Raw genomic sequence first — 143,372 nt, 5'->3', positions numbered from 1 at the left:
GCAGGAGGGTGGTGAGACCCCATGTGTGAGCGTGACCAGGGAAGGTCTCCTGAGGAGGTGGCGTTTGAGTGGAGGCCTGAATAACAAGAAGGAGCCAGCCTCCAAGATGTGAAGGGAGAATATTCCAGGGAGATGAGCAGCCAGGGCAGATGCCGAGACTGGAATGGGCCTGGGGCCTGGAGACCAGCTAGAGAGGAGGCAGGGGCAGCCGGCCTGTGTGGGGCCTGCCCAGTGCCTCGCTCTCAGATGTCAGTTTTCTCATCTGGAAAACGGGATCTTCAATACCGCTTACTGTGGAGACAGACGCACAGGCCTTGTCCCAGGTGGGTGGTCCACAAGGAGCATTTTATCACTGCTCTAATGTCATCTCCATCAGTTGCATCCTTCAGAGTTTAATTTCAACCTAGTCCCCAGCCCAAAGCACCCATACCAAGCACACAGGGCCGCCCGACAATCAGTCAGGCATGGGCGGGGGGAGGGGGGGCTTCAGGTTTCTCCGAGTGCACTGTACTTCACAGTTTACAAAGCGTTTCCTCTGACCCATCCATTGCCCTTCAAGGTCAGGTTGCCCTGAGGATCCCTGGACTCACGCCCGGCACAGGGCCTGGCAGTCCCTGGCCCACAGCAGGGCCTCGCAGAATGTCAAGTCCAAGTCCAGGTCCTGCCACTCATGCCCCCTTCACGAACTTCTACCTTCCAAAGGCCTTGCTTACCAAACTTCCTCCATCGGAGAAAGGGCCACTTTCCAGCCCTTTCCAGATCCCTAAGCCAGGAAAGTTCAGGCTCACAGCTTAGCTCTGTTGACACCAGAAGGCACCTCCACCAAAGCCAGAAAAATTATCAGAGCAAGAAGGGTCTTGGGGCCCTCGCACATGGAAGCAGAGCAGGAGCAGGCCAACGCCAAGCTCAGGTCAAGGCCAACACCAAGCTCAGGTCAAGGAGGCAAGCCACTGACTCCTCTCTTCCTCACTTCTCCAGTCGCTGTTCCCAGGGAATGGATCCTGGGTCCGGCTTGGTCATGTCCCTGACCCACCACCTGCAGTTCAGCTCTCGGGATGTAGTTGGGGGGGGGCACTGCCCCCAGGAAGCCCGCCCTGATCTGCTGTGAGAGCTGGCTTCTCCCTTACTTGTGCATCCACAGCCACAGGGCTTCTCCCGCCAGGGTACCGAGGAAAGGTTCTGTTAGAGTGTGACTCCCATGCACAAAGGCACAGACCTTAAGGGCCCTGCTCCATGGGTTGTCCCAAAATGAACGGTCTCTGTAAAGAGCACGCTGGTTATTACTCCCGCTCAGGGACCCCGTTGTGACCTCGGGGCACCTCACCCTGACCTCTAGCCATCAATTCATTCGCCTGCTTTGGTACTTTATGCCAGGATAACCACCCAAGAAGTCCTCTGTCGTGTCTCGCTCTCTCCCATCATGTTTAGATTCGCCGATGCCCTCACATGTAATGACGGATGGTCTATTCTCATCACTGGGTAGCGTTCCCGTGTGTGAATAGACCACAACCGACCCGTTTTCTCACTGACCTGCATTTGGGTGGTTTCTAGTAGTCTGGCAATGAATGCACGGTGCTGCGGAAGCAGCACGTTCCAGTTTGCGTCTTTTGAGGCGCATCCCTGAGCATTTCTGCTGGGTCTACACCCAGAGAGAGAAGTGGAATCGCTGGGTCAGAGCGTAGGCACGCATGCAGCTTTGGCAGATGCGGCCACACTGTTTTCCAAAGCAGTTGTGCCAGCGGACACCCTGCCAACAGTGCAGGAGAGTTTCTGCCACCCCACGTCCTCGCCGGCCCCCAGGGCCGCCTGGGAGTCCCTGCTCCGGGAACCAGCACAGGAACGAGAGACCGCCTCCATGCCGGGGCTCCACGCTGGCCGCCCAGAGGCGAGAGCCTGCGGGCGCTCCTGGTTCACTCTGAAACCTCAGTGTGCCCTGAACATGAGCAGCTGAACAGGAGTTTTTATAACTTCGATTCAGGATAAACTCAACAATAGGTTCAGGTGGGGGGAGTGCAGAGAAGCGGGTTGGCCCTGGGTGGAGATGGGCTCCTGACGTTCCACGGTCCGGAGACTGGCAGAGGAGACGGCCTCAGGGGCCAGAACCCCAGCCACCAACGTGCCCCCCAACCCTGCCATCTCCCTTCCTGCTCAGTACTACCCCACCTCCCTCCTCCTCCTGCAGCAAGCAAAGACAGGGCCCTGGGTCCTTGGCCAAGGCCGAATACCAGGGCAGGGCCTACTGGGCAGAGGCAGGTACCACCGAGACAGGGGCTTTTCCAACATGCCTTGCTTGGATCCACCTCCTGGGCAGGTGGGGAATGGGGGATGTGGGCCGGGTGAACTTTGTGCAGCCCTGGTCTCCCCGCCTGGCAGCATGTCCTCAAAGCTAGCCGACCCCCCAAACCCCACCCCGGCCCCCAAGAATCTAGCCCAGACACAAGTGCCAGCCAGAATGCAGATACGCCAGGGCAGGCTGAACGCGCGTTTCCTCCGCTTCACCAGCCTGGGCTCTCGCCTTGCAGACTCAGCACTGGAAGGGCAGAGGCCTGTCAGCTGCCACGCAGTGCAGGAATCCCATTCTTGGACTTCCTGAGTTTCTTAAATCCTCAAGAGACAGAGGCCTCGCCACCTCACAGGGGCCCCCGTGCTCTGGCTATGCAGCTCTGGCTCAGGACAAGCCACCTTTTCTTCTTTAACTTCTTTTGGGCCACACACTGTGTCGACCTTCCATAGTTTATTTCACAGTGGTTCCATGAAGCAGGTATGGTTTTCCCCATCCCCATTTTCCAGAAATGCTAACTGAGGACTAGAGCCACTGTCTTGCCTTAAAATCACACGCATACACACACACGCACACACGCACACACACTTCCTACCTCTGTCCAATAGGAGGGACGAGCAGCAATGACACCTCAATAGCAGTGAGCACCCAGAACTTGGCTCCTAAACACCACCACTCACCAGTGAAAGGAACCACACGCCTCAGAGAAATGGTGGATTCTACCCCCAAGGCGGGGGAAATACAAGGTGAGCTTGGAGCATCTTCCAGTGCCAGCAAGTAAAGAAATGCTCAGCAAACAAAAGAATGAGAGGATATCCAACCAACAGGAGCTAATCTGAAAGAGCGCCCAATGGCCCAGAGTGGAACAATTTACACAACAAAATAAATTCCTTAGGACTAAATTATAACCCAAAGGATAAGAGTGATAAATGCATGCGTCCATGCTGATAGAAAAAAATGGCTGGTTAAAGAAATTGGGGGCGGGGAAGGAGGGACAAATCTCCCTGACAGAACTCCACACACGAGGGGTAGATACACCCTCCCCACCTCACACACTCTTTGGTGTGGGCTCCGCTCGCCTCCACAGAACATAGCCTGGCACACACCACCGGGAACAAGTCACCTGCCTCCTGAGCTCACGCTATGAGAAAGGCACTTGGCCTCTGTGGTATTCTTGCCCCAAACCCATCATTCCTGTCTAGCCAGTTGAAAATATCAGAGAAACCCTAACAGAGGGACAGTCTAACAAAGCACTGACCAGAACTCCTCAAAATGGTCAAGGTCATGAAAAATAAGGGACGCCTGGGACAGTCACAGACCAGAGGAGACAGGAGATGTGACGACTGAGTACAATGTGGGTCGTCCTGCGGCGGGCCCTGGGACAGAAAAGGGACATGGGTGGAACAGCTGGTGAAATCCGACCCCGTCTGTGCTTCGGGTAATAGTCACGTGCCTGTGTGGGTTCCTCAGCTCAGACAGCCGTGCCACGCGACGCAGGACGTGGACAACAGGGAGGACTCAAAGCATGCGTGGAGCTCTCTGTACAGCCCCTGCCACTTTTCTGAAACTAAAAGCTTTATTTTAAAAAAATCACACGGGTATAAACATCTGAGCCAGAATTTAAATTCAGAACGTGCCCGCCTCCTTAGCCTGAGCACTCCACTCCCCTGCATGGTCCCCTGCGTGTTCAAAAGTCACCCCCAAAGGCCTCTTTGTGGGCAGGGCCTTCCCCCCACTTGCCCACATCCGCCCTCTGGGACCATCCCCACTCATGGTTGCTCTGGCCCACGGTCTCCTCTCAAGGGCTGAAGGATGCTCCCGTCCTCAGTGTTCTCTGTTCCCTGGTCCTCCTACTCCTCTTGGGCGACGTGCCTGCCAATGAACTGCCCCCCCGGCATTGACCCTGACTTCGCAACAGCCACCGAGTCCTCTGCGGGGTCCATAGGGTTTCAGGGCACACATTTCCCCAGCCTGGCGCCAGGGGTAGAGCACGCAGCCCGGACTTAGGTCTATCAGCACACACCACGCCCTGGCCTCCATGATCAGCCCAGAGGTGACCCAAGCTGGTCCTATCAGAGAGTGCCCCAGGACTCCGAGAATGTGGACACAAACCCAGTTCTCTCCTTCCATGCTGGATGTGAATGAAGAAGGCCCCAGGAGCCTTAGAATGCAGTTGGCACTGAGAACAACAGAGCTGAGAGATGTAAAGGGCTGAGTCCTCAGAGACAGCAGTGAACCACTGGATCAAGCCTTGCCTGAGGCCCACGCTACTCTACACTTCTCAGTCATGAGAACTGTGGTAGACTGAGAAAAGGTCTCCCAAAATATGTCTACATTCTAATGCCTGGAACCTCTGAATGTCATCTCACATGGCAAAAAAAAAAAAAAAAAAAAAGGAGTGGGGCTTTGTAGACGAGATTTAAGTTAAGAATTATAAGATGGATTTTTCCTTCAAAGATTTTATTTACTTATTTTTAGAGAGATGGGGAGAAAAGCACTGATGTGATATATTGATCAGTTGCCTCTCACACGCCCCCAACCAGGGACCTAACCCACAACCCAGGCATGTGCCCTGACCATGAATTGTGCCCTGACCAGCGACCCTTTGGTTGGCAGGCTAGTGCCTAATTCACTGAGCTGCACCAGCCAGGCTATTTATGTTAAGAACTGAGAATCCAGGTGGCCCCCAAGTGCAATCACAGGTATCCTGGTGAGAGGGAGGCAGAGGAAGACCTGACGGATGCTGTGGGAGGGCAGTGGTCTCAGAGACAGAGACCGCCAGTCTAGGCCCTAGCAGCCGCCGGAAGCTGAACTAGGCAAGGGACAGATCCCCCCTCGAGAACATCTCCGCCGCGGCACGGAGCCCGGACGTCCAGGCACCAGGGATTTGACCCACTGATACCAATTTTATAGACCGCCAGCCTCCAAAACTGTGAGAGAACAAACTTCTGCTGTTTATATCATCTAGTTTGCAGTGATTGGTTAGAGAAGCTGTAAGAAACAAGTACAAGAACTAGCAAAGTTTCTTTAATATTTCAGCCTATTTGAATGTGCTCTTTTGTTAATAGCAGCCCAAAGCAGTTGACACGCAGTCCCTCCCCCAGCCTCCCCTGGTTGAGGGGGGAGCTCTCCAGAAGGGCGAATCCCCCATGAGAGGCAGCCCGAGACCCTCCTGGTCTTTAGCTGGGGAGATGGGGCTGGGTGGGGGCAGCATCAGACGGCTCGCAGACTCCAAGCAAAGGCATGACGGGAGTTTATTTACAGACAAGTAGTAACCAGGGCCCACGCAGGCTCTGGCCAGAAGACCCCAATACATACAGCCCCAGGACCCATTAGTACCAGAGCCTTTCCTTGCCAGACCCCTGGTAAAGGGACCAAGAGTCAGGCAGGGTGAAGGACATGGAAGGCAGAGGGCCTCAGTCCTTGCCAGGTATCAGGTCATCTGTTGTGGCCCCCATGCCACGCCCCCCAGCCCTGGAGAGTGGACACCGAGAAGAGTAAGGACAGCTGGACTCTCGATGCCTGGCCACAGGACAGAAGTCCCAGAAGCAGTGGCTTGGGGCACAGAGACACTGCAGGCCCCCTCCAGACCTGTCCAGGAGCCGGGCGTGGAACTGGTGGCCCAGGCCACAGATATCCATCATGCAGGAGGCTCCCCGAGTTTGCTGGTGGCACTTGTGATCCGCTTATTCTCCCGGAGGTTTCGGAGGCGGGCACTGAGGCTGCTGATCTCTTCCACGTAGGCCTGGGGCACCCACCCCTTCTCACCATCCGCCAGGCGGACCCCCTCCAGCCAGCCTAAGGGCACACAGGCCAGGAGCAGCATCAGTTGCAGCAGAGCCACACCGGGGCCAGGTCTGCAAGGAAAGGCCCCTAGGCCTTGATGCAAACCTCATCTGCACCACTGGGGCCGAGGTGACGTCCTCTGAGCATCTCCCAGCTTCAAGAAGGACCCTGCCTCTAGGAGTCTCATAGAGGAACTTCTGACCTGTTTTGCCTAACATCCTCAAAGAAGGGTATTTCCCACTCTCCCCATCAGTCACTCTCAATCCTGCATCTTTACAAGCAGGAAGTTCCTCCTCTTGTCTAACTTCATTCCCAGCATGCTGTGGCTGGTTGATCAGTGCTTGCATAACCTTTTCCTGTGATGTCTCAGCCATCAGCTACCTCCTACTCATGCCAGCCCCATCAGGGAGGCCTTCCCAGAGGGCCCCTCTCACCATCACTGGTCCGGGTCCTCACTGCCAGGATGTCAGTCTTCTCCAAGGTCAGCTCATCCGGCTGCAGCGCTTTGTATGTCCTGACACACTGAACCTGGGGGCGGTCTGACAGCCCAAGAGAGACTGAGGGAGTCCCAGAGCATGATGGGGTGGGCAGGGAGGGACAGTAGGAGGAAGTAAGGGGGTGGGACGGTGGACGCTGCTGCTTCTTTTCCTCTGCCCCTGCGTAGCCCTCCCTGGCCACTCTTCTCCTCTCTCACCCTAAACACAAGCCCGAGGTGAATCCGGTCTCTCCCAGCTTCAGTTACTGTCTCTGTACCCAGGGCTCTCTCCTCCCCAGCTCAACCCAACACCTTGCCAATGCCCAGCTGCCCCCAGAAACCCCCCCCAGAACAGTAATGGCCCCTTTATATCCTCCCTAATGCTACTCTGGTACTCCCCCCAGGCCATTGTTCTCGACTGGGATTCAAGCCACATCACTCCCCCCATGGATCACCCTCCAGGGCTTCCTGCTCCTCTTAGAATCAAGTCCTAAGTCCTCCTCGCAGCCTAAAAGCCCTGCGTGGTCTTGTGTGGCCCCTTGCTAACCTCATCTCCTCCCCTCTTCTTTTCCTCTCCCCTTCGCTCATGAAGCTCAGCCATACCGGTCACCCTGATGTTCCTCCAACACTCTAAGCTCCCTCCTGCCTCAGGGCCTTTGAACTGGCCGTTCCTCCTACCAGGAGTGCTCTGCCCCAGGGCTTTTCACGGCTGCCCCTCCCCATCCTTCCGGGCCCTTCCCTGACCACCTCTTTGGAATGGGAAGCTCACCCACCAGCCTACACAGGATTCCTGCAGGGCTCAAGCCAGAGACTCTATTCTAGTCCAGGCTCTCAGCTCTTTCTACCATACTGGGTGGGCTGGTAGTATTGGGTGAACTTGGACAAGTCACTTTACCTATTGAGGCTCTGTTTTCTAACTTGTAAAACAGGCTTCTGTGAGGAGGAAACGGGAGGATACAAAACAAAAGGCCTTGCCATCTCCCAGGCACTGCCTGGGCCCACAGGAGTTGGCCTGTCCTGAGTAAATTCTTCCTGCCCTTCAAGGTCCTGCAGAGCCACCTGACTATCCCAGGCCACTGGATCACTGTCCCTGGGAGCCCCGCTGGCCACATGGCACCCAGGATTGGAGGGAAGGGGGAAAGCAACAAGGTACCCAGCCCAGGGGATGTGGGCCTTGAAGGGAGGAGAGTGGCAGGCTGCTACCTTCCCCCTCGCTGATGACCTCCTTGTCCTCCTGGGGGCTGGAGGGGCACATGGCAGAGATCCATCGCTGCTTCTCACTTCTAGGAAGGGAGGCTGAGTTATCACAACATGCAAACTGCCTTTCCCTGGGCCGGGGTAGCGACACGGCTGGGAGAATGAGGTACGATGTCCTGACCTGGAACCCAGGTCATGTCTTCCCTGCCCCAGGACACACCTCCCAGCCCTGTTCCCACAGCCCTGTGCCCCACCCAGCTGGATCAAAAGAACAGAGCAGGCCCAGAACCCCCTGGGTGCCAGCTCTGCCCCTGCCCTTAAGCTGGAGAAAAAACGCCAGTGCCTGCCTGAGGCGGGGTCCTCTCTCCCCATAGCCAGGCCCACTCACTCCCACCCACTCACTCCGTCTGTGCCCTCAGCAGGAACTGGTGCTTTGCGTGCTGCCCGTGGAGAAGCTGAAGGAGGAACACGTGGCCAGGGATGCCTTGGGGCTTTAGGCTCAGGTCCTTCACCTGCAGCTCGGCCATCTTGGCATGGACAAAAACGGCAAACTTCCCCAGCCTGCGGGAACCAGAGGAGGTGAGGTCAGCCAGGCCTCACCCTCAGGACCAGCCAAGTTTCAATGAAAGGTAGAGGGTGGGGGGGGGTCGTCTGCCCTTCTAGAACCTTCCCCAAGGAATCTTGGCTGTGCAGGACACCGCCTCCCTGGTAGTCAGCAAAGTCCACTGAAGGAATTGGGAGCTCCGTTCCCGCCAGGTCACTCCGTTCCTGCCAGGTCACCTGCCAGATGGAAGGTGAGCAGACCAGCCCCTGATGGCGGGCGAGCTAACACCTTCTCCCTGAGCCTCTGCCCTGAGCCCGTTCTAAGAGCCAAGGGGCAGAAACTTTCATGAGACCTCCACACTGTTTAGTGCCTGACCCACTAACTGGTCTGGAAGCTGGACTTTGTCTCTTGTTCTGCTCACTTTGCTCACCTTGGTCTAATAGCCACTTGCAGGAAGGTTGGGTGGGTTGCAGGGTGGGGGGCAGATTTAGGAATGTTCTATAGGCTCCTTCGTCTCAACCCATCCAAACAGAATGTAGTATCTCCCACAGCAAACCAGATCCCTTCACTGCCCCTCATTCCAGTCAAACACCCCTCCTGAGAGGGAACTCGGTCATCATTCTTGCTTCTCCTCCCTCTCCCCGACCCCACCCCAGCAGCTACGTCCCACCTATCTCCTTATTGCCCCCAGAATCCACCTATCGTTCTGCAGCATCTACTCTCACCTGAGCAACTGTGAGAGCTTCCAGTCTCCCCCTCCAGTCCGTCCTCCACGTTGGCCAAGAGTAAAATGCCACGCCTCGGCTTCGTCCTCCATGTTTCCTACTGCCCTCGGAAAGTCCAACCTCTCTACCCTGACTTTTGACACTCCAACTTCCCCTCTACACATCCGGGTACATAGGCTTCACTCCCTACCATACACACTCTGCTCTTATACCTTCCTGTGACTTGGCCATGTTCTCCCAGACTCCTTCCCTACCTGGAAAGCTCCTACTTATCCTTCAGAACCCACCTCAAATGTCCCTTCCTTCATGATACTTTACTGATTCTCACCCCACACCGGGGTGCGCTACAGTACGAGTACACCGTTCCACCAAAAGCCTGACCAGGTGCTTGTCAGGATGTGTTTTCCCTGGTCTGAGACTCCTGTGAGCAGGGAACAAGTCCCATTCACCTCTGTGTCCCTAGCACCTATCAGAGGGCCCAGTATAGAACAGGGCTTCAGTGATGCTGCACTGAACAAAGAAATAAATCAGAAATGAACTCTTCCCATAACAGAAGATGTTCATTCTTGATCCAGCCTGAAGGCTGACCTCATTCAGGAAGTCTTCTCCATCATCCCAAACTTAGAATAACCACAGCTAACACTGAGTGGAGTGTTCATGATGTGCCAAGTGCACGCTAAGTTCTTTTCGTGTATTGTTATCACATGACTCTCCCTACATAGTTGCCTCTATTTTACAGGTGGAAGCCAGGGTAGTGCAGTTGTTAAGAGCTGAGATCTGCCCTGGCTGGTGTAGCTCAGTGGATTGAGCGCGGGCCTGTGAACCAGAGGATCGCGGTTTGATTCCCAGTCAGGGCCCATGCCTGGGCTGCAGGCCAGTTCCCAGCAGGGGACCCACTAGAGGCAACCATACATTGATATTCTCTCCCTCTCTCCTTCCCTTCCCCTCTAAAGATAAATAAATAAAATCTTTAAAAAAAAAAAGAGCTGAGATCTGGCATCCCACGGACCTGGCTTCCTCCTGACTCCTGCCTTTACCAGCTCCAGGATATCAAGAATAACAAGGGCAACTACTTCCCAGGGAAACATTTAGAGGACAAAAGGGAATAGCCCACACAACATGCCTGGCACAGAATAGGCGCACAGTAAAAGTTGGCTCTTATCATTATGACTCAGGCAGACCTGGGACTCCAGGACTGCGGTTTTTAATCTCTGCTCTAACTGACTTCAGCTCAGAGCTCCAAGTCCTCTGCATATAGTCCGGCTCTTGATTCTTGAAGATGAACTTGCCTTGAATCTGTCTTTCCTGCCAGGCTCAGGGTGCCCGGAGCTGGCCAGGGCTTCCAGGCCCAGCGATGGACTGGTTGTGAGCCAATGAGTAAGGCAGCAGGGAGCCTGGCTCCAGTCAACCCTCCCTCACACCCTGCCCTGACTCACTCCTTCCGCCGCGAGAGAAGCAAGCAGTCGTTGAAGAGGTGCAGGTAGACCGCCTTGCTGGACAGCTTCAGCTTGGCCGGCGGGGCGGCTGGCAACGGCGCCAACTCCACCAGCTCCCCGTGCCGCACCAGCCAGCGGGCTTGAGAGATCAGTGGGAAGATCTGGGGAGGTGGAGGAGGCAAGGCAGGGGACAGGTCAGGCCCAGAGCAGCAGGGCACAGGGCACAGGCCAAGGATGGGAGGGGACAGAGCTGCCCTTTGTATGCCTGTCCAGCTGGCTGTGGGCACGCACCTTGCCCTCAAAGTGGATCTTCTTGCTCAGGTGGATGAGCTCCTCTGTCCTCTTCATGGACTGCACACTGGCATTGCATTCTTGTACCAGCTGGGGAGGCCATAGGTGGATCACTTGTGGCTCCCAAACCCTGGTCCTGGAGCCCAGCCTCAGACCCCCACCTGGGGACCAGAAGCTCTGAAGGCTGGGGCTGTTTTAGAAATTCACTGAGGCTCCGGGGAGGCCCCTGGGAGCCAGACAGCTCCTGCCCTGCCGAGCTCACCTCCTTGAGTGCATTGAAGGCCTTGGTGGCCATGTCTTCATCTTCAGAGCCCTGTGCTGTCCGCTTCAGGATGTTCTAGAAGGTGCGGTGCGCTCAATGAGGCAGGCCAAGACCTTCGCCCTATGATCCTGCCCACCCGTGGGTGCCCAGACAGGGCTGTGGAGGGCCCAGCACCTCTCCTTCACTAGTCCTCCCTGCAGCCCGGTGCCCGCCCTCTAGGTACCTCCACCAGCATCTTGAGGCGGGTGATCCTCTGAAATGGCAGGATGAGGAAGGAGGTGAGGGGCAGACGTTGGCACACGGGAGATTCCTCTAGTCGAGCCAGGATGCCAGGGAACTTGGGGTTCTCCAGGCTGGAAAATGGGGAGGGATCTGGGGTCACAATTGGGCCTGAACTCCTGGGATTCGTGAGTCAGCTACCCCATTGGTTCTTCAGGTACTTTCTCAGCATGTCCTTCCTGCACTCTGGCCACAGATCCCTTTTCAGTGACTCCTCCCTCTCAGGTCACCCTTCCTCACCCAGTCCTCTGTACCTAATCCCACCTGAGAATCCCTTTATCCTCCCCCCTTTCAGAGTCCCCAGCCCTACAGCAGGCGCTGGTAGGTGCGCTCCTGGTAGGCCTGGTTGGTAACGTAGGGCAGGTAGACACGGCGGAAGGCTGGGCAGTGGTGCAATACAATGTCGCACACACTGAAGCGCAATACATCTGCCTCTAGTCGCTGCTCCAGGTCTTGCAGGAACCTGAGGGGTCAGCAATGGGTCAGGGCCAGGGCGAGACCAGAAACCTGGGAGCCTGGCCAATCGCAGGCTCAGTTCCCGCCCCAGCCAGGCCAGGCCAGGCCAGTCCCTCACCTTTCGCTGGTGCTCTTGACCTCGGGCAGTTTGGAGAACAACCACTGTTTGTCCTGCGCCCCCAGACAGTCACTCAGCTCAGCTGAGCCTAAGAAGTGGTCCACGGCCACGGATAGGCTGTGGATGTATGAGGCCTCGGACGTGATCAGCTCAAACTTGGCCTGAGCAAGGGCAGATGTGGAGTTGAATCTGCCGGACCAGCCCACCAGGACAACCCCTCCTCAAAGAGCTCCCACCCCAAGCCGCGGACATTGCCTCCTCAGACACAGCCACACCCCATGTTCCTGACCCCATCTATAGCACCATCCCTGATCTGGTGCTTGGTGGTGTTCCGGACCCATCTCCTGACACGTACAAATCCAAACAAACCAAACAGAAACCCTGGATTAAGCCCCTAGCCCAGCGCTTGGAGCCCTGCCAGTCATCCAATGGCCCTGCCCTCCCAGACTCTGCCCCTGTTCTTGGCCCCGCCCACCGCACCATTCTGCTCTGGTAGGCTCTAAACCTTCCCAGCGCTAGCTTTCAGCGATTCCCTCCTCCTCTAGCCCAGCCTGAACCCGCTCCTCCTCTGTCCCTGCCCTATCCTAGGCCTCCCCGCTTTGGACCCTTCCCTCACCCCGCCCCCTCGCCCAGCTTCTCCACTGGCCTTGGGCTCCAAGGCTCCTCCTTCTTCGCTTGCAGCCAGCTCCACTTTGTCAGGTCCTAGCAACCACCTTCGGATTTACCGTCCCATCGGTACCTCCCTCCTGTGGCCCCAAGTTTCCTGCCTTCTACAGTTTGCTGTCCCTCTAAGTCTCCAGACCGGGTACTCCTGTCCCGGCTCCTACTATTGCTCCACGCCCCCTGGGCTTCAGGACCACCTCCCACCACTGGCCGCTCTGCTGGCCCCGCCTCGCCCCGCCCCGCCCCACCTCTCCAAGTCCCCGCCCCGCCCCACCCCTCCAAGTCCCCGCCCCGCACCTCCTGCAGTTTGCAGTCACGCAGGCTCAGTGTGGCCAGGACGCCGCTCCCTCGCACGTCGGGGATGTCTTGCCACAGCGAGAAGGTGGAGCCTCGTGCGGAGCGCTGCGCCCGGAAGGAGCTACTCGGGGAGAGGTTGGCGCGCGGCGGCCCGGGCCCCTCCTCCGCACCCTCAGCCTCGTCCCCGGGGCCCTCCTCCTCGCGCTGCTGCCGCCGCAGTTCGCGGGCACTGGCCACGTCGCTATATTCCTGGTAGAGGACGGCTGGGAGGGGAGAAGGGCAGGGGAGGGCTGTGGGGAGCCCGCCAGCCGCGGCCCAGCGCCTCCCGGGCTCCCCCAAGAGCCTGCCTCGTTCAACAAGTCTTTCTGAAGGTTCAGATAGCCGGACACAGTGAATTCATTCATTCATTCACTCACTCATTCATTCCCCCAAACTGCATGCTAGCCACTGTGCTGGATACTGAAATTCGGTTCTCCCCCTCTCACACGATCCCTGCCTCTCAATTCTTGGAAGCCGTTTCCCAGCTTCCCCAAACCCCTAGCCTCTACCTCCAAGATCCCCTCCCGCGTACAGTTAAGGAGGAACCGGGACTGTCGTCGCTCGCTGGCACTTCTGGAACCCAGAGCCGGCTCTTCCTGTGATTCCAGCCTAGGGAACAGAGAAAGTCAGGGCTCTGCCTGTGCCCCGCCTCACACCCAACCCCGGAGTGGGAGGTGGTACCTGGACTCAGACCAGCTGCCATGGCCTGCGCCCAGATCCACAGGAGCTGCCATTGCCACACCGTCCACCTTCATCTCTACACTGCGCGACTCCCTTCCAGATGCTTTCCCTGGAGAGGGCAAGACCTGAGGGTAGGTGGCCCAAAGAGTGGCCCTGGGCACCCAGGCACCGCACTCCGGCTGACCAGCGCCCAGTCTCAGGTGTCCAGTGAGTGAGCCTTGCTCCACCCTGCATCTGGTTCATGGGCTGCTCTAAGGGCCAAGGGGAGGAGCAGGTACCTTCCCGAGGTGCTCCAGTGCCTGACCCTTGGGTCAGTGTCCTGGCTGCTGAATTCCGCCCCAGGCGCAGGGAAGAGTGCAGCCGGGTCATCAGCTCAGAGGCGGAAAAGCGCCTCCGCTCAGGCCCCTCGAGGCCTGCTCGGCTGGGCCCAGACAGCTCTAGCGACCTAGGCTCCTCTGTGCCCAGGGACTGCTCTGCCACCTGGCCAGGCTCAAGGAAGACGGCGTGGGCCTCCTCACGCTGGTACACCCGCATCTTGCGCCCTGCAGGTGGGGTGAGAACACAGGCTGGCATCCACTGGGGTCTCTCCCCAACGCCCCCTCTGCTGCTGCCCTGTGGCCCGGAGCATCTGGGCAAGATGCCCAAGGGAAAGGGCCACATTTTGGCCAAGATCTGGTCCCCGGAGAAATGAATTTGACAAGCGGGGTGGAGAGAGCACAGTGCCTAGATGCAGTGGGGGGAGGCTGGGCAAAGGCCAGGGAGACCAGAACAGCCACTCATGCGCTGTGTGACCTCAGGCAAGTCACTCATCTTCCCTGAGCTCCAAGTTCTCTATCACTAAAATCCACTTGTCCTGCCTATTTGGGGAACTCTGGGGCTCAGGAGTCCTAAAAAGCCACCCAACCTGTCCCCTATTCATACCCTGGGCCACCACCCCCTCACCCAGAGTGACTCACAGGCTGACTTCTTCTCTGAGCCATGGCTGGCCCGGCGCTGTGGCTGGGGGTGCTGGGGACTCCAGGGTCCCTCCAGAGCTGGGGGCTGGGCACTAGGGCAGTGTGGCCAGCTGCCAGCCCTGCTGGGCCGCATCCCCCCACTGGTAGCAGTCTCGGTGTCTGGGACTCCTGGGGACGGTGGCCATAGCAGCCCTTGGAGAGGAGCGGGGGTCCCTAGGGACCAGCGGCTGCCAGGAGCCTGCAGCTCCTCTGGGGTGACAGGAAAGAGATCCAGACACACAGGGCTTGGGGGCTGCAGGGTGGGCAACTCCGCAAAGGACAGACTCTCCTGCTGGCATACAGCTACTGGGTGGCGGGCAGTACCAGGCGGCCCAGCCAGGTGGGACTGGAGGGTGGCAGGCGGCCCACAGTCCATTCCTCTTTTGCTCTGCCCCTCACCTGGGCCTGCAGGGGAGAAGGTTTCAAAGCCAGACACAGGACAGCAGGGCTGGCCAGTAAGCGACCATGTCCTGGAGGCCTGGACAAAACCTCATATAGACGTGTGCACATACCTGTACAAGCACACCCACACACCTCATTACATAGGAATAGCTGATACTTACTTGGCATTTAATGAATGATAGGCCAAGTGCTTTATGCATATTATCTCATTTAATCCTCACTGTAACCCTGAGTTGATGCTATTTTTAGCCCCACTCTGTAGGTGAAGAAAGTGAGGCACAGAGGTCATTTGGTGACGGGTGGAACCAGGGTTCGAACCCAGGCAGTCCAGCCTTAAAACACCTCATACATTCTCTAACTCTCGCTGACCCATGATCAGATGTACAGACATGCACACTGTCACACAAATCCACGTATGTTTCACATGCATCCACACACACTTCCTCCAAGGTCGTGTATATACTGACATACACACTCCCACAGGTACACTCAGACATTCACACTCACAGGCTTACATACCACACACACAGCTACACATTTTCACACAAATGACCCATCTTTATACATCCACTCAAGCTTTCTCACACTCCTGTCCCATTCACGCTCACTCACCAGGATGCAGACACAAACATCCAGGCCCAGAAGTCCCGGCCTTGGTGTTACCCAACCTCCCTTCCTGTGCCCGGAGTGGCAGCCTTCAGTGCTGAGTGGTGCCCACACCCATGCCAAGCTGGCTGGGAGGGTCACAGACTGGCAGGAGTGCCACCACGCAGATCAGGCTGTGCCCTNACTCAAGCTTTCTCACACTCCTGTCCCATTCACGCTCACTCACCAGGATGCAGACACAAACATCCAGGCCCAGAAGTCCCGGCCTTGGTGTTACCCAACCTCCCTTCCTGTGCCCGGAGTGGCAGCCTTCAGTGCTGAGTGGTGCCCACACCCATGCCAAGCTGGGTGGTCCTCTGTGGGGGTCACAGACTGGCAGGAGTGCCACCACGCAGATCAGGCTGTGCCCTCCCAGGAGGACAGGGCGGTGTCCCAGCCCCCCAACTTGGGGGGAGGAGGATTTCTTCCCTACGCCAGTTCCCAGCCCAGGCTGGAGGGATCCTCTCTGCGTAGGCAGTCACCCCGGACAGGCCTCCCGATCCAGGGGTCCAAGCTCCCACGGCCCTTGCTGGGTGGCCCTCCACCGCCTGCCCTCCTACAGCCCCTCACCTCTCCAGATGAGGCGCGCTGCTGATGTTCGACTGCTCTGGCAAGGGAAGCCCTCTCTCTGCCCAGCTGGCTGGGGGAGATCCCACCCAGACAAAGAGTTTGATTCATCAAACCCTGTGGTGAGGCAGGCGGTAGGGAGGGAGGGAGCAGGCAGCGGCTGGGCGGGGGCCTACCCTAGCCTGGCCTCGCGGTGGGCAGGCGGGGCAGCAAGGAACCCCCCCCAACCCCAGAGGCCCCTCAGGCCAAAAGGGCAGTGCCCAGCCTGGCAGGGCTAGGAGGCCCAGGAGACAGAAACCAAGACAGAGACCCTTTAGACAGCAGCTTAGAAACTGAGACCCAAAGGGCTGAAAACCAGAAATCACAGACGCCGAGACATTCAGAGACACCGAGATGGAGACAGAAAGAGACGCTGAGAATTTCAGACAGACCAGACACTCAGAGACAAGGGTGAAGCCCAGAAAAACCCAGGGAGACAGATGGACGAACATTTCATGCCCTGCGGGGTTGCCAGTCCAGTGGGGAAGCCAAGAATGAAACAGTTACAATCTCGGTTGGCAAGAGCAGAACCAGAGGAACCACGAGAGCAGGGTGCTGGGCTCGACTCAACCTGAGCATTCCAGGAAGGCTTCTTGGAGGAAGTAATAGCTAACCATTCTGGCTGAAATACCTAGTACACAAGGAGAAAGCTTTGGCCTGAGAGAAACAGTGACAGTGTCAGTGACCCAGGGAGAGAGGTAGGGAGGAGAGTAGAGAACCCAGTGGGGACAGTTGGGCCTGGGACTGGGCCCCATTTTCTCTGCACAGCCCCTCAACCCTCCCCCTGCTCTCTTCATCCCCTTCCTGGGTCGGGGGCATGCATGCTCCTCCTAAGTTACTGTCCCCCACAGGGACGGCTTTAGCTTGTACCTTGAACCTCTATCCATCTAAGCAAGTACCTCAGTTTCCTCATCTGGTAAATAGGACAGTCATGCCAACCTCAAAACACAAATGAGAATTAAGGATAACATAGGGGAGCTCTGTCATTAAGGGTCATCCTTCTGAGTGTTATTAGTCTTTCCCCAGTTCTGGAGATGGCTTGGGCTATCACACAGATGGAAAAACCGAGGCAGTGAGGGCGAGATACACCCTACTTTGCAGAAGCATCTAGCATGAAGACCACGACATGAGACCACGAGACCACGGTCTGCAGGACAGGTCTTCCTCTCTCTGGGAACCGGAAGTCCTCAACGCAAAGGTCCCACTTGCTTCTGTGGACACGCATGTGCAAGAATACGCACATGCCCCTGCTCCCTTGTATTCTGGGAGATTTTCTCCACTTGGGCTCTGGAAGCGCCTGAAGGGCAGGTAGGAACCCTCACCTCACTGTCAGCTGCGGAGATAAACAAGCAAAATGTGAAGCCCTTGGGGCAGGAATAACCCTCCTAAAGCTTTGGGGGGGGTGGGGAGACTGGGTCAGTGTGGGGGGGTGGTGGTGGTGGAAAGCTTTCTAAGGGGAGATGGGGCTGGAGGCAGGTCTCTAGGGGAGAAGCCAGGGTCCAAGCCAGGGAATGACCCAGCTAGCTGTGCTGCCTGCCCTGTGGCCTTCCAGAGATGTGGCCCACTCGACCTGATGCTGGGGGCCAAGGAGGCACAGAGCTGTGTTTATATCGGGTGTAGCACATCTCTGCTAGAAAAGAAAAAAACTCAAGAGGAGACCTGGCCAAGGGAGCAGGGACATTACCTGCCCAAGACATGACCACGGGACACTCCAGTGCCCATGAGGCCAGAGTCGTTCTGGAACCCACAGGGAGAAACGCTGCCAAAGTTCAAGGCCCAGTGTGGACACGGACAAGCTGTGTGGCCTTATGCCCTGGCTGGCGTGACTCACCTTGGTCAAGTCATAGTCTGCCCCTGGGCCTCACTGTCCCCATCTGTAAAGCAGCCCCTAAGGCCCCTTCTGGCTGCTGCCCCTTCCAGGAAACCCATGTCATCAAGAGCATCTCTGCAAGCTGAGAAGGATGGGCAGGGGCCAAGGGGCCCATCCAGTGGGAACTGCTAATCACAGGACAATGGATCCCCTTGGCAAGGCTGGCAGAGTGGGTCCCTGGACACTACCATGGTCCAGGCAAAGCACCTCTGGCCTCCTGTGCCCAGTTTTCCCTACCCCTTCCATGGTGCCCCTTGCCCCATTGCCCAGAGTAGGGACCCTGCTAAGGCCCCTTTGCCCCTAAAGGGGCAAAGCCAAGCAGAAGGTCACGGCTGGAAAAGGGGATCCAGGCTGAGCAGGCTGTGGAGCCCCAGGAGGCCCTAAGTGAGTGCGGTCCAGGATCAGAGGCCAGTCAGGCAGCACAAAGGACTCAGTCTGGAAGACTGGCGGGAGGAGGACGGGGCTGCTGGCCACCGTGGGGGGCCCTACCTCAGCTGGGGAGCTCCGTCCAGCCTCCGGCACGGTCCAGGGCTCCAGGCCACCCTGGGGGCTCTGGGGTTGCAGCCAGGTCCTCAGGGGGCGATGTCAGCATGGCCCCTGAGCCCGGGCAATGCAAGCTCCTGGGTATTGTGTGGGGCAGGGAGGGGGGGAGGTGAAGGCGGAGGGAACCTTGCAGGCAGGCGGGCAGGCAGGCGGGCTGGCCGCTGTCTCAACGTGCCTGCTCCCCGCCCCCCTTCCCCAGAACCGGTTTGGCCAGTCTGGGGTACAAGAGGGGGGCTGGAACAATGGGAGTCCTATGCCCAGGAGAGGATCTGAAGGACCCCAGACCGAGTCTTAAAGACGGGAAGTACTGCTTTTCTTCCCAGCAGACAGGGCACCCTCAGCTAGAGCTTCCCAAATGTGAGACGTGCTCAGGAGTTTCCTTGGGGCAGGAGAGCATTAGGGGAGTTTCTCAGGGAAGCTCTGACCTTGGACTCCTCAGGGACCTTGAGAACCCCTCAGTGGGCTGACCCCCTCTGCGCCCACTCCAGCCCCTACCAAGCGGGGTTGCTCGTCTCTACACCTGGGGGACGGATGAAAATCAGGAAAGCAAGTGAGGCGATGCATTTGGCATCATCCTGGCCAGTCCTGCCAGCATCACCACTCTTCATGAATGACCCATCTCAACACCTCTAATGGCCTCCTCCTCCAGGAAGCCTTCCCAGACTCTAGCTCACACTCAATGAGCCCTCAACAAACCAACTGAAATAGCCCAAGTAGAACCAGCATCAGGGAAGGAGGGCCTACTCTGTGTCTGGCATGCAATCCACTCACGCCTGTGAAAGGGAAGCTGCCTTCTCCCTAAGGCCACCTGCCATTTATTTGAGCACGTGGTAATTGCCAGGCACTTAGCATGAACATGAATATGTACATAAATACTAATATTCATGTTGCTAATAACTCTCATGGTACACTCACTGTGTGCCAGGCACTGCTCTGATGCAGTGACGGCTCCTGCTTTTCCGATGAGGATACGAGGCTCCCACAGGTTGTGATGGGCACCACCCCACTGAAATCTCTCATCAGCTCTAGGAAGTGCCTGTCTCACAGACGATGAAATCGAGGTTCCAGGAATTAAATAACTTGCTCAAGGTCACACAGCTGACAAGAGTCGGAAGTAATATTCAGTGGGAGGTCTGTGCGACTCCACCGCTGAGTGTCCTTAACCACTGCCCTGTACTGCCTCGCCAGGCTTTGGGGAGGGTCTGGTGAAGAGTGTGAAAGTCTGTTGGCAGGTGTCTCAGCTGACCTGACTAATCCTTATTTTCAGCCGTACATGACGGGCCTTGATGAAGATGTGGGGCAGGGCGTCCAGGGCCCAGACCCCAGTGAACTCCCCACTGCCAACGGGTGGCCGTTCAGCTCAAAGTGATTCGGTGCCGCCACTCCCCCATATACCCCTGGCCCGCCCCCCGCAGAGCATCATCACATAATGAGGAGACTCTGCACACAGGGAATGGGGACCAGGTGTCCAGAGAGAGGCAAGTGGGGACGGAGAGAGAGGCGTATTGTCAACATCGCACCCAGAGCAGGACTAGGGGGTCATCAGAGAACTCTGACCCTCTCATCCCGGCTCTGGGGCCATCTTGAGGACGCTGGCCAAGGTACTGCCCAGACCCCTAGCTAGAAGCAGAGAACCATAATCGAAGGAGCATTCTTGGGGACCCAGGGTCCTGGAAGGGCAGTCCCGCCTCACCGGCTCCTGCATCCAGGGCTCCGGGGACAGAGCTTCTGCTGCAGCAAACGGAAAGTACGACTTGGTCAGGCCCAGCAGGCTGTCCTGCGGAGCCCAGTAGACCCGAGCCGTATCTAGTCTAAAAGGGGGCGTGGGTGGAGTTTGGCGAGGGGCGGGGCTAGGAGATAATTAGAGGTAATCGGGCCAATCCTCCCTCCAGCCGGGACAAACCAGAACCAGAGGGATGAAAGACAAGCTAGGGCCCAGAGAGGGAGGGGGCGTGGCCAGGGGGCGGGGCCAGGGTTCCCAGACCCTCCTACTGCAGTCGGCTGCCCCGCGGTAGTCTGCTAGCGCCTGCTTAGCCAAGGAGCGGTCACGCTTTATCTTGGTAGCCAGGACGGCTGGCACGTTGGGGACAAGCCAGGCAACGAAGCGCAGGAAGAAGAATACCACGTGCTGGGGAGAAAGGGGACCAAAGAGAGAATGATTGTCTTAGCAATCTTAATTTATAGAGCGCTTCCTAAACGCAAGGCACTATTCTGAGGGTATTAATTCATTGAATCTTCACCACTCTAGGAGGTAAATACAACTCCTATTCCTGTCTTACAAGTGAAGGAACCGAAGCATAAATAAGTTGTCATTTGCCCAAAGACACAGAGATGTCATTAGAACCCCTTCACACTGGGACCCTGGTAGAGGCAGGGCTAGAGAAGAGGGGTCTTGGGCAAAGCTGGAGAGAACAGGCTTCCTCCCCACCTCCAGGTCTGCTGCCAAGAGATAGTAGTAGTTGTAGCGGTGAGACTAAATCATTGAGAACGACGATGGGCTAGGCAAGTGCTGGGCATCGAATCCCCATGATGATACTACTAAATAGATCCTATTCTGTCATATATCCCCATTTACAGCCAGCCGGCGGCAGAGCCTGAACTTGAGCCCACCTCGAAAGTGATGATGAGGCCCAGACGCACAGCCAGCAGAAGAGAGGGAGGTTCCCCTGCGCGAAAGGCTTTGCCCCTGGGCTGCGGAGGGCGCCGGATCCTGCGAGGCTCTCGATTCCACTCCGAGCACTTCTGCCCCTCCCGGCCCAGCTTCCTGCCTTCCCAGCTAGGTCCCACCCCACCCAGTCCACAGGCTCCTTGCCCTCCCCTCCCAAAAGAGTCCGGCCCCCTCCCCGCCAGCTCCCACCTCTCACCTGGTGGGTATCCCAACTGCAGGGCATGTGGTTGCTCTGGGCAGGGTAGGCTGGAGATGCAGGCGCCAGCCTTGAAGCTGACCTCGCAGCGCAGCTGGTGGCGCTGTTCCTACTGGTCCAGGAGACATGGTAGTCCGAGGCTAAGGTGCTGGGGAAAGCTTACAGGGCTGGAGGGTCTTCAAGGCACAATCTTCTAACTCACATCCACCTGGGTCCAAACCCACTCCCACAAGGGTATTACTGTCCCTATTGTCCCCCTTTCACTCAGAGGGAAGCAAAGACACAGAGCTTACAGAAGATAGAACTAGCTTGCATTCTCCTCCATCTCCTGACCCCAGTGCCAGGGTCTGTGCTTCATTCCCATGGAAGCCCTCCCCTCAGCCTGACTAGGCCCCATCCTGTGCCCCTACCCTTCCCGTACCCATGGCATGACGAACTCCTCCATGCCACTGACCAACTGTTTGCCCACCGTGGTAATGAAGAGACGCTAAGTGAGCTCGAGGAGGCAGCTGCTGGGTCACACTGTGGTTGGCAGACACAGGGCACCTCACCCCAGGCTTAGAGACTGTATGGGGCAGCCCCCACCTCCACGTCAGAGCACGGCGCTGGGCCTCTGCTCTGGGGAGGCCCCACAGGCAGATCCTGCCCCCACCAATCCCTAAGAGCCACCCAAGGGGCATTCACATCCTCTTTCTACACGCTTACTAACCAGGGTATCCCACACACGTGGGGGTATGTGCCCTCCGGCTGTGGAGCCAAGCTGCAGCTGGACTCCATGTGGAGGCTGACCCCTCTGCCCTCTATGGCCCTGACCCTCTGGCCTCCCCGGCACTGAGAGCCAGTGCTGGTGACAGGACCTGCCCCCTCCCCACTGGCCCCAGAGGGCTGCGTTCCCAAGGACCTGTGGGACCGGTGCCCATATGTACTGCTCAACCCATGAGCAGCCAAGGAAGGCCCAGGAAGAGGGTGTCATGCTTGTGGGGACAAGTTCTTTTGATAATTCTCCCTTCCATTCCCATCAAATGCAGGGCAATTACAGGGTAATGCCGCCCCCTGGGAGCCTAGCCCTTCAGGACTCCTGACCAGTCCTTAAAAACCAGAAGCTTCCTGGGGGGAATAAAAAGCTCTGCTTTATTCCTGTCCCCAGCATCCAGTCCAGGGTGCTCGGTGGAAAGGTCACCACAGGCATGGCAATGACCCCAAACCGCAGCACTAGGAGGGGGGTGTGACAGACCTGGGCCCCCAGGGAAAAAGGAGTAAATGAATGCAGGTGTTAGAGTTTCACATTTGCCCTAGGAGATGTTGGTCTGTTCCGGCTGAGAAAACTGAAGCCCAAGGAAATCAAGGTCCACTTTCAAGGTCAAGACCTTGGTAGAGACAAGTCTGGAGTCTCAAGGATGCTACTGCTCTTCTGCTGGGCCACGTCCTTGGGAGGCAACAACTTCAGAAGGCAGGGGGCCCTCACCTGCCCTTGAAGAATGCCACATAGAAGGGAGAGGAGCAGAAACTGACAAACTGGAAGAGGATGACTTTGAATGTGAAGGCATCTCCATGGAGAGTCTGGATTCTATGCATCTTTGGGCCAAGGGCAGAGCCGGTCAGTGTTCTGTGAGGTTTATGGGGCCTGGCACAAGCCATCCTTCCCCTAATGCCAACCATGTGTCCCTGGCCAGCCTCACTAGTGAATGGCTGAGCAGGCTAGTGACACCAAGACAGGAGCTACAGGCCCTGAGGTGCAGGTAGACCTTCCTTGGGACTCTTAGTTCCCANAAGGTCCACTTTCAAGGTCAAGACCTTGGTAGAGACAAGTCTGGAGTCTCAAGGATGCTACTGCTCTTCTGCTGGGCCACGTCCTTGGGAGGCAACAACTTCAGAAGGCAGGGGGCCCTCACCTGCCCTTGAAGAATGCCACATAGAAGGGAGAGGAGCAGAAACTGACAAACTGGAAGAGGATGACTTTGAATGTAAAGGCATCTCCATGGAGAGTCTGGATTCTATGCATCTTTGGGCCAAGGGCAGAGCCGGTCAGTGTTCTGTGAGGTTTTTGGGGCCTGGCACAAGCCATCCTTCCCCTAATGCCAACCATGTGTCCCTGGCCAGCCTCACTAGTGAATGGCTGAGCAGGCTAGTGACACCAAGACAGGAGCTACAGGCCCTGAGGTGCCGGTAGACCTTCCCTGGGACTCTTAGTTCCCAACTGATGGCAGGACACCACTGCGTCCCCCCTGCCTTCACTCGCCTCACCTGGTGAGCTGCTCAGCCAGCCAGATGCAGACCTGACCCAAGAGGAGGGTCAGTAGCAGGTTGAGTGAAGTGCTGACGTTTGCAATGTTGCCAGCCTAGGCAGAGTGACAGCCACCACCTAAGGGTCCCCACTCTGGGCCTGGAACCTCAAACAGTGCCCCCAAGCTCTGTCTCCCCAGGTCACTTGGGCCATGAGCAAGGGTTGCCCATACGGAGAACTGCAGTGCATATGATGTCACAGTAAATGACAAAAATGCTCAGACAGAGCTGGGGACCTGCAGGGCGCTCTGTCAGAGCTGGAGGGCAGGCCACCAGGGTCCCAGCCACCCTGGAGGGGACTGTCCTTCTATGGGAAAGGCCCAAAGCTGCCTCACTATGATGAGAATGGCTACAGAGCCAGTGAGTAGGCTGCAAAGGCAGACGTGAGGTGGGAAGGCGGGCTCCTTGGGACCTGTCACTTGGTTCTGGGCCATCTACAGAGCTGGGACAGCAAGCTCTGATGTGAGCTCACCTGTCAGAGGGATGACAAATGTTTATCCCAGGGCCCGAGAAGCTGGGTGTCATGGCCCTGAGGTGGGGGAAGCCTGCCCCTTGCCCTGCTTGCACAGGGAGCTCTGGAAGTGCCGGAATGTGGGCTGATTTACTTTTGTTTCTGTGGGGCCTTTACCCTCAGGGCCTGGCTAGGAACTGTGGGTGGGTGGGACGGATGGTTGGACGGACAGTCACATAGGTGGGTGGGCAGGCAGAGAAGCTAAAAACGAATGGATTCACACTCGTCTGTGCGTGGAGGCCTGGTTAGATGATGGATGTGTGGGTAACTAGACAGGAAAGTAACTGGCAGAGCTCCATAAATGAGCGCACACATGGAGGTATACGGGAAGACTGGTGGACGGATGGACAATGGCTAGGTGGGGGGCAGATGAAAGCCTGGACAATGGACATAAGGATGGGGGGAGCGGATGGAAGGATGTGTAACATGTAAGTTTATGCAATGACTACTGACTGCTATGCAGTAGATACTGGATATGCCATGGTGACCAGACTGGGATGGTGCATGGCCAGACTCCAAAGCCCAGGCCCATTTTCCTCCCTGCTGTTCTTCCCCAAGGAGCTGGCAAAGTGAAGGTGGGTGACGGGTGAGTCTCTGGCTGGAGCAGTGCCACCCAGGATAAGACGGGCCTGCCTTGTTGTTGGGGAGACCTGGGTTATTTCTCCAGCGCCACCTTCTGGCTCTTAGCAGAGCTGGTGCCCGATTCAGAAGCTTCCTTTCTGGGGGAGCTTTAAGCCCAGAGGTAACTAGCTGGGTGGGATGTGGAGTAGCTGGAGGGTCATAGCCAGCCCAGGGGCCACCTCCCTGAATCCCATTCCCACAGTTGGCTGCTGCCCTGGTGGGCCAAGGTCAACAGAGGAGCTAGGAGCAGAGGGGACCAGGCTGAAGGCTACTGCCTGCAAACAGTGCTGGAGACTATGGTGAGAAGGTCTGGGGTCTACTGGCTGTGCTGCTGTGAGTCTTGGGATCCTGCCCGGGATGTTCCTTCTCTAGAGCAAGATCAGGCCTCAGCTATGAACTGAGTTGGTGGTAAGGAGATGCTGGTCAGTCCCTTGGGTCCTGGAAGGGTTGACAAGCAGTGCCTGAGGGAGACAGACATGGCAAGTGCCACACAGGCAGTGTGTTCCAGAGCGTGAGCGGGGGGCATGCAGGAGCCTCCTGTGCACGTCAGGAGGGGGGAGCCTCCGAGGGCAGTGCTGGGGTGTGTGTGCACGCTCACGCATGACCACGTGTGCATGTGGGTGTAGGGCTGCCGGGGTTGACTTCTCAAGAGGTGGCTCCAAGGGCCAGCTGGCTTTGGGGGTCACTATACCTAGGCCCCCGGAGCCCTACCAGCAGGGTTACTCAGGTCAGGCCTTGCCCAGGGGGCAGTCTATGGAGCCAGGTATCACAGGGGATCATCAGAAAGTATCAGAAAGTATGAAGGCCCCCTTCGTCAGCAGCCTCCTCCCCACTCCTCACTTCAGCCCACATTACCAGTGTCTCTTGCCGGTGGGGCAGAGGTGAGACACAAAAATGAGCAAGTTCACTCACCTTCCTGCTCCTGTCCTTGCTGGCTCCCCTCAGGGCAGAGCTGCCAGTAGGCTGACTCACTCCTGGCCCCGTGATGCTCTCCGATTCCCCCAGAGCCCCTGTCCTAAGCCTGGCCTGACAGCCTCATGATCAAGAAGGCACTGCAGAGCAAGGGGCTCGCCTCCTGGACACACAAGTGGACTACATTTCCCAGTCTCCCTAGCAGCTCCATGTGACCGTGTGATGAGGCGTTGGCCAAAAGAATGTGGGCAGAAATGAGGCACACTGCCCCAGGCCAGAGCCACAGAAACCTCCTGGGTAACCTCTCACTTGCATGCTTTGGTCTGCTCACTGGATGGCGGCGCCCCAGGGCAAACTGGGAAGCTCCATGCTGAAGATCTCAGAGCCCAGGTCTCTGAATTAGTGCATGCAGCAGAGACCACCACGGCCACCGTCCCCTCCACCTGAGGTGAGACGTAAATGAGAATAAAACTTCCAGAGAGTTCAGCCACTGATATTACCTCAGCTACAGTGGGACAAAAGGCTGACAGTTGTGAATATATGAAACAGTTTATTCTCATATTATTATTTACTAGTTATTGTATCGTTTTCCACACAAACAACTGTAAACCTATTTTTTCCCCACCTGTAATAAGGGCTCTCGGTTGAAGTCACTTCAGGTCCAGGGCCCAGCTGAGCCTCTCCCTCTCCCCTGTCACCCTCCCCATGTGCTGCAGAAGGGGAGGGACAGCGGGTTGGTGGAGATGCTCCAGTCCGGGGGCCCTGCCCATTCGATTCCTCAGTTTACAGAGCCTAGAACCCCAGAGCCCTGGGAGAAGGCAGAGGGCCTCCGGCCAGCGCCCTGGAAAGCCTGCGTACCCACCGCACTGCCATGGATTCTGCAAAGAAAGTGCTACTGGGGCAGGGTCTTCACAGGCCACCAGCCTCCCTGGCCAATCCTCAGGAGGAGGGATCACACGTGCCCACTCACGTCAGCTGGGGGCGTCTTCTGGGGGGCTAGGGAGCAGGCCAGCTGCCACCTGGTCCTGGTGCCACAGCTGCTCCGCCAGGCTATTGAGCACGTGGGCAATGTCGGCCAGCCCGGCCCGCCCATCCAGCGTGCGCCCATCGGCCAGCCGCCGCCCTGGCACACTCTTCACCCGTAGAAGGGGCAGCTCCCAGGACTGCCTGAAGGCCGTGATGTCGCGCTCGGGCACGTCTGTGTGCATGTACTGGTCAAATCTGGAGAAGGGTCAAGGTCAGGTGTCTCTGCTAACCACCTCATCAAACCCAGCCTTCTCCCTCCGCCCTGGAGCCCCAGACGCAGGGTCTGGAGGAGGCCCTGCTGCAGCCTTGAAAATAAAGCCCGTGGGGCTGGACCCGATGGCGGGGAAGGAGCAGGGTCCATGTCTTGCCAAGTGTGGCCCCTGACCATCCTAGGGGCCACCCAAAGGATACTTGGAGCCAATGACCATCCTGACAACACCAGGGGCCTCGCCTGCGACTCGGGTCAACTGTCCAGGGAGGTCTTCGAAGGAGGCACGGTCGGTGAAAGAGAACAGGAACAGGAAAGCATCCGCTTTCTCCTTACAAGCCTGGGGATGGAGAGGCCGATCCAAGGCAGTAATCACGGGACCAGAACCCTCCCATCAGCTGCAGGGCCCAACTTTCACAGACTGAGAAACTGAGGCCCAGAGGAGTGAGTGGCTGGTCCCAGGGCAGAGCTCAGGTTGGGATCCAGTCCCCACTACAAGCTCAGAACTTGCCCAGCTGGGGCAGTACCCTCAGCCCATTTGTGCCCGATTCTGGCTCCTGCAAACCTGGCAAGCTGGGCTCAGACACCAGGACTCAGAGGCCCACTCCAGACAAGCAGCCCCTCCGCAACCCACCCAGGCCCCCCTCCTGCTCACCGGCAGCATGTGATCGAACTTCTTCAGTGCAGACTCCCCGCAGTCCCAGAACTCAAAGCGGAACATGATGACCCGGTCGCTGACCTGCAGCTTGGCCGGCCAGAACACCACAGTGGTCTGGATGCCTGGGGAGGCCGGGGTCAGCCACTTAGCATAGGAGAGGCAGAGGTGGAGAGAGGTTGGGGGCCGGGAAGGAACAGGAAGACTGTGTCCCTGCCCTGGGGGGTCAGAGTCTGACAGGGAAGGCAGAGTCCCTGACCTGGGAGCATTCTCAGTCTGATGAGGGAATTCGACCTGCCCCGGAGGAGCCACTGGCCTACCAGGGAGATACGGTCCTAGCCCCAGCCACAACAGCGAAGCTACACTCATGTACAAGGGGACCCAAAGGTCCTGGGATACAGGAGGATGTTGCAACGTGACGCCCAATCAGCACCCAGGGGAAGGAAACAAGAAAATATTAGTGTTTCCTACTAGTGAGCACCTACTTTGCACCAGTCCCATGCTAGGCATGTTACCACCACCATCTCTAGCACCAGCCTTCCAACAACCCCATGGGATTGGTATTGTTATCCCTGTTGGACGGAGGAGCCAAAGTCGGCTCAGATAGGGGACTCGACTTTCCAAGCCTGCAGGGTCAATGGTGGGGCTGGTTCAAACCCCGGGCCTGTGGTCCAGGGACAGTCTCCTCTCCACCCCGGGGGAAGGCCTTCAAGGAGGGACTCACCGATGGTCTCATGGTGTACCACGGGCACCTCTAGGCCAGCTAGCTTGGCCACCAGTGCCGTCTTGCCCACACCACTCTTCCCAGACACGAAGATCTTATAGCTGGCTGTGTCGATGGCCACGGCTGGGGGCAGCACGGGTCGCTCGAGTAGCCCTGGGGCAAGGAAGGAACCCGGTGGGGTCAGGTTATCCCACCTGGTCTTGCCCAATCAGACCCTGGGGGCACAACCTCAGCTCTAAGGGCTTTTTCAGTGCCAGCCATCTGGTCCTCTCTGCTCGTTACCAAGGCCGGGGCACCAGCAGCACCCCTGGACGCGCCGCTGTGCAGGGAACACCTGTGCTCTGCCAGCTGGGCCGAGGCCCACTCCAGACGACACCAAATTATTTTTTTAAGTGTGATGCATGAGGTGGTTCTTATTGGTATTATGGTCGCATGTTCTGGATTTCTTTGTCATTAATGCTCTAGATTTCTCACAGATAAAAGCAAGGTGTTGCATAATTCTTTCTTTAGTAGAGACATATCAGCAAAAGTATTCTCAATTACTATATACTCCTTAGAGTTAATACAGCAAGAGCTTTATGAATGTTTTCCTTCTAAAACTTGCAAAAGAAAAGTCTGAATTGTGATCCATCCGTAGACATAGGACCTCAAAGTACTAAATTGTGGGTTGCCCTCTCATTCTCCGGTTTTAGGCCTTCTGGGGCATTGTCGCCCCTGGGCAGAGCTGGACTCTCAGGGCTAATGCGGGCCCCTTCACCAGCCCCGCCCAGCCTGGCCTGGAGGCGTCGGCTTCATCCTGGGGAACATGAGTGGCTAAGCCTGGAGAGAGCAGGATATGAAAGAGGCTTGTGTCTGCTCACTAGCCTTAATGAGTCTGTCAGAGGTGCTGTGAGAAGGTGACATGGGAGTCTGTTGTGCAAAGTGCCCAGCAGAGGGCCTGGCACAGGGTGAGGGCTCAGTCAACAGCCTCTCTGGTGACAGTAGTTCCTGGCAGGGTTTCGCCTGTTTCCGTGTTCCTGGCTCTGAGGATGGAATTAGCTCTTAGGAGATTTGGGGGAGAGGGCCTCACAGATAGTCCAGGGGTCCCCAAGGCTGGAGAGTGCAGTGTGGCAGGCCTTCACTGCCCTGCTTCTTTGCCCCCCCCAAGGGAGCGACAGGTGACACTGTTCTCCCTAAGGAATAGCAGGTGCCAGGTTTGGGGAGTGGGGTGTGGGGAGTTGAGGGGGCTTACCGAACACCCGCCGGCGGCTCTTGCGCAGGATGCAGGCCAGGTACTCCTTGCCCTCGGTGCTTTCATGCCAGTCTGGGACGATCACCGAGCCCGGGGCCGGTGGTCTGGCCATGGCTGGGCACCGGACGGAGTAGGGAGATGGCAGAACGCTGGAAGCAAGGGAAGGGACAGGGTGACTGTCCCAAGCTGGACCTGTGAGCCCTCTTCACCTGTCGCCTGGCTCGCTCCCTCCTTGGGTGGTGGAGCAATCTGGAGCACCAGCCTCCTTATTATCCCAATTACCATTTGGGGAGTCCATGCTCCGTTTCACTGTCCTGGGGTGGGGGGTGGGGGGAGGTGGTTTACTCATCTCCGTCTACCTCTTATTACCCAGAAGGTACAATTCCATAGTCTCTTCTACCCCGTATTGCTCCCTGGTGGGCGGCAGCCATCCTATTTATTGCCCTGAGGGTATTTACACAGCTCCTCTCTCCCTCGTCACCTCTGGGAGGAGTCACACGGCCTTGCTTCTCCTCGGCCTCCTTGCTACTGACTCCCGGGTCCAACCAGCCCTCACCATCAGCAGTCCCAGAGGGCGAACAGGCCAGTGTGGTGAAGGCCCCTTTAAAAGTTCTTTCCTCGCTCCCGCCACCCAGCCTGCGGGCCCGCTTCCGCCCGGCCAACGGGCCGGCTTCGGCGCTTGCCGCCCGGCCAGACGCCGGAACAGGAGGTGCTTGCGCGGTGGTGTTGTCATGACAACGCCAGGGGGCGGAGTTGGGTTGCAGAGTTTGGGGTGGGGGTGGTCTCTCCGGCATGAATCGCTATCTCCGCGCACCTAGGACAGGGCTTTCCCTTCCTAAAAGGGGTCCTCTTCTCCTCGGGTCGCTTAGTCGGAGCCCGTTTTTTCTCCAAAACTGAATTAAATCCCCCTTCTCCAGGAGGAGAGGGTCCACTGCCTCTCTGCGCCGGTTCCCTCTTCGATGAAGTGGAGGCGAAGTACTATTACCTCCTCGGGTTCTCTACACCAGTGCGCGGTCCACAGCGATGCTCAGTAAGTGCTATTACTACTCTACGGATCCTGCTGGGCAGGACCTTGGGATGAGCTGCACCCCTCCACCTTCACGGATGGGGGAGAAGGTGGCCCGGAGAGGTCAAGGGATTTGCTCGAGATCTTCAAATATGAGTCAGAGGCCCACTGCATTGTACTTGCCAGTCATTTGTTGATTGAATGATTCATCCCATTCATTCAACAAATAATTACTGAGCACCTACTCTGTGCTCAGCTTGGTCTAGCTACTGGGAATACATGGGCAAACAAGAAGTTCCTGCCCTGCCCTGGCTGGTGTAGCTCAGTGGATTGAGCGAGGGCCTGTGAACCAAAGGATCGAGGTTTGATTCCCAGTCAGGGCACATGCCTGGGTTGCAGGCCAGTTCCCAGCAGGGGACTCACGAGAGGCAACCATACACTGATATTTCTCTCCTTCCGTCCCCATCTAAAGATAAATAAATAAAATATTTAAAAAAAAACAACAAGAAGTCCCTGCCCTACTGGGGCTGACACTTCAGCACTGAGGCCATAAACCCTTCCACACGGTTCCTGCACTGGGCGCTGGGCCTCTCACCTGAAGGCGTGTGCTCAGTAAATGCCTGTTTAACTGGACAGGGTGCTTGTGGGTCATTATGGAGAGGTTGCCTATTACACTTAATTTTTTACCAGTGTCCTCTTACAATGCCTTCAGGTAGGGCAAATCACTGTTATGTAAGGAATAGCCTATGAGTTAACCTTTACTAAAGGCCAACTAAGTGCCAGACAGTGGGGGCTGAACAGAGGCTTGCCTCATTTAACTCTATAAAGAAGCCTGTGTAGGAGACATTATTATCCATCTTTTCTTTCACAGCTGAGGAAGCTCAGAGACAGCGTGATTGTCTGAGGCCACACCACTCAGCTGGTCAGTAGGAACACTGGACTCAGAACTCTGAAGTATGTATCTGTTCAGCCAGGTTGGGTCTTTTGTTTTTCAAACATTTCTATAGCTACCCTGGCTGCTGTGGCTCAGTGGATTGAGCACTGGTCTGTGAACCAAAGGGTTGTAGGTTTGATTCCCAGTCAGGACACATGCCTGGGTTGCAGTCCCCAGTAGGGGGCGCACAAGAGGCAACCACAGTGATGTTTCTCTCCCTCTCTTTCTCCCTCCCTTCCCCTCTGTCTATAAATAAATAATTTAAAAAAATTAAAAATACAACAACTTTGCCCCAGCCCCTAGGAGGGCTGTTCCTAGTAAAGCTGGAAACAGCCACAGGACCACAGTCCCAGCAATCATGGGGCCCTATTATGTCCAGTAGGGTGGAGAGGCTGAGGATGTGTAAGACAGAGCACTCCCATCAACTTGCCGCTGCTGCAGCTAGGCAGGGATACAACAAATGAACAACCACACCTACCGGACTCTGTGCTTGCAACTGGCCCACACTCCCAGGTCACTCCCCTTCCTCGGCCCTCTCCGGATCTGCCCGAAGTCAGGGTACTTCGCAGCTGTGGTCTCTCTGTGGGCCAGCAGTGCCTCTGTGGCAGGGCTCAGGACTGACTCACCTCTGGGTTTCCAGACCTCACACGCAGCCCTGTGCTGGCTTGCCTTGCGGCGGACTCAGGGAGAGTGAAGAAATGAAACAACTTGGGGGAATGAGCTTGCCTGTTACCCTGGAAGCCAAAATGTGAAGTCTTTCCATGCACAGGGAGGGAGGCTGGTGGTCAGAGCCGGTGGCCAGAGGGTTAGTCTCGGGAATCAGTCTTGACTGCCCGCGGGAGCTCCTGGAGAGGAGACTACAGGGAACATCAGGGGACTGTTCAGCACATGGGTTCTTGGGCTCCATCCCCCAGAGATTCTGTCCCAGGGAATCAGATGGGTTTCTGCGCCTACACCTGTTACGAGAGCACTGGGCAGTCTGTGTTCGGGAAGCTAAGCTCTGTGCCAGTCTGCTAGGACTGCCGTAACAGATTGCAGCGGACTGCGTGGCTTAAACAACAGAAATTCACTTTCTCACAGTCTGGCAGCTAGAATTCAAGATCAAGTTGCCAGCGGAGTTGGTTTCTGGTGAGGCCTTCCCTTCTGGCTTGTAAGAGGCGGCCCTCTCACTGTTTCCTCACATGGCCTTTCCTCTGTGCACACAGTCTTTTTTTTAAAAAAAAAACAAAACTAAGCCCTGGCTGGTATAGCTCAGTGGATTGAGCGTGGGCCTGCAAACCAGACGATTGCAGTTCAATTCACAGTCAGGGAACATACCTGGGTTGCCGGCCGGTTCCCAGCAGGGGCCAGTTCCCAGCAGGGAATGCACGAGAAGCAACCGTACAATGATGTTTCTCTTCTTCTCTCCTTCCCTTCCCCTCTAAAGATAAATAGAATATTTTTTTAAAAATCTTACTTACTTCCAGCCAAGATGGAGACGTATGTGGAAACACTTTGCCTCCTCACACAACCAAGTTTAAAGACAACAAAGTTTTTTTATTTTTTTTATTTTTATTTTTTTTAATTTTAATTTTAATTTTTTTTCATTTCCAATTTTTTTTATTTAATTATTTTTTAAGTACAGTTTTCTGTCTATTACTCCCATCCCGTCCCACCCCCCATCCTCCCCCCTGACAACAAAGTTTTAGTAACTAAAATGCAGAAAATTGAACTGTACGGAAGTCCAACAACAATGAACCATTCATCCAGACTGGTAAGAGGGGCAGAGTTAGCGGCTGGTGGAGCGGGGTCCCCGCAGGAAAAAGCAGCCAGACTGACTCAGGCATGCAAGCGGCAGACCCAGTGGGGGTGCAAGGTGGCTTCGGACCGCGGTCACACATTCACACTCAATTAAAGCGAGCAAAGGAGTGAGCAGTGGGGCAGACCACGTAAATTAGGGCCCTCAGCGACAGGAGTTAAAGCCTAAAAGCACCGACTGGAAAAAGTTTTGGGTCGAAGTGCCAGGAGAGGCTCTCAGGCTCACAGAGAGTTCGTTGGAGAGACCCACAGGGTCCTGGAGGGTGCACAAGCCCACACACCTGGGAACCAGCACCAGAAGGGCCCAATTTGCTTGCAGGAAGTGGCAGAAGGGACCAAAATCTGAGAGAGAGCAGAACAGACACCATTGCCCCTCTCTGACCCCGCCCCTACATACAGCGTCACAACCCAGCAACTGGGTCGCCCGGCCCTGGTGAACACCTAAGGCTCCGCACATCATATATAACAGGTGCGAACAGACCAAACATTATGACTCAAGAACAGCTCAAAGCCCTGGAGTCAATACTTCTAAGTGACCAAGAGATAGCCAACCTATCAGATGCACAGTTCAAAATAGTGGTGATCAGGATGCTCACTGAACTGGTTGATTTTAGTCACAAATTAGAGGAACAAATGAAGGCTACATTAAATGAAATGAAGGGAAATACACAGGAAACCAATAGAGATGGGAAGGAAACTAGGACTCAAATCAATGGAGTGGACCAGAAGGAAGAAAAAAAATGACCAAACAGAAAAGAATGAAGAAACAAGAATTCAAAAAAAATGAGGAGAGGCTCAGGAACCTGCAGGACATCTTTAAACATTCCAACATCCAAATTATAGGGGTACCAGAAGGGGAAGAGGAACAGCAACAAGTGGAACACTTATTTGAACAAATAATAAAGGAGAACTTCCCCACTCTGGCAAAGGAAATAGACTTCCAGGAAGTCCAGGAAGCTCAGAGAGTCTCAAATAATTTGGACCCAAGAAGGAACATACCAAGGCACATCATAATTACACTAGCCAAGACTAAAATTAAGGAGAAAATTCTAGAAGCAGCAAGACATAAGGGGACAGTCACCTACAAAAGAGTTCCCATCTGACTGTCAGCTGATTTCTAAAAAGAGATCTTTCAGGCAAGAAGGGGCTGGAAAGAAGTATTCCAAGTCATGAAATCCAAAGACCTACATCAAAGATTGCTCTATCCAGCAAAGCTTTCATTTAGAATGGAAGGACAGATAAAGTGCTTCTCAGATAAGGTCAAATTCAAGGAGTTCAACATCACCAAGCCCTTATTATATGAAATGTTAAAGGGACTTACCTAAGAAAAAGAAGATAAAAAATATGAACAGTGAAGCCCTGGCTGGTGTAGCTCAGTGGATTGAGTGTGGGCCTGCGAACCATACAATCGCGGTTTGATTCCCAGTCAAGGCACATGCCTGGGTTGCAGGCCAGTTCCCAGCAGGGAACTCACGAGAGGCAACCATACATTGACATTTCTCTCCTTCTCTTCCCCTCTAAAGATAAATAAATAAAATCTTTAAAAAATATATGAACAGGCCTGGCTGGTGTAGCTCAGTGGATTGAGCACGGGCCTGCGAACCACACGATCGAGGTTCGATTCCCAGTCAGGGCACATGCCTGGGTTGCAGGCCAGTTCCCAGCAGGGGACTCACAAGAAGCAACCATACATTGATATTTCTCTCCTTCTCTCCTTTCCTTCCTCTCTAAAGACAAATAAATAAAATCTTAAAAATATATATTTATAAAAAAATGTGAACAGTGAAAGGACAGCAAACTCACAGTTATTAACAACCACAGCAAACTCACAGTTATTAACAACCACAGCTAAAACGAAAGCAAACTAAGAGGACAGCTAGATCAGGAGCAGAACCATAGAAATGGAGATCACATGGAGGGGTTAGCAACAGGGGAGTGGGAGGAGGAGAAGGAGGGAGAAGGTACAGAGAATAAGTAGCATAGACAGTAGGTAGAAAAACAGGGGGGAAGGCAGGAATACTATGGGAAATACAGAATCTAAAGAACTTGTGGCACATGGACATGAACGAAAGGAGGGGAAGGGTGGGGGAGGAAGTGTGCAGGGTAGAGGGAAGTGAAGGGGAGGAATGGGACAACTGTAATGGCATAATCAATACATTTTTAAAATCTTATTTATTGATTTGAGAGAGAGAGAGAGAGAGAAACATCAGTTTGTTGTTCCACTTATTCATACATTTATTGGTTGATTCTTGTTTGTGCCCTGACCAGGGATCGAACCCACAACCTTAGCGCATCAGGATGATGCTCCAAACAACTGAGCTACCTGGCCAGGGCATGTGCATGCACTCTCTTTCTCTTTTTATAAGGATACCAGTGATACTGGATTAGGGGCCCACAATTATTACCTCATTTAACCTTTATATCTCCTTGAAGGCCCTATCTCCAAATAAGTCATATTGGGGTTTAGGGCTCTGACATACAGATTTAGTGGCAGGTACACAATTCAGGCCTTAATAGGGTCCACAAACCTAGTTTAGGTAAACTTTGCTGCTGGGGACACAAGGCCAGTCAGCAGGTGGGACCTGGCAGTGAGGTGGTCAGAACTGAGTTTCAGAAGGATGCTCATGAATCCATTTTGGTCTAGTGAGTTCCCCTCACCTGTGCCCCTTTGACCTCTAAGTAGTACATCACCTTAAGCTTCTCCTCTTGGGACCTCAGGTGAAGCACGTGACTGTCTACTTAAAGGCCCCTCGAGGGTAGAACCTTCTGATTAGTCCACTCTTTTCTTCACGGTCTGGTCTTTCCCCCACGTTGATTGAACACCTCCTAGGCAAGGCCCCACAGGTCTTGAGAGGAGGACTTACTAAGAAAGGGACACAGTCACCAGCTGCCAGTAGTGGCCCAGGTGGGCAGACTCCCACACTGGCCGAGGCCCTGGATGGTAGGGGCAGGGGTGGGGGGCTTCCTGGGCAGGTGGGCTTTCCAGGTGGGCGGTCAGTGGAGAAAAGCCACGGTCAGATTTGTTTGCACCTCCTGCCTGGCTCCGGCAGCTGCTTCCTTCGGAGTTCCCCTGCCTGCCCCCTGGGATGCCACACAGGGGCCAGTGTCAAACGTAAATCCGGCGCTACCACCCCCGTGATTAGGGTCTTCACTGTGCTCAGAATAAAACCCAAATGCCATGCCTTCAAGGCCTTCTGTGACTGGCCCCTGGTCTCTTGCTTTTCATTCCAACTGCCACCCTCTTCTTGCCCTGGGCCCCTGTAGGGCCCCTGCCTTGCAGTTCCTGGCACCTGCCACTCTCCACACCGGCCCCAGTACCTCACAGGGGCGCCTGCTTCCCCCACTCAGGTCTCAGGCCCAATGTGGCTGCACAGAGGGGTCTTCTCCACCACCACTCCAGGATTTGCCCCAGGTTTGCTCTCTCACACCACCCTGTTCTTGACCTTGACATTTTAAAATGTATTGTCTGTCTCCCTCACCTGGACATAAGCTCCCTGAGGATACTGGCCAAGGCTTTTGTTGTCATATCCCTGTATTACTTCCTTAGAGAGGACCACAGGCTGGCTTCAGAAATGCATGCAGTCCTGGAGGTTAGAGGCTGGAGGTCAAGGTGTTGGGGGGGCTAGTCCTCCTGAGGGCAGTGGAAAGATCTCCAGGCCTGCCTGCCTCTGTGGCGGGTGGGTGTGTTCACATCGCCTGTCCTCTGTATGAGTCCGTGTCCAGATTTCCTCCTCCTATTAGGACAGCAGTCGTACTGGTTTAGAGCCCACCCCAATGACCCATTTTCGCTGTAATCGCCCCAGCAAAGCCCCTACGTGAATGTGATCACATACTGAGGTACTGGGGTCAGAACTTCAACATTTCAATTTTCCCGGGGGGCATANGGCGGGTGGGTGTGTTCACATCGCCTGTCCTCTGTATGAGTCCGTGTCCAGATTTCCTCCTCCTATTAGGACAGCAGTCGTACTGGTTTAGAGCCCACCCCAATGACCCATTTTCGCTGTAATCGCCCCAGCAAAGCCCCTACGTGAATGTGATCACATACTGAGGTACTGGGGTCAGAACTTCAACATTTCAATTTTCCCGGGGGGGGGGCATAATTCAGCCTATAAGAACCCATACTCCAAAAAAAAAAAAAAAAAAGAACCCATAGTCCCTAGAAATCTGACATATAGTAAAAACTTTATAAAAATGTGTTGACTGACAAGTGGCTAGGGCTACAGCTTGGAGAAGGGCCTGCAGAGGGTGACCTCAGAAGGATCAGTGAGGAAGCGGGGTGGTTATTCCTGGCATGAGTGGGCTAGGACATTTGTTGGATATTTATGAGCCCTCCCTGCTCAGGCTGGACACTGGGAGGAAATAGTGAAAGAGACTCTGACCTTGCCCTTGGGTATTCCACACGCTACTGGGAATAAAATCAAAGAACTGGGCCACTACACTGAGAAGCAGGGCAGCAGGGTAGAGAGGAGGGGCCGATTAAAGATGTCCAGATTCCATTTTTGAACACAGGATTGGGTTTGGAGCTACCAGATCATGCCCAGGGAGTTCTTGAGGCTGCAGTGTGCCAGGCCTGGGCTCGGGGCTCAGCAGCCAGGTTTGTGTCCTTGACCCGGATGGCCTCCTGTGTCACTCCCCTGCTTAAAACCCTCTGGTGGTGTCCCACTGCACCCAGAGTAATGGCTACATGTCTCCCTGCCCCAGGGCTCAGGACATGCTTAGGGCACAAGCGCTGAGAGTGAACAACCCCCCAGCTAGTCCTGGGCTCTCCTGGTCTTCCTATGGGTGGACAGCAGCCCAGGACCCTCGGCTTGGGCAGGAGCTTCCTTCCTGCTTCCTCCCAGGCTTCTGCCTGGTAAGACCTGGCCCCGCGCCCTCCACCTTCCTGCAGCGGGTAAGCAGACAAGTTTCCTGGTGGGGGCATGGCACACTCTACCAGCCTTTTAGACATTTAACTAAAACATCAGCTTTGCTTTGTGCCTGCTGACAGGGCCTGGGACCTGAGCCCAGCCCTTCGGGGGAAACATGGGCTTTCCCACAGGTGGGGGCAGGGGCAGAGAGGGCAGGTGGGCCAGCCTGGCAATGGTGCTCAGAAGCATGGGAAATGCCAGAGAAGTGGTCCTACCCAAGCTTTGCCAACAGAGGTCCGGGAAAAATGGGCGTTTTTCTCCTCCAGCACATTGTTTGCTCCTTAAGGACTCAAAGCCTTTCATAGGGCGCCCCCAGGTGGTATTTTGGGAATCACATCCATTTTCTACATGAACAATTACTGCTGGTATAAGCTAAACTGCTAAGCTGTGAGGCTGGCAGCATCACTGCCATTTCATTGACAAAACTGAGACTCAGAGGCGTGGTCAAAGTGACAGGGTCAGCTTTTTAACCAAGGTCTTTCCTGGTCCAAAGTTGGTGCCTATGTCCCTGTCCTGCATCCTCTCTAGGAAGTCCTTTTGGAGTCCACAGAATGTCTCAAGGGTTGCAAGGGCATCTAGGACTCCCTTGGTGCCATTCTTGATCTGATGCATAAATCAGCTCTGTCATCCCAACGCGTGCAATTATTCCTCTCTGCTTGAATACTTCCAGCAGTGGGGAAATCATTACCTCACAAAGAATCCACAAGAATGCTGAACTGCTTTTGTCAGTACATTGTAGGGCTGTAGAGGATAGTTACGGCCACGGAACAGAAGGTGGACCTCAGCTGGGCATGCTCCCCTCTACCTGGGAGAAGTGGGAAGGAACAGAAAAGCCAGGGTACACCCTAGTTATTGGCAACAGCACTATGATCAGGCCAGCCTGCCAGATGTGCAGGTGATGCCTCCTGTCCTGCTTGGGTCTGAGGGTGCTCAAAGCCCAGATTAGGGTGATGTGAGGCTGTCGTGGGCCAAAGAGCTACTCAGGGTAGTGACGTGTGCAGAGTCAGTGACCCCTGTCTGAGTTAGTGATTCCTGCACTGCCTTCCCAAAGAGCCAGCTGGAGAGGAGGTGCCAAGACGCGAGGAGAAAGGACAGTCCGGAACTGCCTTTTCCCCAGCTAGGTGCCTTAACTTAGACCTAAATGTGCACAGGCCTCTGGTCCTTTGGTACCCACGTGAGTGGCCAGGGAGTGCTGTGCTGGGCCTGCATGGGAAAGCAGTGGCTGCCAACTCCTGCAAAGCCTTAGGTGAGTCATAGACCATCTCGAGCTGTGTTCTCAACATTAAGGTTTCTCCCCGAGTCAGCAAGTCCCCTCTTCTCTGCTTCCACACGCCCTCTGACCTGGGGCCGATCACATCAATGTCTTTATGTCCTGATCGCCTACACAACAGGGCATGCTCATCCTGGCCTCTGGCTCGGACAGATGGAGTCAGCATGCTGTAGGAAGGCTCACAGGACTGACCTGCCCTGAAGGCTGGGCACGGAGGGTCTTCCCAGGCACTGATGTTTGCCTCCTTTCTAGGACCACCAATCACCCCTGGCACCCTATGTACGGACCATCTCATAGACTGATGATCCAGGCAACACTTGAATTCCACCTGTTACACAAAACTGACTAACAAAGCTCTTCCCAATGACCCCGAAATCTTGTCCCTAGGGCTTCTACCCACTTGACCTTGTACAGCCCAACTCTTCCACAAGGGCAACAGTGGAAGCATTCAAAATAATCACTCAACCTCCATCACTGCCAACACAGTGGCTGTTAGCACGTGGTGCTGGGCCCTTCCTCACATCACATTCTACTTTGCTGTGTGCCTTAAAGTACAGAAAACAGCGTGGCCAGACCACATTATTAGAAATCAAAGCCCTGGCTGGCATAGCTCAGTGGATTGAGCACAGGCCTGCGAATCAGAGGGTCACTGGTTCAATTCCCAGTCTAGGGTACATGCCTAGGTTGCAAGCCAGGTCCCCAGTGTGGGGCACATGAGAGGCAACCACACATTGATGTTTCTATCCCTCTCTTTCCCCTCCCCTCTCTCTAAAATAAATAAAATCTTAAAAAAAAAAGAAATCAAAGTTTTGCCCTGACCCGTGTGGCTCAGTTGGTTGAGCATTGTCCTGCAAAGCAAAAGGCCACTGGTTCAATTCCCAGTCAGGCCACATGACTGGGTTGCTGGCAAGTCCTGGTTGGGGTGCATGCAAGAGGCAACCAGTTGATGCTTCTCTCACGTATCGACTTCTTTCCCTCTCTTCTCTAAAAAATAAATCAAAGTGTCATCAGGCAGCTTGGGACAGGAGCTGCAGGCCTACAAAACCTGGGCCTGGAACAAGGCTGATGATCCATGTGTGCTGAATGGAAAGTACGAAACCGCTCAGCACAAAGCTCCAGCCAGGGGTGTAAGAAACTGGCACACACTCAGCCAGTCACTCTGGCTCCGTGCCACCTGCCCTGTGGCACCTGGCTCCTTCTAGGTCCCCACACAGTGGGCAGACTCATGTCGTCGGCTCCCAACTGATACTTCCAAATTGAAAGCCAACTAAATGTACCTTTGAATGCAGGAAAAGAATGTACCAGAGGCCAAATGTGATAGGCAGAGCAAAGAATAAAGTCTGAAAGGGAGATTAAACAACAGACAATTCTGACCTGATTTATGGCAGCAGCTGCTACTTACTGCTCTCAAGAGGCAAAGGCCTCTGAGGTTCTCACGGCATCTAAAGGATGACCCCGACAACTGCAGACACGCACAATCCTTAGTACGGGCACACGCCTAACAATTCCCACACTGAGCCCAGCCCACTCCTTCAAGGTCCCGTATCTTCCTCAAGGGCCAATTATAAATAAGAGCCACTTTTTTTTTGAGCACCTACTATATGCCAGGTACTGGGCTAGTGCTTTTCATATTCAACTTCAATTAATTCTCATGAAGCTATAAAAGAGAAACAACTATATTCATGGGTGAGGACGCTTGTATCCAAGGTTGAACCGTAAGTAGGGGAGGCAGGGAGTAGAGCCCAGCCTCTAGGGCTTCAGGGTGGTGTTCCCAGGCATCTCTCTCTGTGGTTTCCAGACCCTGGAGCCTCGTATCCCTGCCTTTGTCAGGAGGCCAGCAATGGTGTAGATGTCAGTCAGCCTGGCCCCCAGGTCTCTGCTCCAAGCTCAGCAGCTTGCCTGGGTCTCCACTGCAGGGGGTGCTGAGGCTCTGAAACACCAAGTCCTTCGAGCAACTCTCCGCCTCCACCCAGCACAACACCCTCCTGAATAAAGCTTTCCAACTTCACTTGCTTTCCGTCACGGCTTTGGTTCTTTTCTACCAATAAAACAGTTAAGACGACTCTGTCTATTTTGTTTTATTAAATTGCTAAAAAGTCATCAGGGGAAAACAACAAAAAAGAAATTGACAGAGATTTAAATATCAATGAAATCATATCCACTTTTCATTCCTACACAAGTATGTGCCTAAAATGATCCTTCCTCTCAGGGTAAGCCACCTGGGACCCCTGAGTTTTATGGGAAACATCGCTCAGCACCAGCTTCGCCAGGGCACACCAGGTGTGTGCTGGCAAGAACCCTGGTTGGTGGGAGGGGAGCAGAGCAAGGAGAGTAGAGTAGAGATGGAGGCAGAGCCTCGAATTTGCTCTGATTTGACAATGACCATGGTGAGAGGGAGCCACGTACTGGTGACCATGCAAACATGCCTTCTGTAGTTTGTGGTGGGGCTGCACGGGACCCAGGCTGCAGAATTCAGCTTCCATGTCCCTGGGTGTGTTCAGCTCCTCCACTGACTTGCGCGCACTGGCCAGAGACCACAGGTAACGCAGAGCAGAGCACATCGCCATGCCGGGATCGCCACATGGACAAGGACAGACAATCCAATCGGGAATATCACTTTTAAGGGGAAGGAAGGAAGCAAAGCAGAAGGAAACCCAGGAAGATATCGTGGAAAGGAAGGCAGGCATCCCTTTATTCTCCATCAGCTGGTGGCTTTCCATCCTCCAAAGTCAAGATTTCTTCAGTAGGTTTTTTCTTTTCTCCCTTTAAAAAATTTTGAAGAGTTCCAACACAGTTCTTAGGATAGTTCATAGTTTCAATTCTTGATATAAAACTCAAACATTAAAATCAAATCAATCCACAGAGGGCAGGGAAGAATAAGCCCAGTAGGGCCTTACAACTAAATTTAAGCTTTTTCAACACCTAATTTGTGCTCCCAAAATGTGGGGTGGGTGGAGGTCGTGGAGCCCAATACCCAAATGTAGAATAAGGGTGAAAATATGAACAGAAACACAGAACCCTCTCTGCTGCCCAGGCTGCAACATGAGAAAACAGGAAGCTCTGTCCAAGAGGGTGGGAAGAGACTCGGAATCTCACTTGAGGTCAATGAGGTGGCCGGGGAAGTCAGTATGACATGGGGGCTCTCAAAGGCACACTTGCAGGAATGGAAGGGGTTAAAGCTTCAAGTAGAAACAAAATGTACTTTAAATACTTAAATACTGATAAATATTTCCTTTAGGTGCTCCTGAGGGCTTAAAAAAATATTTTGTCTCATTTTTCTCAGTGAGTTTTAAGACAAAATTGGCATCATGTCAAAACTGGAGATGTGGTTAAATCAGATCTGCCCGAAGCATCTGAGGCGCTGCGGAAATGGTCACCTCGGAAACAGTCACCTCAGCTGAGACGCCTGAAGTTCTGCTGCATGTGCGGCTTCTTGGGCCCGAGGAGGCCATCCCCTTGACTGTGCTGAGTCACCCTCCCAAAGTAGCTGCACACGGTGCCCCAGAGCCACCAAAACCAACACCACTGGGTAGACACGAGGCAGATTTTTCTTGAAGAGTTGTAAACAGACGGTCTGGTTCCGAGGGGTGCGGGCAGTACTGGGATGCCAGGGAGTTCCGAGGAGCCGGGCTACCCTCTAAAGGGATCCTCTCCGTTACCTGCCTACTTGGGGAAAGCAGAAGGAATCAACAAGTTAACAGCTGGCTTAGGAAGGCCACGGGACAGAAGGAAAGGTCGCCCTGGCTGGCGTAGCTCAGTGGATTGAGCACGGGCCTGCGAACCACACGATCGAGGTTCGATTCCCAGTCAGGGCACATGCCTGGGTTGCAGGCCAGTTCCTTGCAGGCTAACTACCAGCAGGGGATGCACAAAAGGCAACCATACATTGATGTTTCTCTCCCTCTCTCCTTCCCTTCCCCTCTAAAGGTAAATAAATAAAATTTTTAAAAAATTACAAAGTTGGGATTCTGCACTTTCAGGCTTCCAAATACTTTGTATTTAAATGGGAACTGAGTTTGGAGGCACTGTGCCATGTACCAAGGTGATGTCCTACACAAGGTTTGGCAACAGCAGTAATGCCAAAATGGATAATCTCTCGGGCCAGCTTTCTCTTGTGAGGAAGGACCCCACGTGATCTAACAGTCTTTGCCAAAAAAGGACCGGCAGCAGCCCTGGAACAGGGAGTCCGGAAAGCTGTGTGTTGACCTAGGAGCAGTTGGACACCAGAATAAGTAGGCACGTGGTAGTCCCCTCATCTAAGGGAGCACAGAGAGACGTTTCTGGAACACACGCCCCTCTGTGTGAGCGGGCCCTTCCCTGGGCCTGGCACCAGGGGGGGCTTTCCCACCAAGACCGCACCGTAAAAGCTAATGGTTAGGGGAAAGGACTGGATACGACGTAATGTAATGGGAGCAAACACACCTATAGACAGACTGCTGAGGGCAGGCTGAAGGCCAAGACCCAGGGCCAGCTGCGGGCTGTGCTTGGGAAAGACTGACAAGAAAAAGGAGAGTGTGGGGATGGAAAATGCAATGTTTTGAAATTTAAATCTTAAAAGACAAAATAAAAATCTTTTCATTGATGAGAAGTCATGAGAAATGATCAAAAATCCATACTTAAGTGGTTCTAATGTGTCCAGGCCATGGTTTCAGAGACCATGTATCTTCCTGCATCAACCAAAGAAATTCCCCAGCTGGTTGCAACTTATCTCAGAAATGACATTTAAAAAAAAACCCAAGCCTTTTCTGAGTGACATAGGAACAAGATAATCACAAAGGAACTGCTCCCAAGGTCAAGCACAACGCAAAGAGGTCAAGCCTCGTGATACTCAACCCAATCACTGAGTAATAGCCAGGCAGAAAAATGCATGTCACAACAAGGGCAAAAGTAATTTTTAGAAGGAACTGTGGATGGCTGTCCACTGTGCTTTGGAAGTAAAAAGCAGCTCGTAAGAAAAAAATTGTAGATGACATTTCAAGGCTCTCTCATGACACTGGCATCTTGAAATTCCCTACCAGCCCCTTAGTGACACCAGAGAAAGCATTTCAGAAATATTTCAAGAGATCTCTCTGGGCACTTGAGCTTTATAAAAGAAACAAGAAGTGAAAAAGGTTTTAGAGCTTTAAAAAGCCTCCATATGCAAAAAAAAAAAGGCAAAAGAAGAAAAGAAAGGCAGCTTCTGAAGATCAAGTTTTAAGGGGAGGAAAAGGAGAACAAGTGTGGTTTTTGGCAACTTGTAATCAAGTACGATTGTCAGGAAATTCCACGATCAGACACAGAAATGTTTTCCAAGACACAGAGGGAGCACTCAAAATACCAGAAGACACTAGCTGGTCGGTCAGGTGTCGCCGCATACACGCTGTTTCACGAGGGTCCTGGCACACAAGCGTGGATCAAAATCCTTTGCTAGGCAACTGCCCCTGGTCCCAGAGGGCAGACGGAGCCAGGCATTAAGACACCACTGCACAGAGCGGCTCCCACAGGTCCTCCATGGTCCGAGAGAAGGGGAGGAGCAGCTTTCTACAGGTTACTTTCACCCTGCCAGCGCCCGACGCATGCGCATCTGAAACCTCCACTGGTGCACTGCCACATGCCCTTCCTTTCTCTGACTCTGAGAAGGCCACATAGATTCACAGCGGGCTCTTCGGTTCCTTTAGAAAAGTTCTGATATTAGTCTGTTCCCTAAATTCTTGGTCTTGTTACCAGCAAAGTAGAAAAAGGCAGCACAGCCTCTGCTAAAACACAGCAACGATTTTGTCTGAACTAGGACAGAGATCTCTCCCTCTTTGTAAACAGAGTTGGCTATATAATATATATTTATATATAATTTTTTCTTAATGGAGATCTGATCCCAGCCTGGCATGAGTGAGGCTCGGAACTGGGGTTTTGGTTTATGGGAGTAATTTTGTCCTTTGTTCTTCCTAGTTCTCAGTCCGAACACTTGCGCACTGGAAAATTCCAAATTAAAAGCCACAGAAAGGGAAAGGGGTTTACATATTATCTCTTTGCTCGAACAAAGTACAAGGCGTTTGTTTTTGGATAGTACTTCACATTCTGTTTTTTGTCCATGAGTCCTCCAAATATGATGAGTTCGCCCCTGCCTTGCACCACTGTGTGCAGGCTGGTTTCAGGAGGTCCGACCACAGAACTGCTATTAAATACTTTCCATTTGACCCGCCCCTTCTCCTTGGTGTCTTTAATGTCCAGCACGTACATCTGCATGGGCTTGCAGTTCATACTCTGGTACAAGGGTTTGCCAACATTTAGGGACTGTGGAGGGTGGTGGCCCAGGCGGCGGGCAATAGGAGGTAAGGAGTGTCCATCTCCTTGGGCAGGCCCTGGCCGGGGAATAGGCACCGTATCTCCACTGCTCAGGTTCTGACTCCCTGGGGAGCCTGGAGAGGATCCCAGAGGAGGACTCAGTGCCGCAGAGGCCGAGGGGCCTTTGGATGACATTGCTTTGATGGCTTCTAGGCTCCGGCGCAGGGCACCTGGGGAGACGGCTCCTGCGAGGGCACTGGCCACGTGTGGCGGGGTATGCACACCATTTGCCTGCTCAGGAAGGTGTCTCACACTTCCCCCAGCTGTCCTGCTGTCCACACCATCCATGTGATTGCTACTAGAAGTGGATTTCAGATCCCAATTTAGATCTATTGATCCTAATCTCAGATCTTTCTGATCTGGTAGTGACCCTCGTCGAGGGGCCAAAGAAAGTCCCATTTTCAGGTCATACCCCTCGGTGGTAGATGGAGTGCTAGGAGACATGGCCTGCACAGGGCTGTCCAAAGAAGAGCCACCTACGGCTGCTGTTCCTGGAGATAAACTGCCACCATTGAGGACAGGAGAGCCATCTCCTCTGGCTGGGGAAAGGCTTCCTTCCCGGGAACCTGAGGGGGTCTGCCTCTGAGCTCTGGGCCTCAGTGTTCCCCAGCGGCCGTTAACACAAGGAGCTTCATCCATGCTTCTTACTGGAGACTGCGAGCGGTACTCTCGGGTTTCAGGAACCAGGGCTGGAGGAGTGGCACTGATAGGTGATGGGCGAGAGTTCAAACTGGGGCTGAGTGGGGCTCTTCCACTGGGAGCCTGGCTGAAGACCACCACACACTGCCCCACCTGGAAGGCAAAAGACTTGTGCTTAGTTCTGATCATTCATTGAACTATCAACCATTTTATCACAAGTATCTGGGTCCACCAGGCATTTTGCCGGTACCTGAGATACAGAGATGAACATAACATAGTCTGCTTTCCAGGTCAGAAGGGCACACAGACACGGGAGCCATTTGTTGCTATAGCACGACCTGTGCTGGCATTAGAATTACGTGGACAGGACAGGGGTAGAGTGGAGGGAGGAATCTGTTTTTGTTTGGGGGATCCTATGGGGAAAATTCTGTAGACAAAGAGATGCTTAAAGCTGGGACTTACAGGATGAGGGGGGCCCACTAAGTTTTCTCCTCTAGTGATTCACAATGTGAGAAACTCCCAAGGAGCTATGGTTAAGAGCTACCTATTTTGTGACATCCATATGTCTTAATTTTCCGTACAAATTTGCTTGGAAATCTGACAAGTTAACTTCGTTTTACACTCCGGGACCTCTCCTCCTGCTGGCCTGTCGGTTTCCCGCTTACCCGGCAAGCTGGGTGGCACCACAGCTCTGGGGCCCCGTGATCTTCGTTTTCTACCTTGAGTGGCTGCCAGGCCCAGGGACTCGAGTGCATGTGCAACAACCAGGCATCCTTGAACAGCTGTAAGAGAGGGACCAACAGCAGGGCTCAGGTGTGGCTCCTGTCACAAAGCATACACAGACCTGAAGTCTCAGGGCTGTCCACCCGGTCCCAAGTGTATGAGCTCTTCAGGAGGAACAGCAAAATCTCGTTACTCTTCCATCTGTGCCTGTGCTCATCCATATATTATCATTGGCACAAAAATTGTGCTTATGACCCATGAATCAATTTCAAGTGGTTTTGAATTTTGCTTGTGGTTTTGTGTGTGTGCGTGCGTGCGTGTGTGTGTGTGTGAGGGGGAAGTCGATAATATGTCTCCATAACTTTCTGAACCAGTATACTTTTTAAAAAAAAAGATTTCATTTACTTATTTTTTTAAATTTTTTAATTTTTTTTAAAGATTTTATTTATTTATCTTAGAGGGAAACGGAAGGAGAGAGAGAGAGAGAAATATCAATGTATGATTGCCTCTCGTGTGTCCCCCGCCAGGAACTGGGAACTGGCCTGCAACCCAGGCATGTGCCCTGACTGGGAATCAAACCGCGATCATGTAGTTCGCAGGCCTGCGCTCAATCCACTGAGCTACACCAGCCAGGGCCATTTACTTATTTTTAAAGCAAGGAGAAGGGAGGGAGAAAGGGGGAGAGAAACACTGACATAAGAGAGAAACATCAACCTGGTGCCCCTCGCACACCCCCAACCAAGGGCCAAACCGGCAACCCACGCATGTGCCCTGACTGGGAACTGAAAGACCTTTCGGTTTGGGGACAATGCCCAACCCAGAGTCCCACCAGTCCGAGCTGAACCTGCTTTTATGCCCCCTTCCTCCTTGAAAAGAATGATGGCAGCAAACCTTACAGCCTAAAGAGGAAGTGGGAGTAGAAAAAATACAGATATGAATATTCGAGAGATGAATATTTCTGATTAAAAGAACTCCTTACCCCCCAAAAAACAGAAGACAGCCAGAAAATACAAAGACTATATATATACCCAAAGGGAAAAGGTACTCTCAATGAAAATGCCACAGAAAGTCTTGGGAGACGAGGGAGGGAAGCGAGTGTGAACACTCAGCAGCGCGCACACGGGAACACTGCAGCCATACTCACGGCGTTGGGACCGCCACAGCCTCCAAGGATTAATATAGTTGCATCGTCTATGACTATCTGGGGACAGAAAGAAATTTAAAATAGAACCATACAGACACAGCATCTGACCTATGCTTCAGCCATACATGAAAAAAGCCTACCCAGCTCCTAAGTGAGAGTCTTACTTCTCGTTACCATAATAAAATAAGCTCTGTATTCTCCCATGTCAGTTTTGGTCCCTGTGAACAAACTGATAATTCACCTGAATGGAAATATTCTTTTTTGATCATATATTAACATGAGAGTGCCAACCACATAAAATGCAGGGTTCTCTTATGAAATAGCAAAGTAAATGCTTTGAGGAGAGGCATGATATAAAACCACTAAAAATACATGTAACCCATTAGAAGTTGAAAAGCAAATACCAGAAAAAGTAATGACAAATTCTCTTTCGGCTTATGCAAGTCGGCATCTTACCTGACTTCCTCCTCCCTCTCCCACCCTAACTGAAAGATGCTACAGTGCTTGCCGAATAGTTATTTTAATTCCTGAGCACCTGAGATTGGCCACCTCGAGGATGAGGACTGGGGCCAGAGATGTTTGGCTTGGACCACGCCCACTGCTCAAGGTCAAGGACCCAGACATCATTGCTCCTGTAAGATAAGGACATAAGGATGAAGGAAGTGGGAGCTACTGGGGACCACAAGAGCTGATATAAATGACATCACACTTATAAAGATGCCCCATAAAGTGCCATGCTCATAGTTAGCATTAAAATTATATATTTTTTCTTTTTAAAAGTTTTTTTTAATTTGTCTTTAGAGAGAGGGGAAGGGAGGGAGAAAGAGAGGGAGAGAAACATCAATGTGTGGTTGCCTCTCGTGCACCCCCAACCAGGGACCTAGCCCACAACCCAGGCGTGTGCCCTGACTGGGAATTGAACCAGCGATCCTGTGGTTCACAGGCTGGCACTCAGTCCACCAAGCCAAAAATACAGCAGGGCTGAACTGTATTTTTCTTCTGCTTCTTCCCTTGGAACCCATCTCCAGACCATCAGACCTTTGCTCTTTCCACTGACCCATACAGCCTTGCTTGTGTGAGTTCTGTCGTCACACACAAATATCTAAAGAGTTAATAGATGACAGCAGGAGACAGCTACTGGCCAATATACAGTCTTTCTTTCTTTTTTTTTTTTAGATTTTATTTATTTATGTTTAGAGGGGAAGGGAAGGAGAGAGGGAGAGAAACATCAATGTATGGTTGCCTCTCGTGTCTCCCCTGCTGGGAACTGGCCTGCAACCCAGGCATGTGCCCTGACTGGGAATTGAACCTCGATCGTGTGGTTCACAGGCCTGTGCTCAATCCACTGAGCTACACCAGCCAGGGTACAGTCTTTCTTTTTAAAAATTTATTTATTGATTTTAGAGAGAAAGAGAGGGAGAGAAAGAAATACCAATTTGTTGTTTCACTTATTTATGCCTTCACTGGTTGATTCTTATATGTGCCTGGACTGGGGTCGGGGCGGGGAGTAGGGGGTGGGTGGTATCGAACCTGCAACCTTGGCATATCAGGACAACACTCTAACCAACTGAACTTACTGACCAGGGCTAAGATACAATTTTTCAAAAGCAAAAACCAGAAGGAAGAAGAAAAATTATCCAAAAGGCAGGAGAGAATGATTTACCGATTCTGGCTACAAAAAGTAATTCACCATGGCTAATGAGAGCTGTGGTTTCATCAAGGACAAACTGTCCTCTCCACCCCCCTAGGGACGAGTGTGGCAAGGACAGACACCTAGATGGCAATCTCTGCTTTATGGTCCGCTCTGTGAAGTCGTTTATTCGCACACTGGAACACAGCAGTAAGGGCTCTGGTACCTTAAGCCCTGAACCCCTGCACCTGGAGGAGAGCGCACTCTGCCAAACCAGATACACAGTGGTTCAGATGGAGGGCTCTGGCTCTGGACTCTGGCCTGAGCTGCTTGGCTGTGGCCAGAGGTGGAGAGAACGGTGCATATGAAGAACAGCCTAACAGAAGTGTGTCAGACCTGACACAGTTTTCTTGCTTCTACCCACTCCCCAGCCCAGTCCATCTGGAGAGTGAACCATTTCCACCTGTCCTGTTAATCGACCTCTCTCCTTCTCTAAGGCCCCAAAGGGCACAAACTGGGTCACAGAGGAGAGCAAGAAAAAGTACTGTTTCTTGCAAGGGGACCTTCCACAGACACAGTTAGAAGCAAACAAAGTGGAGGTTCCTTCAGAATTTGATCCCACTGAAGAGAACCACACCAAACAAAAAGCGATTACACAGCCCTGATTCTATGGAGCAAGTTTCCCAACTTTACTGGTCCGTGACTAGGGGATGAAAAGTTGGAATGCCAAGGTCAGATGACTAACTGGATTAATCTGAGACATGTTCAGGAACACTGACCCTGACTAGTTCACTTTTCTGACCTGTTATTCCCAGGAGTACTTACCTTCCAGACGACAGCCGGCAAGCCAGATATACTTACATTTGCCGAGATCCTAAGGAACCACCAAAGACAATCATTTTATCCTCTATCACACAGGAGGAATGGCCGGCCATGGGAGGCGGCCCATGGGTTGTCACAATGCAGTTCCACCTAATACAAAGTCAGGAGGAAGCCGAGAAGTCAGGAGCCATGTGGACCCATGGCATTCAGGGAATCAGTAGCCAAAACTGAAGAAATCCCTGTTCTTCAACTGGCTCATTCATGGTTCTTGGAAGAGCAATGTATCTCTCCCACTTTTTCTCTTTGGAATAAGAGTTCTTAACTTTAGGTTTTAAGGGGGTCCTGGAAACCCTTGGAAACTGTAGGCAAAAATATGTGCATATGTCAATTGATTTTTCTGGGAAAAGAGTCCATAGTTTTCACCAAATTCTCAAGGACATTTCTGAACACACAAAAAAACCCCAAGGAAATCCACTCATTTAAAGTGTTTTATTCCAGACTGAAAAGATCTTTGTGGCTTACCAGTTTTTAGAGGGTGAGTAAGTGTGTATCTCATCAAAGAATCTCTCCGGCTGGTGTAGGGGATAAGGGCTTGGCCGAGTCCAGCCACCAAACAGCACCAGCAGGTCCTTGTACACGACCAGAGTTGCTCCAGCTTTGGGGGAAGGATAAGACCCTGGGAGAAGCCAGTAACAGCACAGTTAGGATTCACGGTCTATGATAAGCCACAAGTGGGTTGTCTGTAGATCACCTTTCCATGAAGAGTGACCGAAGAGGACCCAATACCACAAAGCATAAGAAAAACGGGGAGAACAAAACTGGGTTTATAGGTCTGAAAGAAAACCATCACCAGTTTATACATCTTTTATAATTAAAACAACGAAACCTGAGTTAGAAGAAAGTTCCTTAGCCTCTCCAGACTTGGTTTTGCTCACCTGAAATTAGGGATGAGAATACGTAGCTCATTAGGCTGTTTTGCATGTTAAATAATACAGTCAAAGCACCTAGCACAGAGCCTGGCACATTGTAGGTGCTCAATAAATGTCAGCCTCTCTTGCCCATCCCTTTCAAAAGCTTAGTAGAGAGTACAAAGGAAGAATTTAAGGGATCCAGAGAGGAGTATGAATAGAGGCTAGATACCTGGATGCCACTTAGAAATAACGGCTGCTACCAAACACAGGCAAAAAGGGAGGCAGAATGCAGTTCTCATTTGTCCTATAAATGAAATGTTAACACAGTGACCTCCGGGCCCTTAGCTATGGGCCTCACCAGCACCCATGGGAGCAGACTTTCACGGTGCGATATAAAGGCACTCAATGAAACTGCAACCCATTATACCAAGAGTGGCTACTAAACCCTCCAGGCTGGACCTCTGAGCTAGCTATGTTGACCGAATTTTGGAACAACAGAAATTTTGCTTATGCTGGAACACTTTAGGAATGATGAATGTTCCGCAGGAGCATAATTTTCAGAGCTTTTGGTTTTTGAAACAACAATCGCCATTTCTCTCAATCCCTTACTCTACATGCCCCCTTTAGTCTGCTCGTGACCAATATCCGGGGTCAGTAAATACTGGACTATTAAAAAGAATTCGCTGCTGCTGTTATTAAGGGCGCAGGACCCATTTTTCAAAGGAAATCTTAAGCAGAAGGAACTGCAATAGGACAACATATTGACCCGACAGCAGCTGAGGTGTTCCGATTCAGGTGGACCACTTGGCTTCCCCTTCCACAAGGGGTTACGGGAACGTGGTTTGAAAAGCCCTACTCAGGCTGCTTTAATGGTGTCAATTACAAAGTCTTGAGGTTGAAAAGGTGAAGCAAAGGACTGTCTTCCCTGGGAGCCAATTTAAGAGTAATTTCACATGACTTACTGAGAAGAGTCTTCAGAACACGGTGTGAGCAACTAAGAGCATTTTGCGGCACCTGCTATTCTGAACAGTTTCTTAAGAGAACAGATGTCAAACCAGCAAGAACCTCACCGCAGAAACCAGCCTTGCCTAGGAGCAGCTCTTGGGTCAGCCAGTTCTTGCGGCCCTCACCCCCCACCCCGAGAAATCATGACTAGGGGTCTTCAAGATCTGTAGTCCACAGAACTTCAGATTACTAGTTAAAAACTTCTGCCTTCCTAGGAGGAAGCCCCCTAGCCCAACTAGAAAACCTAACTAAATGTAACAATCTAGTTAAAATGCAACTGTACCCAAAGATGACTTAATTTGTGATATGCCACAGAAAGCTTCAAGTTCTTGCTCTGACCTTGAAACTCGTAAGTATGGTGAAAATGGTGGAAAAAGCAAATAAAATATGTAACAGACTTCACCAGAGTAATCATTTAAAAACCTTCCAGACTGAAATTTGGATTTGGATTTCAGATACTGAAAATCCTGGCTTTTAAAATTGAGTGTATAAAGTGAAGCAGACCAAGGGTCCATAAAATTGCAAAAACATGGAAACAACAACAAAAGTTTTAATGTAAATTGGGCAATTTGTATAAAAAATTTTAGGAGCATATGCTTTAAATCAGCAATTTCACTTCTAGGAATTAATCTAATGAGATAGCTGGGCAAATAACAAAAAGAATTAGATATAAGTATACTCGTTTGCAGTGTTTAAATAGATCAAGAAATAGCCATATAAAATAATACTATGTGGCAATTATGTGTTGCCCTGGCTGGCGTAGCTCAGTGGATTGAGCACGGGCCTGCGAACCACACGATCGAGGTTCGATTCCCAGTCAGGGCACATGCCTGGGTTGCAGGCCGGTTCCTTGAAGGCTAACTACCAGCAGGGGATGCACAAAAGGCAACCATACATTGATGTTTCTCTCCCCCTCTCCTTCCCCTCTAAAAATAAATAAATAAATAAAATCTTTAAAAAAAAATTTATGTGTCTGCCCTGGCTGGTGTAGCTCAGTGGATTGAGCGCGGGCCCGTGAACCATACGATTGTGGTTCGATTCCCAGTCAGGGCACATGCCTGGGGTTGCGGGCCAGTTCCCAGCAGGGGACTCACAAGAGGCAACCATACATTGATGTTTCTCTCCTTCTCTCCTTCCCTTCCTCTCTAAAGATAAATAAATAAAATCTTAAAAAAAATAAAGATAAATAAATAAAATCTTAAAAAAATAAAAATTATGTGTCTATTTGTCTTAGAATAATTCCCATGCTCTATTAAGTGAAAACTGAAAGTAGCAAGTGACAAAATACGAAATAAGAACAGCTAAGAGTTGAGGGGCACTATGCTCTTAGCACTGCTCCTAGTGCTTTACATATAATTCATTCACTTAATCCTTACAAAAACCTGAGGGACAGGAACCACTGTACTCTCCGCTGATTAGATAAAGAAACTGAGGCACAGGTTGGTTAATTTCCCCAAGGCCACACTCCAATTAGTGTCAGAGTAGGAATCTGAGTCTAGGCAAATTAGCCCACTTAAAGTAATCTATATGTGTTCACTACACATAAGGTCTAGGAGGTCACCCAAGTGCCCATCAGTAGATGAGTAGATAAAACTATTGTACATATGCACAATGGAATACTACTTGGCTGTAAAAAAGAAAATTTCACCCTTTATGACAGCAGAGATAGACCTGGAAAACATTATGCTAAGTGAAATAAGCCAGTCAGAGAAAGACAAATACCATATGAATTTACTCATATGTGGAATCCACTGAAGAAACTGAACTAACCAGCACGACAGAGACAGACTCATAGATGGAGAGCAGGATGACTGCTCTGGGGGGCGGCATCGACCGAAAAGGAAAAAGAGCTGATGGACACCAACAAGTGTGGTGACTGTGAGGGGGAGGGGTTATGAGGGAGATAACTGGTAACAGAAAAAAATACAATAAAAATAAAAATAAAGTAAAAAAATAAAATAAAGAAAGTCCAGAAGGTCAATAAGTAGTTGATCTCTCTGGTAAGATTACAGGTAATTTTCACTTTATTCTTTATAAAAAGCCTTTCTGTATTGGCTAAACTTTGCAGAAAGTGATCCATGCTCACTGATTTCAGAAAAACAAAGGTACTTTCGTTGTTTAAAATGAGAACTATGAATTCAACGCAACCCCCTTCTCCTACACCTTCCCTCACTCACTCATTTGAGAAGGCCTCTGTGAGAGGCTCTAGACAGTGAATCCTCAATTGCTCATTCAATATTCCAAAATCCGCAGGGTTCTGAAAAATCATTTTTTTCAAAACTCATTTGGCAACACAACTTGACCTGAAATGATGAGGCTATGGATTGTCTTTATTTAATCCACTCAGCATGAGTGCTCATTATGAGCTGCTGCAGAAATATGAGTAAGTTGGAGTACAGGGTGCTGCTCTCGACTCCACTAGAGGTATTATAAAGGCATATGCATCATATCCCCGTTTTTAATTAAACCCGACAAGTCCTGAATTCCAAAACACAATTAGCACCAAAGGTTTAACATAAGAAACTATGGGACAGACCACAGGTTCTGAAGCCAGCCTGCCTGGGGTTAGACCATGTAGCCAGGTAGCTAGCTGTGGAAGGCCAGTTCACAGATTTCTCTCTGCATCAGTGCCTGTAGCTATGAAATGGAGTAATGACAGCGTCTGCCTCATACAGTGGTTGTGAAGACTGAGTAAATTAAATTGTGCAATGTTTCTAGAACAGTGCCTGCTACTGTTATTAAACAGGCACTTCAAATCCATATGAAGTTGATACAAAGTCAATTAGCCATATACACCCTACGGTACCGCCATCTACAGGGAACAGTTTGAGAACAGAACTGAACAAGAATGTATTTAACTACTAGTATATGGTTGGAGTATTCCTGGCATAACTTACTTAGCTCAAGAAAGTATGATAGAAATAAAATTGTAACTGACTGTAGATGATATGAAAGGGAAGTTGTCCAAAGTCCCAGGAAAGTAAATCAAATACATCAGAAGTGATTTAGAAACAAACAATGGTTAACATAAGACTAGTTTGGGTTTGTTCTTTTTCATTTGTTGCCTTTAACATCTTTTAAAATAATTTATAAGGCAAAACAAATCAATGTTTACCAGTTCTGGGTTCAAAGAGACTACAAATGTAGTACAAGAATACATACCTCTTAAGGGGAAAAACTACTCAAAGAATGAAAAAGAGTGTTGGGCCCTGGCTGGTGGGACTCAGTGGACTGAGTGCTGGCCAGCTAACTAAAAGGTTGCTGGTTCGATTCCCAGGCAGGGAGGGCACATGCTGGGGTTGTAGGCTCAGCAGGGGGCACATGAGAGGCAACCACACACTGATGTTTCTCTTTCCCTCCCTCTCTTTCTCCTTCCCTTCCCCTCTGTCTAAAAATAAATAAATGAAAAAGTAAATTAAAAAAAATAAATTTATAATCCTTAAAATATTAAAAAGTTATGCTTTTTAAGTGTTGGTAAAACATAATCACCTATGCTTATATCTATATATCACCTGATACACATAATCAAACCAGTGAACCAGGGAAAACACTACATCCAGCTTATATCCGCACTGTCCAACACAGTTGCCAGTAGCCACATGTTGCCAGTGGCTATCGAATTAAAAAGCACAGATATAGAACATTTTTATCATTACAGAAAGTTCTACCGGACAGTATTACTTTAGACAAAGGATTTTAACTTTATAAACTGTGCCTGTGTTTACAGGGAATAGAAAAGGTGGAGGTATAAATGGGGTGATTTCATGAACTTCTAAAGATATTACAATTACTATTATTTATTACTATTACTACTGTTACTACACTAGTGATAATGACTAATATTTATTGAACATTTACCACATGCTAGGCAACTTTCTAAGTGCTTGGCATGTATTAACGAAATGTTTCCCAAACCCCTAGTTTGGCTGGTCGGATGGCAATGGGTTATCAGAACTCAACTAAAGTTAGTGTCACTAAATGCCTCATTTTATTCCCATTTTATAGTCAAGAATACTGAAGCATGACTCATTTAAGTAACGTGCCCAAGGTCACATAAGTAGTAAGTGGTGGGGCCAGGATTCCAATCCATTTACTCTGAACTTAAAACCAATTCTCTTAACCTTTATACCAGAGTGCTCTTCATGTATACAGAAACATTCATTTTGAGTAGTTGCCACAAACAAGTCAGGAACCTTAAAAGATCTGAGTGTTTAAAAGCTGAAAAAGTTCTTTCCTAAAGTTTAATTAAGTAAGCCACAGACCTAGAGTAGACAGAGAAATAAGTAAATTGAACAGAAGGCTATTCTCAGGAACTCTTTTCTCCATGGGCTCTGGGTCCCACTCTATCTCTGCTACAGACCCATCTGCTTGTTCTCTGGACTCTCCCAAGGAAAAGTAAATTGGGGCCCGTGACCTTGATAAATCAGTCCTTAAGGATTATCTTAGGTAAGGGCTTTCCAAACAACTTCTCAAATATCCTGGTATTTTAGAAAGCCAAACTCTTTCCCTCTACTTATCCCAAGGAGTGGAAGAACTCCCTCACCCGCCATTTCCAGCATCTGTTTTATGTCACAAATAGAAGCTTTAGTTTCAGTGCCGTACTTAAGTACCTCCATAACTAAGCAGGGTCCTACTAAAAGGCAATCTAATCATGCACCTCCTCAATCTGTAAGGCACGTGGGAAAAATTACTATATAATAACAAATGAAGCAGGGGAACAGAGAGCACAGAATTCAAGGTACAACACAGTTAGTTCAGAATTAAGATGTCAAAGAGATGGTGTACCAAATATTCCGTGACCCAATTATGCATATAACATTTGCATTATTTGTTGCAAATCAGGTACTTTTAAATTCTTATTACTTTCAGAATCAATAGTATGAGGCCTTCATAAAAAGTCTGCACTTTTTCATCATTTCCAAAAACCTATGTATTTTACATTTTGAATTTGTCTAACGCAGAGGATCTTTAACTTCCCTGCCAGCATCCTAATACTAGGTCCACAGATCAAATGAATTAAATTTATGGTGAGGTCAGAACTTTAGTATAAAGTTCTATATCTTAAACAGTCTCTTTAGCCAAGTGGAGTTCTGGAAAGCAAGCAATAAATCTTTACTAAAATTTTGAGAAAAACAAGAAGTCATGTCCAAATTACCTATCTTTATTCATTTATTTTAAAGTTCTAAGAAAAGCAAGCTATTTAAATGTTTCTTACCAATAAACTTTCTTTAAAATGCCCCCATGACCACCTGTCATCAGACAAGAGGATCCAGGCGGGGAACGGCCCTCGGTAAAGCCTCAGGTCAGGCCCTGCAGCTCAAAGAGCTGGGAGCACTCTGAGGACCACAGACCCTCCACAGTGCAGAGACCCACTGTCAGCATGGTGACGCATGAAGTGACTACCCTTCCCTCCATAAAACTTACAAATGAAGGTTTTACACTCATTAGGATACTTCTTGGCCTGCCTTCAAAATAATGAGATCACTGGGCCTCTAGACACGTTCTGAACACTGCTGTATCGCAAACGTGGACAAGAAAGGGTGTCGCTCCTGTGCAGCTCCCCACCGAGCACCACAGGACAAAATGCGCCCTGCATCAAAGCTAGACACCATGTCACTCGAGCCTGTCCCCCCAGAGCCAATGCTCTCCTCACAGGATTCATTCCCCAGACACACCAAAGGCTGCCTAATCGCACAGCAGATACGATCAATGGAGCAAATGCAAAACAAGGCACAAGCCAAAAAGGCGGCTGTGGGAAATGGGACGATCAGATAGGCGCCTATACACAGAACCAGCATCCCCAAAACTGCTAATTGGTTCAGGTGTTTCCCAAGGTTCCTATGAATCAGAAGAAAGTTTCACATGTGAAAGACTGTGGTAGAATTACAAGGCATTCTTGTTTACTTTTGCAAAGACAGTAAAAACAGTGAAGCAATTCCTAACTCTGGTCTGGTTTCTGTGCCACTTTCCCACAATTGCAGTTTCTACTCATGGAAAACCTAGGGCTGGAAGAGCAGCTCGACGGTTTGATATAAGATAAAACAGGAAACTGTTTTCATCAGGGTGCCTGTATTTTATGCAAGACTAAAAATTATTTTTACATCTCCAGATGATGATTATTGATTAATGTTATTAGTTTAGTATTAAGATGTTATAAATAATAGTTACCATTCCCCTACAGCTGTAGTTTTTTTATGTTGACTTATATTTTTTACTGAATTTATCGGGGTAACATTAGTTAATAAATTATGTAGGTTTTGGGTGTACAATTCTACAACACATTGTCTGCACACTGCCTTTTATGTTCACTCCCCCGAGTCACGTCTTCTTTCCAGTGCTATTTATCCCCCTTACCCTCCCCACCTCTCCCCATACAGCTGTAGTTCTTGTCACAACACATTTGGGGGAGGGGCCCCTTCTGAGTTCTCTGTTTAGCAGGAAGGGGTGAGGAAGGAGAAGGTGCATTTCTAACAAGCTCACAGGTGAGTGATGTCTGGGGTCTAGATTTTGGGACCCTTCATTTTGATAGTAAAGGACAAAGGTCCAAGGTCAGTTTTCCTTGACAAATGCTTCGATCAAAGAGGGGCTGAAAGAAACTAGTTTTAACATTTTCAATATACAAACATTTCCCTAGATGTTCTCACCTCTGCAAAATAAATTTTACAATTTGTTCCACCTACAGGAATTCAGGCAAATCATTCTAATTTCAGTATCTTACTTAAATCTCTCCATAACTAAGCAGGGTCATAATGAAAGTTAATTTAATCATGTTCCTCCTCAATTTGTCACTTTTGCTGTGACCTAAGTGACAAAAATAATAATTATGACATAAGTGACTTGCTAATAATTGTTCTCCATGACTTTGAAAATAGAAAAATCTAAAACTAGAAATTAGGGACTTATAAGAGGTAAAGTTTGAAAATAAGAAAACTATGAACATAAAAAATTTAACTGTCGGACTCACTAGCATGCCAATGAATGCAGAAGAAAAGCACTAGACAAAAACATTTCCACTTTGCTCATGAAATTCCAGAATGTTTTTGTGTGTGACTTGCCTTTTAAAGGGGGCACAGACTTACTGCTTAATTGGCAGTTAAGATTTTTTCCCTGAATGCTTTCAAATTATTTTACACTCGTGATGGCAAAGTGGACATTGAAGACTGAATAATGGTACGGATGTTTCAGACCCTGGTCTCCATTTCACACTAACAACTCGCCACACGCACTCGCTTCCTCAGGAGAGGCCCCACAGAAGGCATTCACTCCACATGTGGTTCACCAGTCCTTCCCACACAAAACTGGCCTTGAGAGCAAAGTGAGACCAGAGAGACCAGATTAACCAACAACCCTAACTCAGTTTCTTTTGTGTGGGCAATTTTCTGTGGTGGTGAGGAGTCTTGAGTTGGTGCGTGCGTGGGAGAGGAGTGTGGGGGAAGATCTTGCTGATAGGACCCAAACTGGGTCTTAGGAAGCTGATCAAGCATCCAGCTAGATAGAGCTGTCATTCTGGTGGTGTGTGAAGAAACTGACCATGACAGCAGGAGTTCAGAGGTCAGGAGGATAATTTGGAAAGGCATTTCCCAGAACACCACTTTAGCATCTGAATCAGAAAACCTCGAGGGCCCAAGAGGATAGGTCGGCACTCACAACTTAGGAGGCAAGAGACCCTTTAGTTTTTCTTCAAACTACTAGAGTTATAATTTAACTGCTTATGCATCTAAACTTCATTTTATAGGCAATATTTTGTAATGGGAACAAGAAAAGCATGTTTCACAGTTTTATGATTTGAGGAACAAGGAGCCAAGAACACTTCGTAATTCATGAATATAAAAAACCCTCCTGGGCTGTAAACACCTAGATGACAAAAACAATTCAGAATGGTCTCCAAAGTAGGCCGCCAGGAGTTCTGTCTGGAGCAGGTATCAATTTCTCTTCTGATGATGAAAATATTTCCATTTTAATATCAATGTGGCTGATAATTACAGCAAGTCTGCATCTAGGTAGAAGTCCACAGAGGATACAAAACTACAATGCTTATTTTACTTTTTATTGATTGATTGATTTTAGGGGGAGAGAGAGGAAGAGGAGAAGGGGGGAGAGAGAGATGAGATATCAATTTGTTGTTCTACTTATTCTACACTCATTGGTTGATTCTTTTTTTTTTAAGATTTTATTTATTTATCTTTAGAGGGGAAGGGAAGGAGAGAAGGAGAGAAATATCAATGTATGGTTGCCTCTCCTGAGTCCCCTGCTGGGAACTGGCCTGCAACCCAGGCATGTGCCCTGACTGGGAATTAAACCGCAATGGTGTGGTTCACAAGCCCGTGCTCAAATCACTGAGCTACACCAGCCAGGGCTTCATTGGTTGATTCTTGTATGTGCCTTGACTGGGGATCAGAACCCACAAGCTTAAGGTATAAGGACATGCTTTAATTGCCTGAGCTACCCAGCTTGGGCTATAATGCTTATTTAAAGAAGGAAAGTAGGAGGCAAACATCAAGTTATTCTTTGGCCAGGTCACTGCAGAACCCCCAAACTCCTGTTTTCTAAGACTTGGTTCTAGCCAAGTGTGCTCTTTAACTCAGTCTAAAATCAGGATTTTAAGTTAGTCACCAAGGACACAGTACTGAACTCAAAAGAACTAAATTATTCTGCATACGGATGGCTTTTTTCCAGATTACTGCCGGCGACATCTCTCCCCATTAGGAAGGAGGGTTGATGGGGATAAGACAACCTCTATCTACCTCAATCAGCACTTAGCACACTGTGCTGCAATTATCCCAGTAAGACTGGAGTCTCCCAATAAGATTATATGTACCATACTCTGCCTTGTATAATGTGCACTTTTTAGCCCTAATTTCTTGAGGGAAAAATAAAGATGTGCATTATACATGGGTATAATGATTACGTACCATGGGCATAATAATCCCATGTATAACACGCAAAAACATAGGTGCACATTATGCACAGGAACGCATTATACATGGCAGAATATGGTACTATGCTAGAGGATCGGAACTATTCTTTATGAAAAAGCTAACTGAACTGAACCAATCCATGGAGGCCAAATGGTTACAGATCCCTCAGGAGTTGGTATGAGAACTGGCTCCAGTTAATCTCATTCACACTGCTGAAAGGCCACCCAGCAGTGGGCCTTTCATCAGGGCAAAAGCCAAACACTCTTTAGGTGTCCCCCACCCTCCACTCCCTTTTATTTTCATTTTATTCCTCAATGCAACATGGCCAGAAAGTTAAAGCTTGATATCAAAACAACTCACTGACATCAGACAAACCTTGTCTGGATCCCAGGCTTCAGGGCACACATTTTTATTACTAAAATTATACCCACATCTTTGTAAACATCACTCCTTAGGTCATTTACAGTACATCCAAAACAACAGGAACTTTTGTAATGGGCATGAGAAACTTTTAGATCCTGTCTAACTATATGTGCCACAGGCAGAAATAACAGAAATTCCCTATTGGCATTGTTTTCACTTCTAAACAAACCCACATGAAAGACCATTTGATAAATAGGGTAGCACTTATCAGCTAAAAATTAACAACATGAAAACCTGTAATAGTTCCTTGTTACCATTTGAAGTAGTCTTTTGATTCAATTTCTGGGAAAGGAGAAGAGGTCCAGAGTCTCAGTTTAATCTGATAAACTTGTTAATTGCAGTTCTAATGGTGTGTGTGTGGTGGTGGTGGGGGGGGTTCTCTTTTAAGTGGCTCTGTTTAAAAGTGAAAACAATGTTGCTAGTCATAAAGTTTCTGGCCTGGTGTCAAAATAGGACAATCCTAGTCAGGTGGGAGAGAGCCAAACTGAAATATGGGGTAATCTTATTTATTCTCTCCTCCAGAGTATTAAAATTTACCCAGACTTGAGCTCTGCAAATTTTCCCACTCTTCTCTTCAACAGGAGAGAATGTGCATCCACCTTAGAAAAGCATGTATTCTGGAAAAATCCCAGGATCTGAACAGGAAGGATCCCTTCCTTTCCTAGGGGAACCCACTGGCTCTGCTCTCACCCACATCCCCTGGGACCACCATATATCTGGGTTGTTCCAGGATCACATACGGCCAGAGGAGAAATCACCATCTCAGAAAGAGTAACCAGGACCGGGTCCACAGATCCGGAAGAAGCTGATACAACGAATTCAGCCACTTCAGTAACATCCTATGCCTTCTACAGAGATCAGTATATGTAAGTGGTGTCTGGGTTCTGGGTGCCTTCCTTTCAGGAAAACAAGAAAATGTAGATGGAGATTCAAATACTTCATAGTTATTTTCATCAAATACATCGTCTTTATAAGAACAATCAGCCTTAGCCCTGGCTGGTGTAGCTCAGTGGATTGAGCACAAGCCTGCAGACCAGAGGATTGCGGTTTGATTCCCAGTCAGGGCACATGCCTGGGTTGCAGGCCGGTTCCCTGCAGGCCATTTCCCAGCAGGGGACGCACAAAAGGCAACCATACATTGATATTTCTCTCCCTCTCTCCTTCCCCTCTAAAGATAAATAAATAAAATCTTTTAAAAAACCCAATCAGCCTTATAAATAAATTATAATAAACTGAACAGAATCCTAATTGTTAGTTTGCTACTTTTCTCCTCCTAAATCAGATTTTCTTTAAAAACCTATCCATCTATATATGTAAATCCTGGGTCTGTACGTATTTTATAACTTATTTTAAACACCCCATCTACTCTCTTGCATTACCAGTTATTTTCTCCTTATTTCTTTATATTTCCTTTGCATTGGTTTATTTGTTTATTGTCTGTCTTCCCCTAGCATACCTTGCTTCTTGTTCACACCTGTGTCTGTAGTACCTAGAACAGCACTGGGCATAAACACTCAATAAACAAAGGTGTGAAGATGAACGAACAAAGGAATGAATGCAGTCACTTCTCACGCTTCTTCGGGAGCTAGAGGATAACTTATGACCCCTGCCCACTCCTTAGCTTCCACATCCCCTCTCCATCTGAGTATTATATTGTAAGGGTAATCTAAACAAAAAATATGAAAGGTAGGTATTATCATCTACGCTAAAGGTGATGCAAATGAGATGTTAAGTAACTTGTCTAAGGTCACTCCATTATGAAGCACCAGAGATCTGGATGCAAGCCTGTGTTCTCCTGGCACAAAACCCATGCTCTCAATAGTATCTCTGACTAGCCTCGCTCCCACTCACAACATATTCCTCTAATCACTTTAGGCCACGAGGTCCTTAAACAATGAGTTGCACCTTTGATTTAATTCGCCAAGTGGTCTTTCCTCCTCAAACCTCTGTGATAGTTATATCATCAAATCTTCCTATTTAGAGCAGGACTAAGTGAATAGAGAAATCTCTGGCATACTTACTATATCTGGAATATTTCTTCAGGTTGATAAGTCTTAAGTAAGAAATGAGTGCTTATGCCCTAGCCAGTGTAGCTCAATTGGCTGGAGTTTCATCCCGTAAATTGAAAAGTTGTACATTCAATTCCTGGTTAGGGCACATGCCTAGTTACGGATTTAGTCCCAGCTAAACACACATACAACAGGCAACCAGTTGATGTTTCTCTCCGTCTCTCGCTCCCTCCCTTCCCCTCTCTCTGAAATCAATAAGCATGTCCTCGGATAAAGATAAAAAAATTTTATAAAGGTTGCATCAGAACCTTTAAAATAGCTAATAAACAGAATTAAAGTTCAAACAGAAAAAGAAATGAGTGCTTATGCCCACAAACTTATTTAAGAATATTGATTACAACTACATTCAAAGAGGAAACAATCCAAATATCCATCAACAGGAGAATGGGGCAAAGAAGAAGTGGTATATTCACATTATAGAACATTTAAACAGCAATAAAAAGGAATAAACTACTGATAGATGCAACCACATGGATGCATTTCAAAAACAAAACAAAACAAATAAAACCAGGACAAACCCCAAGATGAATCACAAAAAACTCTGCCTTCTCAAGAAGGCAACCTTGAGGCTGATGCGGCCCCCGGTTAAAATGAGTCTGACACCCCTGTACACAGAACAGAAAGCGTCATCCATGAATCCAAGAGCCCTATGTGCATCGTTTGTAAGGCAGCATTTACATTTGAAAATATCTGACAGTACTCCTTAACCGGTGTGGGCAGTTATTTCTGGACAGATCTAGCACATTCCAGCTGATAAGGGTACCCCAGCTTTCCCACAGACACCACTATGCCCAACACTTTTTTTTCCTGCCCCTGACTCCAAACGTGATCTAGCTCTTCTGAAGGATTCCTCAGCGATTCTGGAAGATATGATTCTTCTAGGAAATAGTCTTAAAGGAACAAAACTCTTCCCAATAGAGCTTCTGATTCTGGACAGCTAGAAAGATCTTGACTGTGTTAGGTAGTAATAAAAGAGATATGTGGTCTTCAGCATCCTGCTCCCCACAAAAATATTTAAAAGGCAGTCATGGTGATATTTAAAAATTCTCTAAGCTGTGAAAAGTTTCCTTCAAATGACATACCTCTGTTCATTATCCTTTCCTGACTGACTCTGTTAGTAGAATAACAGCCAAGAGCTTAGTTATTCCCCCAAATTCAATAAAATGTTAAGAAACAAGGGCAACTACAAATAAAGAAAAAGAAATCACAGAAAGAGAAAGAAAAAAACTATAGAAAATAATTTTTAAAGGAGGGGGAAATAATTTGAAAGGGGAGAAATCTACAATAGACACTATCTCAGCCAGGTGATCAAGGTTAACATCAACAGTGAAAAATCACGTTGACAGTACGTACCCTTGACGTGATGTGACAAGAAGGGTACTTTCTCTCTGTGGCCTTCCTCCCGCCCACAACTCCAGTCTAACAACAAAAAAAACATCAGACAAACCCAAACTGAATGATGGTCCACAAAACATCTGACAACACTCCTTAAAACTGCCACGATCATCAAACAGGAAGTGTGAGCTACTGTTACAGCCAAGAGGAAAACTAAGGAGACATGAAGACTAAATGTAATGTATCCTGCATGCGATCTTGGAACAGAAAAAAGACATCAGATTTAAAAAAAAAAAAAAAAGGTGTCATTTTGGCCGAAACTGCCATTTTCCAGTAATTTGCCAAAATGACTTAACACAAAGGGAAAGAGGAGAGCCACCCACTAGATGTCCTCTTGAGCCCTTAGAAAACATGGAGTTGCTCCTTTGGCCACGGACATGTGAATGTATGAAAAAAGGCGATGCTACAGACCATCAAGGGAACGGGCGCTGTGCAAAAAGAAATGGCCCAAAACGTTACCATGGCAGAACTGGAAGAGTCTATGTCACCCAGCAGGTAGTGGGGACTGCTGTGAACAGGTTAAGGGCAAGATTCCTGCCACGAGAATTAATGTACGGGTGGAGCATATTAAGCACTCTAAGAAATGAGAGCTTCCTGAAACGTGTAAAGGAAAATGATCAGAAAAAGAAGGACACCAAAAAGAAAGGTACCAGGGTTCAGCTGAAGCATCTACTTACTCCACCCAGAGCAGTGCACTTTGTGAGACCCAATGGAAAGGAGTCTGTGCTGCTGGAGCCCATTCTCTATGAACTCATGACATGATGAGTACAACAACAACAACAAAGACCTTTCTACTGATAATACATACATACATACATACATAAGAAATCTAAATAAATTTAGATTTTAAATAAAAATCTAAATAAATTTAGATTTTAATTCTAAATCTAAATAAATTTGGATTTTAATTAATAATATTGCACCAGGCCCTGACTGGTGGGGTTCAGTGGACTGAGGTCCAGCCTTCGAACCAAGGGGCTTGGTTCAATTCCCAGTCTAGGGCATATTCCTGGGTTGTGGGCCAGGTCCCCAGTAGGGGGCATGTAAGAGGCAACCACACACAGACGGTTTTCTCCGTCTCTTTCTTCCTCCCTTCCCCTAAGAATATAAACATAATAATAAAATAATAATACATCAATATTGGTTCATTAACTTCACAAATGCACTATTTTTAAAAAATTTTTATTTATTTTTAGAGAGAGGGGAAGGGAGAGAGAAAAAGAGGGAAAGAAATATCAATGTGTGGTTGCCTCTCATGTGGCCCCCACTGGGGACCTGGCAACCCAGGCATGTGCCCTGACTGGGCATCGAACTGGCAACCCTTTGGTTCATAGCCCATGCTCAATGCACTGGGCCACAAATGCACTATTATGACTAGATATTAACAATAGGGAAAACTGGAGGTAGGATAGATGGAATCTCTCTGTTATATTCTAAAATTAAAGTCTATTTAAAAGTTGACAAATTAAATAATTATAGAAAAATAAAACTACTCATAGCATGGCATAGTAGAAAAAATACAGACTTTAGAGACAAAATCTTGGGTTTAAAATACTACACCATCACTTATTGGTTGTGTGATCTTAAATTACTAGGTGATTCTGAGCTTTAGTATTTTCTTCTGTAAAACAAATGTAATATTAGTGCCAACCTAACTGGGTTGGTTTGAAGGTTAGATAACATGTATGGAGAATCAGGGCGAACAACACCCCACCCTCCAAACCTGCCCACGCACATTTCCTTGGACAGCAGGCTGCTCCCTACTGACTAGGGAAAAGAAACAACTAAGATTGCACACAGCAGCCATCCTTCTTCCTTAACAATGGTTAAGGAGTCCAGTTTAGCATGTTATACACCCACCTAATAGACTGTGATAACACAGTGAGGCCACAGACTGTACAATAAGAAAACAAGAAGCCCTGGCTGGTGTGGCTCAGTGAACTGAGTGTCAGCCTGCGAACCAAAAGGTCACCAGTTCGATTCCTAGTCAGGGTACACACAAGCCTGGGTTGTGGGCTGGGTCCCAGGTTGGGGGCGTGTGAGAGGCAACTGAATGAGCACATAGATGTTTCTCTTCCTCTCTTTTTCCCCCCCTTCCCCTCTCTCTAAAAATAAATAAATAAAAATTTTTATAAATAAAGAAAAATCTTATAGAAGTCCAGGACTTCCAAATTTAGCTAGGTTTAGAGTCAACTGGGACATTTTCTCTTTTTTAAAAAATGCAGATACACTACGCTGCCCCCAATCCCCTGGGATTAGGTGAGCGAGTCTGCCATGAAGCCAAGGAATCCACAGGGCGGGGCAAAAGTAGGTTTACTGTTCCGAGTACGTGAAACACAGAGCTTATTCTTGTATTATTATTTACTCTTGTACTGTTTTCCATACTAACATCTATAAACCTACTTTTGCCCCACTCCCCTGCATATTTTGAGTTTCCCAGTGACTTGGAAAAAGGTGATCTGCTATGTGGGTTTTAGAACAGTAGTCCTATCTCTTCCTTTTTCCAAAGAAGGAAATCGAGGCCTAGAGAATACAGAAGTGATTAGGTTCAGAGACAAGTAGGTCAGGAGTGGCATCCCCAAGCCTAGCGCAGGCATCTAGTTTGTACATCTCTGTCTTTGAGTGCTTTTTTCCTAAAACAAAGGGTCTGAACCACAAGTCATCACTTGGAACTGCATGTGTGACTGAAAGAGAAGAAATTGGAAAGAAAAAAAATTCCTGGGAAAGAAGAATCCATGGGGAGAATGCGGTGGGAAAATCAACTGTGCTCTAGCACTGGTTAACCGAGATGACAGGCTGAGTTTTAAATCTTTACGTAACATCAACAGACTCTCCCCCAACACTCTCCTAACTGAAACAGGGTGGGCTAATATTTAAGAAGTTTTGAAAACTTCTATTTTGATTAAGTTACCAAAAAAGGCTATGACTTATGATGATATTACATATTAAACAGATGCCAAAATCAGTCTCAGTCTGAATAAAGGGCACAGTAGAAACAGTGGTTTAAACAGTAGTCTTTTGACATACCTATCCCAAGAACCACTCCTGTACTTTGGGAAATGACCACAGGCTGAGTCAAGCTAACTGATTAAGAACTAGGGTGTTACCTTGATATAATACCAGAGGGGAAACATTCAACTTCCTAGAACCACCTGGAAAATACTATAATGTACACAATTGTACATTCATAACCACTAGCCAGGATTTCCAACCGTTTTTGTTCTGTCTCACCCACATTTTTTTCTCCAAGTGATAAAGCAATCAGTAAAGAACTGCCACCAGTTCCCAAATTTAGCCATTCACCAGCATCAGTAATTATATATTCCTTCTTCGTTCCTTTGGATCAATAGTCAATGTCCCTACCCAAGGCCAACCTCTCCACTGGTATAGCAGATTCTACCCAGCTTAATCCTTAAGAACATGGCCCTAACAATTCTTCCTCTCAACCCAAATCAATTCCTCCCTTGAGAAGATCATTCCCATCAGCACATAAATGTTATAAAATCTGCCATCTTAGAACAAAACAAAACAAAACAGCCCTGGCTTATGTGGTTCAGTGGATTGAGTGCTGGCCTGTGAACCAGGAGGTTGCCAGGGCTGGTCAGGGCACATGCCTGGTCAGGGCACATGCCTGGGTTGTGGGCTGGGGCCCCAGTGGGGGGCACACAAAAGGCAGCTGCACACTGATATTTCTCTTCCTCTCTCTCTCCCTCCCTTCTCCTCTCTCTAAAAAGTAAATAAATAAATCTTTAAAAAATAAAAACAAAACAAAACCTACTAATCCTACACCCATCTCTACAGCCCCTTATTTCTCAGCTCTCCTCCATAGCAAAACTCTAAAAAAAAATGTACTGTTTATACTTACTATCTTTAACTCCTGTTTTCCCATTGTCTTTTTTTTTTTTTTAGAGGGGAAGGAGAGAGGGAGAGAAACAGCAATGTATGGTTGCCTTTTGTGTGTCCCCTGCTGGGAGTTGGCCTGCAGGGAACTGGACTACAATCCAGGCATGTGCCCTGACTGGGAATCGAACCGCAATCCTCGGTGCGCAGGCCCGCGCTCAATCCCCATTGTCTTAAAGCCATTCCAAATAGTCTTTCATCCTTACAACTCATCAAAAACACTCTTGAAGCCCTGGCTGGTGTGGCTCAGTGGATTGAGCGCGGGCCTGCGAACCAGACGATCGCGGTTCGATTCCCAGTCAGGGCACATGCCTGGGTTGCAGGCCAGTTCCCAGTTGGGGCCAGTTCCCAGCAGGGCATGCACGAGAAGCAACCATACATTGATGTTTCTCTTCCTCTCTCCTTCTCTTCCTCTCTAAAGATAAATAAATAAAATATTTAAAAAAAAAACACTCTTGAATTTAAATTCTTTTAAAATTCAAGGTCATGCCCTGGCTGGTGTGGCTCAGTGGATTGAGTGCTGGCCTGTGAGTTGAAGCGTCGCTGGTTCAACTCCCAGTCTAAGGTGCATGCCTGGGTTGCAGGCTGGGCCCCTGGTGGGGGATGCATGAGAGGCAATCCCATATCGATGTTCCTCTCCCTCTCTTTCAGCCTCCCTTCCCCTCTAAAAATAAATAAATAAAATCTTTTAAAAAAATAAAAATAAAATTCAAGGTCAGTTCTCAGTGCTCATATGACTTGACCTTCTGCCAGACATGGCTGATTATGCCCTCCTTGCCAGGAAACACTTTCAAGTATGGTGGCTTCCAAGACGCCACATTCTCCTGGTTTTTTCCCACCCCTCTGGTGCTCCTCTTCTAGTCTTTTGCTATTTCCCTTTCTCCTCCCTGATCTCCAAATGCTGGAAGCTCCCACACTCAACCTCCTCTTCTTCACTCACTCCCTTGGTAAAACTCATCCAGTCTCATGGCTTTAAATCCATCCAGATACCAATAACTCCCACCTGGCCATCTAGACAAATGTCTAACTTACATGTCTTCCCTGAACTCCAGACACATACATCTCCACCTGGATGTCCTAATAGGCATTTCAAACTCGACATCTTTCAAACCAAATTTCTCATCTCTGCTGTACTTTGCCAACCTTGACCATCCCCCTACATACTTACCCATTTCAGTTAATGGCAACTCCATTGAAACACCCAGGCTAAAAACTCTTAGAGCCATCCTTGACTTGTCTCTTTCTCTTTCATACTCCATATCCAAACCATGGGCAAATCCCATTAGCTCTATCCAATTCATCCAGTTTCTCTTTAATTTATTAATTTTTTTATTTCTTTCAAAGATTTTATTTAGGACAAGGAAGGGAAAAAGAGAGAGAGGGAAACATCAATGTGTGGTTGCCTCTCACATGCCCCACACCAGGAACCTAGCCTGTAACCCAGGCATGTGCCCTGACTGGGAATCAAACCCATGACCCTTTGGTTCGCAGGCTGGTGCTCAATCCACTGAGCCACACCAGCCAGGGCCAATCCATCCAGTTTTTATTTTTCTCTTAACACTCTAGTCCAAGGGTGTATTTTTCTCTTAACACCCTAGTCCAAGGGTGTTAACCAAGTTACCATCCTCTCTCATTTCTCACCTAGATTATTGCTACTTCTTAATTGGTCATTTCCATACTTGCCCTCTTTACACAGTCTTCTCAGTAACCTAAATGACCAGCCATTCACTCAAAAAATATAACAATGACCTTTCTGGTCTTTACAATGTCCAGAAAGGCTTTTACATTTATGATACCCTCCCCTCCATTATTTATCCAACCTCCTCTCCTACCTAGTACATTCGCTTTTGTTCGCTCTGTCCCAGTCGATTCCTCATTACCCCTTGACTGTCCCTGTGCACTGGTTGTTCTCCCCGTTTGGACTGTCCTTTCCTTAAGTATGCCTATGGTTCACTTCTTGTACCCATCAAGTCTTTGTTCTAATGTCACCTTCCCTGTGACATTACACCTAGGGTGGTCTACCCTGATCACCCTAGGTATAAACCCCTCAATCCTGACCCCCTTACCATGCTATAGTTTTGATTCAACAGCATTAATCACCCTCTAACATGCATTCGTCCTTTTTAATATTTGTCTTCCCTAATTTGAATTAATCGCCATCAGAAGTGGTATTTTTCTTTTAATTTTATTTATTTATTTATCTTTAGAAGGGAAGGAGAGAGAGAGAGAAAAACATCAATGTATGGTTGCCTTTTGTGTGTCCCCTGCTGGGAGTTGGCCTGCAGGGAACCAGCCTGCAACCCAGGCATGTGCCCTGACTGGGAATCGAACTGCGATCCTCTGGTTCGCAGACCCGCGCTCAATCCACTGAGCTACACCAGCCAGGGGAGAAGTGGTATTTTTGTCTGTTTTGTTGGGCTATGTGTCCCTAGCATCTGAAACAGTTCCAGGCACAGAACAGGCAATCCATAAATACATGCTGCATGAACGAATGAAGGACAAGAGAAGAATTAACTGAACAAAAGGAAAGACTGTGCTGTCATTTACAGGAAGTGAAGCCATCTGTTTTACAATAAATGTCAAACTCTCATAAGAATTAATGACTTAACACCACCACTTAAAAGTTTAAAACATTTAAAAACAAAACTTCTTCCAAGTATTTATTCTCCAATTCAGCAAACAGCCCCACTATCTACAAAGCTGCACGAACCTGAAATATAAGTCAGCCTGTTTGGTCCTCTCGCCTTCCCCTATCCAACCCCTCAGGAAGTCCCGTCAATTTTAACACAAAAACTCAGCTCAAATTCATCCATTTCTCTGTATCCCCACTACTAGCACTCTAGTCCAAGCCATCAGTCTCTCACCTATACTATTTTGATAGCCTCCTACCTGTTCTCTTTTATTTTCTTACCTTCTTCAATCCACTTCCTACATAGCAGCAAGTGTTCTTTAAACTGTGAGTTGGGCCATCCTGACTGGTGTGGCTCAGCTGGTTTAGTGCTGTCCAGCAAAGCATAAGGTCATTGGTTTGATCCCCAGTCAGGGCACATACCTGGGTTGCAGGCCAGGTCCCCAGCTGGGGCGTGTGAGAGGCAAGTGATCATTGTTTCTCTCACATATCAACGTTTCTCTCCCTGTCTTTTCCCCCTCCTCTAAAAATAAATAGATACAATATTTAAAATGTTATAATAAATCAATAAAATAAAATTTAAGCTGGGTCTTAACACTCCTCTGCTTAAAACCTCAAATTTTCACAGAACTGGGTTTGTGAGACAGCTCCGCGAACGCCGCTCCACTCCGGGCTCATCGCGCCGGGTCCACGAGGGCTGCTCTCAGGGCCTCCAGAAGTCCTCCCTCTGCTGTCCCGGGGTCTTTACACACGCCGTTCTCACTTCTCCGCTCTTCATCCTTCAGAGCTCAGGGAAAAAAGTTCCTGTCTAAAGTATTTCCCCTCTTACTCCGTATCTCATTCCTTGTTTGTTTCCTTCATAATTTCTAACAAGTTACTGACTTGTTTTTTGTTTCTTCCCCACTACAAAGAGCTCCACGAGGGCAGGGACCACAACAGCCAGTGTACAGGGAGGAGGAAGGGGTGTCTCCTTGGAAATGTCTGAGCAGCGCCAACTGTAGGTCTCTTGGCTGTAAGAGCTGTCATTCATTCCAACACTCATCACCACAGAGCTCCCTCCAGATGGAGCACCTCTGAAATTTCAAAAGGAACTAAAGACAAGATTTCATTGGCAAATCACATCAATTCCAACCACTGTGGACCAAACTGTATTTCCCCAAAATTCACATGTGGAAGCCCCAACCCCAGTGTGATGGCATCTGGAGACAGGCCTTCGGGAAATAATGAGGTTTAGATGAAGTCACGAGGGGGAGTCCTTCTGATGGATCAGTGCTCCTGCAGGGAAGAGGAGGAGGAAGGAACACCAGAACTCTATCTCTGTGCCATGGGAGGACAGAGCAAAAAGCAGCTCAAGAAGAGAGTTCTCACCAGCATCCTGATCTCAAGAGGCCGAGCTTCCAGAATGGAGAAATTCCTGTTGTTTAAACCAACCAACTCATTTTGTCATGGCAGCTTGAGCTGACTAAGGACCCAGCCAAAAGGACAAAGCTCCACCGTCACTGTAACCAAACAAACACGTAGAGTACCTGGTGCAGTAGCATTGCCTATCGAGACCCTCCCAACCCACACTCTCCCACTGTTTGTCCAATGCTCTTCCCCAGACAGCCACACTTCTGGAGACTACAAACTGTTAAAGCTATTGCTTTAAATACTCATCATTTGCAAATACTCAAATGCTACAAGACGACTTCAAAGTGGGCACCAAGGGGTGGTGGGCAGCACCCTCCCCCAGCCACCCACCAACCTGCCTACCTCCACATACTCAAACGGGTGGGTGGCTCAGGCATGTCAAACATATCAACCTCTGTGGCTGGCTCAGAACCACTCACCAAGGTCCCAGTTACGGAGTGATTTTGCTGAGACTCATGACAGCGTACAGAAACACTGCCTCAGGCAATCTTCCCATGGGATTTCCGCCTAACCAAGACTCTCAGGGGTTCTTTATTAAACTACTGAATGTTTGCTTTTTTTTAAAGTAGACATTTCCAAAAGCTAAGTTTTCCCCCTCTCTAGAGTAGAGCAACGAGTGATGCGGCAACTAGATTCTTCAACATACTTTGTTAGAAAACTACTTTAAACATTCAGGAACTCCCATGATTTTATAAAAGGGAACAGTCTAACATCGTATTTTTAAAAATTCATATTCTTTGTACAATCTGAATTATCAAGTCAGTTATTTCTCTGATACTTTCTACCTTGGAAAGTTTAAAACAGTCTCAAAACTCAGTGTTTTTTTAAAAACACCCATGTCCATCTTACAGGGAGAGATGAGGAAAAATAAGCAAAGTAGTAACAGACGATGAAGGTCCCAAAGCCAGAGCCTCACTTCTACGAGACAGAGTAACACTCAGGCCAAGTTATCACAGGCATGAAGTTTAGCTACAAAACGGAGAAACGCAGTGTAAGTATTTTGCGACTGAACAATCAAAGCTGCTCTGGGGCCTGGATACCAAGTACAGTGGTAATAGGATGTATAGACTGAAAAGACTCTCCACATTTTAGAATCTGTGACTCCGAATGTTAATCAATATTTCACTAAGTGCAACAGGGGGCAAAGGGCAAGAAAAGGAAACTATCCAAAGTACAAAAATCTGAGGGCCCTAAAATAGCACTAACCCTTAATTTTTTAAAAAGATTAACACTTGTTCCCCTTTCCAATACTTTTATTTTTTATGTATATTTTATTGATTATGCTATTACAGTTGTCCCTTTTTCCCCTCCCCTTTGTCCCCCTTCACCCTGCACCTCCTCTCCTTCCAGTATCCCCCCCCCCCAGTTCATGTTCATGCATNCCCCCCCCCCCCCCCCCCCGCTTAGTTCATGTTCATGCATGAAGTTCTTTGGCTTTTCCGCTTCCTATACTGTTCTTAACCACCCGTCTATTTTGTACCTACCAATTATGTTTCTCATTCCCTGCACCCTTTCCCCCATTCTCTTCCTTCCTCCTCCCCACTGATAACCCTTCACGTGGTCTCTATTTCTGTGATTCTGTTGTGTTCTAGTTGTTTGCTTAGTTTGTTTTTGTTTTTAGGTTCAGTTGTTGATCGTTCTGAGTTTGTTGTCATTTTATTGTTCATAGTTTTGATCATCTGTCATCTTCTTTTTCTTAGATAAGTCCCTTTAACATTTCACATAAGGGCTCGGTGATGATGAACTCCTTTAACTTTACCTTATCTGGGAAGTAACTTTTTTAAGGCTTTATTTATTTATTTTAGAGAGGGGAAGAAACGGAGATGAAGAGGGAGAGAATCATCAATGTGTGGTTGCCTCTTGCATGCCCCATACTAGGGACTTGGCCTGCAACCACATGCCCTGACTGGGAATTGAACCTGCAACCCTTTGGTTCGCAGTCCAGTGCTCAATCCACTGAGCCACACCAGCACGGGCTGGGAAGCATTTTATCTACCCTTCCATTCTACATGATAGCTTTGCTGGATAGAGTAATCTTGGGTGTAGGTCCTTGCTTTTTATGACTTTGAATATGTCTTTCCAGCTAAGTCTTATGAGAATCACCTGATAGTCTTATGGGACCTTTTTATAAGTAACTCTTATCCTTTTCTCTTGCTGCTTTTAAGATTTTCTCCTTATGCCCTGACTGGTGTGGCTGAGTGGATTGCATGCTGGCCTGTGAACCAAAGGGTCGCCAGTTTCGATTCCAGTCAGGGCACATGCCTGGGTTGTGGGCCAAGTCCCCAGTAGGGGATGCATGAGAGGCAACCACACAAAGATGTTTCTCTCTATTTCTCCTTCCCTTACCCTCTCTCTAAAAATAAAAATTTTTTAAAAGTATTTTATTTATTCATCTTTAGAGAGGAAGGGAAGGAGAGAAGGAGAGAAGTATCGATGTATGGTTGCCTCTCATGAGTCCCCTGCTGGGAACTGGCCTGCAACCCAGGCATGTGCCCTGACTGGGAATCGAACCGCAATTGTGTGGTTTGCAGGCCCGTGCTCAATCCACTGAGCTACACCAGCCAGGGCTCTAAAAATAAAATCTTAAAAAAAAACACCACACACCCAAAACTTCAAAAACCACTTTAAAAGAGAAAGATTCTCTCCTTATCTTTAATCTTGGGTAATGTAATTATGATGTGCCTATGATGTGCCTTGGTTCCTCCTCATGTCCAGCTTCTTTGGGACTCTCTGAGCTTCCTGGACTTGCATGTCTATTTCCTGCACCAGGTTGAGGAAGTTTTCTTTCATTATGTTTTCAAGTAAGTTTTCAATTTCTTGCCCTTCCTCATTTCCTTTTGGTACCCTTAAGATTCGGATGCTGAAACATTTAAAGTTGTCCCAGAGGTTCCTGAGAGCCTCTTCTTCTTCTTTTTTTTCTTTGAATTCTTGTTTCTTCATTCTTTTACTGTTGAATGTTTATTTCTTCCTTCTGTTCCAAATTATTGATTGAATCCCGGTTTCCCTCCCTTCACTGTTAGTTCCCTGTATATTTTTCTTTATTTCAGTTTGTATAGCCTTCACTTCTTCCTTTATTTTGCGACAACACCCAATCATTTCTGTAGGCATCCTGATTACCTGTGTTTTGAACCCTGAATCTGATAGGTTGTCTATCTCCTCGTCACTTAGTTCTTTTTCTGGAGTTTTGATCTGTTCTTTCATTTGGACCACATTTCTTTGTCCCACTGCATCTGTTACATTGTAAATGACTGAGCTCTAGGTATGCATCCCATGCACTGTGGTGCTGTATGTGGGGGAGGGGTCAGAGGGAACAGTGCTGCTTGCTCGGCTCTTGCTCCCTTTCAGTCATTTCTCCCCCTACCCACAAGCAAACTGCACCCTTCTGGTGCTGATTCCCGTGTAGGTGGGTTTGTATCTGTTCTAGGATCCTGTGGACCCCTCCAGTGGACTCTTCTGTGAAACTGGGAGTTTTTCCTGCTCCCACAACCCCCAAAGATTTTTACAGTCAGAAGTTTTGAGGCTTTATTTTCCCCGAGCTGGAACCCCGGGTTGTGTGGTCTGTCTCACTCCCCAGTTGTTCCTCCTGGTCTGCCCTGACTGTCTGCCTCCGCCCCTCCTACCAGTCTGCTTGGTTGTCGGACTTCCATACAGTTCCATTTTCTGGCAGTTCTGGTTGTTTTTTATTTTAAATCGGCTGTTATCCTTCTTTTGGTTATGTGAGGAAGTGAAGCATATCTATGCCTCCATCTTGGCTAGAAGCTTCCAATACTTTAATCAAGAGCTTCATCTGTATAAAATCGAGTCCCACCCATGAGTGTCCTCCACTGTCATTGTGCTACTCCCTCCTCTCTTTGCCTATTGCAGGAGGAAGGAACACAAGTTCACAGCTTTGGGGAAGCAACATGTAGCAGCTTCTCATAAAAGGGTTTTAAGCCCCTGGCCTAGACACTCATAGCCAGGTGTTATACAACAAAAGAGAAGATAAAACTGGCCTTCCCAATCCATTTAAAACTAGAATCATCTAGTCCTACACCATATGTCTCTCAGAGAGATGCAGTAACTTGTTCATAGTGACATGGAGAATTGGTGATTATGCCAGCAAATAAAACTCATGTCTCCTTACTCAGCCCACTGCCCTTTCTAATACACCAGGTTGCCTTCCATTTAATAATCAAAGTAGTAAATTAAGACCAAAATAACTAGGGAATCTACACAAGGAAAACCCAAAGTGCCCTAGTCCTACGGTGAATAATAAATAAATAAATAAATAAATACAAACCAACCTTGAAAAGCCAAATGAAGAATGTTTGGGAAAAGCCTGCCAACAAATCTAGCTCTCATATCAGCCCCTCAAATCTTATAACTGTGCCTTTTTAAACTGCCCCACCTCATGAGTGCAAAAACCATTGTTTTTACTTTATTTTTTTACCCCAAGAAAGTTTAGGTCAAAAAAGGAGAAATTTATCTCATTTCTTTCTGCCAGAATTTTGGCACAGTAGGTCAGTGCAGGAATGCACCTACTGTGGAATCTTCCCACACTCCTGTGTGGTTGAGAGCAACCGGCAGAGGCATGTTCCATACACTCCCCAAATATCTCAGCTGGCAACAAGGAAGATATTCAGAGATCTTAGCCCTGGGACAATAGCTTCTGTCAGTCAACTCCAGTTCTCACGACTCTGTGTTTCTACTCTTACTTCAATTTCATACCAAAGAGCACATCATACCTGCATAAGTATTTGAGAAAACCACACAAATGAATTCACACAGTAGTATATAGCAATTTTGTCAAGGCACAAATACTAATAATAAAGTATAATTTTTTAAATTCAAAGACCTTACACAAGCATATTACTCTTAGCAGTTTCACAGCATATTTGACAAAGAACCCAGGGCCCCATTAGCCTGTCCTTGAGACTAACACCAAAAATGATTCAGTAGTTTCCATGCAAAGGTAGTTACATGTTAAGAAAGCAAAGACGAGCATCTTATCTCTTACCTGAAGCCAAAGGTCGAATCCATTCTTTGCTATTCAGGTCAAGTCGCCAGAGGTCATTGAAAGCAGCATTGCAGCTGCTTTGGGTACAGCCTCCAAACACATACATAGACTGATTAGCATCATAATAGCACGCACCTACAAAGAAAACAATAAATACATAACTGATGTTTAATTCTGAAGTCCCTTTAATACCTTAACAATAGCCCATATCTTTCAAAGATCAATTATTTCACATATTTCACAACTCTTATCAGGTACCAATTTTCTATAACCAACCTGTTGTCTTCAGATTGGTCAGCATCACACTAACCTTTAAAATAAGCCCCAGAAAAAAAGCAAAGAAAAGGTTATTTCTGAGCACACTAAGCAAAATTATACTGATGTCATTAAATAAGACAGTACAGCCCTGGCTGCTGTGGGTCAGTGCATTGAGTGCCGGCCTGCAAACCAAAGGGTCGCTGGTTCAATTCCTAGTCAGGGCACATGCCTGGGTTGAGGAGGCAACCACACACTAATGTTTCCCTCCCTTTTTCTCCCTTCCTCGCTCTCTAAAAATAAATAAATAAAAGATCTTAAAAAATTAGACAGTATAGCCCTGGCTGGTGTAGCTCAGTGGATTGAGCACAGGCCTGTGAACCACATGATCGCGGTTCGATTCCCAGTCAGGTCATATGCCTGGGTTGCAGGCCAGTTCCTGGTTCCTGGCAGGGGATGCATGAGAGGCAACCATACATTGATATTTCTCTCCCTCTCTCCTTCTCTTCTGCTCTAAAGATAAATAAATACAATCTTTTAAAAAATTAGTATAATTCTAGCAGAGCACACACAAATTCGTATTATGGGCACTCGATGAGTGATACTCTGGCACAGCTGCATACTTTTCTAAATCTGCATAGGGTTAAGAAGGAGAGTCAGTGTAGACAGATGTGCTGTCCTCCCATTTCTCCCCTCCAGTCCTCTTACTGGTTTTGCTTTCAAATGAAACCCAAAGCACAAACCAATAAACAAGTCTTTACATGAAGGAGAATGAGGGAAAACAATTTTAACCACGCCACGAAATAAGCACAAATGAAGACCAATGTAGTGCAGGGATCTCAGAAGTAGTGTGGTCCTAGGACAACCAAGAGAAAAAGCATGAAAGCCCCTAGGTAAAACCAGAAGCCACCAAGGCAGGCTAGTGGTGCTAAACAGAAAAACAGTGCAGTAAGTAACATTTAAAAAGCAACAAGGTCTCTGAGGAGAGACTTTTTAATTAGTTGATTATACACACCTCACCAATGGCATCATTCTGAAGAGGCAATGACTGTGAGAGGGCAGTTCCTCTACAACTAGAAAGATCAGAGCCAAAGTCTAGACGCGAGACTTGAGAGCTAAGCTCTGCCACCTTGCTTCTCACTTGAAAGCTCATTTAGTCTCTGTCTTTGGGAAAAGATGACCACATTCTCTGCATTTAGCATCCTGGATCTCAGGAGAAAGGCAGAGAAAAGCTTCTTTTTCACTTCACTTCATGTATACCAGTGGGAAAAAGACCTCTCAAAGTTCATGTGAAACTAAGCTTGAACAGTTAAGGGTCATATACAAGGAAGAGGAAAGTGAAAAGAAAGTCAGAGACTCAACCCACCAGTGCAACGTTCCAGTGATCATTTGGCTTATTTGCTGATCTTGTTCGATTTGGCACATCACTGATTTTAAGATCTATTCTGAAATCTGGCACCATTTATTTAAGTTTAGAAAAAGGGAAATGCCACTGCTATATGACCCCTGTGATATGTACTAGCTCTGGGAATAACTTTCCCTTTTATTTTTTCATAACTGAGCCCCCTCAATAGGCACTTGAAGAAATCTCCACACTAGGAAGGCCAAGGTAGAAAACCAGGGGAGTTAAGGACCAATAAAAGCAGTGTGTTTAGTCACCTACGCCCGGGGAATTTCAGTCAGTGGAAGAAGTACATCCAAGTCATCAGACCTCTGACACTGTGCAACAATGGAGCTGCAGACTCCTCAAATTCACAAAGAAATTAAAGAGACTAGAGATGCGAAGAAATGAAATACCATCTAATCATCAATACTCACACCTGCAAAACAGTTAATATATTCCCAGAACTCAAACACACGACAATGGCATATAAAGATTTATTTATTTATTTATTTATTTATATTTTTAAGGTTTTATTTACTTATTTTTAGAGGGGAAAGGAAGGAGAGAGAGAGAAATATCAATGGATGGTTGCCTCTGGTGTGTCCCCTGCTGGGAACTGGCCTGCAACCCAGGCATGTGCCCTGACTGGGAATCGAACCACGGTCGTGTGGTTCGCAGGCCCGTGCTCAATCCACTGAGCTACACCAGCCAGGGCGCATATAAAGATTTAAATGATCTTAAACCTTCCACTGACTGTCTTTGCCTTTGAAAATAACTTCTAAATCAGCGTTTTAATCCACATCCCAACAAAAAAGTCTGCCCTGGTTGGTGTGGCTCAGTGGATTGAGTGCGGGCCTGTGAACCACATGATCGCAGTTTGATTCCCAGTCAGGGCACATGCCTGGGTTGCAGGCTAGTTCCTAGCAGGGGACTCAGAAGAAGCAACCATACATTGATATTTCTCTCCTTCTCTCCTTCCCTTCCCCTCTAAAGATAAATAAATAAAATCTTTTAAAAAGTCTATTAAGAAGCAAAATACTATGGAATTACATTGCTCATGTCTCAGATTTGTTAAAAATTACAAATAACAAAGGATCAAATTAGATGACATTAGGTACACAACACAGATAACTAATGGTACCGTATTTTAAGCTCCACTGAAGAGCTATGCTTCAGGTATGTTTGGTCTTCTCATACATTTCTTCCTTCCCTTTTAAGCCTCACCCAAGCACATGCCCATTGACTTTATAGAGTGGGTAAGGGAGGGAGAGAGAAAGGGAGAGAAACATCAATCTGTTGCCTCCTGCACGCAGCCAAATGGAGACCTAACAAGCAACCTGGGCCTGGGCCCTGAAGGGGGATCAAACCAGTGGCCTTTCAGTTTTATGGGATGACATTACAACCGATTGAGCAACACTGGCCAGGGCTCTCACACTTTTCTTGAACTAGCTATTCCAACAAATGGGAGTTTTGAACCAGACCAACTGGTGCCAAACATAAAAAAATATTCTTTTCCTCTTGGTAATCCATACCCCCAGAACAGAAATTGGCAATGTCCTGTGGCTTCTGAAACCTTCATTTGTGTCCTTTATAACAATGTTTAGTAAGGCAAACTCATGCTGTGGTATCTAAAAGGGTGAGGGGCACATTTATGTCTCACCGTTCCTCAAAGATCAACTCTCAGCAGCTGCTTCCTTTGCGTAGCAAAAGAGCACGGTGCCTTTATCAAAGAGGTAGCAAACATTCTTCTTCTCTATTTGGATTGAAAACTCAGCCAGCCTCTGGGCCCCGTGAGGTTCTTAACCACATGTATTTTAATCCTATACTAAAATAAGGCAATTGGCATTTTCCTGCTTCTCTTTGAGCAAACAAAGGTTTCTAGAAGAGGAAGGCACAGCCCAGACTACACAAAGATAATAGGACTAAAACGACAGGTTTCACACACTGTATTTTCAATGTCCGGCAGTCAATTATCAACAAAGCTTGGAGAGGAAGGGAGTCAATTTAGTCAGCTAAGTTTAGAACTCAGATATAATGGAATGAGAATATTGCCATCGATAATACACTCAAATATTTTAGGCATCCTAGTGAACTTTGTTTATTGTCTATTTTTATTTTAGATACCTACATGTTGTTCTGAGTGGGGGTGGGGGAACCAGACTACTTCAATGGGCCTTTTAGAAAAAATTAAGAATTTACGCAAATACCAGTATTCAAGTAGTCATTTCCCTTTTACCAAAGTTCTCCGCCCAAAAAGAATATTTTCCTTTCAGACCATTGGAATGTGCCACACAAAAGTTACAGTTCATAATACAGCATGAATAACCTGCTAAGAAAAAACACTAAGAACATTTATTCAACTGCCAGATCTCCTCAATCTTTGGAAATGGGTTTGATTGCTCCATGAACAATTATTGCAAGACACGTACCTCAAGTTAGTGTCTAACAATCCCTACTCAAATGTGAGTCAAATATTTCCAATTACACACACAGCAAGCGGACAGTTCTTCAGCATTCCAGATACTTCCCTCCTACACTGCAACCCTCTCAAATGCAAGGTATTCCAGTTGTTTCCCATTTTCCCTGGTGCCTGGTATTAATCACTCAATAAATGTCCACTCTAACTTTTTTGCACTTTCAGGTGTTAAATTCTCTTCTGCTTCCCCGCGTGTCTCCAGGGAAATGCTCTGAGGCACTGATCCCATGCTTACACAGTCTGCTGTCCTGTGTCTCATGCCTACAAGCTGGGACACATTTGCTAAGGCCTGTAATTACATAACTATGGAACAAGCACGGTTGGCCACCCAGTCTGGACCTGCTTGCTGTTGCAGGAACACGATTAGCAATGTGTATGTGGAACGACCTGTGTTTGGAGCCGAAACACTAAAACCTTTTCACAACATGACGCTGGGGACCCAACAGACTACTACATTAATCTGAAAAGGGCATCATCATACAATCTGAAAAGGACCACATGCACTCACCAAAACCCCAGGAGAACTGGTTTCATTTACTTCCCCTGCCATTTTGGTCTCAGACTTTTTTTAAAAACACTTAGGAAAGAAGCTGTACTGCTCATATCTGTTACATTTAATTCTACATTATTTAATAAATTGTGAATTATGATCCAGGTGTTGTGAAAGGTGCACAGGTGTCTCAAGACACAGAACCTATCTGTCCTCAGGTACACAGCTCTTGTGGAGGAGCCTCATCATCATCATCCTATCATTTTGCAGTTTAAAACCTTTTACTTTTTTTAACAAATGCTTCTTCAATTTCCTAGCAACCCTGTGGCACAAGAATTTTCATGAACATTTTACAGATAAAGAAACTGTGGATTGGAGGAGCCAAGGAAAGTGCTTTCCAAGTCTAACGTTCTCTTGCATGCGGCCTCCATACTCGGGGAACTACGGTAAGAGACAGAAGGTAAACAGTAAGAGGAAGGGATGAAGGGGACAAGCAGAGTACATCAGGGCAGTACAAGCAGAGGGAGAGAAGATCTTAATCTCCATGGTGGGAAATTTGAGAATAGTTTTTGAAGAAAGTGGCTTTTGGCTTTGTTTATAAGACGAGTTTTAGAAAATAGGACATTTTCAGTCAATTAATGAGGGCAAACGAGCCTGAGGTCAGAGAAGGAACAAACGGGAAAGGGTCGATGAAATCAGGGCATCCAAGAAAAGCCGTGAGGGAGGGAAGTTGAAGACAGAACAAGGAGTCTTGTGCGCACGGAGTCTGACTGTGTAAGGATGCAGCAGTGAGTCAGACCGAAAAGGTAAGCTAGGGCCTTGGAAGCCATGCGGAGTGGAAACTTCTCCACGCAGTGCGGAGGCTGAGGCGCTTTGGCAGAGGAATGACAAGGCTGGTTTTATGTTCCAGATACACAGTGTTTCCTGAAAGGAGCACCTGTCATTTCAGGCAGGCTAATTCTTTGTGTGTAGGATCATCCCATTCACTGCAAGACATTTAGAATCCCTGGTCCTTGCCTACTAAATGCTTGTAAAGCTGTCCAGTCAAGACGACCAACGACTTCACACATTCCCAAATGCCCTAGGAGGCAGCGCTGTCCTCTGTTTCACAGATGACCGCCAACAGTGTCTCGTACAGGTTCAAATGAAGAAAGAGGAAAAGCAAGAAGGCTATTTAGATAAGACTTTGGAAAGATGGAATGACTAGATCATATGTGTGCAGCATTACTGGGGGAGTAATGGGGTGAGTAACGGGAAAAACAGAATTATATGAGAGAGAATGCTGAGACAGGAAAAAAGTCAACAGGATCTGACTTCTGTTGTGGAACAGAGGGGTATTAAGAATGAATCCAAGATCTCAAGCTTGTATAATTGAAAGCATAATAATGCCATAACTAACGGCAAGAGAGAGATCTGGGAGGTACTGCTGAAATCCGCTTCTAGCTGACTAACATGAAACATCTGTGTAGCTCTGCGGCAACAGAAGCAAAGAACTGGAAATGTGGATCTTGAGCTCAACACGAACTAGGAGTAAGAAATAAAGTCGAGCTCAAGGGATAAATACAGGGTTGAAAGAGGTAGAAACTAACAAAAGAAATTCAAGGAATTCCTTGTTTTCAACCTATTTTGAAAACTGCTATTTCTCTCACTCCTCTCCAGTCTGCCAGTTAGACAGCATGTAGAGACAGATGGAAAAAAACATGAGCGACAGGCCAAAAGAGACAGCAAGACACAGAGGCACCTCTTAAAAATTTATGGCACCTGTTCTCAGATTTCGAGTAAAGACACGAAAAAAATTTTAAGTAAAAGCAAGTATCAAAACCTACTAATCTCTGAACTTCTGGGAGCTTACTAACTGTACTATTTCTTTCCATTTCCACCCCAAACAACTGCCTCTATTTTGCGATAATACTTTTTCAAAATCACTCTGCACACCAAAGGTTGCTGGTTCAATCTCCAGTCGGGGTGTGTACAAGAAGGCAACCAACTGATATTTTTCTCTCACATCACTGTCTCTCTCCCCGTTCTTCTCTCCTAAAAATTAAAAAAAACATATCCTAAGGTGATGATTAAAAAAAAATTCTCCCTCTCTCATCAGAAAACTGCACTTTTACTATGATAATCACTCATGTCTGAATACTTCCTACTGTGGTTTTTATTTTACCCAGATTCATTCGATTCCCCTCATAGTTCTAAAATCGCTTTAAAAAAATCTTAAAAAAGCCCGTCTTTAGACTTTAGAAACCTTGTTTCCACCTCTTATTCCAATTATCTGTAGGTAACTGACGTTATCCCTCCCACAACAACGATCTAAGGTGGATCCTTCCATAATTGCATTACATATTCTTAGCAAAGATTCATTTTATTGTCTATTGAAGTATTGCCTAAGTGTGGTCTGTGGGCTCCTGAAAACATTCAAGACCCTTTCAAAACTATATAAGTGATAATAGTAATAAGAGGAGGAGAAAGTGAGTAGAAGCAGTTAATCACCCTAGTCACTGTGTGGACATCGGCACTGACAGTGCAGAAGCGATGCTGGGTAAAAGTACTGCAGCCTACACACAATCGAGGCGGGGCCTTCAACGATTCCAGGGGTCACGGTGCTCTTCACGGCCACACACTCACAGATGAAAAGAGACCAGGCCAGTTCTGACTTCACAGACCCCCAAAGGGTCTCAAAGACAACCTCCTTCCCAGAGGCCCCGAAATCACCCTTTGAGAGTCATCACTGTGGTGCACAGGTGGCAAACAAAAGGCCCTCCACCTGTTTCATCCGGCTGGGCACCTTGTTTCTGCCTGGTGGCAGCAGTAGGAGCTCCTTGCCCCTAGGTAAGAAGTAGTTACACACAGTCCTAAAATTACATTTGGCCCTTTGAAGGCAACCACGAGGCTGGTGTGGCCCCCAGTGAAAATGAGTCTGACACCAATGGCACAAGTGAAAATAGCTCCTTGAGAAAACTAAGAACACAGCAATAGTTTGGCCTATTCCTTTGATCTGTTTAGATACCATTCAAATGTAACAATGAATTATAATTTTTCACTGAACTGCCTTCCACATACAAAGTACAACACGTGATCAGCAACCAGCTTCCAAGATGGCCTCCAACGATCCTCACTTCTCAGTATTTATTCCTTTGCTCAACCACAGTGTGCCCGATGGAATGCAGCAAAGATGGCATTTACCTCCGAGATTAGGTTGTAAAAGACACCACAGCTCCTGTGCTGGTGTCCGTCCCAGATCATTTACTCTGTGGGGAGCCAGCCGCCGAGGGGTGAGCAGCTCTGTGAAGCCCGTGTTCGTGGGGTGCTCCTCCCCTGGCCCACAGCTCCCTGAGCCAGCTCAGGAGTGGACCCCACGCCCCCATCATGCCTCTGGGAGACTACCGCTCTGGCTATCAGCAGAGCTGACTGCAGCTTTGGGGGACTGACTGCAACCTCAGGGGGGACCCAGAGCCAGAACCTCCCCACTAGGCCTCTCCCAGTTTCCTGACTTCAGAACTCCGTGAGATAATAAATGTTTCAGACTGCCAAGTTTGGGGGTATTTTTAATGTAACATGGATAACTAATATCCTCTCTTTCCCCTCGAGTTCAAAATATAGTTAAAAAAAAAAAGACAGCCCTCGCTGGTGTAGTTCAGTGGATTGAGCACAGGCCTGTGAAGCAAAGGGTTGCCGGTTCGATTCCCAGTCAGGGCACATGCCTGGGTTGCAGGCCAGGTCCCCAGTAGGGGACACATGAGAGACAACCACACATTGATGTTTCTCTCCCTCTCTCCTTCCCTTTCCCCCTCTCTAAAAATAAATAAATAAAAAGATTTTTTAAAAAAAGACACATATATGTAAGCTAACAATGAAAGATAGTGGGTTAAGTGCCAAATCAGAATTTCAGGCAACAACATAAGCTCAGAACAGAAAAATATTTTCTGTGGGCTAGGGAGCTAAGAAAAGGTTTTTATGAAGGAGCTGGAACTTCCACTGAGTCTTCTAGGAAAGGCAAGCTTCTGCTAAGTGGATAGGAATGCCCTCCACTGAGGAAGTGGAGGAATAATATTCCTCCCTGAGGAATCCACTTCCTCAGGGAGGAAGAAACAAGTATAGCAAAGTGATAGTTTGAAAGAGAAGAGCTCTTGAAGAAAACTGGGAGGTGAAGTGATTAAATGTAGACATAGGTCAAACTAAAGAGGGCTCTGAATATAAGACTAAGCTTAGCTTTTATCCTGTAAGCAATGGACAGGCACGGAAGGTTTCTGAACAGGGAAGTAATAAAATTAAGGCAGTGCCCTGAGCGCCAGCTTGCAAACTAAAGGGTCGCCAGTTCAATTCCCAATCAGGGCACATGCCTGGGTTGTGGGCCAGGTCCTCTGGAGAGGGCGCATGAGGGGCAACCACGCATCCATGTTTCTCTCCCTCTCTTCCCCTCTTTCTACAAATAATCTTTTTTTAAAATATTTTATTTATTTTTTTAGAGAGAGGGGAAGGGAAGGAGAAAGAGTGGGAGAGAAACATCAGTGTGTGGCTGCCTCTCATGTGTCCCCTACTGGGGACCCGGCCCGCAACCCAGGCATGTGCCCCGACTGGGAATCGAACCGGCAGCCACTTTGCTTCACAGGCCCGTGCTCATTCCACCGAGCTATACCAGCCAGGGCCCTACAAATAATCTTTAAAAAATAAAAAAAAAATTTAAAAATAGATTTGCCAAAAAAATGTTTAGAAAAAGCAGTAATTATGAGAACTAAGAGGCAATCCTCTCCTCAGTGAGCTCTTTTTTTTGCAGAACCATTAATAAATACACCTTTACTGACCTAGAATATACCACATTTCAATTTCACTTTGATGAAGGGATATGAATCACAACAATAAAATGTGTCTATAAAAGTCAATTAAAATGAAGAGTTAATTCTAGAATAATTTTAAAACTCTAAATTATGTCTACTTGCCAGACATTTTACTTACTTATAATTTTACTACTTAAATTTGTGTTTTATATCCAGTAACTTTCACATTCAGAAATTTTGTGTGACTGCAGTCTAATTCAGTATTTGCTGAGCATATACTGTGTTAAAATAAAGAGTTCTTATAAGACAGTGCTAAACTCTGGCTACTCCCTAGGCAAAATCTCAGAAATGCCCTTGTTTATGTCATCCCTTTGTTTCTCTCTGACGTGATGTCAGATGTTCAACAGTCCAAGCAGGACCCCGACCAGAGCGGCTCAGCTGGCTGGGCAGCGCCCCGCAAAGCCAAGTTTGCTGCTCCAGTTCCCCGCCAGGGCATGTGCCTGGGTTGCGGGTTTGGTCCTGGGTTGGAGTTTCTCGCTCTCTTTTTCTCCCTTCCTTCCCCTCTCTCTAAAAACTAGTAAATAAAATATCTTTTAAAAATCAAAATAAATAAAAGTCTAAGCATAACCTTGACCTCTTCAGAGAGCAGATACCACAAAAACTCAATGAAAAGCAGAATGTAAAATTATACCAAAGCTCCTACAAATGTACTTTTAGACTCACACTCTCCCCTCATTCTGAATGTAGAATTAACGCAAGTCCTCATTTTACATTCTCTTAATGAAGAAGTCAGACAAAATACCCACCTCCAAAGCATTTTTGGACACACAGGCAGGGTGGGCCGTGCTTTCACAGTGAATACTTACTGTGTGAGAACCGCTGAGTGATCGGGGTTCCAGGGTAAGGGTACGTCCGACTCTCCCACTGGATGTTTCCCTCCTGAACAGCCTTTATGAAACCATGGTAACACTGGTGGGCTACCCCTACAGACGAAAACGACAAAGGCCTCAGCCTAGGCACTTCGCTTATGTCAGATTATTAAAACTGCTTCTATCAAATGTGCTATCATTTTTATAAGACACAAATTTCTTTGAGATACTGCAAATTTCTTTGATTTTTTCATTCAGGAAAAAAAAACAGAATCATATACTTTTAAAACTGGAAGATCCAATCCTTTCATTCACCAGGTTCAGGAAGGTTAAGTGACTTGCTCAAGGTTACAAAATTAGCTCCTACTGTAACTCCGCTCCCTTTTGTTATATTATGATGTAACCCATCCAATAACTGGTATTAGTTATTATAAAGCAATGGTGCTGGGGAGCAATGTAGCTTTGTGACTAAGAGCATGGTAAAACAGTACCTGGAATTTAATAGGTATTCAGTAAATATCTATCATTAGAACTAAGCATTCTCCATCTTAAACAAGGAGATAAAATTTAGTTTACAATGGATTATTGTTTATCACTAAGTTATTTATAATCAAGAAAAATCTGTTTTAAAAAAGGAGAACTTGGGTCAATTTTGCTCTGCAGAATATGTCAGTTTGACTCAAAAACTCACAAAAATTTTTAAAAATAAGTGAGTACTTTTACTAAAATGACAGATACAGGTCATTATACTTTTGTCCAAACCCAGAATGTTCACCAAGTGTGAGCCCTAACACCACCTATGGACTTTGGGCCCTAATGAGGCATTGACGTAGGTTCATCAACTGTAACAGACCCAGCGCTCTGCTGGGCACGCCGACACGGGGAGGGCTGTGCACGTGCTGGGCGGGTGTGTGGAGTAGCTCTGACCCTGCTCATTTTGCCGTGAACCTGAAAACACTTTAAAAAGTAAAGTCTATTTTTAGCCCTGGCTCGTATAGCTCAATGGATTGAGCATGGGCTGAGAACCAAGGGGTCAACAGCTCAATTCCTGGTTGGGGTACATACCCGAGCTGCCGGCCAGGTCCCCAGTGGGGAGTGCTCAAGAGGCAACCACACATTGATGTTTCTCTCCCTCTCTTTCTCCCTCCCTTCCCCTGTCTAAAAATAAATAAATCTTTAAAAAATACAGCACAGCTAGTAACCTCAACATTTAGCTAAAGTTGAACTTTTGATTAGAAAATGAAGGGAAAAAGGGGAGAAACTCATTTTTAAAAGCAACACGTATCCATAACATAAGGACTGTGCTGTTTAGAGATAAGCAAGGGATAAATGCTCTCACAAATCCACATTTGCCACAATTAGCCACTTTTAAAAGATATATGTTTTATTGGTTATGCTATTACAGTTGTCCTATTTTTCCCCCCTTTACCCCCTTCCCCCCTGAACCACCCCCCCACCAGCATTCCACCACCTTAGTTCACGTCCTTGGGTCATACCTATAAGTTCTTTGGCTTCTCCATTTCCCATACTATTCCTAACTTCCCCCTGTCTATTTTCTACCTACCATTTATGCTTCTTCCTGTACCTTTTTTCCCATACTCCTCCCTTCCTGCTGATAACCCTCAATGTGATCTCCATTTCTGTGATTCTGTTCATTTTCTAGTTGTTTGCTTAGTTTGTTTTGGGGTTGTTTCAGGTTCAGTTGTTGACGGTTTGAGTTTGTTGTCATTTTACTGTTCATATTTTTGATGATCTTTTTCTTAAAAAAAATACAGAACGCTTCATGAGTTTGCGTGCCACCCTTGTGCAGGGCCACGCTAACGTTCTCTGTATTGTTCCAATTTTAGTATCTGTGCTGCCAAAGGGAGCACACAGCAGCAGCCAAGAGACAGTACGGCATCCGCGCAAAGAACAAGGACTTCAACGACAGATTGCCTGACTGTGAACCGTTGATCCTTCACTTACTACCTGTGTGACCGTGGACGAGCTACTCAGCTGCACCTCGCTCAGTGTCTGCATCTATTGCAGTATGCTGAGAGGACTGTAAAGCAGTTACAATAGTGCCTGACAAGGGTGAGAGCCATATTAATGTCAGCTGTTACTGTTATCTCATATCTATCCCCTCTTGGCCTATTCAAGAGCAATGTAATTTACCACATCAACTCTAAGAATATGCAGAAAACAATCTTCATTTTAAAATTTCAAATTGATTACATATTCCAGTCTTCAAGCTGCTCATAAAACTAACCAGGGTAAAGAGAAAAGGGAAATCTACAATGTTAACTAACACTAAATTTTAGAACCACAATAAATTTAAGGGAGAAAAGAGAAAATAAAATTGAACATTTATAAGTAAACCATTCCAACAAATTTTAAATACATACATAAGCCTCTCCAGTTTCCACAGTACCTTTGATGAGCCGGTACCACTGTTTGCAGACAAGGGCTGCAGTTTTGTGTTCCTGGTACGGCGACAGAAAGGACAGGATGTACTCCAACACCTCTTCCGGCAGCTCGGACATGGACCTGTTATGTCTAGTCTCCTCAACCTCTGATACTGGCTGAGGCTCCTCATCTTGCTCCATCGTCCCTTCCAGCACAGTTTCTTCTTGGTCCACCGCCATGAAACTGTCATCTTCACTGTCTGAGGAGCTGGCCATGACATTCCACTTGACAGCTACAGTGGGAAAGAAACAGACATCAGTGCACACTGCTGGGAGCTCTGAAACAGCACGGGCACACGCACAAGCCGTTCACGACTGGTCTGAGACCCTCAATAGGAAGTCTGCTCTCCAGCACTGGTTGGGAGCCACCTTAATCTGACAGGCACAGCTCAAGTACCAAGCCCATCCCAAATACCAAACAGCCCCTACAGGCTTGTTATTTTTTCACTCCACTGAAAACCATGATAGCCAAGTTCTGGTACAACCAGAAAACAAGAAAACTGGTTCTCCAACAATTTCCCTCACTCAAGGATCAGACTGGAAGACAGCAAACGGAAGAACAACTTGCTTCCCTTGGCCAGTACCATAACTTAAGACCTCAAACTTAGAAGGAAAAAATAACTGGGTGCTACAAAGAGTAGTAAGAAATTCTGAGAATGTGATTTTAGAAATAACAGTTTTTCTAGCTTTTACACAAGGTAATTCACTTAAAAGGATAATAAATGTTCCAAGAATAGGCCTAATCCGCTAAAAGATCAAATACAAGGCAATATTTATACTAGAAAACATCATAATGAGTCCAGGATGTGAAAAACTGGAAATAATACAAATGTCCCCCAACAACAGAACACGCAACTCTACTGCAGTACACTGGACAGACCACTGTACAGCAAGAAGCCACAGATAAGTCTCAATCTAATACTAAGCAAAAAAAATCAGCCCTGGCTGGTGTAGCTCAGTGGATTGAGCACGGGCCTGAGAACCGCACGATCACGGTTCGATTCCCAGTCAGGGCACATGCCTGGGTTGCAGGCCAGTTCCCGGCAGGGGACACACCAGAGGCAACCATACATTGATATTTCTCTCCCTCTCTCCTTCCCTTCCTCTCTAAAGATAAATAAATAAAATCTTTAAAAAAAAAATCAGGAGAGCACATACACATGGCCATGCTTGTATCAAATTCAAAACTAGGCAAAAGTAATTTGTGCTACAGCAAGTAAGGACAGCGGTTAGCCCTGGCAACCACTGGGAGGCTCCTGGGCTGCTGGTCAAGTTGTTTCCTACTAGGTAATAGTTTCACAGAAGGGTTCAGTTTGTGACAAATTCACCAAGCTGAATACTTAACGCTTAATGCACTTCTCTAAAGTTTACCAAATCAAGCCATGATCAAGTTACCTCTAGTGAAGGTAATTAATTTAAAAATATATGTTGGGTGACTTTAAACTTTCTTCTTTGTGCTATCCATATTCTCTGAAATTTCTCTGAAGGGTGCACACGGTTAACATACGAACAGAAGCAACACCTTTACACCACTCCCCTGATGTTTCATGCAATGCTTACGGTAAAAAAAAGTAACATGAAGGAAAAGACAATCTACATAGGGAATGCATCACAGGTTAGATTCTCCAGGAAGCAGACGCTAAAACACATTTATGAATGAAAAAGGCTTAAAGGAGAGAACTCTTGTGAGAAGAAAAGCATGGAGCAGGAGAAGCTACCACCTCGCAGTGCAGATCTGGCAACACTTGTCCGGTGAAAGCTCAGGAGCAAGGGCGGTCAGTGAGAGGACTGCGGTGCTGGGTGCGAAGACCAGGCGCTCTCGTCACTCGCTCTGCCCAGTCCCCAGCTCGGGGCTGCTCTGAGAAGTGGGTGACCCTGGCTCCAAAGCTGAAAGGACTTAACAGTTCTGTCTAGCTACATTCGTTACATTTAGGCAACCAGTCTTTTCTCAAAGGTGTATCTGAGTTCATTTTATTATTTTGTTAGTACATCTAGCAAAAGATGTACTAACATCTTTCCCCTTGATCCCCTGGTACCTGCCTAGACCAACACTATGCCATCCACCTAACAAATTTCCAGCATTTTCTCTGACAATGATGAAATAACAGGAAGAGAAGAGTGGTTCTAAAATATACTTTGGGGCTTAAAGAAAGATGTGAAGTGTTCCCAAAGGTGAGGGGCTGGGGAGAGCAAGAACCAGAAACCTCCCACCTCATCTCTACCACTCCTGCAATTCATAGACTAATTACGGACGACACCTTAGAAACTGAGAGAATAATCACATTCAGAAAAAGGAAAACATAAATCAAAACTCAAGTGGCTACTAGAATTTGACATTTTTAAAACAATATTTTATTGATTATGCTATTATAGTTGTCCCATTTCCCCCTTTTATTCCCCTCAGCTCTGTACACCCCCTGGAGGGGGTTGGAACCCACATTCCCCTCCTTTAGTTCGCATCCATGGGTCATACATACACGTTCTTTGGCTTCTACATTCCCTATACTATTCTTAACGAGCACCCCCCATCTATTTTCTACCTACCAGTTTTGCTACTAATTCTCTGTGCCTTTCCTTCCCTCCCCCTCCCATTCCCCTGCTAATAACCCTCCACATGATCTCCATTTCTGTGATTCTGTTCCTGTTCTAGTTGTTTGCTTAGTTTTCATTTTTGTATTAGGTTTGGTAAATAACTGAGTTTGTTTTCATTTTACTGTTCATAGTTTTAATCTTCTTTTTCTTCGATAAGTTCCTTTGACATTTCATATAAGGGCTTGGTGATAATGAACTCTTTTAATTTGACCTTATCTGGGAAACACTTTATCTGCCCTTCCATTCTAAATGCAGGCTTTGCTGAAGAGAATAATCTTGGATGTAAGTCCTTGCCTTTCAGGACTTAGAATAATTCTTTCCAGACCCTTCTTGCCTTCAAGGTTTCTTTTGTGAAATCAGCTAACAGCCTTATGGGAATTCCTTTGCAGGTAAAACTGTCTCCTTTTCTCTTGCTGCTTTTTAGATTCTCTCCTTATCTTTAATCTTGGGTAATGGAATTATGATGTGCCTTGGTGTGTTCCTCCTTGGGTCCACCTGCTTTGGGACTCTGAGCTTCCTGGACTTCCTGGAAGTCTATTTCCTTTGCTAGATTGGGGAAGTTTTCCTTCATTATCTATTCAAATAAGTTTTCACTTTCTTGCTCTTCCTCTTCTCCTTCTCACACCCCTATATTTCGGATGTTGGGATGTTTAAAGATGTCCTGGAGGTTCCTAAACCCCTCCTCATTTTTATTAATTCATGTCTTCATTCTGTTCTGGATGAATGTTTCCTTCTTCCTTCTGGTCCACACTGCTGATTTTGAGTCCTGGTTTCCTTCCCGCCACTATTGGTTCTCTGTACATTTTCCTTTATTTCACTTAGCATAGCCTTCATTTTTTCATCTAATTTGCAACCAAATTTGACCAATTCTGTGAGCATCCTGATTACCAGTGTTTTGAACTGTGCATCTGATAGGTTGACTATCTCTTCCTCACTTGGTAGCATTTTTTTCTGGAGCTTTGATCTGCTCTTTAATTTTGGTCATTTTATTTTGGTCTTGGCGCACCTGTTACGTATGAGGGACGGAGCCTTAGGTGTTCACCAGGGCAGGGTGACCCATGTTGCTGTGTTGTGATACTGTATGTGGGGGAGGGGTCCAAGAGGGAACAATAGTGTTTGCTCTGCTCTCTGCCAGTTTTCAGTCCCTTCCCCCATTTCCCACAAGCAAATTCCCAGGTGGGTGGGTCTGTGTATGTTCTAGGACCCTGTGGGTCTCTCCAAGGAAATCTCTTGTGCGGCTGGAAGTTTCTCCCACTGTCCCCTCAACCCCCACAGGTGTTTTCAGAGGCTCGAGGCTTTATTTCTCTGAACTGGAACTCTGGGTTGTGAAGTGTATCTTGCTCCCCAGTTGCTCCTCCCGATTTATTTGCACACGAATGTGGGGCCACGCAGTTCACAATCTGCTACCTTGCCTCATTCACCAGCTGCCATCCTGCCCATCCCGGTCCTCCACCTGCCACCTTGCTGCCCCACTGGGTCCCTCATACTGATCTGGATGAATGATTCTTTTTTAACCCCTTGGTTGTCAGACTTCCATACAGTTCGCTTTTCTGTTAATTCTGGTGTTTCTTGTTTTTAAATTCGTTGTTGACCTTCTTCTGGTTGTGCAAGGAGACAGAGTGTGTCTACCTGTGCCTCCATCTTAGCTGGCATTCCCCAGCTGCTCGAATCTTGAGGAGGAGGAACAAAGGGCTAACTGGCCGAAGCGGAGTAGCCTACATCTCCTGGTGGGGGGAGGAGGTGGCAGTGGGAGGAGGACAGCAGCATTTCCCCCATCCCCACCCCAAGTAAAGTATCATCATGGGTTTACTACAAACTGCATCAGATAAAGGATCCTAGCTGGTTGTTAGCCTGTCCTGCCCACCTCAGGTGAGCTGTTCATCCCATGCTTAACTTGCTAGAGAGAAGGCCTTTCCACTTCCAGCCCCAACTCCTATCTAAAATTCATGAAAATATAAGACAAAAATTAAAATTTTTTCTGGCAAAAAAGTTGCCTTTTTCTACTGGAAAAAAAATCACTTCCCATAGTCCCTCTTATTCTTTCTCTGCAAGTTACCATTTCTCATCTACCACTGGCTATCTTCCCTAATTTACTGACTTTCTCATTTTTTAATAAATTTTTAAAATTTTATTTATCTTTAGAGGGGAAAGGAAGGAGAGAGGGAGAGAAATATCAGTGTATGGTTGCCTCTGTCGGGGACACACAATATATCGTGTGCCCCCTGCCAGGAATTGGCCTGCAACCCAGGCATGTGCCCTGACTGGGAATCGAACTGCAATCCTCTGGTTCGCAGGCCCGTGCTCAATCCACTGAGCTATACCAGCCAGGGCCTGACTTTCTCATATTTTTAACCCCCACTCAGGCCTGAAATTCACCAAAGAAGATTACAAAAAACCAATTCCTAGAATCTGGCTGCATTTTTCACATTTGAATTAAATATACCATCTCAAATACAGTTGTTCTCTATATACCTGACAGACTGTGAACCCAGGGTCTGTTTTAGCACAAACTGAATCACAAAGGCTGCAAAAGGTTATTTATATTATTTATATTTTTATTTATATTTTTCCCCAAGCAAAATAAATCTGTTTGGCTCAATAAAACAATCTACCTCCTTTCCACATCTTCTCAAAGTATAATTAGCAAGCCAAAAAAAAGGGGCTCACACTTTTTAAAAAAATATTTTATTTATTTTTAGACAGAGGGGACAGGAAGGAGAAAGAGAGGGAGACAAACATCAACATGTGGTTGCCTCTCCTGGGTCCCCTACTGGGGACCTGGCCTGCAACCCAGGCATGTGCCCTGACTGGGAATCGAACCAGTGACCCTTTGCTTCACAGGCCTGTGCTCAATCCACTGAGCTACACCAGCCAGGGTGGGCTCACACTTTTGTAATACCCAGTTTTAAGCAATTCTTACCATTCAACCATTTCACTGTCCACAAAAGCATCAAACCCCATGCCCCTGAGGGCATGCATGCCTGCTAACTTAGCCCCTGAACACAGATGCCAATGAGAAGACACAGGGATGGGCTTGGATGCAATTCCTCTCTGATTACATGCCCAACATTAATTTGCACAGCCTTTTCTTTTCACTTCCTTGATTAAGTATTAAAATCATCACTCATATTCCCAGAGCACACAGAGGTATTTTGAAAGTTTTTCATGCCAAAAAGGCCTTACAAAACATTTCACATATAAGTCTATTAACTTAATTAACAAATGTGGTTTTCATGAAAGTCTTTAAAAGAAATCTTCCCCACCCTTCACATTTGAGTTAGGCCTTTCAGTTTCTCCAAAGTGAGAAACCACAATTTGAAGTCAATTTATTGGACTACTTCTGGGCAGAGACCATTTGCCTAGGCACCTTGTCTCCCTAGCACTGGACATTCAAATGCACCACGGTTATGGACACTTCTACTCACAAAACCCTTGTGCTAACTTCACGTTATTTTATAATAGAAATTACATCATTAGTACATCCAGGAAATAGACCCTTATATGTCACTAGATATTGTCAAGATATTTTATTGGTCAGAATAAACATACTTCTCTGGTTCCTTGAGTTTTGACCTTATAAGGTGCACACTGGCCTCAGTCTGCTGCCAGAAGCCTGACCCACACCCAAAGAGAGGAATGGTACTGAAGAGTTAGACCCAACAGCATCTTTTCCTTTGAAAAACTACTACACTACATCTAACTAAATTCAAACAAGTTTTGACAATCCTTTTGAAGTATAAATTAAGGTTCAGATTTTGAGACCAGGAGATCTGGCTACTGCTTCTAGCTGTAGTGCTGTGTGACCCAAAGTAAGGAACACAGAGTTAGGTAGGAAAATCTCTCAATCCCTAAGTAATGTAAGTTTCCCACCTACTTTACCAAGATTTTGAAAAAATAGCAGATATCAACAAACTACTCTGAATTTTAGGGAAATCGATTACGTTGTGAGTTTTAACTGATTCAAAGAGCCCCAGTTGGTATGGCTCAGTGGATTGAGTGCTGGCCTACAAACCAGAGGCACTGGTTTGATTCCCAGTCAGGGCACATGCCTGGGTGTAGGCCAGGTCCCCAGTAGGGCACACACAAGAGACAACCACACATCAATGTGTTTCTCTCCCTCTTTTTCTCCCTTCCTTCTCCTTTCTCTAACAATAAATAATTAAAGTCTCTAAAAAAAACCTATTTCAAAGAAATTCAAGATAGGCATGAAACTCCTTTGTATTTCACTTAAAAGTAATTACTAGTTCTAATATAAAACTTGATTAATCGTGACTTTGATTGTATACAACTAGACACCTGACAATCCTCTTGGAATAAACACATCTTTATGAAAATCACAATACATTTCACTTACCTAAAAGGAAGCTGAAGATTTAAAATCAAAACTTCCGGCCAAGACGGACGCATAGGTAGACACACTGTGCCTCCTCGAACAATCAAAATAAGGACAACAACAATTTAGAAACAAAATAACAACCAAAACTGAGAGAAAATTGAACAGTATGGAAGTCTGACAACCAAGGAGTTAAAATAGATGAATTCATTCAGACCAGTTTTGCACATCAAGGCAAAGTCGGTGGCCAAGCAGAGGGGGGTCACAGCACAGGAAGCTAGCAAGGCATCCCAGGTGGGCAAACAGCACCGGGCAGACCCTGGGTGCCCAGGCAGCAGCTGGCAGACCCTGGGAGTGCGTGGTGTGGAAAGAGGCAGACCCAGCGAGGCGGTGATTGAAAACGGGGCACCCTGTGCAAGGTGGCTGGCTGACCCGCAGCAGTCCCACATTCACATGCAGATAACTGGAGAGTGAGACAGATCGAACAACCCAGGGTCCTATCACTGGGAAATAAAGCCTCAAAACACCGATTGAAAATACCTGTGGGGGTTGAGGTGCAGGGAGAGACTTCCAGCCTCACAGGAGAATTTGTTGGAGAGACCCACAGGGTCCTAGAACACACACAAGCCCATCCACACAGGAATCAGCACCAGAAAGGCCCAGTTTGCTTGGGGAAAGAGGCGGAAGGGACTGAGGTGCAACAGAGAGTGGAGCAAAATGCCATTGTACCCTCTTGTACCCCACCTACAGCGTCACCACCCAGCAACTTGGGTTGGCCCGCCCTGATGAACACCTAAGGCTCCGCCTGTCATACACAACAGGTGTGAACAGACCAAAACATCATGACTCAAGCATAAGAACAACTCAAAGTCCCATAGCCAATACCTCTAAGGGAACAAGAGATAGCCAACCTATTGGATGCACAATTCCAAGCACTGGTGATCAGGATGCTCACAGAACTGGTTGATTTTAGTCACAAATTAGAGGAAGAAATGAAGGCTACACTAAGTGAAATGAAGCAAAATGCACAGGAAAACAATAGCCATGGAAAGGAAACTGGGACTCAAATCAATGGAGTGGACCAGAAGGAAGAAAGAAACATTCAACCAGAACAGAATGAAATAATAAGAATTCAAAAAAATGAGGAGAGGCTTAGGAACCTCCAGGACATCTTTAAACATTCCAACGTCCGAATTATATGGGTACCAGAAGGGGAAAAGAAACAGCCACGAATGGAAAACTTATTTGAACAAATAATAAAGGAGAACTTCCCCAGTCTGGCAAAGGAAATAGACTTCCAGGAAATCCAGGAAGCTCAGAGAGTCCCAAAGTAGGTGGACCACGGAGGAACACACCAAGGCACATCATAATTACATTAGCCAAGATTAAAATGAAGGAGAAAATCCTGGAAGCAGCAAGAGATAAGGGGACAGTCACCTACAAAGGAGTTCTCATTAGACTGTCAGCTGATTTCTCAAGAGACCTTATAGCTCTGGCTGGTGTAGCTCAGTGTATTGAGCATGGGCCTGTGAAGCAAAGGGTCACTGGTTCGATTCCCAGCCACGGCACATGCCTGGGTTGTGGGCCAGGTCCCCAGTAGGGGACATATGAGAGGCAACCACACATTGATGTTTCTCTCCCACTCTTTCTCCTTCCCTTCCCCTATCTCTAAAAATAAATTAATACAATTTTTTTAAAAAAAGAGACCTTATAGGCAAGAAGGGGCTGGAAAGAAGTATTCCAAATCATGAATAACAAGGACCTACACCCAAGATCGCTCTATCCAGCAAAGCTTTCATTTAGAATGGAAGGTCAAGTTCAAGGAGTTCATCATCACCAAGCCCTTATTATATGAAATGTTAAAGGGACTTACCTAAGAAAAAGATAAAAACATGTATAGTAAAATGAGAGCAAACTAACAATTATTAACAAACACACCTAAAATAAAAACAAACTAAGCAAACAACTAGAACAGGAACAGAACCACAGAAATGGAGATCATATGGAAGGGTAGCAATAGGGAAGTGGGAGGAGGAGCGGGGGGAGAAGGTACAGAGAATAAGGAGCACAGACGGTAGGCAGACAATAGATGGGGATGGTAAGAACAGTATGGGAAATGTAAAAGCTAAAGAACTTAAGACACATGGACATGAACTAAAGGGGGGAAATGTGGGTGGGAGAGGGGGGTGAAGGTGAATGAAGGGGAGAAATGGGACAACTGTAACAGCATAATCAATAAAAAATATTTTTAAAAAATAAATAAAATGCAATCAAGTTTATTTGCAATTTCAAAAGGCTAAAAAATGCAAGTAAGAGATCTTCTCCCCGATGGGTATTTTACCAAGTGCACATATTAGGTAATCTTTTATCTATATATTTTTTATAATAATTTTTAAAGATTTTATTTATTTATCTTTAGAGAAGAAGAAAAGGAGAGAAGGAGAGAAATATCAATGTATGGTTGCCTCTCATGAGTCCCCTCTTGGGAACTGGCCTGCAACCCAGGCATGTGCCCTGACTGGGAATCGAACTGCAATTGTGTGGTTCAATATTTTATCTATATTAACAGAAGCTCATAATCCGGAAGTTGCTTAAGTCCCAATAGTCAATGTTTTGACAAAAAAGTCTAGAAATAGAATAACCCGACATAACTACTGTTCTATTAGTAAACTATGAGCTATTTTGACAAGCAAATTCAGAGAGCTATTTCTATAAAGCATTCCAAATTTAATAACAGATATCAGCTGCTGTAAGTTTTTTATTTTTATTTTAATCTTTTTTTAAAGACTTTATTTATTTATTTATCTTTGGAGGGGAAGGAGAGAGGGAGAGAAACATCAATGTATGGTTGCCTTTCGTGCATCCCCTGCTGGTAGTTGGCCTGCAGGGAACCGGCCTGCAACCCAGACATGTGCCCTGACTGGGAATTGAACCGCGATCCTCTGGTTCGCAGGCTTGTGCTCAATCCACTGAGCTACACCAGCCAGGGCTTGCTGCTGTAAGTTTCTTAAATGAATAACTCAGTGTGTTATGCAATTAAAATTCCCTTTAATAAAATAGAAAAATAAAGTATTTCCCCAAAGTACCCACTAGTATACTTTATCATTCTTCACAATGGTTGGTAGTAAATGAGGCCAATTTAAGACCATTACAGAATAGTAGTAAAAATGGACCGATTCTGAGTCATTCTCTATACTCATGTAATAGCCAAAGGATTTGTTATTACTAAACATAAATGCTCAATAAAAATATACTAGTTTCAACCATCAATGAAAAGACTCTAGGTTCTGCAAATACTATATAGAAAATCATACATTCTAGGTTCAGCAAAATGTTTCATTTGGTAGAGAAAGTAATATCCAAATTTAGATTTTATGGGAGCTTGAATTTTCAGATTGTAATAGACAATAGTAATAATACACAAAGTATAGGATAGTTCTTTTAAGATTTTTATAGGGAACCTATCAGTGTGATATGGGAAATGTAGCCCAGCCCCTACCTGGAAAGGCCAGGGGGGAGCAAAGGACCCATGCTCATGGATAGGTTTTCCCATGGGGAATCAGGCCTGCATTGTACCTAGGCTGCTATGAAACTTGCTGTTGCTAAAACTCCCTCACCCTGAATTGAAGGAGCAAATGTTTACTGCGTATCTCTAAAGTAACTTCGTAAGATCTGTGCTAACCCTCCCAAGTATGGAATGTAACCAGTTCAACCACTTTTCCCCTTGATCTGCAATATCCTTCTCGTTGAAGTAATTAACAACATTCTTTCCTTTATTATCTGTAAAATGTAATCACCTACAGCCAACCTGTGCATAGTAAATGAGGATCATCCTCTGTGTAATGTACCCAGAAAAGCAATAAAAGCCCATCCAGGAGGGGGTTGGGGCCCTCTCTCACTTAGAGAGCGGCTGTGCGGTCCCTTTTTCTCCACAGCACTTCTGTAGTACATGTGCATTTGTTTGTCACAGCCACAACATGTGGACCCCGAGGGCCGGGATCCACACCAGATTTAACTTAATTAATTTACTTTTTTGGAGAGAGGAGAAGGGAAGGAGAAAAAGAGGGAGAGAAATATCATTGTGCGGTTGCCCCTCACGTGCTCCCACCTGGGGACCTGGCTGGCAACCCAGACATGTGCCCTGACTAGGAATCAAACCAGTAACCCTTTGGTTCAGAGGCCCACGCTCAATCCACTGAGCTATACCAGCCGGGGCCTGATTGTAATATTTAACATAGCAATGATTTAAAACAAAAGGCTCTCATTTGAAGTACAGTATCAATCAGAAAGGAGTTAAATGGGAGAAAGATGCATTAAGATACATTTTTCTGGGCTTGGAAATTTTTTCCTCTCAAAAATTATTTCAGAAAGAAAAATGCAAAGGAGCAAATAACCATGCTGTAATAATTTTAAAAAAACTGTATTAACTCAAAATGGACTGCATCAGGCTGCAGAAATGCTCAAAGCACACCGACCTCTCCCTCTATGGCCCCACAATACTTGTACTTCCCTTCATAGCAGCAATTACTACGCAGTCGTCACCCCTTATCTGCTGGGGATGTATTCTAAGACCATCAGTACATGCCTGAAACCCCAGATGGTATCAAAACCTATATATACTATATTTTTTCTTATACATACACACATACCTATGATAAACTTTAATTTATAAATTAGGCACAGTAAGATATAAACAATAACTAATAAAATAGATTGACAATATTTTATACGAAAAATGATGTGAATGTGGTCTCTCAAAATCTTACTGTACTGTACTCAAATTTTCACTTAAAAGACACACTTTAGAGCTTCTCTTTATCATATCTTAACTGTTGATTTTATTACTCTTGCACTTTGGGGTCGTTATTAAGTAAAATAAGGGTGATTTGAACACAAGCAGAGATACCATGACAGCTTATCTGAGAATGTATATAGATGGCCATTAAGTGACTAGTGGGGCAGGGAGCATTTACAGCATGGATACACTGGACAAAGAGATGATGACTCACCTCCCAGGTAGAATGGGATAGGATGGGTCAAGATTTCACCATGCTACTCAGAATGATGCACAATTTCATTTTTTATAAAAGATTTTATCTATTTATTTTAGAGAGGGGAAGAGAAAGAGGGAGAGAAACGTCAATGTGTGGTTGCCTCTTGCACACCCCCTACTGGGCATCTGGCTCACAACCCAGGCATGTGGTCCGACCAGGAATCGAACCTGCAACCTTTCATTTTGCCAAATGACACCCAACCAACTGAGCCACACTGGTCAGGACACAATGAACAATTTCAAACTTATGAATCGTTTATTTCTGGAATTTTCCATTTCATATTTTTGAACTATGGTTAACTGCAGGAAAGTAAAACCATGGGTAAGGAGAGCCAATTATACTTCAGTTTTCTGTCTCTTCCTTTCCCCTTAAAACACAATAGAAAATAATTTTAATTCCCGCATCCATACAAGTTCTCAGCAAAAGACAACCTGACAAATAAGCAAACACAGTTTTACAAATTCATTTTAGAGTCAACAACAAAACCTAAATGTTAATTTGTAGATATTCTGATGGAGGGGAAAAAAACCCAAGAACTTCCTATCAAAAATTAAAATAAAAAAATAAAATCACAGAGTTCAGATGGCCAAAGACAAAGTTGAAAGAGGGAGGGTAAAACTAGGGCATTAAGAAGCAGGAATTCCTATTCTCAAATTTACAACACATAGTATCTAGGCAAATCATTTCTGTTTTTAAGATACTGAGATGTTTCTGCCATTACACAGCCTTACTCTGACAACAAGGGTAGCGTGTGCAAAAACCACTGCATGCCGGCATTCACTTAACCTTTTGGGAAAAGGTTCTATTACTATAATGGTTCCCAGACTTCTGAATTTCACAGGTCAGCAATTTTTCTGGACTGACACAGGGTCAAAAACTTCATTTTCCCAAATAAGGACCCAAACCCTACAAAACTCAAAACATATAAACACATGAGCACACTACTAAAGTTAGGTATTTCAATTAGTCACTTACTAGCTTTGTGAAAAAATACCCACAGACATTTAAAACAAGTTATATAGACTAAATTTTGTTTTTACCAAGTGTGTATCTTTTCTTTAAGCCAATTTAAATTAAAACTAGCTGTTTCCAGTATGCTGGGGAATCACTTCCTAATACTAGAAAAAGAGATGGTGGCTGCCAGCCAGCACTCATAAAGAGGAGTACAACCTGATTTCTTTTAGAAAAAGCTTAGCTGCTCTTGACTTTGGCTGGCTGGTAAATCTATACTGCTTTTTTACTTATGTGTTTCCCCCACTAAATTAAGGTCTATATTTTTAAAGATTTTACTTTTTTCTTTTAAACTGCATTGAGTAGCATATCAGTTAAATTTTACTGCTGTTAATCAGGGTGTTAAAGTCAAGCTATAGTATCAAAACTTTCCACAGAAGCTACATTTTTAAACACCAGGTTCTCACGCAAGATGCTATTTTGTGCTACTTCCCAAAATGGTCTAAGTTAGAAAACTCTTCAGGATCCAGAAAAAAAACCCTATGAAATAATAAGAAAAACAAGTCATCCCAGGCTAAGAACGCCTAAAGCCATCATCCCCTCACAGCAGCAGTTTTATGCACTGCAAGTCTAGTTCAGTGGAAGCAATAAATTTCTAAAATCAAATTTGTTGTTTTGTACACTTACCTCTCATTAAATAAATATTTCCCCAAGATTAAAAAAAATTAAAGAAAACTTCTACTTTCAGTTAAAATTTCTTCTAAATACATGTTATCTTATACAAGTACCTCTGCTATTGAACAGAAATACTTGGGTAAGTATTTCCTTCTTCAAAAGGAAAAATTCAGGACTTCCACCAAGATGGAGGCAAGGGGGAAACACTGTGCCTTCTCCCACAACCAAGTTTGAATACAACTAAGGTTTGGAGAACAAAGACACAGCCAAAGGACAGAAAACAGAATTATAAGGAAGTCCGACTACATCTAACGGTTCAACGGGGACGGTAAGAGGGGAGGAGCCAGTAGCGAGCAGGGTCAGGCAGGACAGATCCCCGGACCTAGGCACGCAGGCACCCCGGAACCAGTTGGGGTGCGGGGCAGACTGACCGCGGTCGCACATTCGCGCACAGTGAGACGGACCACGCAGGTCCCAGGGGGTGAGGGCTGACCTCGGTGGAACACTCCCATGCAGTGGGACAAAACACGTGGGCCCAGTGACGGTGGCAGCTGTGGCACCAGTGGCACCAGTGGGGGCCGCGGCGGCAGGCGGGAGACGGGACGCCATTGCTCCTCTTTGACCCCGCCCCCACATACAGCACCACAACCCAGTGACTGAGTTGCCCTGCTCAGGTGAAGACCTAAGACTCCGATCCTGCTATGTAACAGGCACGAACAGCCCAAAAGATGGTGCAAGAAGAACTCAGAGTCCCAGAGCCCATAACTCTAAGCAACCAAGAGATTGCCAGCCTCTCAGAAGCACAATTCAAGACACTGTTTATCAGGATGCTCACAGAACTGGTTGATTATAGTCACAAATTAGAGGAACATATGGAGGCTAAACTAATTGAAATGAAGGGAGATGCATGGGAAATCAATAGCGATGGAAAGGAAACTGGGACTCAAATCAATGGAGTGCACCAGAAGGAAGAACAAAACATCCAACCAGAAAAGAATGAAGAAACAAGAATTCAAAAAAAATGAGGAGAGGCTTAGGAATCTCCAGGACATCTTTAAACATTCCAACATCCGGATTATAGGGGTACCAGAAGGGGGAAAGAAACAGCCACGAGTGGAAAACTTATTTGAACAAATAATAAAGGAGAACTTCCCCAGTCTGGCAAAGGAAATAGACTTCCAGGAAATCCAGGAAGCTCAGAGAGTCCCAAAGAAGTTGGACCCAAGAAGGAACACACCAAGGCACATCATAATTACATTAGCCAAGACTAAAATGAAGGAGAGAATCCTAGAAGCAGCAAGAGATAAGGGGACAGTCACCTACAAAGGAGTACCCATCAGACTGTCAGCGGATTTCTCAAAAGAGACCTTACAGGCAAGAAGGGGCTGGAAAGAAGTATTCCAAGTCATGAAATCCAAAGACCTACAGCCAAGATTGCTTTATCCAGCAAAACTTTCATTTAGAATGGAAGGACAGATAAAGTGCTTCTCAGATAAGGTCAAGTTCAAGGAGTTCATCATCACCAAGCCCTTACTATATGAAATGCTAAAGGGACTTATGTAAGAAAAAGAAGATGAAAAATATGAACAGTGAAAGGACAGCAAACTCACGGTTATCAACAACCACACCTAAAACAAAAGCAAACCAAGAGGACAGCTAGATCAGGAGTGGAACCATAGAAATGAAGAACACATGGAGGGTTAGCAACAGGGGAGTGGGAAGAGGAGAAGGGGGGAGAAGGTACAGAAAATAGCATAGACAGTAGGTAGAAAATAGATAGGGGAGGGCAAAAATAGTGGGGGAATATAGAATCTAAAAAACTTGAGACACATGGTCATAATCTAAAGGGGGGGAATGGTGGGTGAGGGGGTGTGCAGGGTGGAGGAAAATGAAGGGGGGAATAGAACAACAACTCTAATGGTATAATCAATGAAATATATTAAAAAATAAAACATAGATCTATTTTAAAAAGCCACAAAACTTTACAGCACAGAGTGAAACTTAACACAAATTTCAAAACAAGTTATTAGGAAGGAATGACACTGTGACAAAAGAATCTAACTGTATTATAAATATATAAAACAGCCATGGGAAGAGGTAATGGTGCTGATCTGAGTAATTTTAGAGATAAGTGGCATTTATTACACTAAATGCAAAAGGAACTGCACACAGCACTAGACTTTACTTAAAGTTGTTTCCCACAGGAGCCTAGTCAGTCATTCTAATACAGCTATACATGTGCACTGGAATTGAACAATTAGATAAATAAACAGCGGATGGCTGGAGCCAAGGTTCTCACAGCTGCAGTGGGAATTTACAGATAAGCAAGGGAGAAAGCACAGAATGATCATGTGATAGTAGATTAGAATGAGTGACATTAATATGAACTCATGTTTAGCTTAATATACAGGGTCTGGCACAAGTAACGCCCGTTTTCATTACAAAATCTTAAGCACGTAATTTGGTAACCTAACAATATCACACTCAGGCACAACCACACGGCATATTAGGTAAAATGTTCAAATTAAAACTATATAAATTATTACACCCATATTATTACCCTACCAACCACACTCCAGGCCTTACTTCTGCCAAACTCCATAAATAGTTACATACAGAAATATTTATAGATTTATGTGTATACACTGGTTAGTATACACACATATACATCCTCGTTTTGTAGCTGAGAGGGCCTAGGAGCAACACTACCCCAGTAGCAATGAGCATTCTCCAATGAATGGAACTAGGGCCCACTGGTGAAACTGCAGAACCTACAACTGGCACAGGAACTACACAAGATAAACCTGGATAATCTTGTACAGCTGGAAAGTAAGAATGTGATCCAAAACCAAAACATTTATAGAATGATGCCAAAATGACACAGGTGACAAAGGAAAAGAGCCAAAGCTGAAACAATTTGAATACAAAATAAATATGCATGAGTTCATATAAGACAAGTGATTGAATTTAAGAGGAGGGCTGAGCCAGCCCTCTTAGCGTGGCAGGTAGCCCATCAGTCTCATAAAAGAGGAGGGCTGCCTTGCTGATTTCTAAACAATTCATGTAAATTATTTCCCTTCCAGTAGGTGGGGCTTAATTTCACTCATATGCATATTCATAATTTGCCTCCACCCTGGTAAAATTCTTAACATTCACTGCAGATGGGTACTAAGCTAGTTTTACAATACGAGAAGATTGTTTCCACCAGAAGACGGCTGCATAACTTCATTCCTTGGGCAAATAAAACTTCCATGTATACCTATGCCATTCCTATTTTCATAATGGGAAAATTAAGCATAAAAATAGATGAAAACAGACAAACACTTCCCACGAAAAGACATCACCAAGGTCCTTAAGACCTCATTTCCAACTGTCATGATTTCCAAGTTGTGTTTACACTCCAAAAATTCCCTTACATTTGCACACCCAGAACTAGATCCTTAGTTTGAGCAGATGACTTAATAATTAAATAAGTATATCACAAAACTCTTGCTTACAAACTACTCTTCCCTTTTGCTGAACTATCAGTACTTATTAATACATACTCAGCTTCTTTGCAAATAAAAAATCAAAACAGATGATAAAAGAGCTGTGTGACTGAGTGTATCGATGCTAGGGAAGCAAGGCCTCAATCAACCCCCATGTGAGGATTTTCTGAAACCCAGTTTTGATCACGTTATTAAGCCAACTCTTTAAGATCTACTCATTTCCTTCAGGAATTTTCTGGAAATAACAAAAACATGAAATACTGATGAGTAACTCTCATTACCCTCTGTTCTGGACTAAATGAATGTCTGTGCCCCCCTCCACTTCGTATGCTGAAACCCTAACCTGCAATGTGAGGGCATTTGGAGACGGGGCATTTGAAAAGCAACCGGGGTTAGGTGAAGTCATGGGGGGAGGCCCTTATAATGAGATTAGTTCTCTTACAAGAAAAGACGCCAGAGCTCACTCTCACTCTCTCCACCGAGGTCACTGAGAGAGGGCAGCTACGCACAAGCCAAGAGAAGAGACCTTAGAATGAAAACTACCTGCCAGCACACCCTGATCTTGGATATCGCAGTCTCCACAAATGGCAGAAGAAAATTGCTGTTGTTTAAGCCACCTAGCCTATGGCAGCAAAGAGAATGTCACTAAGAGTACATAGGAAGTAAGCTACCATGGATTTCTAGCATAACAAACAAACAAACATCTTAAAGAATTTAGATAAACTATGTAGTATCAGTTTCTGGTTATGTATCTCATTATCTTTAATACTTAGCCACTTCTGATATAGATTTTTTCCTTAGAAAAGATCCATTGATTCAGTGATGCCTTTTACATGTGTAACTTTGTTTCCCTCCCCCCAAATTAGTGGTAACGTGACTGATTCTGGGATAATGAACAGATATGCAGAGGGAGAAGCAAACGAAATTAAAATGCAATGGTTCCTTTGCCATCCTCAGTAAATTTAACCATATATGTCGAAGGCTTTGCTTATACTTAAAAATGATGTAGGTTAAATCATTTATAAGTTAAAAAATTTTAATTTCTCCAATATAGTAGGAAAGCAGACTGCTATTATTATTAAGGAAGACCAAACATACTTCCCTCCAAAAAAATTTATGGAGTCGATGAAAGGATTTAATGGATGAAAGAAACTCTGATATGTCACCTGGACAGAAGGTAAATAAAACTATATTTCTGGTTCCTAGAAAATATCTTATTCGGTTTAATTCTTCCTATAAACAATATAAATGCTTTGGTAAAATAAATTAAAATCCCAGGCAATCCCGTGCTACCAAAGCACGCCAGAGATTTAAGAATGAGAAGATTAATGCCTCTTTCTAAGAGATTTCCATGCAGTCATTTTGCTCTACTTATTCCTGAAATACCCTAAGCACTTTTTTCATCTCTGGTGTTTCTTCTTACTGGCTACCCCATCTTCTTAAAATACTTTTATCTTGCTTGCCAGAATGGCAAATTCCTGCTTTTTAAAAAATTTTAAATTTATTTTTAGAGTGGGGAAAGGAGAAAAAAAGAGAGCAACATCAATGTGAGAAATATGGAACGGTTGCCTCTCATATGTGCGCCAACTGAGGACTGAGCCTGTAATCCAGGTACATGTCCTGACTGGGAATCAAACCAGTAACCTTTCACTTTGTGGGGCAATGCCCAACCGACTGAGTCATCTCTTCTGTGAGACTCTCCCATTCTCTCCAGCCAATTCAGTACTTCCCTGGCCTTCTATTGATTTTGTAAGTATCTTTACTATCTAGGAGTTGTATAAATATTTGTTGAGTTAGGTGGCTTACAAAACCTAAGCCAACATTAGAGAAATCACACATATAATTTCTACTTTTCACCACTTCACAAGTCATGTTCTGTTCATTAATAAACTTGGGTAATTGAAAGCCACATTTTACTTCTTCTTGCTTTGGTTTTCAATAAAGTCTACACAAAGGCAACAGCACAAATGGCAACCAAGATGCAACAAGTACAGCTAGAGTTTTGCCTTAAGGCAGACAGTATGACTTAAGATAGGGTACCCACGTGAAAACTGTCAATGCCAACTGCCCTGTCATATGTGCTACACCATACTGTACTTCTCAGATGGGCAGTATAAAGGCCGAAAATCTTTAACATCCTAATTCAAATTTAAGAGTCTACATTTAAAAGGATGTAACCATAAAAAATAATTTCATCTCTGATTGTCCTTAAATTTGCTGTAATCTCAAGGAAACTGATTTTGCATACTTATCATTTGGTAAAAAAATAAAATACCAAATTTTAAAAAAATATATTTTATTTATTTACTTTTAGAGAGGGGGAAGGGAGGGAAAGAGGGAAAGAAACATCAATGCGGTTGCCTCTTGCACGCTCCCTGTTGGGGACCTGGTCTGAAACCCAGGCATGTGCCTTGACTGGGAATTGAATCAGTGACCCTCTGGTTCATAGGCCGGCACTCAATCTACTGAGCCCCACCAGTCAGGGAAAATTATCAGAAATTTTAAACTGCAGTATTTTGTACCATTTCTATAAAAATAAGTGAAGCCCTAGGTGGGTGGCTCAATTGGTTGAAGCATCTTCCTGTACACCAAAATGTTGCAGGTTCAATCCCCAGTCAGGGTGAGTCTGATACCAGGTCAGAGCATGTACAGAAGGCAACCAATCGATGTTTCTCCCTCTCTATCTCAAATCAGTGAAAACACTGATTTTAATCCTCAGGTGAGAATTAAAAAAACAAAACAAAACACATAAGGACCCAACTTGAAGGCATTCCCACAGATAAGAGGAAACAATTTGAGCATCAAAACCACACACATACACAAAACCACTATGAATTCAAACATTTTAAGTTTATAATAAAATTAAAGAAAATTCGTTAGTCAGCACAGACTGGGTAGTTCAGTTGGTTAGAGTGTCCTCACAAAATATCAAGGTTGCAGGTTTGATCCATGGTCAGGGTACATACAAGAATAAAAGAATCAACCAATGTTCTGGCTGGTGTGGCTCAGTGGATTGAGCTCTGGTCTATGAACCAAAGGGTCACCGGTTCAATTCCCAGTCAGGGCACATGCCTGGGTTACAGGTCAGGTCCCCATTAGTGGACAGTGAGGCAACCACACATTGATGTTTCTCTCCCTCTTTTTCTCCCTCCCTCCCCATCTCTAAAAATAAATAAATACTTTTTTAAAAAAATCAGTGTGTGTCTCTCTCCCCCCTCCCTCCTTCACTCTCCCTTCCTTCCTCTCTCCTCCACTAAAATCAATAAACTAAAAAAAATTTCACTGGTTACCAGGAAGGGCTGCTAAGAGACTACTTCATGATTACTCTAAACCTTGATAAAGGGAAAGCAACAAGAAAGACTTTTTGTCTTTCCTGTACTAACCAACAGAGTAACCAAATAATTAATGTGGGGAAGTTCTTTGTGAGGAATACATTTAGATGAAGAAGGAATGACAGAATAAGAAAACTATCATTTTTGCAACTCCCAGTAATTTACAATCAACAAAGCGTGTTAAAACCATTATATGAATGGCTGACTGAAAACATTCTGAAGGAGAGATTAGGCTAATACCATGTGAACCCAGAGGCCAATCTGAGCATAGCTAAAAAAACAAGATCACCAGGGTAGTATGCCTCCTGAGTGATACAATGAGAAGTAGGCAACACGGCCTGTGAAGAATTCTTGCTCTGAATTTTTAATTTAATCATGTTTCTAGATAAGTTAATTCCCAGAGGAAGCAATTAGACAAATTCAGACTACGGAACATTCTGCAGTTTAAAAGACTAATTGCCCAGGCTCTGTGCCTGAAGGCAATTTTTGGATTTCAATGAAGTGAGGGGGAACTGAAAATGCCCATCAAGCTCCCTGAGTCGTGGAGACGAATTCCAGAAAGAAACAAAGCCACACAGAAAACAGACTCCAGAAATATGCAGAGTGTCCTCAAGTCTTTCCTAGTACTGGGCAATACACACTGAAAATTCACAAAGTCAGGCAAATAATGACAGGGAAATTCAAAGCTGAAATCAATTCCCACAGCTCACAAGCAGGAAGAAATTCAAACTCCATGAGTAAGAGCAGAGAGTGCTTGTCAATCTCCTGGGATTTTTGGTAGAGGCCTCAGAGAATTCACCCCTTAGTACAGAGCTAAATTGTCCCTGAAATGAAGACTACACTAAATCTACCCTAGTAAGACTTAAAAAAACAACCTCAAAAAGATGAAGAACTGATCAGCAGGCAACTTAACTGTCTGCCAAAACACTCTTTAAAGGACAACAAAAGCCAGAATTTCATCCAATAACCAACCAAAAATTACTAGACATGCCAAGAGACCAAAAAAAAAAAAAAAAAAAGGGAGGGGGGTCTCATACTATGAGAAAATGTCAGTCAATAGAACCCAGAAATGACAGACCTAGAAGACAATGATTTTAAAACAGCTGTGAGGAGTGGCGCTGGCCGCATAGTTCAGTTGCTTCGAGTGTCGTCCCCACACACCAAAGATGTGGGTGTGACCCCCGTTGGAGCACATACCAATGGGGCACATCAACCAATGAACGCATAAGTAAGTGGAACAACAAAAATTGATCTTTCTCTAATATCAATAAATAAAAATAATATAAAACAGTGATAAGAAATACACCATTATTATGCTCAAGGATTTAAAGGTTAACTACTACAGAGAAATGAAAGATTTAAAAGAAAATAAGGAACTTCCAGAGATTAAAAATACATGAAATTAAAACATCACTGCATCTAACTAACAGCAGGTTAGAGCACACAGAAGAAAAGAATCAGCTGAAACTTAAGACACAGCAACATAAACCATCCAGAATGAAACGGAGAAAAAGATTTTAAATTAACAAAGACTCAGTAACAATGGAGACAGTATCAGGTCTAACATAAATTTAATCAGAGTCCTGGTGGAAAGTAGAGAGGGGCCAAATAAAGATTTTAAGAAATGATCATAAAAAATTTTCCAAATTTGATGAAAGCTATAAACCCAGAGATTCAAGAATCTGAACAAACCAAGCAGGATACAACACAAAGACAAAACTTACCAAGGCACATCAATATCACATTGCTGAAAACCAATGGCAGAGAATGACTGTCAGAAACTGAAAGCCAGAAGACAATGAATGGAATGACATCTTTAAAGTGCTGAAAGAAATAAAAATCAACTTGGAGCCCTGGCTGGTGTGGCTCAGTGCATTGTGCACTGGCTTGTGACCTGAAAGGTCACCAGTTAGATTCCCAGTCAGGGCACATGCCTGGGTTGTGGGCCACATCCCCAATGAGGGGTGCTTGAGAGGCAACCATACAGTGATGTTTTCCTTTTTCCCTCCCTTACTCTCCTTTAAAAATAAATAAATTTAAAAAATATAAATAAGTAAATAAAATCTTAAAGCAAAAAAAGATGTGGGTAATAGTAACACTGTACCAATCTCATGAAGGTATTGTGAAGATTAAACGCTTTAATATATGTATGCTCTTGGAAAAGTGTAAGGCATACAATTAATTCTCAAATGGTTTTTGTACTTTCCTTTACATTCCCATTCGCAGAACTTATGGTTAAAGTAAAACATTTTAAAGAAACCAGTAGTGAAAGTAAGTTTGTTTGATCATATACACCAATTGTATACCAGAAGATGTGGTAACTAATTGGTTTCCTTTGAGGAAAGCTGTTGTATAGTCTAAGCAAATTAGATGAACCAGTATTTTTTCATCAGCACAAAAAATGTAAACATACTCAGTTTTTTTCCAACTGGTAGCAAAATAGTACGCCCTATATTATTACAAAGGGAGGCAACAATTATTCGAAGAAAAATGTGCACTTTACAATCACTTACACCAAGAGTTCTAAGCCTAGCAAAGAAATTTCCATTGAAAGCAGTACCACGTACTACAAGTCCAAAGGGGGATAAAAAGTCTCTTGCAGGACCTGTTCCACTTGATCTTGGTTTCCAATGAGCATAACCCTTGTATGTCTTTATATATATAAGGCATACACGAAGAAATAATATATATGTACGTTTATGCTGTATTTTTCTAATGTCAAGTAATCATCCCACAATTAATCCCACGCTGTTATCTCTAAAGTTCCTGAAACTATTTTTTTTTAAGATTTTATTTATTTATTTATCTTTAGAGGGGAAGGAGAGGGAAAGAAACATCAATGTATGGTTCCCTTTCGTGCGTCCCCTGCTGGGAGTTGGCCTGCAGGGAACCAGCCTGCAACCCAGGAATGTGTCCTGACTGGGAATCGAACTGCGATCCTCTGGTTTGCAGGCCTGTGCTCAATCCACTGAGCTACACCAGCCAGGGCTTCTGAAACTATTTTTCATCATGTAAAAAATATATTATTTCTTGATTTCCAAATGATTTTTAAATTTTCAGTTGTATTTTAATAGAGCTTATTACTGTTACTTAATACGAATATGAAATATTCCTATTTCTGCCTTCTGAGTAGAGTAGAACACTCTGTATATAAATAAGAACTATTTTCTTTAAATGTCCAAAAGCAAACAATTTTCTAATTATAGTCCTTTACAAAGACTTATAGAAACTGTATTTACCAATAAAGTAACTAAACCTAGGCATTTTATTTGTACTAATGCTCATCTGCTTATATTACACTAGAAGAGAAAAAAATATTCTTCTCGTATTTTGCTACAAAATGACTCATAGTGTGGTTAAAGTAAAACACTTTAAACAATCCAATACAAAAAAATATTCCAAATCAAAAAGCCTAACACAAAGGAAACTTTTAAAATCAGCTTAGACGCAAGTTCTGTTTATATCCATTTTTATAAAATGCAACAGTACCTGAGGGAAGCCTAAAGTTACATTTCTAAGTATTTATTTTAATTTTATAAAGAAAAGTCTACTTAACTAAAACAACAGGTTAGCATAATTATCTTCATTATTACTTCCTATTTATATAGTGTTGTAGCCAGAACAGGAGTTATCTGTAATCTTAAAAAACTGAGGGAAAGGACTTCCGCCAAGATGGAGGCATAGGTGGAAACACTGTGCCTTCTCCCACAACCAAGTTTGAATACAACAAAGGTTTGGAGAACAAAGACACAGCCGAAGAACAGAAAACAGAATTATACGGAAGTCCGACAACAACGAACCGTTCAACCGGGACGAGGGGAGGAGCCAGCAGTGGAGCAGGGTCGGGCAGGACAGATCCCCCGACCTAGGCACGCAGGCAGCCCAAAACCAGTTGGGGTGCGGGGCAGACTGACCACGGTAGCACATTCGCGCACAGTGAGACGGACCACGCAGGCCCCAGGGGGCGAACCCAGTGGTGGAGGGCTGACGGCAGTGGCACATTCGCGTGCAGTGGGATGAAATGTGCGGGCCCCGGTGACGCTGGCAGCTGTGGCACCTGTGGGGGCCTCAGTGGGAGGCAGCAGACGGAATGCCATTGCTCCTCTTTGACCCCACCCCCAAATACAGTGTCACAGCTCAGCGACTGAGTTGAGCTGTGAACACCTGCTCTAGTGAACACCTAGGGCTCGGATCCTGCTATGTAACAGGCACGAACAGCCCAAAAGATGGTGCAAGAAGAACTCAGAGTCCCAGAGCCCATAACTCTAAGCGACCAAGAGATTGCCAGCCTCTCAGAAGCACAGTTCAAGACACTGTTTATCAGGATGCTCACAGAACTGGTTGATTATAGTCACAAATTAGAGGAACATATGAAGGCTAAACTAATTGAAATGAAGGGAGATGTCCAGGAAACAAATAGCGATGGAAAGGAAACTGGGACTCAAATCAATGGAATGGACCAGAAGGAAGAACAAAACATCCAACCAGAAAGGAATGAAGAAATGAGAATTCAAAAAAAATGAGGAGAGGCTTAGGAATCTCCAGGACATCTTTAAACATTCCAACATCCGGATTATAGGGGTACCAGAAGGGGGAAAGAAACAGCCACAAGTGGAAAACTTATTTGAACAAATAATAAAGGAGAGCTTCCCCAGTCTGGCAAAGGAAATAGACTTCCAGGAAATCCAGGAAGCTCAGAGAGTCCCAAAGAAGTTGGACCCAAGAAGGAACACACCAAGGCACATCATAATTACATTAGCCAAGACTAAAATGAAGGAGAGAATCCTAGAAGCAGCAAGAGATAAGGGGACAGTCACCTACAAAGGAGTACCCATCAGACTGTCAGCGGATTTCTCAAAAGAGACCTTACAGGCAAGAAGGGGCTGGAAAGAAGTATTCCAAGTCATGAAATCCAAAGACCTACAGCCAAGATTGCTTTATCCAGCAAAACTTTCATTTAGAATGGAAGGACAGATAAAGTGCTTCTCAGATAAGGTCAAGTTCAAGGAGTTCATCATCACCAAGCTCTTATTATATGAAATGCTAAAGGGACTTATGTAAGAAAAAGAAGATGAAAAATATGAACAGTGAAAGGACAGCAAACTCACAGTTATCAACAACCACACCTAAAACAAAAGCAAACCAGGAGGACAGCTAGATCAGGAGTGGAACCATAGAAATGAAGAACACATGGAGGGTTAGCAACAGGGGAGTGGGAGGAGGAGACAGGGGGAGAAGGTACAGAAAATAGCATAGACAGTAGGTAGAAAATAGATAGGGGGAGGGCAAGAATAGTAGAGGAAATATAGAATCTAAAGAACTTGAGACACGTGGTTATAAACTAAGGGTGGGAGAATGGTGGGGGAGGGGGTATGCAGGGTGGAGAGGAATGAACAGGGGGAATAGAACAACTGTAATGGTATAATCAGTAAAATATATTTAAAAAATAAAATAAATAAAAAACTGAGGGAAAAAAATTATTTTTCAGATTCCAGACAATACACCTGCATCAAATGTTTGCTGCCTACCAGAATCTGATTTAGAAAGAAATGTAAGATGGTACATATGTATGGGGGGGGACTTATGATTTACATGTTCCAAAAGAATTTTAACATTTACGTGCAGTAGGGATATAAAATTTATCATAATTAAGATGTAGTCTAACCCTGGCTGGTGTGGCTCAGTGGATTAAGCACGGGCCTATGAAGCAAAGGGTCACTGGTTCGATTCCCAGTCAGAGCACATGTCTGGGTCGCAGGCCAAGTACCCAGTGGGGGACACATGAGAGGCAACCACACAATGATGTTTCTCTCTCACTCTTTTTCTCCTTCCCTTCCCCTCTCTCTATAAATAAATAATTAATTAATTAATTAATATGTAGTCAATTACATGCAAAGATAGAATCACCAAGACTTCTGTTTATCCTACTTCTATTCTAAAGCAAACCTTCAAGTTTTCTGATCAGAATTGACATGGGCAGCTTTTTATATTGCTTAGCCCCCTCTGCTGGTTCAGTAGCAGTATGTATAGAAAAATCAGTTGCAGTACAAATAAATTTGCTTTCATAAATAAATTAATGTGTATTTCATTAAATATACACTTCATAAAATGCATACTTTCAGCTTAAAACTAGCCATATTAACGTTAGACTTTAAAAATAAGGAAACTCAATAATAAAAAAAGTTATGTATGTTAGTGAAGATGTGCTCACCAACTCATATTTTACATTCACAAAATGGCTTCATAAAACAATCTAATTTGGACAATACCGCTCACTTTTTTTTTTTTTAATTTTATTTATTTATCTTTAGAGGGGAAGGAGAGAGGGAGAGAGACATCAATGTATGGTTGCCTTTTGCGCGTCCCCTGCTGGGAGTTGGCCTGCAGGGAACTGGCCTGCAACCCAGGCATGTGCCCTGACTGGGAATTGAACCCCGATCCTCTGGTTCGCAGGCCTGTGCTCAATCCACTGAGCTACGCCAGCCAGGGCACCGCTCACTTTTTAAAAACTGACAGTCATATTAAGTAAACACCTACATAACAATACTATTACTATCTAGTGTTATGAATACATGAATATACAGTATAGTAAAATATACAAACATGGCTGGGAATAGTAAACACCAAATCCATCTTGGTTATTTTAGAGAGAAAGAAAGGCAATTGAGATCAGGAGGGGAACACATAGGCCCTGGCTGGTGTGGTTCAGTGGACTGAGTGATAGCCTGTGAACCAAAGGGTCGCTGGTTCGATTCCCAGTCAGAGCACATGCCTGGGTTGCAGGCCAGGTCCCCAGTAGGGGGTGTGCGAGAGGCAACCACACACTGATGTTTCTCTGCTTCTCTTTCTCCCTCCCTTCCCCCTCTAAAAATAAATAAATAAGAATCTCTTTTTTAAAAATATTTTATTTCTTTTTAGAGAGAGGGGAAGGGAAGGAGGAAGCATGGGAGAGAAACATCATTGTGTGGTTGCCTCTCCTGTGTCCCCTACTGGGGACCTGGCCTGCAACCCAGGCATGTGCCCTGACTGGGAATCGAACCAGCAACCCTTTGCTTCACAGGCCTGTGCTCAATCCACTGAGCTACACCAGCCAGGGCATAAAAGGGAACACACAGAATTTCAAACATTATCTGTGTCTAAACTTCCCTTTAAAAAATCTGAAGCAAATATGGCAAAAGATCAAACTTGATACAAATAGTTGAAACGTTAAAAAATTTTATTGCCCCAAAATATTTTTTGTAAAATAAAATATAAAATATTTTTTAATTTTTTCAATTATAATTGACATACATTATTAGTTTTAGGTGTACCATATTTCTTTTTTTAAAGAAACTACAAAAATGAAGTATCATTCTTGAATCACTCCTCTGGGTACTTCAAAATTAAGTAAATTAAATATTACAGTAAAATTAAATAATCAATTTTATATGTGGGAAAGATGAATTACTAGGAAAGAAGTTTTTAAATTAGCAGTATGAATTTTATTTATATATTTTAAAGATTTTATTCATTTAGTTTTAGAGGGGGGGAAGGGAAGGAGAAAGAGAGGAAGAGAAACACCAATGTGCGAGAGATGCATTGATCTGTTGCCTCTCACACACCCCCAAATGGGGACCCAGCCTGCAGCTCAGGCATGTGCCCTGATTAGGAATCGAATCAGAAGCCTTTTGGTTCTCAGGCCAGCACTTCCACTTACATTTTTCCTGGTGGTGGTCAAAGCAAAGAAGTTCATGAGAAATAAATAATATCTTGGGCACTCCCTATCTCCAGGACACCAAAAGGACAGTAGTGGCCTATGCACATTAATTAAATCTTGTTTCGCCCTGGCTGGTGTAGCTCAGTGGATTGAGCTCAGGCCTGCGAACCACATGATCACGGTTCAATTTCCAGTCAGGGCACATGCCTGGGTTGCAGGCCAGTTCCCAGCAGGGGACTCATGAGAGGCAACCATACATTGATATTTCTCTCCTTCTCTCCTTCTCTCCTTCCCCTCTAAAGATAAATAAATAAAATCTTAAAAAAAAATCTTGTTTCGATGTTGGGAACTACCCTGCCTAGTTTCAGGAGCTGCAACCCCCCCATGACTAAGACTGAGTAAGTGATCTTCAGACCATAAGCCACTAAAGAGACAAAGCTTATCTCCCTGGCAAGAACACGGCTTCTGCTCCTTTTTCCATAACTGGCCTCCAATGTTTGATCAGTTAGCCAATGACAGGTAAAATTCCTCAAGGGGGGGGAACAACCTAAGACAGGCATGATCATCACGTGGAGGCCCCAGGGAAGGACTTGGGGGCTATGGAGAAAGGGGAGGACCCTTGCCCCTTGGCTCTGACAAAGCCTGAGTCCTCACTCTGTCTGCAAGAAGTCTCCTAATCTCTTGGCTGTCTTACTTCTCCTGCCTGACTTAAGCCTGAAACAACGCCTGAGGGCAGTGCAGCTCTGTGCTGGAAAGGGCGGTTCCCCAGGCAATCAGGCCCCAGAAATAATGCATAAAATCTTGTGAAACCTGCCTTGATAAGAATGTTCTCAATTAAGTAATAAGGGTCCCAGCAGGAAATGAGTTTGTTTCCCAAGTTTTGTAGCCCTTTAGCTAACAGACCCTGAGTCAGAATAGGCCCTCATAGTTCTTTGTATGCTATCTATTGTTTGATCCTTACTGGTTGACAATGATTAATAAACTTCAGCTGTATTACTATGCACATTGAAACCCAATAAAAGCCTGTCCAGGCAAGGGTTGGGCGCTCCCCCCTTGAAGGAGTAGCCATACCGTCCCTTTTCCTCCACAGTACTCGGTAGTCCGTGTGAATTTGTCCCGTGTCTCATCCATAAACACTGTGGACACCGCGGGCCAGTACCTAACATCATTTCACAAGCTTGCTTGATCATAAAAAAAATCACCTACTCTGTAAATTTCTTAGGTATCATTTCTGAAGATAGGGATGGGTCCAGGAATCTTTCTTTTTTTAAAAAAAAAAATATTTTATTTATTTATCTTTAGAGGGGAAGGGAAGGACAGAGGAAGGAAACATCAATGTATGGTTGCCTCTCGTGCATCCCCTGCAGAGAACTGGCCCCTGCCGGAAACTGGCCTGCAACCCAAGCATGTGCCCTGACTGGGAATCGAACTGCGATAGTCTGGTTCGCAGGCCTGTGCTCAATCCACTGAGCTACACCAGCCAGGGGGGAATCTTTCATTTTTTTTAACAAGCACCAGAGCAGACACAGTTCAGAAAACCCTCACTAGTACTTCTACAACTTAAGCTTATGTTCTCATCTATAGTATTCCTAAGCCTTACATATTTCACTGAATAATAGGTTTAAAAGATAGCCAATAAAACTTTCAGAAAAATATAAAACATTATGGCAAAAGTCTTTAATATTACGAAACAATTGAACCCTGATTTTATTAATGAGGAAACTCAGATCAGAAAACTTAAGTCACTTCCTTAAGGCCATGAAGCTAATGAGTAGCAAAATAGAGCCTCTATCTTTTGTCTTTCAGCCTACTGCTCCTTCTAACATATGATACCAAAATCTATTTTTCAAAAGATCAATAAATTAGCATTATTGACTGATGTTCATCAAAGAGTGACTAGCCCTGGCTGGTGTGACTCAGTTGGTTGGAGCATCCTCCTGTACCAAATGGTTGCAGGTTCTATTCCCAACCAGGGCACAACATACCTAGGTTGCAGGTTCAGTTCCGGGAGCGTACCATCCCTGGTCCATGCAATCCTAGGTGTGTAAGGGAGGCAACCACTGATGTTTCTCTCTCTCCTTTCCTCTCTCTAAAAAGCAATGAAAAAATGTCATCGGGGTGGGAGGGATTAAAAAAAGAAAAAAGTGGCCCTGGCTGGTGTGGCTCAGTGGAATGAGCGCTGGCCTGCGAACCACACCATCACAATTCGATTTCCAGTCAGGGCACATGCCTGGGTTGCAGGCCAGTTCCCCGCAGGGGGCCCATGAGAGGCAACCATACATTGATACTTCTCTCCTTCCCTTCCCCTCTAAAGATAAATAAATAAAATCTTTAAAAAAAAAAGAAAGAAAAAAGTGACTAGCTGAACACCTCTAGCACATCCACAAAACAAAGCTATGAAAGTAAATGATTAAGGATTGCCTCTGTTCGAATATGGCATAATCTCCAAGATACCTTATGTGAGCAGAGAGGTGGTGAACAGTGTAAATAAGAGGGCAACCTTTTGTATAAAAAAAGGAGAAAAATAGGCCTGGCTAGTGTGGCTCAGTGGACTGAAAACCTGTGTCCACCTGTGAAGCAGGTTCGATGCCTGGATTGTAGGCTAGGTCCCCAGTTTAGGGGTGTGTGAGAGGCAAGTAACTGATCCCTGATGTTTCTCTTGCACATGTTTCTTTCCCTCTCTTCCTCATTCCCTTCCCTTCGTTCTAAAAATAAACAAATTTTTTTAAAAAGGAGAAAAATATATGTAGATATTTGCTTATTTTTGCAAAAAGAAAACACTGAAAGGATAACCCAGAAACTAATAAAAACTAGGGGAAGGAGGATGGCTCAAGCACCAGCCATGTGGTTCCTGGCAATCCCTCCGCCCAGCCCCGGCTCTGAAAGTGAAGGCAGGGCTTAAGGTGGTGATCCTGCCTCCATACCCTTTAAAAGTTCTGGGACTTACATCTACCCCTTCTGTTCCCCCGACTTTTGAGTCAACAGTTTCATCCTACAGCTACTGATCTCTAAGCGACCCTACCCTACTCTTTTCTGCTCTTAGTCTTATAATACACATGCAACCAATTCCCTACATTAAATCTTCTTTATTTGAAATATCTAGGATGTTTTCCATTTTTTGACTGGATCCTGGTAGACAGAATATCCTGAGCATAAAAAGAACCACAGCCCTGGCTGGTGTGCCTCAGTGGGTTCAGCACTGGCCTATACACTGAAAGGTTGCTGGTTCAATTCCCACTCCAGGCCAGGTCCCTGATAGGGGGCTAGTGAGAGGCAACCTATCGATGTTTCTCTCCCTCTCTTTCCCCTTCTCTTCCCCTCTCTCTAAAACTAAATAAATAAAATCTTTTTTACAAATCACAAAGAAATCTCAAGTTTGCTTAGGTAATTTTGTTAGTAGTAATACAGTAACTATATTTTTTAAAGCTTCTTATATGTACTGTAAGATAAAGGAAATAAATGTGAACAGTACTAAAACCAAGATTTTCAGTTTACAAAAGGAGAGACATATAAAATCTAAAGCAAAAATCTGTAACATGTTAAAATTAAACTGGAAATATCAATGTAAAGTATTGATTTTTAAAATTAATTAATTTTTTAGAGAGAGGGAAAGGGAGGAAGAGGGGGAGAAAAAACATCAATGTGTGGTTGGCTGTCTCCCGCTCTGGACTGGGGACCTGGCCCACAACCCAGGTATGTGCCCTGACTGGGAATTGAACCAGCCACCCTTTGGTTCACAGGCTGGCACTCAATCCACTGAGTCACACCAGCCAGGGCTAAAGTTTTGATTTCTAAAAAAACATTTTCCAGCTCTGCCTGTTCAAAGGATCTATAAATAATGAAGACCTAGCAGCAATGAGCTTGGTTTCTAACGGGTTCCCTACAAAAAAAACAATCAGGTCTTCCCAGAAAAATGACTGATTTTAGGTCAAGGACAGGGAGAGTACAAGGTCAACCTAAGATGATCTTGTTATGATAGAAAACAACCCAAACACCAACAGGGACATGTCAGAAGGACATATCACCAGCTTGAAGAAGAGACTTATACTGGTCAAAGGTCAGCATCAAAAAAACTAATGGCTGTAGCTATGTGTAAAATAATAAATAAAAATTCATGTGCCTATAGTGATACTGAAAATAGCAAAGAAACTTATTTGCCACCACTGCAGAGATCAATTCTTTACTAAAAACACTGACAATGAAAAGCAGAATTAGCCCTGACTAGTGTGGCTCAGTTGGCTGGGCATCATCCCACAAAGAGAAAAGTCACAGGTTGTGCCCATGGTAAGGGAAGGGCACGTGCCTAGGTTGCAGGTTTGGTCCCCAGTCGAGGGAGAAGCATCAAAGTTTCTCTCCCTTGCTTTCTCCCTCCCTTCCCACTCTCTAAAAATAAAATCTTAAGAAAGAAAAAAAAGAAAAGCAGAATTAGACTGTTAATAGCTCATTCTCAAATGATAATATCTTGCCAGCTAATAAACGTGGAAGGATCAACACCATCACCATGCTTTTGCAACTTCCAATGAAACAACTGTTTCAGGTAAGGATCATTAATGGATGCAAAAACAACAGGTGAAATATTGTTGAGAAATAAGAGTAATTACATTGTGTTACACTGACACCCCACAAATTATTTGATCACTATAAAGGAAAACCTTTAAAATGGAAAGATCTAAGACTTCCACATTAACCAAGTCATCAAATTAATGAAAAAAGGTGACATAAAATGATACGAGTCCGCAGTGTCACAATGGATTGCAAATCTGAATACAATCAAGCCTGTAGTCTTACTTAAAACGGGATAAAGGAAGGAGTTTAATAAGCACTGAGACAAATCATGAATGTCAAAAAGTCTACCAGAGAACCAGACTGGGTCTCTCCAAAAAGTCAATGCCATTAAGGGAAAGAAAAAAAGGGGGAGGAGGCCTGTTAGATTAAGAAGCAAAATCTAAATAACAACCAAATGAAATTTGGAAATCTGAATGAATCCTGGTTCCTACTCTTTAGTCCTCTGCACTTGCTACTCTTTCTGTCCCCAAAGCTTAGCATTACACAACCCACACTGTCTCTTTCAGCCCGAACATCACCTTCGCACTGAGGCCTTCTCTAAACCAGTAATCTCAATTACACTCATGTGCTCAAAACAACGTTTCTGTCAAGGACAGGCTGCATATACGACTCAACAGTGTACCAGAGTCTCGGTGTACAGTACATTATACCACGCCCAGCTCTGTGTAGGCACACTCTACAATGTTCCCACAACAAAACCACCTAAAGAAGCATTTCTCAGAACGTATTCCCATTGTTTCAACTGTACATGACTGTAATTAGTCTCCCTTTCTGCCTCATGTCATTATCACACACGTTTCATTTTCCTTGTAGTACTTATTATCTGAAATTTTGTTCATTCATTAACTACTTTCTCTAATCTCAAACTAAGATCAAGGAAATTAGAGACCTTGCCTGTTTTTGTCCACTGTATCCCTAACACCTTAACCCGTGCATGACTAACACATAGTAGCAGCATTCAATAAATGTCTGTTGAATGAATGGCCCAACGAAACAAAAAGGCAAGAAAAATTCAACAGTTGGGATCAGGTAATATTTCAGAAAACTCATGAGGAACGTCAACCTGTAAGAATCAAAAGTACAGTAAGTCCTCACTTAACATCCTCGATGGGTTCTGTGACTTTAAGCAAAACATGTAACAAAATCAATCTTACCATAAGGATAATTGATATAAACAAAAGTTCTCACAGCATCTCATGCAACAATATAAGGAAATGACATTGGGCAAAATATCAAGGATCTGCTATACATGCTGAATGAATGTTTGCCTAGTATAAAAGCACTAACTGTGCCTATAAGAAACTAAAATACTACATATGAATTATACTGCATGATATATCATTTTTAAGTTATTTGGCAGGAAATAATTAGCACAATATTTTTCTTCTGGGATATAAACTTTAACCTAATTGTACAAAGGCAACAGAGGTTAAATGATAGAGCATATAGGAATACTCTACAGAACTAGACAGAGTAGTTAAATGAAAAAAAATTGCCTCCTACCTAGGAAGATAAATGTTCCAGTTGTGCAAGTGAACATGATACATATGAGAGGCAGTGAGACTATCCTGGCTGGAACAGACTGCATGACGGGTGTCATGGAAAATAGGGCTGGAAATGTACAATGAGAGCCATATGGAAACCTTCAAAGATAAGCAGGGGAAATAGGCAATAATGAGTTCCAGTAAGTTCTTAATCAGCAGAGAAACCATTCAGCTAGCAGTCCTTTAAGACTGGTCTATCATAGAGCCCTGGCTGGTGTAGCTCAGTGGATTGAGCACAGGCCTGCGAACCAGAGGATCGCGGCTGGATTCCCAGTCAGGGCACATGCCTGGGTTGCAGGCCAGTTCCCAGCAAAGGACACACGAGAGGTAAGGTAACCACATGTTGATATTTCCCTCTCTCCTTCCCTTCCCCTCTAAAGATAAATAAATAAAATCTTAAAAAAATTAAAAAAGACTGGTCTATCATAAACTGTCACCTCAATTTTAAATAACAATAATTACCATTAACTGAGTGTTTACCATGTGTTAGGCCTTTAGTTAAATATTAACAGTTTTAATGTTCCATAAAACAACGGAATAATGTCTGAGATTTGAATGTTTACTATGGGGTAAGCAATGTGCTAAGAAGTTCACATAACTCCCACATTTAATTTTCTGACAATATAGACACCATTATCCTTATTTTATAGATTCAAAAACTTAAACTTAGCCCTGGCTGGTGTGGCTTGGTGGACTGAGTGCCAGTCTGCAAACCGGAAGGTTGCAAGTTTGATTCCCAGTCGGGGCACTCAGCTGGGTTGCAGGCCGGGTCCCCAGCTGGGGACCTTCAAGAGGCAACCTCTTGCAAGTCAACATTCCTTTCCCCCTCGTACTCCCTCCCTTCCCCCTCTCTAAAAATAAATAAATAAATAAAATCGTTTAAAAAATAAAACCCTGAAACTTAGAGAACCTAAGGACCATAACCAAGGAAAGTAGCCAAACTAGGGTGCAAACCTCAGTCTACCTAGGGCCAAAGCCTACCTTAATTACTACTTCATACTAAATGGTCATCAAGCCAGCTCACAGAGAGTATGTAAACCCTTAAGTTATATTAAAAATTTTTTATTAAAAATTGTGGTAACAATAACTAAGGTGGGGGGCGGAAATGGGAGGGAGGTGGGGAGCACTGGGGGGGCAGGGCTGGGAATATAAGACAGAAAACTATACTTGAACAAGAATTAAATTTAAAAAATAGATTATTAAGAGATAAAAAATTGTGGTAAAATATACACAAAATGTGCCATTTTAATCACTGTCTGCATATGAAGTTCAGTGGCATTAAGTATATTCATGTGGTTGTGCAACCATCACTAACAACCAACTCCAGAACTCGGTCATCGTCCCAAAGTGCAATGCCATACACAGTAACCACTAACTCCTTTCCCTCCCACCCCCTGGTAAGTACCATTCCTCTTTCTTTTTCTGTGAATTGGACTACTCCACACGTATCACGAGTGTAGTCCCACGATATTTGCTCTTTTGTGTCTGGCTTATTTCACCTAGCACAATGTCTTCAAAGTTTCATTACTATTCAGTTACTTTTAAATTAAGTAAAATGTGAAATTCTAATCCACCTGTCATGCAGCTCTATAGGAATGATATTCCCAAATTACATTATAATTTATGGAACATACATACTTTTGGAAAAAAAGAACTACATTTACTAAGAAAAAGGAGAGAGCCCTGGCTGGTGTGGCTCAGTGGACTGGAAAGCAAAGCAAAGGATCGCCAGTTCGATTCCCAGTCAGGGCACATGCCTGGGTTGGGGGCCAAGTCCCTAGAAGGGGGCATATGAGAGGCAACCACACACTGATGTTTCTCTCCCTCTCTCCCTCTCTTCCCCTCTCTCAAAATAAATAAATTTAAAAAAAAAACATATTTTAAAAGGGGAGAGATAAGATAGACAAATCAAAATTTGAAGAATGCACTTAAATTTTTATTGATTTGAGAGAGCACGAAAAAAAAACACTGAAATAAAAGTAAAAGTAAATTTTAAAAAACACATTGACGGGCCTGCAAACCACACGATCGAGGTTCGATTCCCAGTCAGGGCACATGCCTGGGTTGCAGGCCAGTTCCCAGCACGGGACTCATGAGAGGCAACCCTACATTGATATTTCCTTCCTTCTCTCCTCCCTTCCCCTCTAAAGATAAATAAATAAAATATTAAAAAAATAAATAAAACATTTTGCCCTGGCTGGCGTAGCTCAGTGGATTGAGCACAGGCCTTCGAACCAGAGGGTCGCGGTTTGATTCCTAGTCAGGGTACATGCCTGGGTTGCAGGCCAGTTCCCTGCAGGCCATCTCCCAGCAGGGAACGCACGAAAGGCAACCAAACATTGATGTTTCTCTCCCTCTCTCCTTCCCCTCTAAAGATAAATAAATAAATAAAATCTTTAAAAAAAAAACACACATTGATTTGGTGTTCCACTTATTTATGCACTCGTTGGTTGATTCTTGTATCTGCCCTTACTGGGGCTCAAACCTGCAACCTTGGAATAGCAGGACAACGCTCTAAGTGAGCAGGCCAACAAAGAGCAGGAATATAAAACTCTAGATTCATTAACAAGGAAGAAAGCAGCTTGCTTGATCTTGAGTAGACCAAAGAATCTATTTACAAAGATGTTATTAAATATCCCAAAGCAAAAGCTAAGAAAGCAGCCCTGCAAACAATACTGCTTGATCCCAAGACAAGACAATGTTGCTTTTTGGCAACAGACAGCAAGACTACTAGAAAAAGAAAGAAAAAGAAGCTTGAAGAAGAAATACTGAAATAAAAGGATAAATTCCATTTTCCTTTGACTTTCATTTGACATTTAGTAAAATTACACTGGTGAATTATAATTAACATCAATCTCTCTTCAAACAAAGAGCCAAGAGGTTCATTCTGAAAAAAATTACTTGTTCTCCAAATCACAATGCAAATTAAACATTTAAAATGAAAATAATAAAGGAAACACAAATTTGGAGGAGTATGTGTTGGGAACCACCCTGCTTAGTTTCAGAAGCTGTAACTCCCCAGGGCTAAGGCTGAGTGAGAGACCTGGGACTAAGGAGACAAAGCTTATCTCCCCAGCAGGGGTGCTACCTCTGCCCCCTTTACTTTACCCTACTTGGCCCTGAGCCTGACCAGTTAGCCAATGACAGGTAAGATTCTTCAAGGGAGGACTGACCTAAGACAGGGATGGTCATGAAGGGGCTCCAGGGAAGGACTTGGGGGACTATAGAAAAAGGGAGTGATGGACCCTAACCCCTCAGCTTTGACAAAGCCTGAGTCCTCACTCTGTCTGCAAGAAGTCTCTTAATCTCTTGGCTGCCTAATTTCCTCTGCCTGACTTAAACCTGAAACAATGACAGAGGGCAGCGCATCCATGTGTGGGAAAGGGCAGGTTCCCCGGGGCAATCAGGCCTAAGAAAGAATACAAAAAACCCGTGAAACCTGCTTTGCTAAGAATGCTCTCAATTTCCTGATAAGGGTCGGAGCAGGAAATGAGTTTGTTTCTCAAAGTTTTGTAGCCCTTTAGCTAACTAACCCTGACTCTGAATAACCCCTGGTAGTTCTTTGTACATTACTTATTGATGACAATAATTGATGAGCATTACCTATATTCCTGTGCAAACTGAACCCAATAAAAGCCCATTGAGGAAAAGGATCGTGGCCCTTCTCCTTAGAGAGCAGCCACCTTTCCTCCCCAAGCAGATCACGTCTTGGTAGACTTATTCTCCTCCGTGGCAAGCGGGGGTTGCGGGGCAGGGGGACTCTGTGGGCAGGGCCCCCACACACATGTATGTATGCCATATTAGTGGATTTCTTAAAGTAGTTGAAATAAAAAGTATCCTAAATATTAAATATTCTAAGGGAATATAGTATTAGCTAAAACTAAAATTGGTTTGTCTTTATAGAATTAAATGAACTACCTCAAATCTGTATGTTACAAAAAAACAAAAAATAGGTTACTGTCCAGAGTAATAACATTATTTTTTATTTTTAGCCCTGGCTGGCGTGGCTCAGTGGATTGAGTGCTGGCCTACGAATCAAAGAGTCACCAGTTCAATTCCTAGTCAGGGTACCTGCCTGGGTTGCAAGCCAGGGTTGGGGGCCACGAATGACAGGCAACCACACACTGATGTGTTGCTCCCTTTTTCCCCCTCCCTTCCTCTCTCCCTAAAAATAAATATTTTAAAAATTATTTTTACTTATTGATTTGAGAAAGAGACAGGCACATCGATTTGTTCTTTCACTTAGTTATGCATTTATTGGTTGACTCTTATATGTGCCCTGACTGGGTATCAAACCTGCAACGCTGGTGTATCAGGATAACACTCTAACTAACTGAGCACCTGGCCAGGGCCAGAGTAATAAAATTCTTCAATTAACTATTGCTTTGTATAATATCTACACATTTACTGGACTTACACAAATAAACAGGCATCAAAGCACACAACACTCTTCCACATTTGAAGCAAAATACGGACCAGAAACACAGGAAAAATAAATAAATAAAAACTTGGGGAAAAACTTTATAAATTAAAAAATAGAAATTTAAAACAGGAAAACCAGAATTCAAGGGAAATGTGCCTTCCAATAGATGCATGAGTAAGGAAAGGCAAAACTATAATATAGTTAAAATTTTACAAGACATTGAGAAGAATATCACGAAAAACAATTTTAAAGACAGGATGTATTATGAGCATGATACCGGGCAATTTTTCTATAGATCACATCCTTCTACATGTTAACAACATATCACACTATAGAAATTGAACACATTATCAACCACAACCTTGAAGCATTCATTTTCAGTTAAGACACAGATTGTACATGTTCAACCAATACTGCACCCTTAAAGATTCCATTCAATCCAAAAACTCATAAAACTTGAGCAATATAGGCAACAACATGAAAATTAGTTATAAAACTGCCACTGCACTAAGACAAGGAGCTTGTAACAGGACATAGTAAGTTCATTATCAGCAATACTAAGTAATCTCAATTCACAAAAACAGATTCCATAAAGTAGTTTGCTATAGTTTTGCCTTAAGCGTCAATTTTACCAAAAAAGAGAAAGGACATTCTCATTTTATTTATTATTGGAAGAAAAAGAGACAGTACTAATCACCACCCATAGTCAACATTCTGAGTGACCACTAAACATTTATTAACAAAACGTGGTCAGGTTAAAATCACACAGTGCTTCCTTGACTGGTGTGGCTCAGTGGGTTGGGCATCGTCCCGAAAACTGATGGGGCGCTGGTTCCTTCTGGTCAGGGCATACGCCTGGGCTGCAGGTTCAGTTGCCAGTTGGAGGCATGCAAGAGGCAACCAATCAATGTTTCTCTCCCTCTCTCCCCCCACTCTCCTCTAAAAATAAATAAGTAAAATCTTTTTTTAAAAAAATAAGACAAAACAAAACAAAAACAAAAGCATCACCATGCTAAGTTAACACCACTCAGTAACCCAAGATATTTTAATTGCAGCGGCCATGTCTGTGTTAGTTGCCAGTGCCTATGACTCATTCTCACAATGGTTCTCCCGAGACTCTTGGATTTTTGAGAATGCAGGAACCGTAACTGGGGCACACTGTGTGGGAAGTGTCTTGACAGTGAATGAATAAAAGGAGAAAATAACTCATGACAGAAATTTTTTAAAGTTTTTATAAAGAGCAACTCACGCACAAAAGGCAGATTTTTCTGCAGAACAGGAAAGGCTGGGGAAGCTATCCTGGCACTGAGAACCCCTGGTTGGTTGGATGCAGGCCCTTCTCACACTACAACATACAGTACTTAACTGGGTTCCTCAACTGACTCCCCACCCAGACTGTAGGTAACCTGAGACCACAAGCTGTCTTGTCCTAGAATCATTAGTACCTACTTTCCAAAGTGCCCAACACAAAGAGGGCCCTAGAGAGATGTTTTCATAACAGTGATTTATTGAATAACCAATCTTCCGTTTACCCTTTATTTTACAAAGTAGTTTTACAAATATTACCTCCTTTGATGCACAAAAGAATCTTGTGAAGTGGGAAGAGCATTAAAACGGCTTTTGGTGCCCTGGCTGGTGTAGCTCAGTGGATTGAACACGGGCCTGAGAACCACAGATCGCGGTTCGATTCCCAGTTGGGGCACTTGCCTGGGTTGCAGGTCCCCGTCTCAGGGCCTATGAAAGGTGACCGATCAATGTCTCTCTCACACACCGATGTATCTCTCCCTCTCCTTCTTCCTCCCTCTCCCGCTCTCCAAAAATAAATAAGATTTAAAATAAAAAGAGTTGTTAATTCACAGATCTAAACAAGCCTGAAATCACAAAGATAATCACATACTTGTTCATCACTGTGATAGCATCTCCTTGGGCCCTCAATATTCTTGTAAAGCCCAGAGCTTCTGCTCACCTTTTCTGTGCCTGCTCTTCATAATAGGTAGGAATCACACAGCTCTGAATTTTACAGCATGATTTTAACTACACAAAGCAGTGTTAAGTGAAGTTTCTCTTCTAGAAATCAGACATTGAGAAGCATCCTAAGCTATTTTTCCTGACCCTGTTCTTTTTGTAAAGACTCTGAGAAGGCAGGGAATTGCAAAAGACAAAACACTGGAGTGAATGATGTCATGGACATCATGAAGTTGCATCAATACCTGATGATGAATTGGCACAACAATGCCACACATTATGCCAAGAAGCATGATGCTGAACCACCAGAATGTTTCACTGCATTAATTTTGTGACTCTTTATTATTAGCAAATTGAAAGACAGGGTGGCTCTCCAATTTTTTACAACAGATAAGTTGTTGGTTCAAGTTTATATCCTTAGCAAAGGCACTAAAAACCTCCCCCTACAAATCTCTATGGAGAGGGCTTTAAGAAAAGGAAAAATGGTAAAAATATAGGCTGATATTAAACTAAACAATTGTCATTTTAGCAATTAAAAGATTTTGAAATAGATAAAACATCTGTGGGTCAATGTAGAGTGAATAACACATTTATACTGGGCTTCTCAAAAGCAAACAATTACAGGGTATAAAACAACATATAAATGAAAGGACATCCAATCAAATCATACATATGAAAATGCTCAAAGTCTTGATTTGACACAGAGCATCACTATTCACTGTAAAAGCTACAGAATGAATTTTCAATGTTCAAATTTAATGATGGCATTTTCTCCCAAATTTTCCGTCCCCGTCAAACCCATATAACCGCCATCATTCTTATGCACCGCAAAAACAAATTTAACTTTACAAAAGGTATTTGAAGTGTCCAATCCAAAGCCATCACCTTCCCAATTCCCCACAGCACAACTCCAACTGAAGCCATCAATTCTTAAGGAAAGAAACCGCGGGACTTCAAACCGACTTCCCTAGTTACAGAAACTAAATCAGCCTCTAAATTAGCATCTGAACAACAAAAAAGTTATTCTCAAAACAGAAGGAGCATAGTAGGACGTCCCTGCCAGCAAGTGAGAGCTGGTAACGTGTCTGAATCTTCATCCAGAGCCATCAGAATCCTACCATACAGAAGTCCAAAACCTTGGCAATTAAGAAACGGAGCTTTTATTTTCCTAATAAAATTCAGGAGACTGTAAGACCAAAGTAATTGGCATTTTCGAATCATAACAATTCAAAGATTTCAAACGAATAAGAACTTCATTAGCACCAAAGTGACACTGCAGACTATCAGGATCTTTCTTTTCTTCGTTTACAAATTCATCCCCACCCTCTCACCGTTCTGTTTACACAAACAATTCTCACCAGAAGGCTTCCGCAGTCACAACGTGGATTGCTGTCTCAACCAAGGAGATCCTCGGTTCCCACTTCGCTTGCGGAACACTCAAAAAGCTAAGGGGTAGGAGAGGCTGTTCGTGTTTTATTTTTTTAGGTCAATTCCAAAATATTCCCTTTGCAGCTGCAGCTTCAAAGAGTCTGGCCCCCCGCCGCAGCCCCAATTTTGCAGGGCACCGGCCTCTGGCTTCTCTCGCAAGACACTAAACATTCGCAGGTGTAGAAAGATTACCTGACATCCCTACAGCCATCCTTGCCCACGTCACACACCCATTCTTGCCCGGTAAGGGGATAAGAACCGCCTTGCTTGAGGAGAGGGGCTGGGTTCACTCCCATACCAATGGCTGGCTGGAATGGGGCTCTCTTTCTCGCCTAAGCTAGGGAAGCCGAGAATGACCACGGCAAGGTCTCCAGGCCAGCCGACACCGACCACCGCGCGGGGTGCAGGGCCTGCGCAGAACCTGCGCAGAACCCTGGGCGCCCACTGCCCGCTGCGGGCCCGGTGCATAAAGGGCAGGAGGCTCCAGCTCCCCGCCGCGGCCCTGGGATGGGGAGAGACCTCACCTGGCCCAGCCCGCGCCACGCTCTCGGGTTAGCTCTAGCTGACGACAGTGGTGAGGGAGCCGGGCAGGGCCACTGGAAAGGCGTTCCGCCTCAGGCAGCGCTTGCCGCACTCCGGGCTCCTCACAGCTGGCCCGACCGTAAACCGCCAGGAGCCGCCATCTTCCTCGACTCAAATGCCGCGGCCAGGGCAGCTCTAGCCTGGAGAAGACAGCGCGGAACACGCATGCGCCGGGCCCGGCGTGGAGGACGCGCACGCGCGCACGTCAGCTTGGCGCGCGCGCGCGCACACACAAGCGGCCTGGGGGCGTTGCCCTTTGGGGAAGGGGCGTGGTCCCAGCTGAGGTTCACCCCGGATGGAACCCGCCCCCTGGAATGAAGTAGAGTCGTGGTTCTGCACCCTTCTTCCTTTGGACTTTATAGCCCACCCCAGGTCTGCACCCACCCTTGTTCTCAGTTCTTGGGGCAACTGGCTTGAGACCGTGATGGAAGTTCGGCCAGGAATAAACTCTTTTGTACCTCTAGGGGCCCAGAGAGCGCAGGGGTGGACTGTGGAGGTTGGAAATGGATGCTCTTGGTTGTTAACTGAAAGAGTGAAGCCTCTATTAACTATAACAACTATTATGTGACTTGTTACTAGCTCCATTTTTCAAATGGGGAAACAGGCACAGAGAAGTATCAGACATTTTCCCTAGGCCACACAACTTAGGGGAGAGGAGGCACAGTAGAATTTGAACTCTGGCTTATCTGGTTCTCAAGCCCTTGTACTTCCCACTGTCACTGTCCCCAGGCCAGACAGTGGAGTCCAGCAAAATCCCCCTTCCAAGGAAACAATCTGGTGTGTAGATGAGAACCTTGAACCCAACAGGACAGCATGTGGTCTAAAGAAAAGGAAATTTGCCATGGCTGGTGTAGCTCAGTGGGTTGAGCATGGGCCTTCGAACCAAAGGATCACGGTTCCATTCCCAGTCAGGGCACATGCCTGGGTCGCAAGCCAGTCCCCAGCAGGGGCCAGTTCCCAGCAGGAGACACACAAGAAGCAACCATACATTGATATTTCTCTCCCTCTCTCTTTCCCTTCCCTTCTAAAGATAAAAAAAACCTAATAAATAAATAAATAAATTTATTTTTTTAAAAAAGAAAAGAGCCCTGGCTGGCATAGCTCAGTGGATTGAGCGCGGGCCTGCGAACCAGACAATCGCGGTTCGATTCCCAGTCAGGGCACATGCCTGGGTTGCAGGCTGGTTCCTTGCAGGCTAACTACCAGCAGGGGACGCACAAAAGGCAACCATACATTGATGTTTCTCTCCCTCTCTCCTTTCCATCTAAAGATAAATAAGTAAATAAAATCTTAAAAAAAAAAAAAGAAAAGGAAAGGAAATGCCGGACATACCAAGACCAAGGGCTTCGGTCCTCATTTCTTGGTTTGTTTGCACAGAAAACCAAAGGAACCTTGAGGTGCCAGTCCACAACTCTGGGATAAAATGGATCTTCTGGTACATCTCTTGGGATACCCAGCTGGATCAGAACCCAAGTCCCCGCTCAAGTTGGGAGGGCACTATTGAGCAGACTTGAGTCATCCTCACTCTAGAAATCATGAGATCTGTGTTCCTGAAACATGAATAATGAAGAGACCTCTGGAAATAAACTCATGGAATCCCAGTATGAGAAACACGGATTTACTTCCAGCCAAGATGGAGGCATAGGTAGGCACATGGTGCCTCCTCACACAACCAGAAGAAGGACAACTACAAATTTAAAAACAAAAAATAACCAGAACTGACAGAAAATTGAACTCTATGGCAGTCTGAAAACCAAGGAGTTAAAAAAGAATCATTTATCCAGACCGCTAGGAGGGGTGGAGACAGGCAGCTGGGCGGAAAGGACTTGCTGCAAGGTGGCGGCTGGTGGACTGGGTGGTCCCACATTCACATGCAGATAAATTGGGAGGAACAACTGAGGAGCAAGACAGACCATGCAAAACAGGGCTCCAGTGTGGGGACATAAAGCCTCAAACCTCTGATTGAAAACACCTGTGGAGGTTGAGGCACCAGCAGGAGAAACTCCTAGTCTCACAGGAGAATTTGTTGGAGAGACCCATAGGGTTCTACAACATACACAAGCCCTCCCACCCAGGAATCAGCACCAGAAGGGCCCAATTTGCTTGCGGGTAGTGGGGGAAGGGACTGAAAACTGGCAGAGAGGAGAGCAAACACTATTGTTCCCTCTTGGACCCCTCCCCCACATACAGTATCACAACACAGCAACATGGGTTGCCCTGCCCTGGTGAACACCTAAGGCTCCGTCCCTCATACGTAACAGGTGCGCCAAGACCAAAATAAAATGACCCAAATGAAAGAGCAGATCAAAGCTCCAGAAAAAAATGCTACCAAGTGAGGAAGAGATAGCCAACCTATCAGATGCACAGTTCAAAACACTGGGAATCAGGATGCTCACAGAATTGGTCAAATTTGGTTGCAAATTAGATGAAAAAATGAAGGCTATGCTAAGTGAAATAAAGGAAAATGTACAGAGAACCAATAGTGGCGGGAAGGAAACCAGGACTCAGATCAACAGTGTGGACCAGAAGGAAGAAGGAAACATTCATCCAGAACAGAATGAAGACATGAATTCCAAAAAATGAGGAGGGGCTTAGGAACTTCCAGGACATCTTTAAACATCCCAACATCCGAAATATAGGGGTGTGAGAAGGAGAAGAGGAAGAGCAAGAAAGTGAGAACTTATTTGAACAGATAATGAAGGAAAGCGTCCCCAATCTGGCAAAGGATATAGACTTTGAGGAAGTCCAGGAAGCTCAGAGAGTCCCAAAGCAGGTTGACCCAAGGAAGAACACACCAAGGCACATCATAATTCCATTACCCAAAATTAAAGATAAGGAGAGAATCTAAAAAGCAGCAAGAGAAAAGGAAACAGTTTTACCTGCAAAGGAGTTCCCATAAGGCTGTTAGCTGATTTCACAAAAGAAACCTTGAAGGCAAGAAGGGTCTGGAAAGAATTATTCTAAGTCTTGAAATGCAAGGACTTACATCCAAGATTACTCTATCCAGCAAAGCTATCATTTAGAATGGAAAGGCAGATAAAGTGTTTCCCAGATAAGGTCAAATTAAGAGTTCATTATCACCAAGCCCTTATTATATGAAGTGTTAAAGGGACTTATCTAAGAAAAAGATAAAAATATGAACAGTAAAATGACAACAAAGAAAAACAAAAACAAACTAAGCGAACAACTAATACAAGAACAGAATCACAGAAATGGAGATCCCATGGAGGGTTATTAGTGAGGGAGGAAAGGGGGAGAGAGGGGGAAAAGGTACAGAAAATAAGTAGCATAGATGATAGGTATAAGATAGGGGGAGGTTAAGAATAGTATAGGAAATGTAGAAGCCAAAGAACTTATATATATGACTCATGGACATGAACTAAAGGGAGGGAATGTGGGTGAGAGGGGGTGCAAGGGCAGAGGCGAATTAAGGGGGCAGAAAATGGGACAACTGTAATAGCATAATCAATAAAACATATTTAAAGAAAAAAACTAATTAAAAAAAAAACTCAGGCAGTTCGATTCCCAGTCAGGGGACACGCCTGGGTTGCAGGCCAGTTCCTGGCAGGGGATGCACGATACATTGTGTGTCCCTGACAGAGGCAACCATACACTGATATTTCTCTCCCTCTCTCCTTCCCTTCCCCTCTAAAGATAAATAAATAAAATCTTTTAAACAAATTTAAAAAAAAAATCTCAGGTCTAGCCCTGGCTGGTGTGGTGCAGTGGATTGAGTGTCAGCCTGCAAACCAAAGAGTCACCAGTTTGATTCCCAGTCAAGGCAGATGCCTGAATTTCTGGCAAGCTCTCCAGTAGGGGGCACTCAAGAGGCAACTGCACATTGATATTTCTCTCTCTTTCTCCCTCTCTTCCGGGGTCTAGAAATATATAAAATCTTTTTTAAAAAGAAAGAAAAAAACTCAATTTAAAAAGAAACTCAATTCTTTTTGTTCAGAAATGTCACTGCAAAAGAAAAACTTGGCAATTAAAATATTAAAATCACTGATAAAATATTAAATTCATGTCATTAAAAATTTGTCACAGAAGTTGTAACTAATCCCTCCACCCACCATGTAGAGGTCAATGTTAGAAACATACTGGGCCAGCTGTTAGGTCCGAGTTGCTCAAGACACTGGACGGATGCAGCAAGCTCAGGAGAGCAAGGTTTATTAGCAGGGAAATAAGAGGGAAAGCGGAGCCAACTGAGGGAGGTTAAGAGGAAAGTGGAGCCAACCAAGGGAGGCTGGGACTCGCTCCATTGTTCTTAGATCAGGGTTTTTAAATGCAAAAACCTGTGGTTGGGGCATTAAAGTTTGATTGGCTAGAGCTGGTTGCTGGGTGAAAGCTGCATCCTGTTATGCCAGATATAAGCTGACTCTAGACCCTGATCTTCCTGGGTAGGGTCTGCAGGCAGCTTCCCACCGTGCCATTTTCTCACCTGATGATTCTCATTCCTCCTAGGCCTCCCTAGGTCTAACACCAACTCCCAGGGCCCAGTTAGGTTTTGAACTGCTGGGTCATGTTAGACCAGGTTCAAATGCAGGACCAAGTCACCACAAATCTCCTAGACCAAAGACAGTGGGGACTTTTGTCTGCTTTGTTCACTACTTTATCACCTAATTTAGAGATGAACATGCAGTAGGGACTCACTAAATATGTGCTGAATAAATACATGAACAGAGATTTTTTTTTAATTTAATTTTTTTAATTTTATTTATTTATTTATTTATTTTTAGAGGGGAAGGGAAGGCGAGAAGGAGAGAAAAACATCAATGTATGGTTGCCTCTCATGAGTCCTCCACTGGGAACTGGCCTGCAACCCAGGCATGTGCCCTGACTGGGAATTGAACCAGGATCATGTGGTTCGCAGGCTCACACTCTCACATGGCCCCCACTGGGGGACTTGGTCTGCGACCCAGGCATGTGCCCTGACTGGGAATCGAACTGGCAACCCTTTGGTTCACAGCCCGTGCTCAATCCAGCTACACCAGCTACACCAACCAGGGCGAGAATTTTTTTAAAGGTTTTATTATTTATGTTTAGACACAGGGGAAGGGAGGGAGAAAGAGAGGGAGAGAAACAAATAGTTGCTGCTCCTACGGCTGGAACCCACAACCCAGGCATTTGGCCTAAGGGGAAATCCAACCAGCCACCTTTCCCTCTGCCAGACAACACCCAACCAACTGAGCCACATCAGTGAGGGCTGAACTGGGAATCTGACAACTGAGAAGGCAGCGAGTCAAATATTTAGCGAGCACCTAGTATGTGCCAAACCAGGCAGTATGTATAGTATCACATGTGCTATGTGGTAAATAAAACTAACAAAATCCCTGCCCTCACAGCGGGCCCCTACAGTCTTCTGGGAGAGGCAGACAATAAACAACTAAATAAGCCATATAAAATTATAAATCGTGATAAGCATAAAGGTACTATCATTAAAGCTAAATTAATAATAGTCACTGTTGGTGTGTATTATGTGCTCTTATGTGCCAAACACTGCTACGTAGGTGCCATTGTTGTGCTTATTTTGCAGATTCTAAAACTGAAGCTCATAGGGATTAACTAACTCAACCTGGAGTCACAGGCAGGATTTCAACCCAGGTGTTCTCGCTGCAAAGACTTTGCTCCTCAACTCTCCATAATGTGGCTTCTGATAAACAGGAGGAGATAAGATTGAGGTCAGTATATATGTATATATAGTCTGGATATTACCTCCGAGGTAGTGGAAATTGGGCACAGGAAGGATATGTGATGTGTTAATGTAATGTTTTATAATAGTTTCCCTATCATGGGTGAAGGCCCTTTGGGACATAATCAAAGAGGAGACAACGGATGAGGCTGGGAGAAGGGGGCGGCTGGCACTTCTCTCTTATGTGTAAACAAAAAGTTTTCCTCGAGAGTCCCTCCCGATAACCAATTATTGAAATTCATTTATCTATGTACTTATTTAGAATAAGTAAGCTATGTACATAGAACAACACTCAACAAATACAAAAGGACATATAGCAAAGTCCATCCTACCAGTCCCCTGGCTACCTGGTAAACTATTTTCCTCAGCAAGCAACAACTTCCTGGTATCTTTCCAGGCATTGCTAATATAAGAACAGTTTGTGCGACTTGGATGTAACCTGGCAGCCAAGGCGAGTGGACTGGAATATGCACACGTGAACAATGACGCCTTCATTGTACTGGTTGGTGGGGGTGGTAGAGGCCACTGAGTGAGCATGTGTACTGTGTCACAGTCAAGATGATGGAGTGAGTAGAGCACCGAGTCTGCACCCAATTTTGTGCTGAGCTTGACCATTCCTCCGCAGAAACTATTCCGATGACGCGGAAGGCTGTCGGGAGGATGCAACGCGTGCAGCACAGATAGAAGTGTGGCCCAAGTGCTTCAGAGGTGGTCGGGAGTCTGTTGACAGTGACCACGTTCTGGAAGGCCTGCAGCAGGCAGAACACGGGAGAGTGTTGAACACGCACAGCCTGCCAGCAAAGATTTGTGACTGGCCATGTGAGAACTAGAAGCTGACCTAGAGATTCCAAAAACTACTGTGTCTGAGGCTTTGAGTCACAATCTTGGCATGGAATGTATTGTGGCAAAATTCATTCTGTGGCTCCTATTACCAGAGTAGAAGCAACATCAGGCTGCCATTGCTAATGACTTGATTCAAACTGCTACCAATGAACCAGAATTCACCCAGAGGGTCATAACTGAAGATGAATCATGGGTGTACAACTGAGAGTCTGATCCGCAAACAAAGGCGCAGCCGTCCCCATGGAAGTTGCCTGGCTCTCCAAGCCCAAAGAAGGTGCAGCAAAGTGTTTTTTGATTGGGAAGGTGTTGTCCATCACAGGTACACCCCTCCAGGCCAAACAGTTAATAAGGAGTACTGCCTCAATGTTCTTCGTAGGTTGAGAGATGCAATACAACGAAAACAGCTGAAACTATGGACAACTGGTGATGGGCAGCTTCATCACAACAACATGCCAGCTCATGCATCACATCTGGTGCAGTGTTTTGACAAAACAGCAAATCACCCAGGTGACCCATCCGTCCCTCCCCACAGCCCAGATTTGGCACCCTGCAACTGCTGGTTTTTGTCAAAACTAAAATCACCTTTGTTTTTATTTTTATTTTTTTAAGACTTTATTTATTTTTAGAGAGAGGAGAAGGGAGGAAGAAAGATAGGGAAAGAAACATCAGTGTGTGATTGCCTCTTGTACACCCCTATTGAGGACCTGCCCTGCAACTCAGGCATGTGCCCTAGACTGGGAATCAAACTGGCAACCCTTTGGTTTGCAGATGCACGCTCAATGCACTGAGCTACACCAGCCAGGGTTAAGATGACCTTTGAAACGGAAGAGATTTCAGATCATCTCATTCAGGGAGGGAGAGTCAGGAAAATATTACAGGGCATCTGATGGCGAGTCCAACAAAGGATTTTCCAGAGTGTTTTGAACAGTGGAACAGATGTTGGGAGAACTGTGTGAAGTCCCCAGGTGCCTACTTTAAAGAAAGGGGAGTGAGCCCTCATTGTCCTATATACAATGTTTCTTGTATCTCTTTTAACAAATGTCTCTATTTTTCATATTAGGTGGCTGGATACTTTCTGGACCTTGTACACACGTAAATAAATAAAACTAAAATAAGAGCAAAGTATATGCACTGCTCTGTACCTTGCTTTTTTTTAAAACTATAGTCCTTTGAGGTCATTTAATGTCAGTTTATTTAGAACCTTCTAAATTTTGTTAACAAGTTGTATTCTATTCCTTTGTATGGAGGTATATATGTTTTAACACAAATCTTCCAGTGAGGGACATTTGTTTCCATTCTTTTGTAATTATAAACAAAGCAGCAATGAACAACCTTGTATTTTTGTTATGCATATTAACAAGCCTATCTACAGGGAAATTTACTAGAAACACAATAGATGGGTGAAATGACACTTGCATTTAAAAAACTTCTTTTATTTGTTGATGAGACAGAGCAGGAGAAACCCGATTCATTGCTCCAGCCCTTTATTCATCCATTGGTTGGTTGCTGTATGTGCCCTGATGGGGGAATTGCACCTGCAGCCCCAGCTCAACAGGACACTCCAACCAACTGAGTTACCTGGCCAGGGCCACACGTGCATTTTAAATATCGGCAAGTTACTCCTTCTTTCTTCATTTTAATTTATTTATTGTTCATAGCGGGAGAGGGTAGGAAAGAGAGACAGAAAAACTTTGACTTGTGTTCAGCTTATTTATGCATCCATTGGTTAGGTGTTGTATGTTCCTTAACCTGACTGGAGATTGAACCCCAGCAACCTTGGCGTATCAGGATGATGCACTAACCAGAGCTCCCTGGGCAGAGCACCATTTATTTCTAAACAAGACTGTTGTCTATGGTCATACCACCCGAACTCACCCGATCCCATCTAAGCACAACCGTCCGTGTAGCCTCAGCATATACATCAGATGGAGACTTTTCATTATGGGCTTTGCTCTTATATTCCATCACATGGAAGTGTTATGGTGTATCAAAAATGCCCGATTTTTAAATTTATTTTTAGAGGGGAAGGGAAGGAGAGAGGGATAGAAATACCAATGTGTGGTTGCCTCTCGTGTGTCCCCTGCTGGGAACTGGTCTGCAACCCAGGCAGGTGCCCTGACTGGGAATCGAACTGCGATCCTGTGGTTTGCAGGCCCATGCTCAATCCATTGAGCTATACCAGCCAGGGCTTGGCTGCTGTTTTGAGTGCAAGTCTTTAAGTTCCAACCATGAATGATGTCTCAAGCATATTTTACAAGAAAAAGAAACTCATGCTTTAGCGTCTACCACTGCCTCAATTTGGGGAGCTTTTTCCCTTAGGAAGAAACCTCTACCACTTCCTCAATTTTGAAGCTTATTTGGTCCCATCCTCTCATTCTACAGATGAGGAAGGGACTTGCCCATGGTCACAGGGGACCTGTATGATTAACTAGGGCTGGCCTCCAGATTGCTCATTTGGTGCAACAAAAACTATTTCCTTTGTAGCATCCTCAGATGATCTCCACGATTTCTATCTTTCTTATCTCCTAGAAAATTTAGTCCCAGGAATGCCACACAAATTCCTATGTTAAAGCTCATTGCCAAATATAACAAAATTATAAGAAACTATCTCCCTCTGCTGGTAACACACTGTAAAGACAATGCCTAAAACGATTGAGGGTCAGTTGCGTTTATGAAAAAGTAATCACACCTCGCAAGTGAGACTTAGGTGATGTCTGATAGACAGTTTCCACCACCTTGCCCTCGCCAAGCCTCAATCAGGATAATTCAGCTAAAATGATAGTTCATGCCCTGGTGGGTGTGGCTCAGTGGATTGAGTTCCGGCTTGTGAATGGAAAGATTGTTAGTTCGATTCCTGGCCAGGGCATATGCCTGGGTTGTGGGCCCCGAGTTGGAGGCATGCAAGAGGCAACTGATCGTCTCTTGCACATTGATGATTTTTTCCCTCTCTTTCTCCCTCCCTGCCCCTTTCTCTAAAAATAAATAAACTATTTTAAAAAACAATGGTTTACAGGAGAATGTTTTCAAAGTAAACATAGTTCCA

General features: G+C 46.0%; 3 protein-coding genes and 1 non-coding gene across 7 annotated transcripts; all 4 read right to left on the bottom strand.

Moving 5' to 3' along the window:
- Positions 1-5,511: 5,511 nt before the first annotated feature.
- On the bottom strand, positions 5,512-20,171 carry ARHGEF19 (Rho guanine nucleotide exchange factor 19). 2 transcript variants are annotated; one of them, XM_037045129.1, is made up of 16 exons: positions 18,538-20,171; positions 14,487-14,930; positions 13,809-14,072; positions 13,531-13,639; positions 13,382-13,458; positions 12,811-13,073; positions 11,851-12,011; positions 11,587-11,739; positions 11,221-11,350; positions 10,998-11,072; positions 10,736-10,825; positions 10,445-10,605; positions 8,142-8,300; positions 7,746-7,825; positions 6,502-6,624; positions 5,512-6,079 (listed from the first exon to the last, which is right to left on the bottom strand). In XM_037045129.1, the coding sequence occupies exons 2-16, from the start codon at positions 14,899-14,901 to the stop codon at positions 5,922-5,924; spliced, it is 2,418 nt and encodes an 805-aa protein (XP_036901024.1). In that variant the 5' UTR covers positions 14,902-14,930; positions 18,538-20,171; the 3' UTR covers positions 5,512-5,921. The 2 variants fall into 2 exon arrangements, with proteins under 2 accessions (XP_036901024.1, XP_036901023.1); XM_037045128.1 differs by lacking the exon at positions 18,538-20,171 and adding an exon at positions 15,089-15,708 and having other exon boundaries at positions 6,502-6,606.
- Positions 20,172-26,370: 6,199 nt separating this feature from the next.
- Positions 26,371-30,291, bottom strand: CPLANE2 (ciliogenesis and planar polarity effector complex subunit 2). 2 transcript variants are annotated; one of them, XM_037045126.1, is made up of 6 exons: positions 30,108-30,291; positions 29,627-29,775; positions 28,396-28,548; positions 27,672-27,796; positions 27,220-27,356; positions 26,371-27,003 (listed from the first exon to the last, which is right to left on the bottom strand). In XM_037045126.1, the coding sequence occupies exons 2-6, from the start codon at positions 29,736-29,738 to the stop codon at positions 26,754-26,756; spliced, it is 777 nt and encodes a 258-aa protein (XP_036901021.1). In that variant the 5' UTR covers positions 29,739-29,775; positions 30,108-30,291; the 3' UTR covers positions 26,371-26,753. The 2 variants fall into 2 exon arrangements, with proteins under 2 accessions (XP_036901021.1, XP_036901022.1); XM_037045127.1 differs by having other exon boundaries at positions 30,183-30,291.
- A 13,201-nt stretch (positions 30,292-43,492) lies between these two features.
- On the bottom strand, positions 43,493-133,940 carry FBXO42 (F-box protein 42). Of its 2 annotated transcripts, XM_037045123.1 has the most exons (11): positions 133,740-133,940; positions 125,359-125,498; positions 91,135-91,401; positions 88,722-88,838; positions 78,476-78,610; positions 51,342-51,495; positions 50,859-50,969; positions 48,903-48,999; positions 48,368-48,424; positions 47,166-47,282; positions 43,493-46,653 (listed from the first exon to the last, which is right to left on the bottom strand). In XM_037045123.1, exons 2-11 carry the CDS (start codon positions 125,453-125,455, stop codon positions 45,538-45,540), a joined length of 2,268 nt encoding a protein of 755 aa, XP_036901018.1. In that variant the 5' UTR covers positions 125,456-125,498; positions 133,740-133,940; the 3' UTR covers positions 43,493-45,537. The 2 variants fall into 2 exon arrangements, with proteins under 2 accessions (XP_036901018.1, XP_036901019.1); XM_037045124.1 differs by lacking the exon at positions 125,359-125,498.
- On the bottom strand, positions 90,490-90,595 carry LOC118986402 (U6 spliceosomal RNA). The gene has a single exon (XR_005066371.1). It is a non-coding gene; the product is annotated as a U6 spliceosomal RNA (small nuclear RNA).
- Positions 133,941-143,372: the final 9,432 nt, after the last annotated feature.

Source organism: Sturnira hondurensis, unplaced genomic scaffold, assembly GCF_014824575.4.
Source record: "Sturnira hondurensis isolate 20B ecotype Veracruz unplaced genomic scaffold, ASM1482457v3 Scaffold0004257, whole genome shotgun sequence".
In the NCBI taxonomy this organism is placed as follows: Eukaryota; Metazoa; Chordata; class Mammalia; order Chiroptera; family Phyllostomidae; genus Sturnira; species Sturnira hondurensis.
Note: the sequence above shows the minus strand (reverse complement) of the source record. Positions and strands in the feature narration are given on the sequence as shown.

What these genes read in the sequence shown, in the direction of transcription:
- CPLANE2 (XM_037045126.1), bottom strand. Translation starts at nt 29,738, where the DNA reads ATGGCCAGACCACCGGCCCCGGGCTCGGTGATCGTCCCAGACTGGCAT. An exon ending in GGTACACCATGAGACCATCG is followed by an intron (nt 27,797 to 28,395) that starts GTGAGTCCCTCC and finishes CGGCCTCCCCAG; the next exon opens with GCATCCAGACCACTGTGGTG. An exon ending in AGGATGGTCATTGGCTCCAA is followed by an intron (nt 27,004 to 27,219) that starts GTATCCTTTGGG and finishes ACCCTTCTCCAG; the next exon opens with ATTTGACCAGTACATGCACA.
- FBXO42 (XM_037045123.1), bottom strand. Translation starts at nt 125,455, where the DNA reads ATGACACCCGTCATGCAGTCTGTTCCAGCCAGGATAGTCTCACTGCCT. An exon ending in CTCGAGGTGGCCAATCTCAG is followed by an intron (nt 48,425 to 48,902) that starts GTGCTCAGGAAT and finishes TTCTGTCCCCAG; the next exon opens with ATAGTCATAGACGATGCAAC. An exon ending in GCTGTGGCGGTCCCAACGCC is followed by an intron (nt 47,283 to 48,367) that starts GTGAGTATGGCT and finishes CCTCTCTTACAG; the next exon opens with CTGTTCAAGGATGCCTGGTT.
- ARHGEF19 (XM_037045128.1), bottom strand. An exon ending in GTCAAGAGCACCAGCGAAAG is followed by an intron (nt 11,740 to 11,850) that starts GTGAGGGACTGG and finishes CTGACCCCTCAG; the next exon opens with GTTCCTGCAAGACCTGGAGC. An exon ending in CGCACCTACCAGCGCCTGCT is followed by an intron (nt 11,351 to 11,586) that starts GTAGGGCTGGGG and finishes CCCATTTTCCAG; the next exon opens with CCTGGAGAACCCCAAGTTCC.